Source organism: Bufo bufo, chromosome 6 (assembly GCF_905171765.1).
Source record: "Bufo bufo chromosome 6, aBufBuf1.1, whole genome shotgun sequence".
Lineage (NCBI taxonomy): Eukaryota > Metazoa > Chordata > Amphibia > Anura > Bufonidae > Bufo > Bufo bufo.
Window position 1 is genome coordinate 317,126,782 of NC_053394.1, and position 112,505 is coordinate 317,239,286.

At 48.0% G+C, this 112,505-nt stretch overlaps 1 protein-coding gene across 1 annotated transcript; it reads left to right on the top strand.

Annotated features, from left to right (window-relative positions):
* Nucleotides 1-22,569: 22,569 nt before the first annotated feature.
* TRMT1L (tRNA methyltransferase 1 like) lies at nucleotides 22,570-83,784 on the top strand. Its single transcript, XM_040436368.1, has 18 exons — nucleotides 22,570-22,699; nucleotides 24,295-24,400; nucleotides 30,366-30,461; nucleotides 45,236-45,322; nucleotides 46,126-46,188; nucleotides 46,886-46,999; nucleotides 47,109-47,170; nucleotides 54,385-54,517; nucleotides 54,776-54,887; nucleotides 56,039-56,118; nucleotides 56,331-56,583; nucleotides 56,669-56,881; nucleotides 56,959-57,149; nucleotides 59,052-59,130; nucleotides 66,433-66,593; nucleotides 82,186-82,242; nucleotides 82,938-83,064; nucleotides 83,442-83,784. Exons 2-18 carry the CDS (start codon nucleotides 24,337-24,339, stop codon nucleotides 83,671-83,673), a joined length of 2,124 nt encoding a protein of 707 aa, XP_040292302.1. The 5' UTR covers nucleotides 22,570-22,699; nucleotides 24,295-24,336; the 3' UTR covers nucleotides 83,674-83,784.
* Nucleotides 83,785-112,505: the final 28,721 nt, after the last annotated feature.

Genomic DNA, 112,505 nt, shown 5'->3' on the forward strand with positions numbered 1-112,505 from the left:
TATGCGATCGGCACAGTACAGAAGATCAACAGCGAATGGGTTCTGTACCGCGCATGCTCCAGCGATTTTTCCGTACTGCACCTTCTGCGATCAGCCGAATGTGCAGGCATGAGACTTTAGGAGTAGGCGCGATTATGTCTTCGCTGCCTGGCTCTGTCAGTCAAAGTGCTAGGGGCGCAGACTAAAAGTGAGAGAGCGGAGCCTCTGGATGCAATGTCACTGCCCTCATTGCACCAAGGCGCTCATTAGCATATTCTAGAAATGCTGATTACTCCACATTGCGGTCACTGATTGAGATGGCACCAACAGCATTTGCTTCAGTTGACAAGTGCACATCTTCCATGTCGGCTGATTTGATTGAGAGGTATGTGGGGACACATGGCTTGCTCAGTTTTTCTTATATCCAGCAGTTATTGAATGGATTGTTTAGGATTAGAAAAACATTGCGGTTTCATCCAAAAACTACACCACACCTGTCCCCTGGTTGTTTATGGTATTGCAGCTTGGCTCCATTGAAGTGAATAGGAATGACTACCATGCTCTACACCCAACCTGTGGACAGGTGTGGGGATGGTTTTGGTTGTCAGCAAACATGTTGTGTCCCTCTAAGAGTGGATAGCACTTAGTTCATGGATGATGTGTGATTGTGGATCTCCTGGCGGCCCTGGCTCCAGATTACTGCAGTTGGTATTTTCTTACATACCCATACCAAGGCAGACGTGACATCTGAAGTGAAGTGGGCTAAAGAGCAATGGTGGAAATGTGTATTTTTAGGATCGCCACCAACAGATTTATAAATTGTCAAAGAACAATCATATACCCCATTTGTTACAAGGGACTGTAATGCTGTCAAGCATGCATGTCCTGGCCTTCACCTGCAAGCTGATAATCATTATGGTATTGTTCTGATGGCCTCAAGGTTCAGATATTGGTCACAGGACAACCCCAGGCCTATTGTTTTCAGTGCACGTACAACGTATATGAATGTATGGAGCACAGCGTTGGACTCATATGTAGTAGCAGATAACCCATCCCATGAAACTCTGTAGTTTGGCATCTGGCGCTCAGTGCATCATTTTTACCGTAGGTTTTCCTATCGGACCTCGTCTTGAGGTCTTTCTATTGCTGCTTGAGGACTTTGGTTTTTCTTTACAGTTACATCAGCGTGTAGCGTACATATGGTCAGCTAAGATTTCCGTCTGGACTCTGGAGATCAGTGAAGTAGTAGGTCTAGGTCTTGGCCTTGTACGGCTGGTTTCTCTACGCTATAGTTGTATGAGTGTGCATTTATGTGGAAGGTGGCTTTTCTAACAACTTCTTCATACTCTGTGACATATGCTGGACCTTGTTCTATCCAAAGTGAGGAGAAAACAAAAAAAAAAAGAAGCCTTTAAACTAAATAAATGCAGACAGTGGGGAAGCAAAGCTAAGTTTTCTGATGCGGGAGGGTTGGTGGCTGCACCCCGGACCGCCAACCTTCCATCATCTGCATTACGGGTTTGTATTTCTGTTGAAATTTGTGTTCCAGTTGCAATTACATTTTGTTTAAATCATTTGCTGTAAATCAATCACAAAATCGATTAATAGACTCTCTAAACTATAAACCTGAAGAAAAGCTCCATGTCTGTGACTGAGCCAGGAAGTTCTGCTCCTCGCACAAGCACTGGTGCCCGCGGTGAGGACACATGCACACGGCCTTCAAAATACAGATACCGTCCTTGTTGCATCTGCATTATTTTTTTTTTTTGCAGACCCATAGACTTCAGTGGGCATGTAGTCTGTGTTTTGGGGCGAAAGTATAGGACACATTCTATTTTTTGTGGATTGGAAGTACAATGCGGAAAAAAAACACGAATCATCCTTGTGCGTTCTGCATCCGTATGTCCGTTCTGCAAAAAGAGGAAAGAAGTCTGAAAAATGTGGACTGTGGGTCCACAAAAAAAAGCACATGGATACATCTGTGTATTTTGCCGATTTGCGCATCGTAAAACCGATACGATCATGTGCATGAGGCCTAAACCATCGGTTTGTTAGGCTACCTTCAGATCTTTTTTTATCTTCCAGTACAGAAGCAGAAAAACGGCAGCAGCTATGCCAGACACAAACGCTGCTCACCAGATCCGGTGGGTTTCCTATCACTTGCTCAGTCATGACGGCTATATCATTTTTCAAGGATCAGTGATAATATCTGGTTTTCTGGTGAATTGGCATATCCTAATTAAATCACTGTGTAGTTGTCTTATCAAATGATATATCTGCATACATTGGTTACAGTTGTCTTGCACTACAACCTACAGTATACTGGTACGGCTGTATTTGCATGGAGGGATATAGCTATATGAAAGTGTTACCTCTTGTACATGTACAGGATGTATCCTGGGATAAGTACACTTACCTTCAGTGTTTGTTGGTGCAAGGTAAATTACCCCCTTTTTCAAAGGGTTATGAGATCAGAAACAGCACCACTCTTATCCCATGGCTGTGTCTGGTATTGCAGCTCAGTTCGGTTCACTTTTAAAGGGAACCTGTCACCGGGATTTTGGGTATAGAGCTGAGGACATGGGTTGCTGCTAGCACATGCGCAATACCCAGTCCCCATAGCTCTGTGTGCTTTTATTGTGTAAAAAAAATATTTTTTTTTATACATATGCAAATTAACCTGAGATGAGTCCTGTATGTGAGAGGAGTCAGGGACAGGACTCATCTCAGGTTGATTTGCATATGGATCAAATCTGTTTTTATACACCCTAAAAGCACACAGAGCTATGGGGACTGGGTATTGTGAATGTGCTAGCGGCCATCTAGCAACCCATGTCCTCAGCTCTATGCACAAAATCCCGGTGACAGGTTCCCTTTAAGCAGTTCACCTCATTCATTTTTTTTTTTAGATTGGTCAATTTTTTTTTTTTTTACTTTTTAAGGGTTGTGTTGCACACAGGGGTTTTTATGGCAGTTTTTTTTTTTTTTTTTAACCAAAGCCAGAAGGAGAAGTAGAGGTCCTTCCTTATATATTTTTTTTTTTTTCCCCTTCCAAATTCCACTTCTGATTTTGGCTGAAAAACTGCATCAAAAATTGCCCCAGAAAGCTGAGTGCACCCTAAAGGATTCGTCGTCTAGAGCCGCCATCTCGGATACCTTTTTTATTTTACTTCTTGTTCTGATTGGTGGTATCCCAGCCTTAAATAGTATATTTTATTTTTTATCATTGTCATTTTAGTTCTATATTGTAAGAGACGTTTTGATTTATTTTTCTCAGCTGAAATGACATGTACAATTTTAAAATGTCAAGTTATTAAAAATGTTCATCAAAGGTGTTTTGTAAGTTTTTATTATGGATGTGAGAATGTGGTAGAGAGGTTTGGAATAGCAAGTTGTGCCTCATGTGCACACAGTTATCGACCTGGGAAACAGTCTGTCCGTCGGTCCCATCTCCCAGGCAGAATGTGGCTGACCTGACCGCATCGTTATTTTATGATACTGTCGGTTCATGTGTGATCATCGGTCTAGCGTACTGTACTCCTCATATGAGCAGTGTACAGCAGACCTGCAATCTTGTATAAACTGCGTCCTAACACTCAGGGGAGCTGTGGCCGACACGGACTGTGTTTTCCAGTCAAATCACAGTTGTCTGTATCTTCTCTTCAGGCATTTTCTCCCTTAGGGCTCATGCACGCTGCTGCTGTTCAGCCGTTCCATGCATTGGAGGCTGCAATTTGCTTCTGTGACATTTCGAGACCCTTTTAACTCGAATGGGTCCCATGATCCGTCCACACTGCAAAAAAATAAACCTGCTTCCGTGGGGGTTCCGCATTGACATTGCGGATCCACTTCCGTGATGCGGGGTGCACACGGCCGGTGCCCGTATATTGCAGACCTGCTGTTTGCGGGCCGCAATACAGGCACGGCCGAACAACGACCGTGTGCATGAGCCCTTAGAAGCATTGCTACTGTGGGAACCAACCTCCATAATACCCTAATGACGAAACATATTTCATATGTGTCCATGAGAGCCTCTGTAAGAAACTGGAGATTTAAAGAGTTCAAAGCTATGGACACTTTGGAATCCATTTTTATTATTATTGCATTCTACTTATTTTGGGTAAAACAATGCTGTCCTTGACGTGGGAGATGGTTCATGAGAAGAGAGAGAGAGACCACGGAAGGAGCCTTTAGGCTGGGGTTGCACGGCTACCTTGGCTGTGATGCACAACATTTTGTGTCATTTGGCATCTGCAGCTTCTAAGGCTGGTTTCACATGGGCGTTGTGGATTGGGGCAGGATGCATTCAGAGTGCGTTCAGTGAAACTTGCACTATTTTGCAACCAAGTTCAGTCAGTTTGGTCTGCGGTTGCGTTTAGTTGTTCAGTTTTTTTTCTACGTGGGTGCAATATGTTTTTCACGCGCGTGATAAAAAACCGGAATGTTTACAAACAACATCTCTTAGCAACCATCAGTGAAAAACGCATCGCACTTGCTTGCGGATGCGATGTGTTTTTCACGCAGCCCCATTCACTTCTATAGGGCCAGGGCTGCGTGAAAAACGCAGAATATAGAACATGCTGCGATTTTCACGCAACGCAGAACTGATTGCGTGAAAAATAACGCTCATGTACAAAGCACCATAGAAATTAATGGGTCAGGATTCAGTGCGGGTGCTATGCGTTCACGTCGCGCATTGCACCCGCGCGGAAAACTCGCTTGTGTGAAAGGGACCTAATAAAATCATGTTTAGCCCAGAATACATCTGAATCAATAAAAAATGGCCCCAAAGGTGTCTATAGCCTTTAGATGACTGTGGGATGGCCATGTCCATGATGTGGGCCTCTAACCCTGGATCCACAAAACACAGGCACTGGCCCTGTGCTCCTTGCATTGCGTGAGCCGCAAATTGCGGCGAAAGAAAATAAATAAAATTATATATATATATATATATATATATATATATATATATATATATATATATATTTATTTTTAAATCAGATCCTTTTTTTTATTGAACATTTTACAGTGTAAATACACGTTTTATCACATTACGTACAAGGATGACATAGAGACATACTGTCCATAGGGCTAATAACAAAACGACACCAAACTATGTGTAGTAATCAAGTTTCAATCCAACCCACCCCACCCTAACCTGCAAAATACAAAGGCACATTGTTAAACATTTCTATTCAGACGTCGAAACGACAGCCACGGATCCCACAATTTTTCAAATTTCGCTGGGCATCCACGCTTCTGGTACACCATCCGTTCATAACTCAGCATCGTGTCAACCGCACTTAGGAATTCGCCTAGGGTTGGCGGCGCCGTCTGTATCCAATGTAGGGCGATTAACTTCCTAGCGACATATAACATTCTACCTATAGCTATTTTATGCACCTGACCGGTGGCCAATTCAGAGACATATCCTAACACACCCTTTCGGGTCAGAGGGTACTCGTACCTTGTAAACGTCCTGTGTTGTCTGACGTACCAACTCCCAGTATCTCCCTAACCTCTCGCACGTCCACATCATATGCAAATCTGCAGACACCACAGAGCATCTTGGACATTCATCCGTGGGTCTAAGGCCTCTTTCACACTTGTGTTGTTGGGATCCGGCATGCACTTCTGTTGCCGGAGGTGCCCGCCGGATCCGGAAAAACGCAAGTGTACTGAAAGCATTTGAAGACGGAACCGTCTTCCCAATGCTTTCAGTGTTACTATGGCACCCAGGACGCTATTAAAGTCCTGGCTGCCATAGTAGGAGCAGGGAGCGGTATACTTACAGTCCGTGCGGCTCCCGGGGCGCTCCAGAATGACGTCAGAGCGCCCCATGCGCATGGAAGACGTGATCCATGCGCTTGGGGCGCCCTGACGTCGCTCTGGAGCGCCCGGGGAGCCGGACGGACGGTAAGTAAACTGCTCCCCTGCTCCCCACTGCACTTTACCATGGCTGCCAGGACTTTAGCGTCCCGGCAGCCATGGTAACCATTCAGAAAAAGGTAAATGTCGGCTCCGGCAATGCGCCGAAACGACGTTTAGCATAAGGCCGGATCCGGATCAATGCCTTCCAATGGGCATTAATTCCGGATCCGGCCTTGCGGCAAGTGTTCAGGATTTTTGGCCGGAGCAAAAAGCGCAGCATGCTGCGGTATTTTCTCCGGCCAAAAACGTTCCGTTCCGGAACTGAAGACATCCTGATGCATCCTGAATGGATTTCTCTCCATTCAGAATACATTAGGATAATCCTGATCAGGATTCTTCCGGCATAGAGCCCCGACGACGGAACTCTATGCCGGAAGAAAAGAACGCAGGTGTGAAAGAGCCCTAAACCCTATACGGAACAAAAAAAAAAAAGTGTTTTGTAGACTCTATGGACAATAAACAGCTCCGAGAGTTTACATCCTTCACTCAAGGAAGAGAGAGGTATCGCCTCCAGTATGTCAGACCATTGGTCATCAGTTAATTCGCCAGCATCTTTCACCCATTTACTTTTAGCCGCAAGCGGATGTGACATTAGAAACTTATCAAGCAACAGCTTGTATATACAGGAAATCATACCTCTCCTCGCCCCCCTGGACAGAATCTGGTGCAATGCAGCATCTCTCCCTGCCACCTCAGTCGTACCTCTAAATGTGGAGTTGTATGCGTGTTTCACCTGAAGGTACTTATAAAAGTGAGTTCTAGGCAGTTCATACTTCTCCTGAAATCTGGTAAATGACATGAACTTCTTTTCCTCCAAAAGATGGCCCAACCTCAGAATACCCTTCCTTTTCCATGCCCCAAACTCAGACAGGGAGAGGAATTCCGGCAGCACGGGATTATCCCACAGTGGAGTGTATTCCGTATTGCCGAAACCCCCCTCCCCCTCCCCCCCCCCCCCCCCCTCCTCCCTCCCTCGACCTTATTCCACACGGACTGCATCAAGTGTCCCAAATCACCCAATGGACCACTCTTTCCAGCCCTCTTAGTCTCAAGGATCAGCAGTAGGTCATTAGAGGACAAGCAATGTTTAAACAACTGACACGACATCTCACTCGACTCCAGTTACATCCACCCCTTAAAATGTTGGCATTGTGTAGCCAGGAAGTACACCCAGGGGTTTGGCACTGCAAGGCCCCCTTCTGTTTTAGGATATTGCAACGTTTCAAGCTTAATTCTCGGTTGCCCCTTCCGCCATATGAGCTCCCTGAAAGTAGCATTGATTGGAACAAATTTGGACTTTGACAGCCAGACCGGGGAGTTATGTAGAACATAGAGTAGCTGGGGCATCAACACCATTTTAATGAGATTAGCTCTTCCTGCCACCGACAGATATAGTTTACACCATGCCTTAGTTTTATTACGAAATTTAATAACCAGCGGGTCAAAGTTAAGGCGCCCAAAGTCTCGGATTCTCGGGGATATATGGATACCCAAATACTTAAAGGTCGCTACACATGGAATGCTTCTGTCTCGCACTGTCTGTGATTGCACTTGCCCGTCAAGCAGCATAATCGCCGACTTACTCCAGTTAATAGTCAGACCCGACAGATCCCTGAAGCAATCAATTATTTTCATAGCCGCTTCTAACGATGGACCAGTATCCCCCAGAAAAAGCAAAGTGTCATCTGCATACATCGCCACTTTATTATTAACTGTCCCATATTGGAACCCCCGAATGTCCGTTGATTTACGAATCGCTGTGGCTAATGGCTCAATCGCAACTGCAAATAGCAGCGGCGACAACGGGCACCCCTGTCTAGTACCCCGGCCCAGACAGAACTTGGGGGACACCCCTCCATTCGCCCTGACACATGCTTTGGGTTTAGAGTATAGCACCCGGACCCAGGATATATACTCATCTCCAAATCCCATATACGCCATAACGCTCCACAGGAATCGCCACTCAATGCTGTCAAAGGCCTTGGCCGCATCTAAAGAAAGGATAGCTCTATCTCCAACATTATCAGCTGGAAGTTGAATACTGGCAAACACTCTTCTAATATTACTTGACGTTGATTTCTGAGGCATGAAGCCAGTCTGGTCAGAGTGTATGATAGACAGAATCACTTTAGACAGACGCGTGGCCAAGACCTTTGCAAGCAACTTAACATCAGTGGAGAGCAACGATATCGGTCTATATGAGTCAGGGAGAGTGTGATCCTTGTCCGGCTTAGGAATGACTACTATTACCGCCTCCTGCATGGACGGAGGTAGCTCCCCCCTCTCCTTGGAATAATTGAATACCTTCAGAAGCTCCGGGAGCAACACTTCCGCAAAGGACTTATATACTTCCGCCGGAAGCCCATCCAAACCTGGAGCCTTGTCGTTAGCCATAGCAGCTAATGCCGCCCTCAATTCTTCCAACTCAATCGGCTCCTCTAACCGCATACTGTCTTCCCTGGAAAGCTTAGGGAGATTTAATGTGGCTAAAAAGGCGTCAATCTCCTCATCCGAACATGTCACCTTGGAAGCATACAGAGAGGAATAAAGATTATTCAGTATATTCAAAATGTTATCCGTATCACGCCTGAGGACGCCGCCAGCATCTAACAGGCCAGATATACATTGTGACCCTTGCTGAGCTTTTGCGATAACAGAGAGCATATGGCCTACACTCTCACCTTCAGTAAAAAATTGCTGCTTGTAAAACTGTCGTTTCCTCTCTGCTACCTCCAAGAGGTGACACCTCAACTCCTCCTGCCTAGTCTTTAAGGTATTGCTTGTTATGATAGACGGATTTAACACAAAAGCTTCCTCCGCTATCTTCATATTATCATGTTTCTGCCGATCAAGCTCTCTAGATTTAGATTTAATCCGACTGACTGTTTTAATAAAGGATCCTCTGAGGAATGCCTTCATCGCTTCCCAGACGACTAACGGAGACGCAGTCCCTTCATTTATACAAAAATATTCCCTAAGGGATTGAAGCATATCGGACGGGTCACCCATCAGTTTTAACCAAAAGGCATTTAGTCGCCAGTATCTAACCCCCGGCCTGGCTGTCACAGAGATATCAAGGGCGATGCTAAATAAGGAGTGGTCAGATAGGGTCCTAGAGAGATATTCTGAGTTCTGTACAAACGGGAACATATGAGCATTTACCAGACCCAGATCTATACGCGACAGGGAGCCATAGGTCGAGGAGCAACACGAGTATTTCCTGTCCAGGGGGTGGGTCTCTCTCCATACATCCATCAGACCTACTTCCCTCAGTATTCTTGCAAACGAGGTTTCACCCGTATTACTACCGCTAGGTGTGATCTGGCATCTATCAAGCGAACTGTCAAGTACATTATTAAAATCTCCCACTATCAACATTGGAAGTTCAGAAAATTCTGCCATAAACTCCATAAGCTTCCTTAAAGGCACAGAGGAAAATGGTGGGGGTATATAGATTGTCGCTAACACCATTCTCATCCCTTGGACCACACAATGCATTCCTATAAACCTTCCCTCTTCATCCACACACTCCCTGAGACATTCAAATATGATATTCTTATGAACTAGGATACTAACCCCCCTGGAATGCGAGGAGAAGACAGAATGCACCGAATAACCCAGCCACGGCTTTTGCATGACATGTATAGATTGTTTGGTCATATGCGTTTCTTGCAAGCATATTATTGCCGGCTGATATCTAGATAGGTAACGGAACAGACCGTGTCTCTTTGTAGCATCCGCCATTCCCCTCACATTCCAGCTAAGTATTCTCGTAGCAGGTCCCATAAGAATGCATACATACATAAAAGTACATTTGAAATCTACACCTTTCCACCTCCCAACAGCTGCGGGGAAAAACAATGTTAATCACCAGATTACAGACTCCCATCTCTTCTCTATGGCACTATTGAAGGCAACAGAAGATTGCATTAGGCTTGTCAGATTGCATTAGGCTTGTCAGGCTTGTCAGTAAAAGCAAAAAAAGGAAGAGACCACTGTGGTACTCAGCAGAAGTGGCCAAAATCATTAAAAACAAAAAGATAGCATTTAGGAATTATAAAAAAAAAAAAAAACGAGGATGACAGACAAATTTATAAGATTAGGCAGAGAGAGGCCAAACAAGTTATAAGAGCTTCTAAAGCACAGGCAGAAGAGAAATTAGCTCAGTCAGGAAAAAAAGGCGATAAGGCATTCTTCAGATACATAAATGAAAAAAGGAAACTAAAACAAGGAATTACCAAATTAAAAACTAAAGAAGGAAGGTATATGGAAGAAGATAAAGAACTAGCTGACTGCCTCAATGAATACTTCTGTTCAGTTTTTACAAAGGAAAATGAAGGAGAAGGACCTCAGTTGGGAAAGAAGACTAATGAATCTTTTGATGCATGTGTCTTTACAGAGGAAGAGGTTCTAAGTCAACTGTCTAAAATTAATACAAATAAGTCACAGGGGCCTGATGGGATACACCCAAAGCTATTAAAAGAGCTCAGCGGTGAACTAGCAAAACCATTAACAGATTTATTTAACCAATCACTGGCAACAGGAGTCGTCCCAGAAGATTGGAAATTAGCAAATGTTGTGCCCATTCACAAGAAAGGTAGTACGGAGGAATCAGGCAACTATAGGCCAGTAAGCCTGACATCAATAGTGGGGAAATTAATGGAAACCATACTTAAGGAGAGGATTGTGGACCATCTAAAATCCCATGGATTGAAAGATGAAAAACAGCATGGATTTACTTCAGGGAGATCATGTAAAACTAATCTTATTGATTTTTTTGATTGGGTGACTAAAATAATAGATGGAGGAGGTGCAGTAGACATCGCTTATCTAGACTTTAGTAAGGCTTTTGATACTGTCCCACATAGAAGGCTTATCAATAAAGTGCAGTCATTGGGCTTGGACTCCCATATTGTTGAATGGATTAGGCAGTGGCTGAGGGACAGGCAACAGAGGGTTGTAGTCAATGGAGTATATTCAGACCAAGGTCTTGTTACCAGTGGGGTACCTCAGGGATCTGTTCTGGGACCCATATTGTTTAATATCTTTATCAGCGAAATTGCAGAAGGCCTCAATGGTAAGGTGTGTCTTTTTGCTGATGACACAAAGATTTGTAACAGGGTTGACGTTCCTGGAGGAATACACCAAATGGAAAAGGACTTAGGAAAACTAGAGGAATGGTCAAAAATCTGGCAACTAAAATTTAATGTTGATAAGTGCAAGATAATGCACCTGGGGCGTAAAAACACAAGAGCAGAATATAAAATCAGTGATACAGTCCTAACCTCAGTATCTGAGGAAAGGGATTTAGGGATCATTATTTCAGAAGACTTAAAAGGTAGGCAGACAATGTCACAGAGCAGCAGGAAATGCTAGCAGAATGCTTGGGTGTATAGCAAGAGGAATTACCAGTAGAAAGAGGGAGGTGCTCATGCCGCTCTACAGAGCACTAGTAAGACCTCATTTGGAGTATTGTGCTCAGTACTGGAGACCATATCTCCAGAAGGATATTGATAGTTTGGAGAGAGTTCAGAGAAGAGCTACTAAACTGGTACATGGATAGCAGGATAAAACTTACCAGGAAAGATTAAAGGACCTTACTATGTATAGCTTGGAAGAAAGACGAGACAGAGGGGATATGATAGAAACTGCTAAATACATAAAGGGAATCAACAAGGTAAAAGAGGAAAGAATATTTAAAAGAAGAAAAACTGCTACAAGAGGACATAGTTTTAAATTAGAGGGGCAAAGGTTTAAAAGTAATATCAGGAAGTATTACTTTACTGAGAGAGTAGTGGATGCATGGAATAGCCTTCCTGCAGAAGTGGCAGCTGCAAATACAGTGGAGGAGTTTAAGCATGCATGGGATAGGCCTAAGGCCATCCTTCATATAAGATAGGGCCAGGGGCTATCCATAGTATTTAGTATATTGGGCAGACTAGATGGGCCAAATGGTTCTTATCTGCTGACACATTCTATGTTTCTATGTTTCTATTTCCCCCTGACAAAATATACAAGGACTGTACGTTTCAGCATTTTAGAATTGCCCTCAATAGCACCTTTGACGGTAATAACCCCCGCTAATCCCTCTCTGTAGGGTAACAGCCCCATCTTCCAGATCAGAGACCCTCCTTTCTACTTCTGAGGTGAGTTCAGCCACCTTATGCAGATCATGGCGGATAATGGACATGTCCGCTTTTAGACTTCCAATATTAATATTCATATTCTGGAGGGTGGCGTTACAGCTAGCAATATCTGCCATCACATCTTTCAAGGTGGGCTCAGGGGCATTGACCACTGGCAGACACTTTTCGGTGCTGCACAGGCTAGCACTCGCCCCCCTCTCATGTTGAACTGGGGATTGCTGGTCATCATTACAGTGGCCATCTTGCTCCCCTAAGCCTTCCTCCACTTGTGCCAGGGTGCCCTCTCCTTCTCCCCATACATGACTGGGGGACTGGTGTGACTTGTGAGCGAAGCGCTCTAGCCACTCTGCCGCTCCCTGACTCACCGCCGCCCTCAGGTCAGGCCACTCTTCCTCCTCAGTGCCATCTTGGGATCGTGCCTCTCTGTCCTGCCGGCTCTGCGTTTTGCCTCTCTTTGCAGGCATGATGCTATTTCTCTTCACCGGACCGCTTCCTGGCTATGTCCCCCGCTCCTACGGATGTTTTAAAGGTATATCGCCACCGTTGTAGGTATTTTAGACAGGATTCTTGCCGGAGCTAGTGCGGCGTGCGTCCTACTCCATGCGCCGCTAGGCTCCGCCCCATATATTTTTGTTTTAAATTTTTTTTTTTTTGTTTTGAGGAACAACTCAGAAGAACACGGAAGGGCTTCTGGGTCTGTGCCACAAAAGATAGTATATGTTCTATCTTTAGCCGCATCTTGTGTATTGCAGACCCATTGAAGTCAATCTGCACGGCGATGTGGAGCGCCTGTGGACAGTGCCCATGTTTTGCGGGTCTATGATTTGTGGCCTGCAACACGGACATGATCATCTGAATGGACCCTTAATGTGTATATCCACCTTGATTTAATTCTTGGAATGTTCCTGTTGGGTAAGAGCTATATACGGTCCCATAAGTTACACCACAGCCCTCTATTTAAAAAAAAAAAAGTGACAGGATATACACAAATCAACCGCAACATTCAAACTACTGGGCGGATATCTTGTAGGTCCTCCTGCCACAGCAGCACAGATGCTCGATCACATTGAGAGCTGAACCTTTGAACTCTGCACAAAGGCCACTGACATTAGGGAATACAGTTGCCATGTAGGGGTGTACTTAGGGCCCTTTCACACTTGCGTTGTCCGGACCCGGCGTGTACTCCATTTGCCGGAATTACACGCCGGATCCGGAAAAACGCAAGTGAACTGAAAGCATTTGAAGACGGATCCGTCTTCAAAATGCGTTCAGTGTTACTATGGCACCCAGGACGCTATTAAAGTCCTGGCTGCCATAGTAGTAGTGGGGAGCGGGGGAGCAGTATACTTACAGTCCGTGCGGCTCCCGGGGGCGCTCCAGAATGACATCAGAGCGCCCCATGCGCATGGATGACGTGATCCATGCGACACGTCATCCATGAGCGTGGGGCGCCCTGACGTCACTCTGGAGCGCCCGGGGAGCCGCATGGACGGTAAGTATACTGCTCCCCCGCTCCCCACTACACTTTACCATGGCATCCTGGCAGCCATGGTAACCATTCAGAAAAAGCTAAACGTAGGATCCGGCAATGCGCCGAAACGACGTTTAGCTTAAGGCCGGATCCGGATTAATGCCTTTTAATGGGCATTAATTCCGGATCCGGCCTTGCGGCAAGTGTTCAGGATTTTTGGCCAGAGCAAAAAGCGCAGCATGCTGCGGTATTTTCTCCGGCCAAAAAACGTTCCGGTCCGGAACTGAAGACATCCTGATGCATCCTGAACGGATTTCTCTCCATTCAGAATGCATTAGGATAAAACTGATCAGGATTCTTCCGGCATAGAGCCCCGACGACGGAACTCTATGCCGGAAGACAATAACGCAAGTGTGAAAGAGCCCTAAGTTTGTGACAATGTTTAGATAGGTGGTATGTGTCAAAGTAGCATCTACATGAATGCCAGGACCCAAGGTTTCCCAGCAGATAAGTGTGCAGAGCATCACAGTGCCTCCACCACCTTGTCTTCTTCCCATAGGGTAAGCCATGCACACTCACCTGATATAAAAGATGTGATTGACCAGACCAGGCCACCTTCTTCAATTGCCCCCATAATTCAGTTCTGATGCTTATCTGCCAATTGTTGGGACTTTTGGTGGTGAACATGGTCAGCAGGAGCATGCTGGTCAGTCTGTGGCCTACAGCCCCATAGGAAGCAACCTGGGATTTCCTGTGCTCAGTGGCTGTTTGTGTTGGATTGGACCAGACTGGCTAGCCTTCGCTCCACACACATTGAGCCTTTGGCATCCATGATCCTTGTCCTGGTTTACCAGCTATCCTTCACTTTTGTTAGGCATTAACTGCTGTGTACCTGAAGCAGCCCACAGGACCGTTGCTCGGACGATCAATGCATTGGGGACCGCAATTTGCAGTCACCAACGCACGGGCACTAGCCGTGCGGCTGCCGCAACCGGACCAAACATTTTCAACTTGAATGGGTCCGTGATCTGTCCACACTGCAAAAAAATAATAAAATAGAACAAGTTTGTGGTGCTTCCATGGGGTTTAGTGCCTCCATTCCGCACCAAGTGAATGAGTCCTCATCCGTGATGCGATGAGCACATGGGCGGTGCCTGCATATTGTGGGGCCGCAATACGGGCAACGGCTGTGTGTGTATGAGGCCTTAGAGGTACTCTCCTAGTTGCCTAGCCATCACAAAATCACTCCGTCCTGCTGTGTCTGTAGTAACACGTCTCTCTTCGTAATTATGTAAGGGCCAAGTTACAGATGCATCAGCTACGTGTCCGTCACCTTTATCTATGGAACACATAGCTTCTGTCTAGTATGATAAAAGACTGAGCTGCTTCCACCCAAAAAAAAAAAATACGTTTCATCAGGGTGAGTACACTTAGGGCTGTTGTACGAGGCCCCGTCCAGCTAAAATCACCAGGTACGGCCGACATAAAAGTTTGAGAGCTTACTGTAGCCAGGGTTGTGGTGGACCATATACACTGCTCAAAAAAAATAAAGGGAACACAAAAATAACACATCCTAGATCTGAATGAAATATTCTTCTGAAATACTTTGTTCCTTACATAGTTGAATGTGCTGACAACAAAATCACACAAAAATAAAAAAATGGAAATCAAATTTTTTAACCCATGGAGGTCTGGATTTGGAGTCCCACTCAAAATTAAAGTGGAAAAACACACTACAGGCTGATCCAACTTTGATGTAATGTCCTTAAAACAAGTCAAAATAAAGCTCAGGAGTGTGTGTGGCCTCCACGTGCCTGTATGACCTCCCTACAACGCCTGTGCATGCTCCTGATGAGGTGGCGGACGGTCTCCTGAGGGATCTCCTCCCAGACCTGGACTAAAGCATCTGCCAACTCCTGGACAGTCTGTGGTGCAACGTGACGTTGGTGGATAGAGCGAGACATGATGTCCCAGATGTGCTCAATTGGATTCAGGTCTGGGGAACGGGCGGGCCAGTCCATCGCATCAATGCCTTCGTCTTGCAGGAACTGCTAACACACTCCAGCCACATGAGGTCTAGCATTGTCTTGCATTAGGAGGAACCAAGGGCCAACCGCACCAGCATATGGTCTCACAAGGGGTCTGAGGATCTCATCTCGGTACCTCATGGCAGTCAGGCTACCTCTGGCGAGCACATGGAGGGCTGTGCGGCCCTCCAAAGAAATGCCACCCCACACCATTACTGACCCAATGCCAAACCGGTCATGCTGGAGGATGTTGCAGGCAGCAGAACGTTCTCCACGGCGTCTCAAGACTCTGTCACATGTGCTCAGTGTGAACCTGCTTTCATCTGTGAAGAGCACAGGGCGCCAGTGGCGAATTTGCCAATCTTGGTGTTCTCTGGCAAATGCCAAACGTCCTGCACGGTGTTGGGCTGTAAGCACAACCCCCACCTGTGGACGTCGGGCCCTCATATCACCCTCATGGAGTCTGTTTCTGACCGTTTGAGCAGACACATGCACATTTGTGGCCTGCTGGAGGTCATTTTGCAGGGCTCTGGCAGTGCTCCTACTTTTCCTCCTTGCACAAAGGCGGAGGTAGCGGTCCTGCTGCTGGGTTGTTGCCCTCCTATGGCCTCCTCCACGTCTCCTGATGTACTGGCCTGTCTCCTGGTAGCGCCTCCATGCTCTGGACACTACGCTGACAGACACAGCAAACCTTCTTGCCACAGCTCGCATTGATGTGCCATCCTGGATAAGCTGCACTACCTGAACCACTTGTGTGGGTTGTAGACTCCGTCTCATGCTACCACTAGAGTGAAAGCACTGCCAGCATTCAAAAGTGACCAAAACATCAGCCAGGAAGCATAGGAACTGAGAAGTGGTCTGTGGTGACCACCTGCAGAACCACTCCTTTATTGGGGGTGTCTTGCTAATTGCCTATAATTTCCACCTGTTGTCTATCCCATTTGCACAACAGCATGTGAAATTGATTGTCACTCAGTGTTGCTTCCTAAGTGGACAGTTTGATTTCACAGAAGTGTGATTGACTTGGAGTTACATTGTGTTGTTTAAGTGTTCCCTTTATTTTTTTGAGCAGTGTAGTTTTTCTTGCATTTTAAGGACTGAGGCACTTGACCGCTCTGTGTTTTGCTGTCCACACCTTTTGTGGCCCCATTGAAATGAAGGCATGAGGCCTTATACTGGGGAAAAAAAACAAAAACTATGATTTTTATTTTATTTTATTATGTTTGTCATATTCTGACCCCTATAACTTTTTTTCTTTTAATGGTTATGTCTACTGAGCTGTGTGGGGGCTTATTTTTTGTTCGACAATCTGTAGTCTTTATTGATACTATTTGAGTGTGTGTGACTTTTTTATGACATTTTATTCATAATTTTTTTAGGTATTTTGATATTTTTATGCCATTTGTTATATGGTATAAATATTTTTATATTTTATAGTACGGGCGTGCCCATGATGTATTTTTTTGTTGTAGGGAAAGGGGGGATTATTTAAAAAAATTATTTTTTTTTACTTTTTTGTAGCCCTTCTGGGAAGCTACAATATACAGTATTCAGATTTTATACAGCTTATACTGTTTTTCCATAAAACTGCAGTATAAACTCCAATTGCCGTTATCCTATGTTGGCCCGCCACCTGCTGGCCAACATAGGAACTGCAGCTCTGAGACAGAGAGAGAGAGAGAGAGAGAGAGAGAGAGACTCACCATATTAGAATAAATGACCAGCTTCCCCATTTCCCGCACGGGGGAGCCAGTCTTAACCCGGAAGCGCGCAATTCCACTTTTTCCACCATTTAGATGCCGTGATCATGCGTAAAGTGCCGACGTGTGTGTATATATATATATATATATATATATATGTATATGTCAGGCGGTTAGGAACGGGTCACTGCAGTGTTACTGCAGCAGCCAGTTAAAGTCTATGGGGCTATTTACATGGACACTTAACAGCCTTATATTTTAGCGTCTATACAGGCAGTGATTCGCCCAGTGAAAAGTGGCCATCAAAAAGTAGGGCATGTTCTATTTGTGTCAGTTTTCACAGCCAAATGCACCCTATTGAAATCAACTGGCCCGTTTTTAATGGCCTTATAGACAGGAGTGCACCTGTGACAAATACCACACCTCGTGCCCGCTTGACGTCACCTACGTCAAGCTCACAAGATGCAGTATGGTCACTTGTTACCAAAGCGTGACGTTATGCTCTCCAGAGGAGCAGGTAAGGTCAGCTTGGTACAGTTTACACACACACCTCCTGTCCACGCGGGCACAGAGAGGCAACAAGCTGAGAGCCTTTTCACGGCCGCAGTGGAACCGCGCGTTCTCAGCTCGGGAAATCTGCCACCAGCTTCTCGTTTGATATAATCCCAGTCCGCTAACGGGATTATATAGGGTGAGAAACCAACCCGCGGTAGCTTATAACTAGGCTGAAACACGGATGTGGGGATTCGTGATCGAATAGCACAAGACAGCACAAGATTAAATCATATATTTAATCGCCTTAAGGGCACACTAGATAACACAATATACACAGAATATATACAGTGGTCTGAGGTTACAGATACAGGTTATATGGGTACAACAGGGTTAAGCAGAGTAAAAGTCAGTTACCGGGTAGATTAAAGTTCTTTTTGGTTATGAGGGTGGAATAGTCCTTGGCTGCAGTCACGTGGGGGCAGTGAGGTCAGCTCGTTCCTGGTCTCTCCAAACACACTGGCACGATGCGACCCCCTTCAGAAAAGACACCGCCCGCTGGCTTGCATGGGGTTATGACCTGTAGCCAGCCGCTCCCCTCCCCACCTATGGGTAGGATCCACTCTTCCTTCTCTGGTGCAGGCCGAAAATGACCCATAAAACCCCTTAGGGCTCATAGCCCCAGACCAGAATGTCGCAGGAAGATGGTTCCGGGCCCAATTGATCCGCCTGGGTTCCGGCTACAACTAGAGTCCAAGCATGGTACTGTTATTTGGTTTCTGTGGAGAGATATGTATATCTTTCCTCCTGGGCATCCTGGCATCAAGCCAGGACCACGTGGATGTTTGACTTTGCCCCAGGATTGCAAAAAGATAAACAAATTATGCCTGGGATGGACGGACGATTCATAATTCCTTATGAAATGTAGGTGCTAACATGTCTGGGAGGTATCATTGATCCTGGGCAAGGGCTGATACCTCCTGCTGGGGGTTTTCCTGCAGGATTAGCTTGCCTCCAATCTGGCTGGTTGAGGTGTGACTTTATCCACCTGGGGCCTCCTTGAAGCCTGGACCCCTGGGGCTTTCTCCTTTGCTAGCTGACGGCAGATGGCTGGGGGGTGAGAACATATTTTGCATGTACACGCCAAAAGGTGAATCAAATGATAATCAGGGCTGCCAATAAATGATAATACATATTCCTCATAGCACCCATTTAACGGCCGTTAAAAACAGCTACAAGGGTTAAAATAAAAAAAAATACTTCATCCACTTGAGTGAGCAGGGGCACTTGCTCCTCAAACCCTCGCAATTCACTGAGTGCAGCAAGACCTGTGCTCCAGTGTTGTAAGGTCACATGACGCTGGGAACATCAGGTCCTGCTGCATCCAGTGAACAGTGAGGGTTCGAGGACCAGATGTCCTCACACGTTCAAGTGGATGAGGTGAGTATTTTAATTTAATGTCTGCACAGATATAATGAATGGGGGCACAACTGATCACCAAAGGATTGCTATTAAAACGGTGGGGTCTGACACCCCGCACCCCCACTGATCAGCTGCTCTGCAGCAGCTCCAGACTAGATAGCTCCGTCTGTTGTGCAATGGACAGAGCTGATTGCTGCACAATGGATGGAGCAACTGCAGAACAGCGGATCTGTGGAGGTCCCGGGTGTGTAAGACCCCCCAGTGTTCATATACTGATGCCTACCCTGAGCATAGGCCATCACTGGTACAAGAGTTGACCACCCCTTTAAACTTTAAAAGGGATTGTTTTGGCCAATTGGCATTTATAGCATCCACTCCAATGATGGTGAATTTTCTATACATTTAACCCCCTTAGTGACCACCAAATACGCCTTTTTATGGCGCTCACTAAGGGGCTTCTTTACAGCAGCCTAGTCTAAGCACAGCACGGGTCTCACATGACAGCCAGGCTCTTGCTCTATCGGCCTGATCCCGGCCATTTAAAGGGCTTCTGTCACCCCCCAAAACACATTTTCTTCTCTTTCGGTGACGTCATCGGCGCAGGCGCACTGAGGGAGTGCTGAGGAGGTGAGCGTCCTTCTCTCAGAGCGCCTGCGCCGAATGAAGACAGGCGTGGGATTTGAAATGCTGACAGGGCCAGCCGGAGGAGGAGAGCGCTCGCTGGCCCTGTCAATCAACAGGAGGAGGGGGCGGTTTTTTGTGGCGACTACCAGCAAGTAGGGCGTGAAGTGATTTGCATATTTTAAAAGATCGATTTTCAAGGAAACGAAGCCACAGACAAAGGTAAGAGCCCTATATAGGGAATAGTCGTTCAATAAGGATTTTAACAAGCCCAAAAAAAAATAATGTGTTTTGGGGGTGACAGAAGCCCTTTAAGCCCTTAGATAGTGTGGTCAAGTGACCATGGCATCTGATTTTAAAGGGAAAGGGCTCCCTCTGGCATTGGCACTGCCGCATAAAAAGAAAATGCTTTTGAATAAAAATAAATCCTCTCAACATATTTGGTATCTCCGCATCCGTAATGACCCAAGCTATACAATTATCACATCATTTATCCAGCACAGTAAACACCGTAACAAAAAAAAAGCCAGAATTGCTGTTTTATTTGCTTCTTCACCACCAAAAAAAAATTTATTAAAAGGTTTCAAAATGTGGGGATTAAGCAACATTTCGGGTAGTTTCACACTTGTTTTAAAATAAACACTGCATTTTTTATTGCAACTTTTGTCCATTTTTTTTTTTTTAATGGTGGTGGGTGAAAAACAGTGTGGCCAAATGTACGGTGAAAGTCAATAATAAAATATAGTCTTTTTTTTCTGTGGGGTTTGATATTTCTAAAGATGAAAAAAATTAACGTCAAAAAGACATTTTTGTAAATTGTGCCGCACTGGTCAGGTTCACGGGTCACTATGGCAGCACTCCATCTTCTGTAACATACCTCCTAACTTTTTGGACGGTCAAAGGGGGGGACACTTATGGTTCATTGTGTGAAAGTCAATTTTTCTTGTATAATTATACACTTTAGGTACATGCATATGACCGTGCTATGTTTTGCGGATCCGCAAAACACGGATGCCGCCCGTGTGCGTTACGGAACGGACGGCTCATTATAGAAATGCCTAAAATGGACACGAATAGGACATGTTCAATTTTTTTTTTTTGCGGGGCCACAAAACGGAGCAAGGGATATAGACAACACACGGTGTGCTCTCCGCATCTTTTGCAGGCCCATTAAAGTGAATGCGTCCGGTCCGCATCCGAGCCGCCTCATGCACACGACCCAAACAACGGTCGTGTGCATGAGGCCTTAATAGTTTTATTTTACACAGTAGCGCAACACTTATCTGAATACATTCCTCCCAACTTTTGAAAATCGCAAAGAGGGACAATATGTGCGCCGTGCATCACGGCAATGTTTTCATAATAGGCCACGCCTCTAACTCCGCCCAAAGCATAATTACTGACTCTGTCAGAACTACAGCAGCTGGGGATCAATAAGGTGAGTGTAAGGCCCCTTTCACACGGGCGAGAATTCCGCGCGGGTGCAATGCGTGAGGTGAACGCATTGCACCCGCACTGAATCCGGACCCATTCACTTCAATGGGGCTGTGCACATGAGCTGTGATTTTCACGCATCACTTGTGCGTTGCGTGAAAATCACAGAATGTTCTATATTGTGCATTTTTCACGCAACGCAGGCCCCATACAAAATGAATGGGTCTGCGTGAAAATCGCAAGCAAAAAAAAACATAACTCACCTCATCCACTTGATCGCGCAGCCGGCATCGTCTTCTTTCAGGACCTGCAAAAGGACCTTTGATGACGTAATCGCGCTCACCACATGGTGATGTCAGCGCAGGTCCTGCTGAATGAAGATAGAAGGATCTTCTATCTTCATTTAGCAGGACCTGCGCTGACGTCACAGCGCTCTCCACGTGGTGAACGCGATTACGTCATCAAAGGTCCTGAAAGAAGAAGAAAGAAGACGATGCCGGCTGCGCGATCAAGTGGATGAGGTGAGTTATGTTTTTTTAAATTTTTTTTACCCCTCAAGCCACATTTTAGTAAGCATTCTGTATTAAACAATGCTATTATTTTCCATTATAACCATAAGCGAAAAATAAAACGAATAGAACACCTAACCCAAACCCGAACTTCAGTGAAGAAGTCCGGGTTCCGATCTGGGTACCACAGTCAGTTTTTTCTCATGCATGTGCAAAACGCATCGCATTTGCGTGGAAAAAATGAACATTGGAACGCAATCGCAGTCAAAACTGACTGCAATTGCGTGCCTACTTGCGCGGGTTTCCCACAATGCATCCGGAGCAAATCCGGGACGCCCGTGTGAAAGAGGCCTAAGTTCCTTTATTTTTTTACAGCATGTGGAGCCCCCGGGAGTGCCGGGACAATATTTTTCTTGCGCTTCAATGTCCATTTAAATATTTGCACATAAATCATCAGATTATAGAGATTTTAAGGTTCAAATTGCACCAATAATGAAGTTGTGGTGTAATCTGTAGAAACCATACAGATAGTTTAGTACGGATCAATTTATTAATGCACATTTATGTATTAATTCCCCAGGTCAAAAAGAGGGACATAAGAATCAAAGAGGGTAAATCCCGGTGATATCAATGAGCTCCAGTCTTCTGCTCTACTCCCCCACAGGGCAGGGAACTACAACTCCCACAATTCCTCCGCCCAACACAGCCTCATGGCATCTCCTCAGCTTCCGCTACCACGAGCAGCCTATAGGAAGTAAATCTGCTACGCTAAAGGTCCCCGCCCATCGTCTTGTCCAATCACCGTGGCCTAGGTGCTTGATTGACTTCTACAGTAGCCAACCAGACTGTTCCGTAGCAGCAGTGTACAAGAAGCGGGCAAGCGTGCGTTTGACAGAAAAGGGGCCTACATTTCCCGGTAGAAGCTGCTCAGCGGCCGTGCGGGGACGGACAGGAGCCGTTAGTACAGGTTTGTTATGGATGCATGTGTGTGAGGCCTTTCTATGAATGCTGCAGACGGTGTGTACATACGCCTGTAGTACTTGCCGTGACACTATCCTTTATTTGAGTAATGCCATTTACTGGTCCTATGTTGACTGGTTCTCCATGAGATGTGTAAGAATTGCGCCCCCTAGGAGGAAAAAAGGCCGTGTCTGGAATGAGCCCCCAAGTGTCCCCCGCTGCCCGCGTCCATTCCTGTGTCACGTGTTTGAGGACACGGACTTACCGTCTTTTTATGGGGCCGTGCACACGTCCGTTTTAGTAGCGTCTATTTTTATGACTCTCTTATTCCAGTTAGAAGTTATCAATGGATTGCCATCAGTTTGCAATGAAGGTCCAGCTGGGTGTTACTAGTTGGGGGTCTTTACTCTGGCAGCACTGATAGGATAGTGTCGGACTGTGCAGGGACCCCCCAACTGGTAATGCCAAGCTGGACCTTCATTGCAGACTGCTAGTAATTCATTCATAACTTCTAGCAGGAATAATACAGGAACGGCACAACATACAGCCATAAGACTAGAGGCTCCAGAATCGTTATTACATGGGGAATGCAAGGAGTTACTAAAGCAGGGGTCAGGCCCTACCGTTATTACAGCTTCCATAGACTTCTATGTATGCCTCCGATTGCGGACAAAATAGGACTATATATATATTTTTTTTTTGCGGAACTACGGATGCGGACAGCACACTGTGTGCTGTCTGCATCTTTTGCGCCCCCGTTGGAATGAATGGGTCCGCACCCGTTCTGCAAAGTTGGGGAATGGGTGCGGACCCATTCATACAGCTGTCTGGATGGGCCCTAAGACTGAAGTTTGTTACACCGGCATTAGTAAAAAAAAAAAAAAAAAAAAGCAGTTGGACCATTAAAGGGGTTGTCCAGTTTCATGATATACCTGTTCTCAGGATGGTCCAACTCCTGAACCTCTTGCTGATCAGCTGTTTGTGACCACTGCGTCCTCTTCCACGTGACTGTGGCGGAGATGCAGAGTGATTCCAGCTTTTTGTCCCATTCACTTGGGTGAGCGGGGAAGCTGTGGTTACTAGAGCCGCCGCCGCTACAAAGTAGAGGATGTGCAGGTAAGCAAAGTGGTCACAAATAGCTGATCGTCAAGGGGTGCCGGACCCCCGTCTATCTAATCTTGATAACCTATCCTGAGGATAGGTCTCTAATATCATGAATCTAAACAACCCCTTTAAGACGCCCGCTCCTCCGCTTGTTGCACTTCAGCCTAGCCGTCTGCCACAGACTGAACTCGGCCCAACAGTATATAGCGATAACTTACAGTACTTGTTCACCCTTGCGCTAAGCTCCACCCATGTATTTTTTGGAAAGTGCCACGAACGGCAAATTGAAGCGTTTTGCGCTAAAACGTTACTTTTCTTTGCCAGGAAATGGCATACAGATGTGTTAATTTCCTCCAGGCCATACCGTGGCACAGAGGGGCTGCCGCCCTGTGGTCTGAAGGCGAGGGGGCTCCGTGCAGCCTCTCTTGGGGGATTCGGCTGCTGCACTCATCTACATGTGTTCATCTTATATCCTTCTGTTTCCTTGCTGTAACTCAGGGCCGAGACGCGCAGCATCGCCTTGTGGGACACCGTGTGCGGATGATGGAGGAAATCCCCGAAGAATCGGACGTGGTGGCAGCCGTACGGCAGGAGGACTCTGACCGTGAGTTACACTGTCCTATGTTCGGTATTACAGGATTAGGGCTCATGCACACAACGGTATTTTGGGTCCGTGTCTGATCCGCATTGTGCGCGGACCCATAAGGCTCTATTCACACATCCGTAGTGTGTTTTGCGGATCCGCAAAACACGGACACTGGCAATGTGCGTTCTGCATTTTGCGGCCGGCACTAATTGAATATGCCTATTCTTGTTCGCAGTTGCGGACAAGAATAGGACATGTTCTATTTTTTCGGAAACGGAAATGTGGACCCGAAAGTGTGGGTCCGCATATCGTGCGGCCCCATAGAAATGAATGGGTCCGCAATTCCGTTTCCGCAAAATGCGGAACGAAATTGCGGACGTGTGAATGGAGCCTTAATATCTATGGGCTTACAAATAATGCGGGCAGCTCCACAGATGTCATCTGTGTGGTGGCCGTTCTGTAAATTATAGAACATGTCCTGTTCCTGTCCGTTTTACAATAGGCAGTTCTGTTAGGTAAATGTGGCATGCACACGGCGGTATCCGTATTTTGCTTGTTTGCTGCCTGCAGAATACGTACCGTCCTGTGCATGAGGCGTAATCCTGTTTTAGAACATCTTATAAAAACCGTGCACAGCATTATAAAAAGAAAAAAAATTCTCAGAGGCAAGATCCACAGGAATCCCATGCACGTTTGTGGAGGATTTGCGCAGATCTCACCTTTCACACTTTTGTAGCATCAGTTGACTTGCTGTGGATTTGAAGTCCGCTATGCAGGTAAATTTACTTGCAGATTTTTTCTTTTTTGCACTATGCGGATGATATGTCTTAGTCTCATTTACTTCACTGGTTCTGTAAAACGCAGTGGATTTGGCACACGCAAATTCAAAGTGTTTCTGTCCTGGGTGGACGTACTCTTAAAGTGAATAGGCACAAAAAAATCTCCCTCTTGTGTCTTTGTACACTTCTCTTTTCCTAAATAGTTCCAAAATAACTTTCTCCTCTCATTCTCTGCCTGGGTACAGAGGCTACCACCCCAGGCAGGTCTGACGATCCCCGTTGTCCACGTAGAGGTGGGAGGTCATAAATGTCTGGTAGATGTGACTATCTCCTTAACCCAGTGTTCCTCCACTATAATCCTCAGGGCCCACCTGCCGGTCATGATTTGAGAATGTCCCACAGAATGAATACCTGTGGTAAGTCCTGATGCATGGACACTAGTTATATCACCTGCTGAATGCTAAGCAAATCCTGCAAACATGGCCGGTAGGTGGGCCCCGAGTTGGGGAACAGTGCTCGGGTGGCAGGGTGATGGGGGAGAGGCCCGCTTTAACCCCTTATATCTTGAGACAAGACCAGAATCACAGCATTATTGCGTCTACTTTGGGAGATATATCTATTAGAAATTGGGTTGGGAGTGATGGCAGCTGAAAGGGGAAAACAGGCTTCAGCTGCTTTCACTTCCGACCCAATTTCTAACAGCTGTATGTCCCTATGTAGTGGAGATAATGCTGTGTGTGATTCCAGCGTGCTGCTTGGCTGTTTTCGGCGCTCCCATAGGAATGAATATAGGATGGCTGCAACAATGTCTGAGCTGGGAATAACCCTTTAAAGCACCCCCCCTTTAGCTGGCTGTGAGCTGACAGGCTACAGGGAGAAGAGAAAAAAAAAAGTATATAAATTTGGAGACATCAAGTGACCCACAGAATAAAGATATCGCGAGACATTTATCAAGCCCTATACGCCACAATTGTGGCCTAAAAAGTTGCACATTTAACTTTCCTGAAGTGCGGGGGAAAGGGCTGTGACTTAACAAAAGGGGGCGTGGCTTCACGGCGACCAGCGGTTTTTATTATAACTTTTGCTAGAAAGTGTTGCAAGTTATAACTGAAGTGTACGCCAGCGAGACTTCACTTTCTGGCGCACAGCAGGGCAGAGATGAACGTGATTTATTAAAAAGCTACTGCCTCTTAACAAATCGGGAGCATCTCACACCAGCACAGGGAGTCAAGACTGGCGTGTGGCTACACCATGAACAGTAAGGAGCTTTGTTATTGGTCTATCTGAGCGGGCTGTTGGAGTGTATGGCACACTGCTCTGCGGCTGAGCGCTTCAGACTCCTGTTTAGAGATCAGCAGGGGTCTCGGCGCTGGACACGCCAACGGTAGACAAGCAGCAAGCAACACCAACCTCGGACATGGATCTGGTTGCAAGACAGCGAGGACAGGGGACGCCCTCAGGGCAACTCATTCTATTGTGCTGTAGCTGGAAAAATACAGGAGGAGTAGTTTATAGATGCAGCAGACTGTGATGTGCCTGTGTACCCAGTGCAGAGCCCAGCACAAGACCCCCCCCCCCCCCCCTGGCTGATACACGAATGTCACAGCATGGCTGACTTACAGATACCCCCCTCCTCTCATTGCCAGTGCTAATCCTGGAGATGGCAGGGGGAGAAGAGGAGGCTGCAAGCACCATGAAACAGGAGGCTGCATGAGGGGTAGAATCGGGTTCACACACGGGCAGTAGTGGCCAAGGAAAAGCATCACTGTTCCACTATATACCGTACACTATTAAACTATGTACACTGTATACAGGACACTATCGCACTATATACCGTATACTATAACAGTATATACAGTACAGTCACAGTATGTACACTGACCAATATATACATTACGCTATCACACCATACACTATAGACATTATTCTATTACAGTACACTATCACACTACAGGGAGTGCAGAATTATTAGGCAAGTTGTATTTTTGAGGATTAATTTTATTATTGAACAACCATGTTCTCAATGAACCCAAAAAACTCATTAATATCAAAGCTGAATATTTTTGGAAGTAGTTTTTAGTTTGTTTTTAGTTTTAGCTATTTTAGGGGGATATCTGTGTGTGCAGGTGACTATTACTGTGCATAATTATTAGGCAACTTAACAAAAAACAAATATATACCCATTTCAATTATTTATTTTTACCAGTGAAACCAATATAACATCTCAACATTCACAAATATACATTTCTGACATTCAAAAACAAAACAAAAACAAATCAGTGACCAATATAGCCACCTTTCTTTGCAAGGACACTCAAAAGTCTGCCATCCATGGATTCTGTCAGTGTTTTGATCTGTTCACCATCAACATTGCGTGCAGCAGCAACCACAGCCTCCCAGACACTGTTCAGAGAGGTGTACTGTTTTCCCTCCTTGTAAATCTCACATTTGATGATGGACCACAGGTTCTCAATGGGGTTCAGATCAGGTGAACAAGGAGGCCATGTCATTAGATTTTCTTCTTTTATACCCTTTCTTGCCAGCCACGCTGTGGAGTACTTGGACGCGTGTGATGGAGCATTGTCCTGCATGAAAATCATGTTTTTCTTGAAGGATGCAGACTTCTTCCTGTACCACTGCTTGAAGAAGGTGTCTTCCAGAAACTGGCAGTAGGACTGGGAGTTGAGCTTGACTCCATCCTCAACCCGAAAAGGCCCCACAAGCTCATCTTTGATGATACCAGCCCAAACCAGTACTCCACCTCCACCTTGCTGGCGTCTGAGTCGGACTGGAGCTCTCTGCCCTTTACCAATCCAGCCACGGGCCCATCCATCTGGCCCATCAAGACTCACTCTCTCATTTCATCAGTCCATAAAACCTTAGAGAAATCAGTCTTGAGATATTTCTTGGCCTAGCTTGTGTGTCTTGTTCAGTGGTGGTCGTCTTTCAGCCTTTCTTACCTTGGCCATGTCTCTGAGTATTGCACACCTTGTGCTTTTGGGCACTCCAGTGATGTTGCAGCTCTGAAATATGGCCAAACTGGTGGCAAGTGGCATCCTGGCAGCTGCACGCTTGACTTTTCTCAGTTCATGGGCAGTTATTTTGCGCCTTGGTTTTTCCACACGCTTCTTGCGACCCTGTTGACTATTTTGAATGAAACGCTTGATTGTTCGATGATCACGCTTCAGAAGCTTTGCAATTTTAAGAGTGCTGCATCCCTCTGCAAGATATCTCACTATTTTTGCCTTTTCTGAGCCTGTCAAGTCCTTCTTTTGACCCATTTTGCCAAAGGAAAGGAAGTTGCCTAATAATTATGCACACCTAATATAGGGTGTTGATGTCATTAGACCACACCCCTTCTCATTACAGAGATGCACATCACCTAATATGCTTAATTGGTAGTAGGCTTTCGAGCCTATACAGCTTGGAGTAAGACAACATGCATAAAGAGGATGATGTGGTCAAAATACTCATTTGCCTAATAATTCTGCACTCCCTGTATATACTATATGCAGCATGCTATAAACACTATATACAGTACATAATCCCTATGTAAACTATATACAGAACACTCACACTAGATATAGTACACTATAAGTACATGATATTCAGTACGCTACTACACCACATGCTTTCAGACTATGTATCTGTACACTATATACGATTACACCACGTACAGGATCACACTGTCACTATGTCCAATATATAAAGTATGCCATCATACAATGTACACTATATACAGTACACCATCACACACATCATATGTTGAACGGTTGGGGGGGGGGGGGGGTGTCCATGCAGTGGCAGCAGAGCACCAAAAAAATATAGGTGGCACCATGCAACCCCCCCCCCCCCCCCCCCCCCCCCCGGTGTACAGAGTGGTATTGGGGTATGGCCACATGGAGCTGCCGTGATACGGTTGTTCTGCGGTCAAATGCCGCAGCAGCCAATTAGCCCTCAGCTTCCTTACAGTTAACTAATGACCACACTACATGATCGGTCTTCATTGTTAATGGCTGCGCTGCCATTAACAATGAAGACTGACTATGCAGTGCAGTCTGGAGTGAATGCGCCGCAGGCTATTATAGCCAAGTGATAAAGTACAGTCTAATATGGTGGATCTTCCCTGTACTTTTGTACTTTACCACTTGGCTATAATAACCTGCCTGTATTCGCTCCAGACCCCCCCCCATGGGCATATTAAGCCTATCGTGGAGGGAGGGGAGCAATGTTATTTACATAGGACTGTATTTTGGAGAAGCTGACGGGTGGGCACGTTCACACCGCCACAATTTATTTCTGTTCTGCTCCTTTAGATGAGGAAGTGCTGGATCGGGCACATAACTGAAAGGAATGGAGCTGAGCAGACTCCACTGACTATAATGGAGTCCTTTCAGGATCTTGTCTTTTTAACAGACAAAAAAAATCCTACAACGGAGCCTCCAACGCAGATGTGAACAATTGTAGCCCTACGTATTATGTATTTGTATTACTGCAACTTTTGTGCTCATCCTAGGGTAAAAATACTCCTCAAAAATGGTAAGAGGAGTATTTTTACTCTTCCAGAAAAAATGTAGTGCAACCTCTGGTCCCTTGACTTGTGCGCCAACTAGACTTACCTCAGACATAAATTCAAAATCTACAATGAAAAAGTGAAATTTTCGGGAGGGTTTTTGAAGTTTTAATGTGACTGTTAGGCGGTTAAAGGGGTTGTCCGGGTTCAGAGCTGAACCCGTACATCCCTCCATTTTCACCCAGGCAGCCCCCCTGACTTGAGCATTGGAGCAGTTCATGCTCCAATGCTCTCTTTTGCCCTGCGCTAAATCGTGCATAGGCATTTTCAGGAGTTCCAGTGACGTACCGGGGCACTCCATGGGGCTGCCAGGAAGCCTGGTGATGTCACCGGCACTGATGGGCAGGCTTTAGCTGAACACACTGCCAGGTGGAAGCCTCCGCCCGGCAGTGTTACTGTAAATAAGATGCTCCGATGCTAACATCAGGGGGGCTGCCTGGGTGAAAATATGGGTATGTCTGGGTTCAGCTCTGAACCCGGACAACCCCTTTTAAATTATACAATTATAGTGTAAAAAAGTGAAGGTTTATCTAAAAGCCTGAAGGATCGTTCTTCATGTTGGTCAGAAGTATAAGAGGTGCTGTAAATGAATCCTCAGTAATGCGATTTATATTCTTTTATTTTTTTGCAGCTGACCCATCAAACCTAGAAGAATTAAAAATCGCACAGACTTCAAGTGAGGCCGACACCAAGGGGAAGAATGACGTGGTACCCGAAGATGCTGCAGGTGCACAAAGCTGAATAGTATTGCAAAATGCTCTATACATGTATATAAGGGGAAACCACAATCGCAAATTGTATCCCATATTAACAGCCTGTATATGACTATTCTGTGCACTTTATTTTTTTTTTATTTTTTTTTTACAAAAAACAGGTGGATTATTTTCTGCATATAATTTTTGAAGCCCCACCATGTATTCTACTTCCTGTCCTGACTCTTTAACTTCTTCCTTAGTTTGGATGTTTAGCGCAGCAACACTTTCTTGATCAGACCATTCACTGTGACTAGAAAGGGAAGGCAATAGTCATGATACTGTTATCCTAATTTGCTAATCTACTATTTTACTAACAGATAGCATTTTCCACACAGCAGCAGTAAACTGACAATAGAATCCCTGTCTATATCTGAGTTTTATCTCTCTGTGCTGACTGCTACAGAAGGAGAATATCTTGTCTATAATTTTCAATGGCACAGAACTGCTGAAATGATAAAAAAAAATCGTTTTCTATAAATATTGAATTGAAAAAAATCCTCCTTCTGATGATCTTGTCCCTTTTTTAAAGGGGGTATTCCTGTGTTAAAGCAGATTGTTCAAAATTTATTATGGGGAAAGGGCCTATTATCTGAAATAAATGTTGTGCCATTTGTCTGACAGTAGCTATACACCTGACTGGTTAATAGCCTGCTATATTCTGTAGGGAGGCACTCCTGCATTAAAGAGGTTCTCCCGGCTTTTTCATGTTGATGAGTTATCCTCCGGATAGGTCATCAATATCAGATCAGCGGGGTTCTGACACCCAGCACCCCCTGCTGAGGAGATGGCGCGCACGTGCAGCCTCCCGTGTCTCTTCCTACTCGCTGCTATGGGACAGCATATCCTGAGGAAAAAGCCCGGAGAACCCCTTTAATGTAGTGGACTCGTCTTGCATAGGGAGCTTACTATGAGGAAAGATCCTGATATCACCTATAAGTCTTTAATGGCTGTTTCTGCGGGTATACATGACAAGCTGTGCACAGACGTTGGACTCTTCTTGGCAGAAGTTTCCGAAGTGGGCAGAGAAGTGTTTTTTTTTTTTTCCTGCTGACTCCTACGTTTTTCTCCTTCAGCCTAACAAAATAGAGAAAGTGTTGACATTGCAAATCCGTTATGCTCACTAATCATTTTAATTTCATGTGGCAGCTGTGAACGGAGCTGAATAGAATATTGTATTTTGTGGAGGACGCTGTCTGTTAGTTGCCCATGGACAAATAGATTAACTATAGTAGAAGGCTGTTTGGGTGATAGTTATCCTTTGGTCAAGTTTAGGGTGGATTCACACTGCATTTGGAAAGCTCCTGGCATGAATGTCAATGTAGCCATATATCCATAGGCAAGGCCCCATTCACCCAATAGAGGCCACAAAATTTTTTTTTTTTTTTTTTTTTTTTTTTATCGGATATTTTTTATTAAACAAGTATTCAAGATACAGAACAAATAAAATAAAAAAAGCGATGAGTATAGACAATCAAATTTGGCATTCAGATAATTGTCAAGACTTTTTCTATAATCATCCATATTGCAATGGTGAAAGCAAAAATACACCCTTCCAGATGTAACTCAAAATAAAATAAACCGCACACCCCACCTCCCAGCGATGAGACGGGTACTATAACACTTGTATAGGTAGCGTGTGTCAGCAAGTTGAAGAAGATAGAACGGTCGCCCTGGATAAGGTCTTAGCCCCTTCACTTTCCATGATAAACCTGTCTCTCAACTCCTCCACCCCAGATCACCCACCATAGTTATCATTCCCAATCCCGGGCTCGTATGTGCAAACTCCGAAACCAGGCGCAGCTCCGAGTCCTCTCCTCCCCTCACAGCCAAGGCAATCATATGCCGAATTGATCCTATAAGATACCCACTTGTCCCAGATTTTTGTGAACTTGGCCAAGCACTGCCTTTTAATATATACTCTTTTTTTTTCCAGACAAAGAATCTCGTCCATTCTGTTCAAAAATTCAACCCTAGAAGGGGGCTGGGGTCTAAGCCAGTATTTAGCAATTAATTTCCTGGCCTGGAAGAGCAAACGCTGCACCCCCAGGCGCGAATTGCGATTTGTAATGTCCAGCAGTCCCAACACACATGTCCTCGGACCAGGCGAGACCACAATGTGATAAGCCTCTTTAACCACCTCAGCCCCCATAGCTTAAACACCCTGAAAGACCAGGCCACTTTTTACACTTCTGACCTACCCTATTTTCACGGTTTATTGCTCGGTCATGCAACTTACCACCCAAATGAATTTTACCTCCTTTTCTTCTCACTAATAGAGCTTTCATTTGGTGGTATTTCATTGCTGCTGCCATTTTTACTTTTTTTGTTATTAATCGAAATTTAACGATTTTCTTGCAAAAAAATGACATTTTTCACTTTCAGTTGTAAAATTTTGCAAAAAAAACGACATCCATATATAAATTTCTCGCCCAGTTTCCTTGGGGGACACAGAAGACCTTGGGTATAGCTCATCTCCCTAGGAGGCGTGACACTAAGTGAAGACTGTTAAGCCCCTCCTCCACAGCTATACCCTCAGCCTGGAGAGAGAGACTGCCAGTTTTTGCTTAGTGTCCAAGGAGGCAAGACACTCCCTGCTCTGCAGGGCTGCTTTCTCCTTGTTTCAATTTTAGTTTTTTACTTTTTTATTTTATTTTTGTTCCAGATCATCAGGGATAACAGAGACGCACTAGACCTCTCTGTTCTCCCGGGGTTGAGCTGCGCCAGTGCCGGTCACCCGCACTGCTGCCTCCCCCACAGAAGGCAAGGTGGATCAGGGCAGCCTCGCTCCCCTACATCCCGCCAGCGCAAGGGTCGCCCGCACGCCAAGTCCCTCTCCCAGCGTCCTGCCACTACGGTGCCAGTAGCTGAAGGGGCGACCCTGCTGGAACGGACCGAGGGTGAAGACGACTATGGTGAGAGAGAGGCTTCTCCAGCCCTACGTCCCCCGTCCCCCCCCGGTCTCCTGCGTGCCTGACCCTATACTGGGCCTATGGACCCTTCTGCCCATGCTAGACCTAGGCTGGCTCCTGGGCTGTCGCAGGGCGACATTCTGCTCCCTCTCTCCTGGCCTCCAGGACATTGGCACCCTTCTCCCTACAAGAAGAATGCCTAGGGAGCTGCGGAGGTCCGCAACTAGCTGCCCCTGATGGAGGGGTTATGCAGGCGTCCACCCTCACAGACCCGGTCTCGGGGTCCCCCCCCCTCTTACCGGCCACTACTTCAGGGCCAGAGGGCCCGCGCCTTGCTGCCACTGACCCTCCCTACTCTCACGGACACCGTTCCAGGGGAAAGGAGGTTGTAGCTGCCGGCCATATGGAGCGCTGTTCTAGGCAGGTGCCCGCTCCAGGGGTGAAATGGCTGCCGGGTGCAGGGTCCTCACTTCCGGACAGCTGGGTGGGCACCGTGGCCTGCAAAATGAGCGCTTCAACAGCCCCGGCCGACCGTCGGAACAAAACTTGTGTTCCACTTCAAGGCCGCGATCCCGCTCTATCCGGGTCCCCGGCTCGCGGGGTGGGCACCCGCGGCCGGTATGTGCCGCTCCGTAGGCCCGGCTGGTACTTTAAATACTGTGCGGCCCCGGTCATCCGGGCGCCGCTAAAAATTTAGGCCCCGGCTCTTACGGCCCGCGGGGTGGGCACCCGCGGCCGGTATGTGCCGCTCCGTAGGCCGGCCGGTACTTTAAATACTGTGCGGCCCCGGTCAGCCGGGCGCCGCTAAAAATTTAGGCCCCAGCTTCACGCTACTAGGCCGCAAATTCAGGCCTCTGTTGGAGGGGGCTGGAACTTCTCCAGGCGCGAATTCTTCCCGCCTGGAGGTTCCCCCGCCCCCAGAGGATCGCAGTGCCGCCCCCCAGGCCGGATCCCTGTTAACCCTTTGGGTACAGGCCGGCTTCCGATGAGCCTGTATGGGTGGATCTGTGCCCTGTAGGTGGCCCCCCCTTTTATTTTATTTTTTTCTGCCTCAGTGAGGCTGTGTGTTAAAAAAAAAAAAAAAAAAAAAAAGAAAGTTTTTATTATATATATGACTTGTGGGCTGCGCAGGACGCTGCAGCCTCATCTCAGAGTGCTGCCTGTATACATGCCCCCCTTCCATAGGCGGCATGGTGTCGCGCTCCCTGGCTGCGGCGCTGCCAGGGTCTTTTTTTTTTTTCCCCTTCTAGGTGGTTTTCTTGCCCTTTCCGCGCTACGGCGCTGGTCAAGTGCATGCCTTTTCTGTAGGCAACATTCGTCACCCTCTCCAGTTATGGTGCCTGCCATGTGCAGGACCCCCCTCCTGGGCGGGATACTGCACTCTCCCTAACTGCGGGTTGGCCTTGTGCATGATCCCCCTTTCATTGGCGGCCTACTGCAGTTTCTCCGGATACAATGCTGGCCATGTGCACGACCCCCTTCCATAGGTGGAACACGGCACTCTCACTGGGTTCGCTGCTGGCCATGTGCGTGCCCCCCTTCCATAGGTGGAACACGGCACTCTCACTGGATTCGCTGCCTGCCATAGGCATGACTCCCTTCTGTGGACGGCATTCGGCACTCTCACTGGATTCACTGTCAGCCATGTGCATGACCACCTTACATAGGCGGTATGATGTACTCTCATTGGATTCACTGCCGGCCTTGGGTATGCCTCCTTCCCGGGTGGCGGCATACATACACTCCCTCGGTCGGTGGTTGTTCTCTCGCCGGTACATTGTTGGCCATGTGCATGACCCCTATACATAGCGGGGTGCTTGCACTCTCTCTGGATCCGCGGCCGGCCATATGCATGACCCCTCTTCTGTGGGCGGTGTACGCACTCTCACTGGATTCGCTGCCGGCCATGGGCATGCCTCCTTCGGTGGCATACACACTTTCTCACCGACTGCTCGCATTCTCCCTGGATGCGATGCTGGACATGTGCATGACCCCCCCCCCCCCTTCCTTTTCTGGGCGGCATACTACACTCTCACCAGATACGTTGCTGGCCTTGAGCATGGCCTCTAACATGGGTGGAACGCTTGCGCTTCCATTGGATACGGTGCTGGCCTTGTGCGTGACCACCCCTCATTCCATGGGTGGAATTTTGCACGCTCACAAGATTCAAGGCTGTCCTTGTATGTGCTGTACTGGACTTGCACATGTTCCCCTTCATTGGCGGAGTAGTTACACTCTCACGAAATTTCGGGTTGGGTGAATTGTTGCACACTCACTTAATGCTAAGATAGCCCTGTGCATGCCCCCCTTTTTCACTAGGTGGACCTCCTGCGTTCCTGCTGGATACTGTGTGGCCATGTGCATGGCGCCTTTCTGGGCGAAGTATGGTATGCCCTACTTCTCTGACGTAGGTACGGCCTTGGGCATCACCCCCTTTTTGGGGCAGGCCTTTGCATTCTTGCCCACTGCAGTTTGCCAGGTACATTTCCCCCCTTTTTCGGGGCGGTCAGTTTGCGTTCCATCGCATACCATACTAGTCTTGTGCATAACTCCTTTCAGTTTGCACTCCCGTAGATACTGTGGCACTCTGTGGCTGGCCCTCTTCGCTGAGTGATATATTTTTGCAGTGAGCGGACGTTCTTGTGCGTTGTTTCCTTCTCGTCCCGTAGGTGGGTTGGCCTTCTCACTGCTTACGGGGCTACTCGTACGTATGCCTCCTTTCCTCCTGCGACATACTTTTTCTCTTGGGATACGATGATTGCCGCAAGCCTTGCACTATTCTCTAAGGAGATCATTCTGTCCATCTGTGTAAGCCTAAGGTGTTGTCCAATAAACAACAAATGAATACCTTATATTTAAGTAGACGGGCTCTACTGTTCGCTACTGCACAGAGCTGGGTGGTACTCATTCATTTCGTTGGCCCATTTGTCCTTCCGCGGCATTGTTTCCCTGTGCTAGTGGTCACATGGTCGAGAGCGCTGTCTGCAGCGCCCTTCGCATTTTATGTTGGCTCTGGCGGGACTACGGTCCCCTCGCCTAATACCATTTCCTCCTCTTCGGGTGCAGTGTGGTATGATTCTTTCCGGATTGGCGCCCTCGGTGCTTCAGTCTGATCTGCTACCAGGTTCGGGCCGCTATTCTTGGGAAGGTCACCCAACTTCTCTTGGGTGCTCGCTTATACAGGTCTGGGGGACCTCCACCTTGGGTTCTTCAGGGTATTCGCCTTCTGCGAGGCGGTGAACCGGGCGTCTCTGTGTAGCGGTGTTCTGCTTTTGAGCTGTCCTATGGCCTCTCTGTTGCCCACTCCCCCTTTCGGTTGGAGGGTGTTATACCGGCCTCTGTCTCGCCTGCCTTTTCTCGCCGGCTCTGTTTGGCTCCCACTCGGTACAGATCATTCCGATGTGGCGTCTGTTCCGGCCACGCTTCAGAGGCTGTTCCTTCACTGCCCTTCCCTCTGGGGAAAGCATGGTTGTTCATGTGGATGGTTCTGGTGTTCCTTTTGAGTCTCCCTTGTCCACACTGGCTGTACTAGCTGTGTGCCTAGTTACCGGGTCTACCGTTTTCTGTCCTCCCGCTGGGTGCAGATTGCGTTTTTTCCATTTTAGGCAATGTTTCTGCTTTGGATTCACCTTCTCGGTAACTTGGGAGGACTACCATTTGGTCAGGATTGTCTTTTAAATCTCCCACACCGGAACTGTAGTCCGTCTTCCTGTGGTGGCTACATTGGCTTCGGCTTTAGCCTGTCTTGTCCTGGCGGTTGCTGGGCGGACCCTTCGGTTCCTGTCCGTTTGTCCTTCTGCTTCCCCACTCTGGGGGGATACGGGACAACCTTGCTCGGGGGCCGACGGGACCAGTTCTACCGACTGTTCTACCCGTGTTACGGGTCTGCGCCTGATCATTGGGTTTTCACCCGCTTGCCCAGGTAACTCTAGTGGGCTCGCTAGTGTTCGCTTCTAGCCGAGTTTTTCGTCCAGGATCTGTGGTAGGACTTAGGGTTTTACCTGGGGTTCTGTGGGAAGCTGGGCGTTCCCCCACTCTGCCTTTCTCCATGGTTCTGTCTTTCTCCAGTCCGGCCTGGACCTGGGGCTGGGACTCTGTTGCTTGAAGTATCAAGTGTCATTCCTGTCCTTCCTCTTTCAGCGTTCCCAGGCCCTCTGGGCCTGTCAGGAACTTCTTCCATGGAGCGGCTCTTGGGTTCCTTTGTACTGTCCTCCGGTACCGTCCTGGGAACTACATACTAGGCTCTTGGCGCTCCAATTTTTCCTTGGAGCCGTTACAGAAGTTCCCTCTACTAACAGTTGGGTTTCTGTAGCCATCGTGTCTCTGATGGGTGCCTGAGTGGCGGCCCTTCTTGTTCCGAGCCTTCTGTCTTCCCCCAGGACAGGGCTGTTCTCCATTCCGTCTCTTCCTTCCTTCTGAAGATGGTGTTTGTCTTTCATTTCATTGAGGCAGTCGTCCTCCCCTTCCCACCCCAGGGAACGTTGGAGATCTCCGACTCTTGTCGACATTCGGTCTCTTGTGTTTCCAGGAGGTCCGTGCAAAGGGTTGACGGCCTCCAGGGTGGCTTTCCTCCGCTTTCTCAGAGTGGCTCTTGTTGTGGTTGCCGCACCAAGGGCAGGGTTCTGCTTTTGGTGTCACCATTCATTTGGCCAGAGTTGTCGGTTTTTTCCTGGGCCGGAGGCATTAGGCTTCGGCCATGCATTTGTGCAAGGCGGTCACTGGTCTTCCTTGCACACCTTACCGAGTTCTACAGGGTGCATACTCGGGCTTCGGCGTATGCTGTTTCGGGCCGCCTGGTCTGCAGGCGGCGGGTTTTCTGATGCCTTCGGGTGCTTCGCCTTGGTGCTGTGGTCCCTCCCCCTTTGGACTGCTTTTGAACGTCCCAAGGTCTTCTGTGTCCCCCAAGGAAACTGGGCGAGAAAACGAGATTTTTGTATAACTTACCAGTAAAATCTCTTTCTCGCTCTTTCCTTGGGGGACACAGCACCCACCCATTCTTTGTTCTTCTCTGACTGTTTCCGAGTTTGTTTACCCTTTGGGTAGTTGGCTTGTTGGTTCCAATTTTTGGACTTTGCCTTTTCTCACTACTTGGACACGCAACTGGCAGTCTCTCTCTCCAGGCTGAGGGTATAGCTGTGGAGGAGGGGCTTAACAGTCTTCACTTAGTGTCACGCCTCCTAGGGAGATGAGCTATACCCAAGGTCTTCTGTGTCCCCCAAGGAAAGAGCGAGAAAGAGATTTTACTGGTAAGTTATACAAAAATCTCGTTTTTGCTCTAAATTTATTGTTCTACATGTCTTTGATAAAAAAAAAAAATGTTTGGGTAAAAAAAAAAAAATGGTTTGGGTAAAAGTTATAGCGTTTACAAACTATGGTACAAAAATGTGAATTTCCGCTTTTTGAAGCAGCTCGGACTTTCTGAGCACCTGTCATGTTTCCTGAGGTTCTACAATGGCCAGACAGTACAAACACCCCACAAATGACCCCATTTCGGAAATTAGACACCCTAAGGTATTCGCTGATGGGCATAGTGAGTTCATAGAACTTTTTATTTTTTCTCACAAGTTAGCGGAAAATGGTTTTTTCTTTTTTTTTTCTTTTCTTACAAAGTCTCATATTCCACTAACTTGTGACAAAAAATAAAAACTTCCATGAACTCACTATGCCCATCAGCGAATACCTTGGGGTGTCTTCTTTCCAAAATGGGGTCACTTGTGGGGTAGTTATACTGCCCTGGCATTCTAGGGGCCCAAATGTGTGGTAAGGAGTTTGAAATCAAATTCTGTAAAAAATGGCCCTGTGAAATCCGAAAGGTGCTCTTTGGAATTTGGGCCCCTTTGCCCACCTAGGCTGCAAAAAAGTGTCACACATCTGGTATCTCCGTATTCAGGAGAAAGGGGGGAATGTGTTTTGGGGTGTCATTTTACATATACCCATGCTGGGTGAGATAAATATCTTGGTCAAATGCCAACTTTGTATAAAAAAAATGGGAAAAGTTGTCTTTTGCCAAGATATTTCTCTCACCCAGCATGGGTATATGTAAAATGACACCCCAAAACACATTCCCCAACTTCTCCTGAATACGGAGATACCACATGTGTGACACTTTTTTGCAGCCTAGGTGGGCAAAGGGGCCCACATTCCAAAAAGCACCTTTCGGATTTCACCGGTCATTTTTTACACATTTTGATTTCAAACTTCTTACCACACATTTGGGCCCCTAGAATGCCAGGGCAGTATAACTACCCCACAAGTGACCCCATTTTGGAAAGAAGACACCCCAAGGTATTTTGTGATGGGCATAGTGAGTTCATGGAAGTTTTTATTTTTTGTCACAAGTTAGTGGAATATGAGACTTTGTAAGGAAAAAAATAAATCGGCATTTTCCGCTAACTTGTGACAAAAAATATAAATTTCTAGGAACTCGCCATGCCCCTCACGGAATACCTTGGGGTGTCTTCTTTCCAAAATGGGGTCACTTGTGGGGTAGTTATACTGCCCTGGCATTTTCCAGGGGCCCTAATGTGTGGTAAGTAGGTAAATGACCTGTGAAATCCTAAAGGTGCTCTTTGGATTGTGGGCCCCTTTGCCCACCTAGGCTGCAAAAAAGTGTCACACGTGGTATCGCCGTATTCAGGAGAAGTTGGGCAATGTGTTTTGGGGCGTCTTTTTACATATACTCATGCTGGGTGAGAGAAATATCTCGGCAAAAGACAACTTTTCCCTTTTTTTTTTTTTTTTTTTTTTTTTTTTTTTTTTTTTTTATACAAAGTTGGCATTTGACCAAGATATTTATCTCACCCAGCATGGGTATATGTACAATGACACCCCAAAACACATTGCCCAACTTCTCCTGAGTACGGCGATACCAGATGTGTGACACTTTTTTGCAGCCTAGATGCGCAAAGGGGCCCACATTCCTTTTTATGAGGGCATTTTTAGACATTTGGATCCCAGACTTCTTCTCACGCTTTAGGGCCCCTAAAATGCCAGGGCAGTATAAATACCCCACATGTGACCCCATTTTGGAAAGAAGACACCCCAAGGTATTCAATGAGGGGCATGGCGAGTTCATAGAAATTTTTTTATTTTTTTTTGGCACAAGTTAGCGGAAATTGATTTTTTTATTTTTTTTTCTCAGTCTCCCTTTCCGCTAACTTGGGACAAAAATTTCAATCTTTCATGGACTCAATATGCCCCTCACGGAATACCTGGGGGTGTCTTCTTTCCGAAATGGGGTCACATGTGGGGTATTTATACTGCCCTGGCATTCTAGGGGCCCTAAAGCGTGAGAAGAAGTCTGGAATATAAATGTCAAAAAAATTTTACGCATTTGGATTCCGTGAGGGGTATGAGGAGTTCATGTGAGATTTAATTTTTTGACACAAGTTAGTGGAATATGAGACTTTGTAAGAAAAAAAAAAATAATTTCCGCTAACTTGGGCCAAAAAAAATATCTGAATGGAGCCTGACAGGGGGGTGATCAATGACAGGGGGGTGATCAGGGAGTCTATATGGGGTGATCACCCCCCTGTCATTGATCACCCCCCTATAAGGCTCCATTCAGATGTCCGTATGTGTTTTGCGGATCCGATCCATGTATCCGTAAAAATCATACGGACATCTGAATGCAGCCTGACGGGGGGGGGGGGGGGGGGGTGGGGGGGGGGGGGGGGGGTGATCAGGGAGTCTATATGGGGTGATCACCCCCCCCCTGGAAGGCTCCAGGGAGACGCTTGTATGTGTTTTGCGGATCCGATCCATCTATCAGTGGATCCGTAAAAATCATGCGGACATCTGAATGGAGCTTTACAGGGGGAATGATCAATGACAGGGGGGTAATCAATGGCAGGGGGGTGATCAGGGAGTCTATGGGGTGATCACCACAGTCATTGATCACGCCCCTGTAAGGCTCCATTCAGACGTCCGTATGCATTTTGCGGATCCGATCCATCTATCAGTGGATCCGTAAAAATCATGCGGACATCTGAATGGAGCTTTACAGGGGGGTGATCAATGACAGGGGGTTGATCAGGGAGTCTATATGGGGTGAATAAGGGGTTAATAAGTGACAGCGGGGGGGGGGGTGTGTAGTGGTGCTTGGTGTAGGGATCGACCGATTATCGGTTTGGCCGATATTATCGGCCGATATTGAGGATTTTGAACGGTATTGGCATCTATTTTGCCGATATACCGATAACGTATGGGGAACACAGAACGCGCTGCTCTCATCGCGTTCTGTGTTCCCTCCGCAGCACAGGGGAGAAGGAAGCAGTGTCTCCTCCCCCTGTGCTGCTGCCGCCAATAACAGAAGAGAAGACAAGAGGAGGGAAGGGGCTGTGGCCGTTGCGCCACCAATGAAGATAAGCCTTTCATTCATTCATATTCAGGAGGCGGGAGCTGGCTGCAGAATCACATAGCTGGCTCCCGGCCTCTATGAGCGATAGCTGCGATCCGCGGTAGTTAACTCCTCAGGTGCCGCGGATCGCAGCTACCGCTCATAGAGGTCGGGAGCCGGCTATGGGATTCTGCAGCCAGCTCCTGCCTCCTGTATATGAATGAGAGACTTATCTTCATTGGTGGCGCAGTGCGCCCCCACCCCAATCCCGGCCAATAGTAAAAACATTGGTGGCGCAGTATAAGTATAAATGAAAAAGACTTATAAAAAAAAAAATACACATTAACAATAAACAAATAAATACACATTAACAATAAACATATTAATTTTCAGCAGATTTGTGTAGGAATTTTTTTTTTTTTCTCAAAAATGAAAATTCCCAGACTATCGGTATAAATTATCGGCTATCGGCCTGAAAGTTCACAAATTATCGGTATCTGCCCTAAAAAATCAATATCGGTCGATCCCTAGCTTGGTGCAACATATTACTGAGCTGCCTGTGTCCTCTGGTGGTCGATCCAAACAAAGGGGACCACCAGAGGACCAGGTAGCAGGTATATTAGACGCTGTTATCAAAACAGCGTCTAATATACCTTTTAGGGGTTAAAAAAAAATCACATCTCCAGCCTGCCAGCGAACGATCGCCGCTGGCAGGCTGGAGATCCACTCTCTTACCTTCCGTTCCTGTGAACGCGCGCTCACAGGAACGGAAATCTCGGTCATCGCGAGATGACGCGTATATGCGTCGCTGAGCGCAGGGCTGCCACCTCCGGAACGCGAATCTGCGTTAGGCGGTCCGGAGGTGGTTAATACAGGTCAGCACGCCTGGCCAGAAATTTTGAAGCTTGCACACTCCCAGAACATGTGCATCAGGGATGCAGGACTCTCCCCACATCTAGGGCAGGAGGCATCATTCCCAACCCGATCTTGAACAGAAAGGATGGAGTCTGGTATACACGGTGAACAAGAAGTAATTGGGACATACGCTGGCCCTCGCAGACTGATAACTGAGATGTTAGTGCGGCTTTCCATTGATCCTCTGATATTTAACCAACCTCCCCCTCCCATTTTTTTGACCACCAAGGAGTCATGCCTCACAGATTTCACAAACAGATTCCTTTATATGGACGATATTAGTCCACTCTAGGAACCGCATCTGTTGCAGCAATGGGACTGTTGTACATGTAAGCGACAGATTTTGTCTGTACCTGGAATGCATGTCTTAATTGAAAAAAGGCTGTATGATGAAGGGCAAACTCATTCCTGAATTGTTCAAATGATTAAAACACGCCATCTCGCAGTTGATACAGGACCACCACACCCTTGCGTCCCCAAGGTGAGAACCCCCTCTAGGCGAAACATTTCAGGCAACTGGGGATTTCTCCATAGAGGAGTGACCTGGGTGAAGCCCCGTGTAGACAGCAAGTCTCGACATTTATGCCTAACATATCAAATTAAGTGTAGGGTAAGGTAGAGAGACCACTATGTTCTAGTAAGCCTAAAGGGGATTCATTTTCTATAATGCGGGCTATCAGCCGCGCAGATGCGTTGTCCCCAGGGGTCCTCCCCCCCAACCCCTCAATTGTTGCAGCTGAGAGGAAATAAAATATAACCGTGGATTAGGAATACAGAGACTCTTTCACCCCCCCCTGAATCCTTCCCTCTTTGTAGAGTATCCAACTGAATCCTGGCCCTGTTTTTTGCCCCAAATCTAACTTCTGAATAAACCTTGTATTCTAAAAAAGATCAGTTGTGGTATCCAAACAGGAGAGTTATGTAAGACATGCATAAGTATCATTTTACTTCTACCTATTTCAGACATGGGGAGTTTACACCACGCACTATTTATTTTTATTTTTTTCAGACATGTTGTTTAGGAGTGGATGCACATTATTTTTCACGTAGTGCCCAATATTCGATGAGACCACAATTCCTAAGTACTTGAAACTGTGAGCAACCTGCAAATGGGTGGACAGGAGGGAGAGGCCAGCGGGAGTCGGGTCCAACGGAAACCGGATAGACTTGTCCCAGTTTATACGAAGACCAGACCGGTCTCAAGTCTTCTGTATAAGGGACGTTAATGGGCCTAACGACCCCTCCACATCCCCCACATATATGAGCATACGCGTTCCTCTCTGACTCCCTTTGAGAACCCCACAATTCTATTCGATGATCGAAGCAGGCATGCAAGTGGCTCAATTGCAATGGCGAATAGAAGAGGGGATAGCTGGCATCCCTGACGGGTACCCCTCCCCAACTCAAAGGCTTCCGATGAACCACCATTAGCTTTGATCCTAGCTTTGGGGCCGCAATATAGTAGTTGAACCCAGGAAATAAAAGTATCCCTAAATCCCATGACTCTTAATACTTCCCACTGGTAGTGCCATTCAACACTATTGAAGGATTTGGCGGCATCAAGGGACAGTATAGCCCGACTTCCTGCCGATTCCGACCGCCTCTGGATATTAAGCAATAGCCTTCGAAGGTTAATTGAAGTAGATCAGGCATAAAACCAGCTTGATCAGTATGTATAATGGTCGAGATTACGGCTTCTAGTCTGTTTGCCTGGACCTTCGCCAGAATCTTAACATCAGATGTTAACGGGGAGATTGGTCTATAATATGAATCAGGGAGAGTCGGGTTTTTCCTGGGTTTTGGCAATACAACGATTATTGCCTCCTTCATAGAAGCAGGTAATTCTCCTTTTTGAAGGGAGTTGTTGAACACCGATAGCAACTGAGGTAGTAAAAGGGTGCTAAATATATATATTTTTTTTTTTTTAAGGACTTCGCCGGTAGTCTATCTAACCTGGGAGCTTTTTTATTTGGGAATGATTTAAGCGCCACTTCTAATGCTGTCAGTGACAGAGGTTGATCTAAGTAGGCCGCACGCTCTGCTGAGGGCCGTGGGGTAGAGATCCCAGCAAGGTAATCTGCAATATTTTTGGGGCCCACCGCTAACTTAGATTTATATAGAGTTTTATAATACGTGTGGAATACCGCCAGAATATCAGAGCCTGCCGTGACCAAAGATCCATCAGCTCTCTGGATGGACAGTATTTTTGATGGAGCATCTTGCGCCCGAACAATTCTGGCGAGCAGCCTGCAAAAAATTGTCCTCCCCCCTGTTGTGTGAAATAGCGCAGTCATTCCCAGGGTTGAACAATACTATGTCATCATGAGGACAACTGGGCCTTGCTCTTTGCTGTTTACAGTCCAATGTCGGCATCCAGTTCCTTTTTGCCTAGCAGAAGCCAAAACCCATGACTCCTGCTGGGCCCAACAGCTGCATCCAGTGCATTGACAACCATCGTACAATTCATTTAGAGGGCACAAGTGTCCTTAGGCAGATACCTTTTCAATGTACATGACCTGCCTAAATTCATGAAGGTATGTTTGTTCTTGTACTGGATCTAGAGAAGTCTTTCTTTGGATTTCAGGAGACCCCTTACAGAGTGGAGACCCCTGCATGGAAAAAATTGGTACAGAGGATGGAGAGAAAGTTCCCTTGGTTTTAGAGAGTGCAGGTTTGTAAGCCGATATATATATTTTTTGCTTCTGAATTTTAAGCAGATTTTCCTTCAGGTTTTTCAGCTGAACCCAGAAGTGGATGCAGCAGGAGGGAGTAGCTTTGGCTGCAACACCTGTAGGGAAATCTGCCTCAAAGCCTCCTCCAGGTAGGGCACTTGCTCTCCTTAAAGAGACCAGCCCTGTATGGAGACTTCTTGGCAGTGCTGCATGTGAAAACAATTTGCAAAGAGGTATCTCCCAAGGAAGGAGAACTATCTCGCTAGCACCATCTTGTGGAAGTGGCTCCCTAGGATTCAAAATCTTAAACAATCCTTGGGGCATGACTAGGGAAAATGGCCAATTTTGGTTTGGCTATTTTCACTTGTCATGTCCCATGGCTTGTTAAAATGTCGGATTTTGATGTGTAAGGAGCCGCTTCCACAAGGTGGTGCTAGTGAGATGTTTCTTTCCTTGGGAGATACCTCTGTGATGGTTGAAATATGATGATGGTAATGAAGGCCGCTGGGCTGGATGCATTGTAGAAGTTGCGCATGTAATTTGATGCACACTCGTTGTAATGCCAAATAATTGGATACTACCTAGAGCTGGCCACAGACATCGGACAGCTATTATGTATGTCCATAGGATATCATTCAGCTTATGTATAAATCACCTCCTTCAGCACAGATGAACAATCGTATTGTAGATTTGTCTTTTACGCGCAGTAATAATCGTTAGTGCTTGTAAGTGTTTATATCTGAATGATGGTTGCTTCACGTAGGTGGTCCTCTCCACCGACTGCACTTGTTTTGTGTTTCAGGAAAGCACATATCTATCCAGCAGGAACTTTCTCACTTAGAAGCTTTAGCTGAACAAACTGATGGTAAGTTTGTGTTTTCATGGGTTTTTAATACCACCATGATTGGGTCGCCGCTGCAGGCCCCCCTTTCACCTGATGGTTCTCTGCAGCAAATGACGTCTGATTAAATGAAAGGCTGTTTATGTAATTCGTGGACGACCAAGTCTGCCAGACTGATGGCTTGATTCTTCTGTTCGCTATGGTCTAGTAGAGCATATGTATAGGGTTCAATTTTTGACGGCGACACAATCTGCAGGAGGGTAGTTAAAGTAAAAAAAACCTTTAAGCTCTCCTTCTGAAGACCCCTCTGATCTCGCGTCAGTGTTCTGTCCTCGCTACCAGGCTGCAGCTGTGACGTAATGTTTTGACTGCCAAGATGACATCCCGAATATAGCTGCAGCCAGTCACTGTACCATGCACTGCTGAGTCCTGTGATTGACTACAGTGATATACGAGAGGTCACTGCTACAACCAGCACATTGCATCATGGCTGCAGCTCAACGGAGAGGGTGGGGCAGCTGTAAAGAGGGGACACCAGAAGGTGTGTGTGGGTGGGTTTTTTTTAATTTTTTTTTATTAACTAATTGCATTTTTCCCCAAAAGTTAGAGCTGGGACTACCCCTTTAATGGTATTAACCCTATGTGATAGAAAATATTTACAAGTTGAAGTTATTCGTCAAATCAGTTTTATCTTTTCCTGTGCACCGCTCATTCAATGTAGGCGACAAGAAACCTTGCCCTTTGTGTCCTGAGCACAGATTCAGGTCCTGTCATATCAATAAGCTCCTTAGACACCTGCAGAACCTACACTGGAAAGTCTCTGTTGAATTTGAAGGTGAGTGTTCGCACACTGCCTCCATTACAGTTCTGTTTCTGTCTAGATTTGTAAGTGATCCACCATTTTTCGAAACTTGTTTTTATTTAAAAATCTTTTTCCTGTTCAGGCTACAGAATGTGCATCTGTTGTTTACCCTGCATACCGACTACACCGCAAAATGAAAACGAGGTAATGCATGTTTTATCTACACTGTTTGTAGTTTATCCAGAAGATAAAAGGGTTTATGCCAGGATGAAAAACCTATTCCCTATTCACCATATACTGGATAGGCATCTTCTTAATAGTGGACTGACTGCTAGGACCCCCACCAATCTGGAGAACGGGTCCTGATACCCCTGAAGGAACGGCGTGGTGGTGGAGCATGCGCGCCACTCCATTCATTATCTATGGGAATGCTAAAAGTAGCCAAGTACAGCGCTCGCCTACTTCTGGCAGTCCTATTGAGAATGAATGGAGCTGGGGAACATGTGCTTAACCCTCTCCATTCACTCAGGGAAATCTGGACACCTGTTCTTGGTATTTGTGCGGGTTCCCATGAGTGGACCCTCACAGATCAGATGCTTATCTCCTATACTGTGGATATGGGGATAAGTGTTAATCTTGACACCAACCCTTTAAACGTACAGTATACCTATAGGCCATCTTGGATGGCAGAAATTGAGTCTGACAGCTGGTGTATCAGCAGCTTAAAAGATGAAAAGGAGGGCATAAGGTGGTCTGTTGGTTCCCCGGTTAGGTTTCCATCATTTTAATCGTAGATGAAATCAATCAAAGTTGTATGGCATAGCCCACCCTCAACTCGCTCCAGAGGTGCTTAAGGGTAGAGAATGTTGACAGGGGTCCCCTTTTCTAATGGATGGTGGGAGTCCTGTGGATAGGTGATAAAATCATAATGCTTGGAATAACCCTTTCGGGCTGGATTTACAGGGTCGGTGGACCCGAGTAGATTCAAAAAGGGGTTGCAGCTCAGCGTTATCTTTATACGTGTCCTTGTTTTATGATCAGTTTCTTGAAAGAACAAAAATTGCTTGGCCCCCCCCAGTTATATTAATAGTATGGTGCTCAGTGATGGGGTGTAGCCCATGTGAAATCTAATTCTATAAATAATGGCACTCAATTCCAGAGATGTCTTTATGGATGGAGTAAGAACTTTTTTCAAATATAAAGTACACATGACCACTAACAATATGTGTACTTTGTGAATGGAATAAAAACTTTTCTCGCCCAGTTTCCTTGGGGGACACAGAAGACCTTGGGTATAGCTCATCTCCATAGGAGGCGTGACACTAAGTGAAAGCTGTTAAGCCCCTCCTCCACAGCTATACCCTCAGCCTGGAGAGAAAGGCAGCCAGTTTTTTGCTTAGTGTCCAAGGAGGCAAGACACTCCCTGCTCTGCAGGGCTGGTTTCTCCTTGTTTCAATTTTAGATTTTTACTTTTTTCTTTTCTTTTTGTTCCAGATCATCAGGGATAACAGAGTCGCACTAGACCTCTCTGTTCTCCCGGGGTTGAGCTGCGCCAGTGCCGGTCACCCGCACTGCTGCCTCCCCCACAGAAGGCAAGGTGGATCAGGGCAGCCCAGCTCCCCTACATCCCGCCAGCGCAAGGGTCGCCCGCACGCCAAGTCCCTCTTCCAGCGTCCTGCCACTACGGTGCCAGTAGCTGAAGGGGCGACCCTGCTGGAATGGACCGAGGGTGAAGACGGCTGTGGTAAGAAAGCAGCTTCTCCAGCCCTACGTCCCCCACCCTGGTCTCCTGCGTGCCTACCCCCATACTGGGCCTCTAGTCCCCTGCTGGATCTATGCTGGCCCCTGGGGTGCCGCAGAGCGGCAATTTCCTTCTGCCTCCCCCTGCCTGGCTCTCATAGACATGCAGCCAGTGGCTGTCTCCACAGCCAGCTACAGAAGCGGCAACCACATGGGTGGAAGTCAGCACAGGCATCTCCTACCGGAGTGTTGCTCAAGGCCTGAGGCTCCTGACGGCTGTGGAGTAAGGCCTCGCCTCCGGCCGACATTGGTAGTCCGGTGCGGCCGGGCGCCGCAAAATCTTAGCCCAGGCTCCGCGGCCTGCTAGGCCGCCATTCCGAGCCCCTGACTCTTCCGGCGGGGTGGGCTCCCGCGGCCGGCAAACCGCCATTCCGAGCCCCTGACTCTTCCGGCCGGCGGGGTGGGCTCCCGCGGCCGGCAAGCCGCCATTCCGAGCCCCTGACACTCCGGCCGGCGGGGTGGGCTCCCGCGGCCGGCTTTGGGCTTGACGTCTATGCCCAGCAGGCCCCGGCTGACCGTTGGTGCCGGTCGGTGGGGCTCCGCTAATTTTAGACCAGGTTTCGCGGCCTGCTGGGCCGCAATTCCGACCGGCCCGCGGGGTGGGCACCCGCGGCCGGTTTTGATGCGCCACTCCGCCTCAGGTCCCGGCGGTACATACCGGGCGCCGCAAATTTAGACCCCGGCTTCACGGCCTACTAGGCCGCAAAATTCCGGCCTCTGGTGGAGGGGGCGGGAACTTCTCCAGGCGCGAATTCTTCCCGCCGGGAGGTTCCTCCGCCCCCAGGGGATCGCAGCGCCGCCCTCCAGGCCGGATCCATGTTAACCCTTTGGGTACAGGCCGGCTCCCAATGGGCCTGTATGGCTGGCCCCCCTTTTCCTGACTATCTGTGCCCCTATAGGTGGCCCCCCTTTAGCCTCAGAGAAGCTGTGTTTTTAAAAAAAAAAAAAATAAATAATGAAAATAAAAAATAATAATAAGAGATTTCTTTTGGACTGCGCAGGACGCTGCAGCCTCATCAGTAGTGCTGCATGTCTGCATGCCCTCTTTCCACAGGTGGCATAGTGTTGCGCTCCCAACCTGCGTAGGTGCTAGGGCATTTCCCCTTTTAGGCGGTTTTCCTGCCCTCTTCCAGGATACGGCGCTGGCCAAGTGCATGCGGCCCTTCCGTAGGCAGCATTCATCATCTCTCCAGTTATGGTGCCTGCCATGTGCATCCCCCCCCTCCTAGGCGGGATACTGCACTCTCCCTGGCTGCCGGCTGGCCAGGTGCATGACCCCCTTTTAGGCGGAATACTGCACCTTCACCGGATACGGTGCTGGCCATGTGCATGACCCCCTTCCATAGGCGGAATGCTGCACTCTCTATGGATTTGCTGCCGGCCATGTGCGTGACCCCCTTCCATGGGCGGAACGCAGCGTTCTCACTGGATTCGCTGTCGGCCATGTACGTGACCCCCTTCTCTAGGCGGAACGCTGCACTCTCACTGGTTTCATTGCCGGCCATGTGCGTGACCCCCTTCCATGGGCGGAACGCAGCGCTCTCACTGGATTCGCTGTCGGCCATGTGCGTGACCCCCTTCTTAGGCGGAACGCTACACTCTCACTGGATCTGTTGCCGATCATGTGCATGACCCCCCTTTTTAGGCGGAATACTGCACTCTCACCGGATACGGTACTGGCTATGTGCACGACCCCCTTCCATAGGCGGAACGCTGCACTCTCTCTCATGTGCTATGATGTACTTATGTACTATGTTGCTATGCTGCACTCTCACTGGTTTCGCTGACGGCCATAGGCATGACTCAGGCAGCATACATACATCCCTCCGTCTGTGGTTGTTTTCTCGCAGGTACGTTGCTGGCCATGTGCATGTACCCCATACATGGCGGGGTGCTTGCACTCTCGCTGGATCCGCTGTCGGCCATATGCATGACCCCTCTTCCGTGGGCGGTGTACGCACTCTCGCTGGATTCGCTGCCTGCCATGGGCATGCCTTCCTTCCTCAGGTGACATACACACATTCTCACTGACTGTGTTTGTCTCTCACCAGTACGATGCTGGCCATGTGTATGACTCCCATATATGGCGGGTGCACGCACTCTCCCTGGATGAGATGCTGGCCATGTGCATTACCCCCCCCTTTTTTTCTGGGCGGCATGCTACACTCTCTCCGGATACCTTGCTGGCCATGAGCATTGCCCTCTAACATGGGTGGAACGCTTGCACTCCCATTGGATACGGTGCTGGCCTTGTGCGTGGCCACCCCTCATTCCATGGGCAGAATTTGGCACGCTCATGAGATTCACGGCTGTCCTGTGCTGGACTTGTACATGTCCCCCTTCATTGGCAGAGTAGTTGCACTCTCGCTAAATCAGTGTTGGGTGTATTATTGCACACTCACTTAATGCTAGGATAACCCTGTGCATGTTCCCCTTTCACTAGGTGGACCTCCTGCGTTCATGCTGGATTATAGGGTATGTCCTGCTTCTCTGAAGTAGGTACGGCCTTAGGCATCACTCCCTTTTGGGACCTGCCTTTGCACTCTTGCCGACTGCAGTTTGCCAGATACAATTTCCCCCCTTTTCGGGGCGGACTGCTTGCGTTCCATCGCATGCTATACTAGGCTTGTGCATAACTCCCTTTCAGGTTGCACTTTGCAATTCCGTACATGCTGTGGCACTCTGTGGCGAGCCCCCCTTTCTCGCTAAATTAACCTTTTGCAGTGAGCGGACGTTCTTGTGCGTTGTTTGGGCCGTGTATGCCTTCTCCTCCTGTAGGTGGGTTGGCCTTCTCACTGCTTACGGGCTGCTCGTACTTATGCCTCATCTACTTCCTGCGGCATACTTTTGTTTTCTTGGGATACGATGCCTGCCACAAACCTTGCACTCGTCTCTAAGGAGTTCATTCTGTCCACCTGACCCGGACGGGCTCTACTTGCTCTCTGCTGCACGGAGCTGGGTGGTACTCATTAATTTAGTTGGCCCTTCATCCCAGGGAATGTTCGTGGTTCCTAGATGCGTGCCCATTCGTCCTTCCGCGGTATTGCTTCCCTGCGCTAGTGGTCACATGGTCGAGAGTGCGGTTGTCTGGAGCGCCCCTCGAATTCTTCGTTGGCTCTGGCAGGACTGCGGTTCCCTTGTCTGCTGCAATTTCCTCCTCTTCGGATGTAGTGTGGTATGAGTCCTTCCTCTTGGCGCCTCTACGCTACAGTCTGATCTGCTACCAGGTGCGGGCCGCTTTTCTCGGGAAGGTCACCCAAATTCTCTTGGGTGCTCGATTACCCAGGTCCGGAGGACCTCCGCCTTGGGTTCTTCAGGGTATTCTCCTTCTGTGAGGCGGTGAACCGGGCATCTCACAGTGTAGCAGGGTTCTGCTTTTGAGCTGTCCTATGGCTTCCCTGTTGCCCACTCCTCCGTTCGGTTGGAGGGTGTTATGCCGGCCTCTGTCTCGACTACCTTATCTCGCCGGCTCTGTTTGGCCCCCGCTCAGTACAGATCACTCTGATGTGGCTTCTGTCCCGCCAGACTTCAGAGGTTGTTCCTTCACTGTCCTCCCCTCTGGGGAGAGCATGGTTGTCATGTGGATGGTTCCGGTGGCCCTTTTGGCCTCGTACTGTCTCCCTTGTTCACACTGGCTGTATTAGCTGTGCCGATTTATCGAGTCTACCGCGTTCTGTCCTCCCGCTGAGTGCAGATTGTGTGGTCCATTCTAAGACAATGGTCCTGCTGTAGACTTACCTTCTCGGTAACTTGGGGGGACTACCTTTCGGTCCAGATTGTCCTTTGATCTCCTACACCGGGACTGTAGAACATGGCTACATCAGCATGGACTATAGCCTGTCTTGTCCTGGCATCTGGCGGATGCTGGGCGGACCCTTTTGGTTCCTTTCCGTCTGTCCTTCTGCTCCCCCACTCGGGTGGATACGGGACAACGTTGCTCGGGGGCCGACGGGACCAGTTTGCCAACTTCTGCCCGTGTTACTGGTCTGCGCCTGATCACATTTGGTTTTTCGCCCGCTTGCCAGGCGACTCCAGCGGGTTCGCTACTGCCCGCTCCTGGCTGTATTTCGTCCAGGATCTGTCGTAAGACTTATGGTTTTTTTATCTGGGGTTCTGTGGGAAGCTGTGCATTCCCCACTCTGACTTTTCTCTCCCCATGGTTCTGTCTTTTTTCCAGTCCGGCCTGGACCTGGGACTGGGATTCCTTTACTTGAGGTATCAGTGTCAGCGCTGTTCTTCCTCTTCCAGCGTTCCCCAGCCCTCTGGGCCTGTCAAGACCTTCTTACTCGAAATGGCTCTTTGGTTCCTCTGTACTGTCCTTCGGTACCGCCCTGGGAACTACATACTGAGTTCTCGGCGCTCCAATCTTGTCCTTGGAGCCGTTACAGAAGTTCTCTCTACCCCTCCTGTCCTGTGCGGTTGTGTTTCCGTATCAGTCGTGTCTCTGACGGGTGCCTGAATGGCCCCCTTTTTGTTCTGAGCCTTCTGTCCTTTCCCAGGACAGGGCTGTTCTACATCCCGTTCCTTCCTTCTGAAGGTGGTGTTTGCCTTTCGCTTCAACACTTCACCAATTTGGACGTTGTTTGGGCCTTGCAGTTTTTACTTGGAGATCTCCGACTCTTGTCGACGTTCGGTCTCTTGGGTTTCCTGGAGGTCCGCGCTTAGAGTTGACGGACTCCAGGGTGGTTTTCCTCCGCTTTATCAGATTGGCTATTGCTGAGGTTACCGCACCGAGGGCAGGATTCTGCCTTTACTGTCACCGTTCATTTCACCAGAGCGGTCGGTGCCTCCTGGGCCGGAGGCTTTGGGCTTCGGCCATGCATTTGAGCAAGGCGGCCACAGGTCTTCCTTGCACGCTTTACAGAGTTCTACAGGGTGCATACTCTGGCTTCGGCGTATGCTGCCTTGGTCCGCCTGGGTCTGCAGGCGGCGATTCCTTGATGCCTTCGGGTGCTTCGCCTTGGAGCTGTGGTCCCTCCCCTTTTGGACTGCTTTTGAACGTCCCAAGGTCTTCTGTGTCCCCCAAGGAAACTGGGCGAGAAAACGAGATTTTTGTATAACTTACCAAATCTCTTTCTCGCTCTTTCCTTGGGGGACACAGCACCCACCCATTCGTTGTTTTTCTCTACACGGTTTCCGAGTTTGTGTTACCCGTTGGGTAGTTGGCTTGTTGGTTCCTTGTTGGACTTTGCCTTTTCTCACTGCTTGGACACGCAACTGGCTGCCTTTCTCTCCAGGCTGAGGGTATAGCTGTGGAGGAGGGGCTTAACAGCTTTCACTTAGTGTCACGCCTCCTATGGAGATGAGCTATACCCAAGGTCTTCTGTGTCCCCTAAGGAAAGAGCGAGAAAGAGATTTTACTGGTAAGTTATACAAAAATCTCGTTTTTTCAAATGGATATCTCTGGAATTGAGTGCTGTGATTTATACAATATGATCAGTTTCTTGCCTTGGCTTCAAAAACTGCATAGAAAACCTAAACGTGTAAACCCGGCCTCACATTTTTCACCACACAAGACTAATTGTATTTGATCATTTTTAAGTTACGCAATATCAGCCAAATCAATGTGCGATTATTTAGTCCTCATGATTTGCCCACTACTTTCCTTGTTCTTTCAGATGCCTGGTAAGATGAGCGCTCATTACCATTGTATTATCTGCTCTGAAGCTGTGGCCCGAAGAAGAACAGAAATGATAAGACACATAAAGCGACATGTCGAGAAAGGGGAGACCAAAACCACATCATTGTATGGTAAAAACCTCTGCTGGCTGTACACATAGGAATATTGTAGACATGATTTATTTATATCCTTCTCCCTCCTGCATCTTGATTGATGTTCTCTTGTAAGGGGAACATCATCCTCTGGTCCCATGAGATCCCATGCAGGCTCCATTCACTAGCGTTTCTGGCGCATGCCCAAATTCCGTGTTCTATAGTGGCACTTGCAAGTATCAGAATTTTTCACAGAAGAAGTCTTTTTCATTTATGTCATTTTATTCCACACTGCAGGTACACCTCAAGAAATTTTACAGGAGTCCAACACTGAGGTACAGATTCTGCCTAATTCTGACACGCCACAGAAATCTGGTACTTTTTTTAATCCTGTAATGAAAACTAACAGGTGAGAAGATTTTCAGACCTTTTCGAGTGTGACGCTTGGGGGGGTTCTAGAGATACCTGCTGTCACAACAGAATTTTTGACCTGAGTCGGGCTACTTTCACACTAGCATTTTTACTGGATCCGGCAGGGTTCAGCAAAAAACGCTTCCGTTACGGATTATACAACCATCCGCATCCATTAATACAACCGGATCTGTTCATATCTTTAACAGTGCCAAAACGGATCCGTCGTGAACATCATTGAAAGTCAATGGGGGACGGATCCGTTTTCTATTGGGGCAGATTGTGTCGGAGAAAACTGATCCATCCCCATTGAGTTGCATTAGGGGTCATGCCAGATCCGTCTTGCTCCGCTTCCCAGGACGGAAAGCAAACTACAACATGTTGCGGTTTACTCTCCGGTATGGGAACACAACTAAATGGAACGGAATGTATTTTGGAGCGTTCCGTTCTGTTAAGTTTTCTCCCCATTAACAATGAATGCGGACAAAACTGAAGCGTTTTTTTTTTTTTTTTCCGGTATTGAGCCCCTATGACTGATCTCAATACCGAAAAACTAAAACGATACTGTGAAAGTAGCCTCAGTCTTTAATGGGATTGTCCATCCCTTTTACAATTGATGGTCTAGCCATCACTATCTGATCTGCGGGGCTCTGACACCCACCCTCCCACTGAACAGCTGATCTCCAGTATCTCAGGAACTACACAGCTTCATCCAGTGTGCAGTGGACGGAGACTGTGACTGCAGCGCTAATCACATTCTCTTGTTGATAGGCCATTACTTGTAAAAAGTTGGACAGCCATCTTTTAAAGGGGATTCTCACTTTCTGAGTAGTAGAATATTGTTAGGACATGCCATCACTTACTGATCATTGGAGATCCAACTTCTGGGACCCCCACCAGCCTTCAAAATGAAACCGCAAGGGTGCATGTTAAGCCTGGGGCACTAGTGTGCAGGGAATAAGTCGCAAGGACCTATGTCTCATTGTTCTTATGATCGACTTGGTCCTAGAGGTCGGTCCCCCATAGATTATAATGCTATGGCATGTGATATGTTATAACGGTACAAGATGGGAGTACCGTTTTAAATGATGGCAGAATGGCAGCATGCTTTTGTTTTCAGGATATATAAATGTGTCTGCTTTCATCCAGGCAGCTGATATTTTGTGCTCTTGCGGTACTGACAGAAGAGAGGAAACCTTTGGAGTGTCTGGATGCCTTTAGTTCCACAGGTATGGTCGTAGATGGTGATTGTGATAAAAAACGGAATACCTTTTTTTTTTTCTTTACTGATTGCTAACCTCTGCTGAACAGTAGACCTGCGTGTGATCCAGTTCACTACATAGGTGAAAACTGAGAACAATAGCTCCTCCTTACCATTGGGGTTGTCAGTCTATGGGATTACATTGTTTGGCATATATAAAAGCATTGTTTGCATTTGCAGGCATTATGGGATTGCAGTGGGCAAAGCACCTTGGGAGTTCCGTTAAGGTCACCCTTAATGACATCAGTGACAGCTCAGTAGCTGTGATCCAAGGAAATTGCCACCTCAACAAAATTAGGGCAGTCATGAAGATTGACAAGACTGATGAAGCAGAGTGTGAAATAAAAGAAGAAGAAGACGACTTTGAGGGCACCATAGAAGTTACTCAGATGGATGCCAACGTGTTGATGCACATGCGGGCGTTTGATTTCATGTAAATGATTACTTTTCATAAGCCTTTAGTGATTCATTTTGTGGTTGATGCTGTAGTTCAGTATCTTGTTTGCGCTTCTCTCCAGACACTTGGATCCCTTTGGCACGTCTGTGAACTATTTGGATGCAGCTTTCCGTAACGTCCGGAACTTGGGCATTGTATCTGTGACGTCAACTGACACCAGCTCTCTGTATGCCAAGACGGTGCATGTGGCAAAGCGCCATTATGGCTGCAACATCATCAGGACAGAGTACTACAAGGAGCTGGCAGCTCGAGTGGTCCTCTCAGCCGTAGCAAGGTGGGTGGTAGGTGCTTCAATGCTGTATTCTGCAGTAGCCTAGAAACCTTGCTAATACAGTATATTTGTTCAATTAGGGCTGCTGCTCGATGTAATAAAGGCATTGAAGTTCTGCTCTCAGTGGCTCTTGAGCACTTTGTGTTGGTGATAGTCCGTGTCCTAAGAGGTCCCTCTCTAGCTGATGAAAGTACAAAGATGATTAATAATGTGATTCACTGCCATTGGTGTGAGGAACGAATCTTTCAGAAGGAGGGGAACATGATAGAAGGTAACAAAGGGCACCTGTCACCATATACCACTATGTCAAATGGTTGGCAGCTGCCTGTCCTCGCTTGTAGGCAGAGTCCAAAGATGTCTCTAGCATCTTCATATGTTCTGTCAATCCTCAGAAAAAAATAGTTTTTATAATATACAAATTAACCACTTCGTGCAACAAGGGCGGTGCCGCTGCACCTAGGGGTTCCTATCACTGTCTTCTATGCTGCGGCACCACCGCTGTGATGGACAGTCCCTGAAGTCTCACAGGATTGCGTTCTGCACATGGGCAGTAAAAGAATGGAGTCTGCCAGGCAGATGGGCAGTCTCCATCCCTTTACTGCGCATGTACAGAATGCAAGACTTCAGAGATTGCCTGGCCTGTTCTTCACAGCAGTGAGGGCGCAGCATAGAAGAGAGGTAAGGGAGCCTCGTGTGCAATGAGTGCAACGGCACCTCTCTCCTTGCACCTGAGGGGGTAATTTTTTTTTTTAAATCAGATATTTCTTTATTAACATTTTCCAGTCTTATTTTATCACATTAACATGATATTTTGTAGACCACAGATGTATACATTATCTGTCATATATAGTATATAATATATACATTCTATTACACATATCTACATAGGACATGGCATAAATCCACATATAGCCTCTGGTATCAAAAGTATCTTCAATGTGAGTACAATTATCCATCCTAAACAAATAAACCCATACCTCCCCCCCCCCCCCCTCCCTAATCCCTTTAAGGCAGGACACACTCCTAAAACATCTTCCTTAGTCATCACTCTCGGGGTGTCGGCACCACATTACTCTTAAATAAGCCATCTACCATCATCTAATTCCAATCAGCGATGTTCCATATAACATCCTAGTCCATCATCAATCTTCCCATACAGCCACATTCTAGTTCCAGGTAACCCCCTCACTATCAGGCTTCTATAAATGCCCCACACACCTGCCACCATCCAATATTCTATATATATCATCCATTCTCACTGCATTCACCTTGTCATAGAAAAAGTCCTTGTAAGTGCCAGCCAGGAGCTACAGCACCCAGAATTATCAATCCAGCTGCCCCAGATTGCTTCGAATTTGGACAGACACTTCCTTTTTTGATATACTCCTCTTTCTAGACGAATCACAATATTTAATCTAGCAACATATTCTGATATATCAGGAGGTATGGGCTGGATCCACTTTGCTGCCAATGTTTTCCTAGCTTGATATAACATTCTACCTATTCCAGTAGTTATAACAGACTGTAAATTATTATCTGGTACCAGGCCTAATACACACAGTTTGGGATCCAACTTAAAACTAGCACTATATACTTTGTTCACCAGATGTAGTATTGCTTTCCAATAAGATGACAGTGATGAACATGACCACATCATGTGTAGAAGGTCAGCTTCATCACTTCCACACTTCGGACAGGCTGGACTATTTCTGTAGCCTATTTTATGCAAGAGGGGGTAATTTTAAATTTATATATTAATATTATATAATTTTATTTTATTTTTTTTTTCCTGTTTTTCAGAGGTTTGACAGAACTGGGGATTAACTGTTAATGGGGAAGTTGGGGCCAGCCAGACATTTATGATGTAACACAGAGATGGGCTGACTCTGCCAGGAGGGGGGGCAGCTGATACTCTGCAACTGTGTACTCTGGCTCATCAAGGATGAAACCTTCTATGGCATCCATGTGCTCTAATAGGGCATTTGAAAAGGGGATGCCACATTTGGATGACTGAACACCATAGATCTGTATTCTAGCTCCCTGAATTAGGTGGATTGTAAGGCCATATGACAACCTTGTACCCGGTCATTGTCTGTGTGCAAATCTGTTCAAGCTGTGGACCAAGTATCTGCAATCACTAAACTTACTATTGATATTATTTTTTGCCTTCAAGAAAACCCATACAAACTACTACCATGTGATTGCCACCTGAGCATGCCAGGGAGATCTGCAGTCATGCTTGGTCCAGTGTGGTGAGTACCCTGATTTTATGTCTCTACGCAGTCAAGTTTAAAAGCTACCGTATGTTCTTCTCAACCGTTATTTTTATTGCTTCAATGCTGCTGAAAAGCAACTTGGCTCATAATCAGCTCCTAAGAGGATCAGACTACAGTCTAAAGACATTGGTCCAGTCATACTCCCTTCCATTCCTTCCCCAGTCGAGGCCTAACATACATTAGGTAGGTTAGCAAGAAGTAAGGGACAAGTGAATGGCCGTGTAGGATCAGAATACACAGGGTTTGATTGTAGTCTGTTACCATGATACAGAAGTAGGCATAGCAGCTGTAGACTCGGAACGATAGGGCATTTTTAATTAAAACTCTTCAAAGCTGCTTCAAGGGGAATCTGTCATGTTTCAAATATAGTCTGACGTGCAGGCCGCATGTTATAGAACAGGAGCTGAACAGAATGAGAAATGAGAATAAATTAAATATATATATTTATTTTTAATTAGTTTTGGGAAAAAAATACAGTATAATTTATTATAAACTCTGTACATTCTGGGTTTAGGAGTTCAGTTGGTTCCTGATCAGTAACTGACTTTATGCGGTCTCCATAAGGAGATTTAGTATTCCATGTGTGCTCTCATACATGGAAGGTTGTCAGTTATTGTTTGATACCACCCACTGGACTCCTTAGCCGAAATTATGCAGATTTGGTGATCAGTCAATGGCAAGTTATACAGAATTATTTTTTTTTTCTCGCCCATATTCCTTGGGGGACACAGGAAACCATGGGTATAGCTCTGCTCCCTAGGAGGTGTGACACGAAGTGAAAGCTGTAAGCCCCTCCTCCATCAGCTATACCCTTCAGCCTGGAGAAGAGACTGCCAGTTTTTGCTTAGTGTCCAAGGAGGCAAGACACCCCCCTGCTTATGCAGGGTTGTTTTCCTATAATTTTTTATTTTTTGCGTTATTTGTTGTTTTTAATTCGATTTTTTTTTTTTTCTATTTACAGGGACAACAGAGGCGCATTAGACCCCTCTGTTTCTCCCGGGGTTGAGTTGCGCCAGTGCCGGTAACTCCGCACTGCCGCCTCCCCCACAGAAGACAAGGTGGACCAGGGCAGCCTCGCTCCCCTGCGTCCCGCCAGCTCAGGGTCGCCCGCACGCCAAGTCCCTCCCCCGGCTTCCTGCCACTGCGGTGCCAGGAGCTGAATGGATTGAGGGCGAAGACAGCGTATGGTGAGAGTGGCTGCTCCAGCCTCCCCTTCCTCCCTCCCACCGCTGCTACAACCCCACCACTGCTACCCCCCTTCCCCCCATGGGCATATCAGGACCGTTACCGGGCATCATTTGGGGGGGACTTTGTCTCGGGCAAGTCCTTGGCACGGACGCTGCTTTCAGGGGACGGCTGCAGGCAAGGAGGCCGTCTGCCACATCCGGCGCGGCGAGGGCCGCTTACTTGGCGCGAACGGCGCCATTTCATCTTGGCCGGCACTTCATCACCTTGGGGGGTTAAAATCATTTGGCGCGCGCGCGCGGCTCGGCTTCTCCTTCAGCGCGGCGGAGCTTCCCACAGCGCTCCGCTACTTCCGGTTTCGTCGGGCTCCACTTCTCACAGTGCTGCGTGGAATCCTCTCTGCCGTCCGATCCTGAAGCCATTCATCTCCGTGCTGCTGCCTCTCCTCCACAGCCTCCTCAGTCTGTTCCCCTTGCTGCTGCCGCTTGCACCATCTGGGTCTGGTAGGACTGTTAACCCCCTCCGTGCCACCAGTACTGTTACTTGGGTGTAATCCCCGTTCCGCTCTTCTCTGGGGTCTCCCACTTTAAGTGCAACATCTTCTTTTTTTTTTTTTTTTTTTTTTTTTTTTTTTTACACCATGTCAGACCCTTCTGCAGCCGCCAAGCCTTGGTACCATGCCTGTACTGCTTGTAGGGAACCCTTTCCCTGGGGGCAGTCTGATCCGCACTGTACTGCATGCCGAGCTCCACCGCAGCCTCAGTCGCCCGCTGTGTCGCTCCCTGCTTCCTCTGACCCGCCTGACTGGGCTAGATCCCTGTCCCAGGCCGTGGAAAGCCTCACTCATGTCGTGGGCCGCCTAATAGACAGGCCGCCTACCCCGCAGGACGCCACTCTTACTGTCGCGCCCTCCGGGTCCACTGCTTCTGCCGCTGCAGCGGGTTCACTCTCTCTTAGTGACCCCTCCAGAGCTAGGCACTCTCAGAAGCGTATTAGAGTAGAGCGAGCCTCCTCCTCAGAGGCCTCCCTCTCCCCGCCACTCGTGCGCACCCAGACGGGCCTCTCCTCCCCAAAGGATTCGCTCTCTGAAGGTGAATTGGCGGTTTCAAATTTGGAAATGGACTCGGCCCTGCCGTCCAAGCTAGCCTCAGCAATGGGTCAACTCATCTCTGTTATTCGTGACACCTTTTAAGGTGCAAGATGACCCCCCTAGCTCTGACGCAGCTAGCGTCTCCTTTATCAGACCCAGGCAGGCCTCAAAAGTCTTCCCAATCCACTCTGATTTCTCCTCCGTGGTGTCTAAGGCTTGGGCTCGCCCGGACGCCCGTTTTGTCAACCCCAAGAAGCTGGACATTTGCTATCCTTTTCCAGCCGATGTCGTGGCCACCTGGTCGTCCCCACCCAAGGTGGACCCCCCTGTGGCCCGGCTGTCAAAGAACACGGCCATCCCTGTTCCCAACGGGTCCTCTCTTCAGTCAGCGGAGGACCGTCGCATGGAGACCCTTTCCAAGGGCATTTTTGCTGCCTCCGGCTCTGCTCTCAGACCGGTTTTTGCCTCTGCTTGGGCAGGTAAAGCAGTCTCTGCTTGGGGCGCGCAGCTGGAACGGGAGTTGGACTCGGACGTCCCCATCCAGGACCTACGTTGCTTGGCCCAGCTTATTATTCGGGCCGGGAATTTTGTTTGTGAGGCCTCCCTTGATGCGGGAGCCCTTATTAAACGCTCCTCCGCCCTGGCAGTTTCCGTCAGGAGGGAGCTCTGGCTGAAGGTTTGGAAAGCGGACGCTGCCTCCAAACGTTCCTTGGCGGGGCTACCGTTTGCGGGTTCCCGCCTTTTCGGGGTCCGCCTAGACGAGCTTATTTCGGAGGCCACGGGTGGTAAAAGCACCCATCTTCCTCAACCCCAAGCCAGGGGCGCCCCCCGCGGACGCCCTAGTGCGTCTCGTTTTCGGTCCTCCCGCAGGGCCTCTGGGGCTCCCCCCACAGCTGCCGCTTCGGCTCCTCCCCAGGATAAGCGTAGGAAGCCGTTTTTTCGGGCGCAGCCCTCCTGGCGCAGGCCGCAGGCTGCCCGCACACCCGCAGCAAAGCAGTCCTCTGCCTGAAGGCGCGCCCCCACCCACCCGGGTGGGGGGCCGGCTCCTCCTTTTCAGGGACATCTGGATGGCTCACATCTCCGACGCCTGGGCTCTCGAAATTGTGTCCTCCGGATACAAAATCGAATTTGCGTCCTTCCCTCCAGATCGGTTCTTTCGCTCCCGCCCGCCGCGGGACCCGAAAAACGCGGCTGCATTCTCCGCGGCTGTTCAAGCCTTACTGGACAGGGGGGTGATTACCCCCGTTCCTCTAGAGGAAAGGTTCCAAGGGTTCTACTCGAACCTCTTTGTAGTTCCCAAGAAGGGAGGTTCGGTGCGGCCCATTTTGGACCTCAAAAAGCTCAACAGTTTTCTCCTCCTTCGACGGTTTCAGATGGAGTCCCTCCGTTCCGCGGTGGCTTCCCTGGAGCAGGGAGATTTCATGTCTTCCATCGATATACAGGATGCCTACCTCCATGTTCCGGTAGCCCGGTGTCACCATCGCTTCCTCCGATTCGCCGTGGGGGACCTCCACTTCCAATTTGTCGCCCTTCCCTTTGGGCTGGCAACAGCCCCCCGGGTGTTCACCAAGGTCCTGGCCCCGGTTTTGGCCTTACTCCGTTCCAGGGGTGTTTTTCTGCTACCGTACTTGGACGATATCCTCATCAAGGCTCCGTCCCTTTCCCAAGCGGTTGCCAGCGTGGAACTCACTCTAGAGACTCTGGCGAGATTCGGTTGGGTCATCTACTTCCCCAAGTCCTCCCTTCCTCCCTCCAGACAACTGGTCTTCCTGGGAATGCTTTTGGACACGGGAGCGGCGGAGGTACGTCTTCCCTCGGAAAAACGTCTGATCCTCCGGGCGATTCGGGGTCTCCTTCTCCACCGTCGACCGTCCTTCCGCTTCTGCATGCGGGTCTTGGGGCAGATGGTTGCCTGCTTCGAGGCGATCCCATTTGCGCAGTTTCACTCCCGCCCTCTCCAACGGGCGATCCTCTCCTCCTGGGACAAATCGCCGGAGTCTCTGGATCATCCCTTCAATCTATCGCCTCCGGTGCGGTCATCTCTCCGCTGGTGGTTGCAGTCCCCTCTTCTGGGCAGGTCCTTTCTGCCGCTCAACTGGTTGGTGGTTACAACCGATGCCAGTCTCTTGGGCTGGGGAGGCGTGTTTCCTCCCCGATCCGTCCAGGGCATTTGGTCTCCATCTGAGTCCAAACTCTCGATCAATGTTCTGGAGCTGAGAGCGGCTCTTCTGTCTCTGCGACACTGGACTCATCTGCTGAAGGGTCATCCAGTTCGTGTGCAATCGGACAACGCCACGGCCGTGGCGTACATAAACCACCAGGGGGGCACTCGCAGCGCTGCAGCAATGCGGGAGGTCACCAGCATTCTCCGTTGGGCGGAAGCCCACGTCCCAGCCCTATCTGCAATTTTTATTCCAGGGGTGGACAATTGGGCGGCGGACTTCCTCAGTCGCACCACCGTCGACCCCGGCGAGTGGTCTCTTCACCCGGAGGTGTTCGAGGCCATTTGCCTTCGTTGGGGCATACCGGACGTGGACCTCATGGCCTCCAAATTCAATCACAAGGTCCCCGCCCATCTGTCCAGGGCCAGGGATCCGGGAGCCTGCGGAGCCGACGCCCTCGTTCTTCCTTGGCGAGGCTTCGCGCGTCCATACATATTCCCTCCCATCCCACTCCTGCCCAAGGTCCTTCGGAAGATCGCGGCGGAAGGCGTCTCGGTGATTCTGGTCGCTCCGGACTGGCCCCGCCGGTCTTGGTATGCCGACCTCATGCTGCTCCTGGCAGACGCGCCCTGGCCGCTGCCCGCCAGGGAAGATCTTCTCTCTCAGGGACCAATCTTCCACCCGCGTTTAAGGTCCCTACGTTTGACGGCGTGGTTGAGACCACCGTCCTGACACGTAGGGGTTTTTCTGCGGACGTCGTCCGCACCATGATCCGCACCCGTAAGCCGTCCTCTTCTAGGATCTATTATAGGACCTGGAGGACCTATTTGGGGTTCTGTGCCGATCTGGGGATTCCTCAGCTCCGCTTTTCTCTCCCCACCGTTTTGTCCTTCCTGCAGAGCGGACTTGCCCAAGGTCTGGGCCTTAGTTCTTTGAAGGGTCAGGTGTCTGCGCTGTCCATTTTGTTTCAGCGCCCACTGGCCCCCCTTGGTCCTGTCAAGACCTTCCTTCAGGGCGTGGCTCACGCGGTTCCCCCGTACCGCCCTCCGGTACCGCCCTGGGACCTGAATCTGTTTCTCTCAGCGCTCCAGGCTTCTCCTTTCGAGCCTCTGCGGACGGTTTCCTTGCGACTTCTGTCCTGCAAGGTTATTTTCCTTGTAGCTGTCACCTCTCTTCGGAGGGTGTCCGAATTGGCTGCACTCTCCTATCTGGAACCTTTCCTAGTGTTCCACCAGGACAAGGTGGTTCTTCGTCCGGTCCCTTCCTTCCTTCCTAAGGTGGTCTCCACCTTTCATCTGAACGAGGACATCGTTCTCCCCTCTTTGTGTCCTTCCCCTTCCCACCCGCGGGAGAGGGAGCTTCATCGCCTGGACGTTGTCAGGGCGCTCAAGGTTTACCTGGAGGTAACCAGCTCTTTCAGGCGTACTGACTCGCTCTTTGTGGTTCCGGAGGGGTCGCGCAGAGGGATGGCGGCATCCAAAGTTGCTATCGCCCGTTTTGTCAAGATGGCTGTTACTGAGGCTTATCTCGCCAAAGGCAAGGTTCCGCCCCTTGGTATTACCGCTCACTCCACTAGAGCGGTCGGGGCTTCCTGGGCTCAGAGGAATCGGGCTTCTACGGAGCAGATTTGCAAGGCGGCTACTTGGTCCTCCTTGCACACCTTCACCAAGTTCTACAGGGTGCATACTCATGCGTCGGCTGACGCTGCCTTAGGCCGTCTGGTGTTGCAGGCGGCAGTTGATTGATGCCTCTGGTGTTGGTCTAGTTTGTTATGGTCCCTCCCTTCTGGGACTGCTCTGGAACGTCCCATGGTTTCCTGTGTCCCCCAAGGACTATGGGCGAGAAAAGGAGACTTTTGTATTACTTACCAGTAAAGTCTCTTTCTCGCTCTTCCTTGGGGGACACAGCACCCGCCCTTCATTTGGGTTACAGTTGTGGTTCCGGCTTGGTTGCCCACGTTGGGGCTCGACATTTCTTTTTCCGGTTGGTGGTTATCTTTCACTACTTGGACACGCAACTGGCAGTCTCTTCTCCAGGCTGAAGGGTATAGCTGATGGAGGAGGGGCTTACAGCTTTCACTTAGTGTCACGCCTCCTAGGGAGCAGAGCTATACCCATGGTTTCCTGTGTCCCCCAAGGAAGAGCGAGAAAGAGACTTTACTGGTAAGTAATACAAAAGTCTCCTTTTCTCTGAAAAAAAATCTATATATCAATTTGCTCAGCTCCTCCTGCTGTATAACATGCTGCCTGCAGCTCAGACTACATGCTCAATGTGAGAGGTTCCCTTTAAGCTATGTTTGTGTGACGTTAGTGGAAATACATGTGATCAAATGCCATGATAAACTGATTAGATCAGTCACCCCCCCCCCCCCCCCCCCCCAAAATAAAAAAACATAACTGCCCTTTACACGGGTGAGAATCCGCCAGATAATTGCAAACAAGCTTTCTTAGATACACTTATTAGCAATTATCTGGCAGTGTAAAGGTGCCGCCAATTACCCGATAAACGAGCAAAGCACTTGTTTGTCGGGTAATTGGATTGTTTGTGTAGACACCTAAGTTGGTGTTTGCCAGCAGCAGATCGTGCTGTGTAATCAGACTTTGTCACTGGCAAACAGAGTCTGTATGGGGACGAGCGATGGTATTAGCAATCACTCCTCCCCATACTGTGGAGGAGATCGCTGCATGCAGCGGTCTCCTTCATTACCAAGCAGGAACTTGCCAGAAAGGAATGCTTCCTTCCTGACAATCGCCTGTATAAAGGGACATTTATGCTGTATTAGAACAATCTGTTCCTGTAAAAGAAAAGCTTGATGCCAGTATAATTCTGTTTGGTTGCCAGGTCCGGTTCCTTGTTTAATGCAGGGTTCTTGAGGAGAATGCTGTTTGAAGCAACAACACGAGGGCTTTCAGACTTGCAGGCCATACTAAAGACATTGATCTGTGAATCTGAATGCACGACGCCTAAACAGTTCGCTGTTCAACCAAGTCAAGGCAATCAAGGTAAAACGTTTTTTTTTTGAATCTGATAATTTTTATTTGGTTTTTCAAAAAATCATAACAAAACAAAGGAAGACAGTCTGTATAGCATATATGCAACAGTAGATGACAAAAATACCATAGCATTACACGATCGGACAGATAGTTACTTACATAAGTATCACAAGTAACATAAACCATGATACAAGAAGCACATAAAATCACGTATTCTGGTTACAAAGTATATCTGGTACAGAACCACATTTCCCATTCAGTAATTTATCAACAGGAAACCCACCCTCCCTACCCAACTAAAGCCCAGTCCCCCCCCTCCCTACCCAAGCGATGGAGCGGGTCCAAACTCCAAGATTGGACATCTTTTTAACATGTCAAAGGCACATCCATTGGTGTACACCTCCTGTCTGTGTATCAGACCTCTGCACACCCGACCTGCATAGTACTACACACCTTCATACAGCATACATCCAGAGTAAATTAGGATAGAGGAGATGGAGAGCCTACCCAAACCAATACTGCGCCTCTTCCTACCCCGTAGTCCAACTTCGAGGAAAGGCTAAACCAGACACTGTAGCCTGCATTTCTCCCAGTTATCCCATATTTTGTCATACTTCCCAGCACCGTTTCTTTTAACATACACACTTTTCTCTAAGCGTAATATCTCTGACATTCTATTGAGGAATTCTCCCCTAGTCGGAGATTGAGGTCTAAGCCAAAATCTAGCTATGAGTTTCCTAGCTTGAAATAGTAGACGCTGTACTCCCAAACGATGATGACGATTTTTGATGTCTAATATCCCGACCACACACGTTCTCGGACCAGGCGGGACTGCAATATTATATGCGTCTTTTATTAGGGCTAAAACCGCGGACCAAAAGTTCCTGAGCTCCGCACAATCCCAGAACATGTGTAACAAGGATGCAGGACTCCTGCCACATCTAGGACAATCCGCGCCTTCCCGAACACCTATCCGACATAAAAACTCTGGCGTCCTATACACCCGGTGTATTAAAAACAACTGGGACATACGCTGCCCCTCGCAAACTGACAATTGTGGAGTGAGCGCCAAAAGCGATTTCCACTGCTCTTCTGAGATCGGCCCGACCTCCCTTTCCCATTTAGATTTGACTGCTAAGACCCCTTGCTTCAATGACTTCACATACAAGTTCCTATAGATAGAGGATATCAGACCGCTCGAGGAGCTGTTTGTGAGGAGTTGCTGAAACAACGGGACCACATTGCATTTCAACGACACAGATTTAGCCTGTGTCTGAAAGGCATGACGAAGTTGTAAAAATTGATAGAAGGCCGAATGCGGGAGACCAAATTCATTTCTCAGCTGTTCAAAGGACTTGAAAACAGCAGCACTCTGAAGTTGACATAGATATCTCACTCCTTTGCGCTCCCAGGGTGAAAAGCCATCTAACTGGAATATTTCAGGAAGGTGCGGATTCCTCCAGATAGGAGAAAACTGTGTAAACCCCTGTACTGATAACAGCGCTCGGCTTTTTTGCCAAACCTTATACATCATAAAAAGTGTGGGGTGCCCCGACAGCTTACCTACAATTCCGCTATTTTCCAATAGAGCCACCGGAGAACTGTGCCCAATAATATGTGCCACCAATCTGGCCGAGGCAACATCTCCAGGAGTTCTCCCCCATCCCCTCAACTGTTGCAGCTGGGCCGAGATGTAATACAACCATGCATTCGGTACTGCTAGACCTCCCTCCTCTTTTCCCCTCTGCAGAGTGTCCAGCCCAATCCGTGCTTTTTTATGGCGCCAAATCAAATCTCTAAACAACCTATCAATCCTTATGAATATTCTGCGAGGAATCCATACCGGGGAATTATGTAATATATACATGAGTTTGGGCATGAGAATCATTTTAAGAAGGTTACTCCTCCCAATTTCAGATAGCGGTAGCTTGCACCATGCCTTGATTTTATCCAACATTGCGATTAATAACGGCTCAACATTCAGTTTAATATAACTGTTAGGATGTGCTGTAACCACTATCCCCAGATATTTGACCTGATGCACAATCTGCAATGGACAAGAATTCGGGACAAGAGTTACAGCAGATTCATCCATCGGTAGGAGAGTAGATTTGTCCCAATTGATACGGAGACCAGACCTATCCCCAAACTCCCGTATAAGTGCCATGACAGGACCTAATGACTGTTTCACATTGCCCAAATATATTAACATGTCATCAGCGTAAAGGGACACCCTCTCCTCCCAAGTCCCGCAGGGAAATCCCACAATCTTGTCAGATGAGCGCAATACGCAGGCAAGCGGCTCAATCGCGATAGCGAACAGAAGGGGAGACAATGGGCACCCCTGACGAGTCCCTCTACCCAGACTGAACGAATCCGACGTTCCCCCATTCGCCGGTATCCTAGCAGTGGGGCCATTATATAACAATCGAACCCAGGAGATAAAGGTCTTCCCAAACCCCATGACTCGCAACACCTCCCATAGATAACACCATTCAACACTATCAAAGGCTTTAGCCGCATCCAGTGAGAGGATGACACGCCCTCCGACAGACTCATCTCTTCTCTGAGTATTAAGAAAAAGGCGTCTAAGATTCACCGAAGTAGATTTGTCCGGCATGAAACCCGCCTGATCACTATGAATAATAGTGGAAATGACAGACTGCAGACGATTCGCTAAAACCTTCGCCAGAATCTTAATATCAGAGGTTAACAGTGAAATTGGTCTGTACGAGTCAGGGGATTTGGGATCCTTACCAGGTTTGGGCAGTACCACTACAATAGCCTCTTTCATAGAAGCGGGAAGGTTTCCTGTTTGAAGGGATTCAGTAAAGACTGACATTAAGTGGGGCATTAAGACACTACTATACTTTTTAAAAAATTCCATCGGTAAACAGTCTACCCCTGGAGCTTTCTCATTGGGAAATGATTGTAAAGCTAATTCCATCTCCTTGAGTGTTAAAGGACCTTCTAGCCCTGCTGCACACGTCGCGGATAGTCTCGGAACCTCAATCTCTGCAAGATACTCAGCTATATTAGTAGAATCCACCTTTAATTTAGTCCTATACAGGGACTCATAGTAAGTGTGGAAAACTGACAGAATCTCCTCATCTGCCGTGGCCAGAGAACCATCAGCCCTCTGAATAGATAAGATTTTGGACGGTCCCTCCTGGGCTCTAATAACCCTTGCCAGTAGCCTGCCAGAACTTTCCCCCGCCTCAAAGTATTTTTGTTTTACAAAAAACCTACGATTTTCTGCCGTTTTCATTAAATGCTGCTTCAATCCCGCCTGAGCTGCTATAAGGGAGTCCTCACTTGCCCTGTCAGGAGCAACCACAAACCTTTCCTCCGCCTCCACTACTACCGCTTGCAACTTTCTCAAGGTTTCGCGAGATTTAGTTTTATGTCTGCTAATTTTCTGAATATATAGGCCTCTAACGTACGCTTTGCAAGTATCCCACACCACACCCACACTTGCCGACCCAGCATTTTGCGCGTAGAACTCTTTTAATTCCTCCACCATGCCATTCTCCCCATCCACTAATTGTAGCCAAAACGGGTTAAGTTTCCACATCCCGATCCCAGGGAGGCGCCTAGCGCTCGGATGTAATTCTATAAAAATCGGGGAATGGTCGGAGAGACTTCTAGGTAAGTATTTAATTTCCGCTACCAACGACAACACATCAGGCGAACCTATCGCTAGATCAATCCGTGACAGTGAATGATGAGAACTAGAGAAACACGAAAACTGACGCGCACTCTGATTCCTCACCCGCCAAATGTCATGTAGGTCCAGCTCCCGCAGTACACTTGCAAAGTTAGAGTCCCTATTAGTTGCCGTCATCCCTCCCCTATCCAGTGTCACTGAAGGGCAGGTATTAAAATCACCTATGATCAGGATAGGGCACTGAGGCTGATCCTCAACATATCTCATAATTTCCTTTAATACCTCACTACTGTAGGGAGGGGGAATGTATACCGCCACTAATATAAAGGTCCAATGATAACAAGTACAATGGAGACAAACATATCTTCCACTATCGTCTAAGCGAGACGAATGACACATAAATGGCAGAGATTTATGCACTAGAACACTTACACCCCTGGAATGAGAAGAGAATATGGAGTGAAACGCCTGACCAATCCACGGCCTTTGCAAGACCGAAATAGTGTTAGTAGATAAATGAGTCTCTGACAGACAAATTATAGCAGGATGAAAGTGTTGTAGTGCCATAAACATCGCAGTGCGTTTATTTGAATCACCTAAACCCCTAACATTCCATCCTATTATCTTAAGATTATTCGCCATAATACCATATAGTGTATTTACCATCCATGTACACCGCAGCCATCACCCACATTTGCTCTTTGCTTCCTGTACACGATAGAAGTATTCGGACCCCACTCCATCGCTTAGCCCACCCCATCCCACCCCCTAAAACTAACCCCAAAACAAAACAACTAGCGGCAAGGACATAATCCCTACCCAGCAAAAACCCACCGGCAGGGCGAAAAAATTTCCCTACGGTCGGCCATACATATGGCGGAATAATTGCCACAGGAAAACCCGTGTAAGTATGTACACACAGAACGGGTCACCTACGCTGACCTGCCCATATGTAGGTGAATCTGCAGCTTATTGAACATAACCAAAGTGCATAGACATAGTTAAACATTTTACGGCGACACCCGCAACTCGTCACCAAAGTAACGTAAGGATCCGCGGACCCTACAGATAAAACTCAGATAGTATAAACAGATGGTCATAATAACAGTAGATAGTAATAAGGATCGACCATTACACAAAGCATTGATATACAGAACATATCAAACATGTCCCTAAACACATCTGGCATATCTCACGTGCTCCAACACTAGAATAAGCAGGACGCTCATCCCACAGATGCAGAGTTCTTCAACAAAGGCTCATTGGTATCGATCCACTGCGCCGCCTCCAGGGGGGTGTCAAAGAAGCAAACTTCTCCATGCGCCACTACACGAAGCTTGGCCGGATACATCATGGAGTACGGGATTTGTAGATTCCGAAGGCGTCTTTTCACATCCATGAACTTGACTCTCTTCCTTTGGACCTCTGCCGAGAAGTCTGGATAAATTGAAATTTTGCTTCCATTGATCAGTAGCTCCGGATGATCTCTTGCTTTTTTAAGGATAGTGTCCCTGTCCCTGAAGTGTAGCAGCTTCATTAGAACTGGACGCGGTGGGGCCCCTGGTGGCGGAGCGCGAAACGGCACTCTGTGCGCCCTTTCAATAGCAAACATCCTGGACAACAAGTCCTTGCCAAATTTAATTGTAATCCAATCTTCAAAAAAGGATACTGGATCAGGACCTTCAGCTTTCTCGGGGACCCCCACCAACCGGAGATTGTTCCTTCTTGAACGATTCTCTAGGTCGTCCGCTTTTGACATCAACAGGGTTATATTGTGAATAACCTTGCCCAGATCTCTTTTAACAGGAGGCATTTGATCCTCCACTGTGCTCACTCTGGCTTCAACCTCAGTCATCCTATCCGTGACTTTTTTAAGGTCTTGGCGGAGAAAGGAGACACTTTCTTGCAAACTTCCCATGTTAGCTGTGAGAAGAGCAAGTGAGTTATTGCTTTGCTGGACTGCCTTGAATATATCTTTAAAAGTAGGCTCACCAGTAAGTTCATCAGGCTGTCCCAACTGTGTAGGCTGAGGACATAGCGATGCAAGGCCACTAGGTGGAGCTGTTGGATCAGAGGCTGCAGCTCCAGCAATCTCCTCTGCTTGTAAGTGTAACTGCTTGCGATTTTGTCCCAGTGTCGGCCATTCTGAGGCATTCAGCCTCTCATCTGTCTCCCCTGATGTATCTGTGGACGATGCAGGCGTCTCAGATGGAGGTAGGCTTGTGGCTGAGCGGGCATATTTGCCCAAGCGGGTCGCCAGGTCTGCGGACCGCACCTCCGATGCGGCGCCATCTTGCTTGACCGGCGTGGACATGCCGGCCTCCTTCAGCTCCCTCTCCTTTCTGCCGGTACGAGTCATGGCGCTCTGTACACGGCCCGCACACTCTGCTGAGCCCCCCAGTAAGAGTTAAAGCAGCTGTGCTTGCTGCAGAGACAGGATTCCTCAGGATAGCCGGCGGCAGGTCAGGAGCTCCCCTCAGGCACGTCCGCTCACATGCCCGACCAGGCCACGCCCAAGGTAAAACGGTTTTGAATGAAGCTGCAAACCATTAAATCCTGTGTTTTGGCCACTTTTTAACCTCTTGCCGCAACTGTAACGCCGAAAGGCGTCATCGCGGCGGCTCCCCCAGGCTACGCTAACGCCGATTGGCGTCATCTCGCGTGAGCCGAGATTTCCTGTGAACAGGTGCGCGCGCTCACAGGAACGGAAGGTAAGAGAGTGGATCTCCAGCCTGCCAGCGGTGATCGTTCGCTAGCAGGCTGGAGATGTGTTTTTTTTTTTAAACCCCTAACAGGTATATTAGACGCTGTTTTGATAACAGCGTCTAATATACCTGCTACCTGGTCCTCTGGTGGTCCCCTTTGTTTGGATCGACCACCAGAGGACACAGGCAGCTCAGTAATATGTTGCACCAAGCACCACTACACTACACCTTCCCCCCGTCACTTATTAACCCCCTTATTCACCCTTGATCACCCCTGATCACCCCATATAGACTCCCTGATTACCCCCCTGTAAAGCTCCAGTCAGATGTCCGCATGATTTTTACAGATCCACTGATAGATGGATCGGATCCGCAAAACGCATACGGACGTCTGAATGGAGCCTTACAGGGGCGTGATCAATGACTGGTGATCACCCCATATAGACTCCCTGATTACCCCCCTGTCATTGATTACCCCCCTGTAAAGCTCCGTCCAGACGTCCGCATGATTTTTACGGATCCACTGATGGATCGGATCCGCAAAACACATACAGGCGTCTCCCTGGAGCCTTCCAAGGGGGGGGGGGGGGGGGGTGATCACCCCATATAGACTCCCTGATCACCCCCCCCTGTCATTGATCACCCCCCCTGTCAGGCTGCATTCAGATGTCCGTATGATTTTTACGGATCCACGGATACATGGATCGGATCCGCAAAACACATACGGACATCTGAATGGAGCCTTATAGGGGGGGTGAGCAATGACAGGGGGGTGATCACCCCCCTGTCATTGATCACCCCCCTGTCATTGATCACCCCCCTGTCATTGATCACCCCCCTGTCATTGATCACCCCCCTGTCATTGATCACCCCCCTGTCATTGATCACCCCTCTGTCCTTACATTTTCACCCCTCTGTCCATTCAGACATTTTTTTGGCCCAAGTTAGCGGAAATTATTATTTTTTTCTTACAAAGTCTCATATTCCACTAACTTGTGTCAAAAAATTCAATCTCACATGAACTCACCATACCCCTCACAGAATCCAAAGGCGTAAAATTTTTTAGACATTTATATTCCAGACTTCTTCTCGCGCTTTAGGGCCCCTAGAATGCCAGGGCAGTATAAATACCCCACATGTGACCCCATTTCGGAAAGAAGACACCCCCAGGTATTCCGTGAGGGGCATATTGAGTCCATGAAAGATTGAAATTTTTGTCCCAAGTTAGCGGAAAGGGAGACTTTGAGAAAAAAATAAATAAAATCAATTTCCGCTAACTTGTGCCAAAAAAAAAAAATTCTATGAACTCTCCATGCCCCTCATTGAATACCTTGGGGTGTCTTCTTTCCAAAATGGGGTCACATGTGGGGTATTTATACTGCCCTGGCATTTTAGGGGCCCTAAAGCGTGAGAAGAAGTCTGGGATCCAAATGTCTAAAAATGCCCTCATAAAAGGAATGTGGGCCCCTTTGCACATCTAGGCTGCAAAAAAGTGTCACACATCTGGTATCGCCGTACTCAGAAGTTGGGCAATGTGTTTTGGGGTGTCATTTTACATATACCCATGCTGGGTGAGATAAATATCTTGGTCAAATGCCAACTTTGTATAAAAAAATGGGAAAAGTTGTCTTTTGCCGAGATATTTCTCTCACCCAGCATGAGTATATGTAAAGACACCCCAAAACACATTGCCCAACTTCTCCTGAATACGGCGATACCACATGTGTGACACTTTTTTGCAGCCTAGGTGGGCAAAGGGGCCCACATTCCAAAGAGCACCTTTAGGATTTCACAGGTCATTTACCTACTTGCCACACATTAAGGCCCCTGGAAAATGCCAGGGCAGTATAACTACCCCACAAGTGACCCCATTTTGGAAAGACACCCCAAGGTATTCCGTGAGGGGTATGGCGAGTTCCTAGAATTTTATATTTTTTGTCACAAGTTAGCGGAAAATGATGTGGTTGTTTTTTTTTTTTTTTTTTTTTCCCCTTACAAAGTCTCATTCCACTAACTTGTGACAAAAAATAAAAACTTCCATGAACTCACTCTGCCCATCACGAAATACCTAGGGGTGTCTTCTTTCCAAAATGGGGTCACTTGTGGGGTAGTTATACTGCCCTGGCATTCTAGGGGCCCAAATGTGTGGTAAGAAGTTTGAAATCAAAATGTGTAAAAAATGACCAGTGAAATCCGAAAGGTGCTCTTTGGAATATGGGCCCCTTTGCCCACCTAGGCTGCAAAAAAGTGTCACACATCTGGTATCTCCGTACTCAGGAGAAGTTAGGGAATGTGTTTTGGGGTGTCATTTTACATATACCCATGCTGGGTGAGAGAAATATCTTGGCAAAAGACAACTGTTCCCATTTTTTTTATACAAAGTTGGCATTTGACCAAGATATTTCTCTCACCCAGCATGGGTATATGTAAAATGACACCCCAAAACACATTCCCCAACTTCTCCTGAGTACGGCGATACCACATGTGTGGCACTTTTTTGCAGCCTAGGTGGGCAAAGGGGCCCACATTCCAACGAGCACCTTTCGGATTTCACCGGTCATTTTTTACACATTTTGATTTCAAACTACTTGCCACACATTTGGGCCCCTAGAATGCCAGGGCAGTATAACTACCCCACAAGTGACCCCATTTTGGAAAGACACCCCAAGGTATTCGCTGATGGGCATAGTGAGTTCATAGAAGTTTGTATTTTTTGTCACAAGTTAGTGGAATATGAGACTTTGTAAGAAAAAAAAAATCAAAAAAAAAATCATCATTTTCCACTAACTTGTGACAAAAAATAAAGTTCTATGAACTCACTATGGCCATCAGCGAATACCTTAGGGTGTCTACTTTCCGAAATGGGGTCATTTGTGGGGTGTTTGTACTGTCTGGGCATTGTAGGACCTCAGGAAACATGACAGGTGCTCAGAAAGTCAGAGCTGCTTCAAAATGCGGAATTTCACATTTTTGTACCATAGTTTGTAAACGCTATAACTTTTACCTAAACATTTTTTTTTTATCAAAGACATGTAGAACAATAAATTTAGAGAGAAATTTATATATGGATGTCGTTTTTTTTTGCAAAATTTTGCAACTGAAGGTGAAAAATTACATTTTTTTGCAAAAAAAATCGTTAAATTTCGATTAATAACAAAAAAAGTAAAAATGTCAGCAGCAATGAAATACCACCAAATGAAAGCTCTATTAGTGAGAAGAAAAGGAGGTAAAATTCATTTGGGTGGTAAGTTGCATGACCAAGCAATAAACCGCTAAAGTTGTGGAGTGCCGATTTGTAAAAAAGGGCCTGGTCTTTAGGGGGGCATAAACCTGTGGTCCTTAAGTGGTTAAGACAGGATATGTGATAAATGTCTAATGGGTGGGAATTTATTTATTACCTGTCCACACTATAGGTGACATGCTTGCTCTCTGAGGTCCGCGTGTTGGGACTTCCACCAATCATGAAAATGGGGGTCCCTGAGCTGTATTGTGCATGTGTGATCAAAGCTCCATTCATTGTCTGTGGGATTGCAGAAGACTATACTTGAGCATTTGTCAGTCCCACAGAATTGAATGGTTCTCAGAAGTTGGAGTGAGTCCCAGTGGTCATACATTTACCACCTATTCTGTTCATAGGTGGTAAATTTGGGCTGTGGGCCATCCTTTAGGAAAGTGCCAAGCACGCACTTTACTAGAGGGAGCAGCTGCCCTTTCATTTTAATTGAGTGCAACACGTGTCTGTCACAAGTGCTTCAGATGGAAATACCCCTTCAGTTAGCATTGAATTGGCAGCGTTAGGCCTCCTGCACACGAACGTATTTTTTTGCGGTCCGCAAAAACGGGTCCCGTTTTTCCGTGATCCGTGACCGTTTTTTCGTCCGTGGGTCTTCCTTGATTTTTGGAGGATCCACGGACATGAAAAAAAAGTCGTTTTGGTGTCCGCCTGGCCGTGCGGAGCCAAACGGATCCGTCCTGAATTACAATGCAAGTCAATGGGGACGGATCCGTTTGACGTTGACACAATATGGTGCCATTTCAAACGGATCCGTCCCCATTGACTTTCAATGTAAAGTCTGGAGTCCTTTTTATACCATCGGATCGGAGTTTTCTCCAATCCGATGGTATATTTTAACTTGAAGCGTCCCCATCACCATGGGAACGCCTCTGTTAGAATATACTGTCGGATATGAGTTAGATTGTGAAACCTCATTTCCGACAGTATATTCTAACACAGAGGCGTTCCCATGGTGATGGGGACGCTTCTAGTTAGAATATACTACAAACTGTGTACATGACTGCCCCCTGCTGCCTAGCAGCATCCGATCTCTTACAGGGGGCTGTGATCAGCACAATTAACCCTTCAGGTGCCGCATGTGCTGATCACAGCCCCCTGTAAGAGATCGGGTGCTGCCAGGCAGCAGGGGGCAGTCTTGTACACAGTTTGTAGTGTATTCTAACTAGAAGCGTCCCCATCACCATGGGAACGCTTCTGTGTTAGAATATACTGTCGGTTCTGAGTTTTCACGAAGTGAAAACTCAGCTTTGAAAAAGCTTTTATACAGACGGATCTTCGGATCCGTCTGTATAAAAACTAACCTACGGCCACGGATCACGGACACGGATGCCAATCTTGTGTGCATCCGTGTTCTTTCACGGACCCATTGACTTGAATGGGTCCGTGAACCGTTGGCCGTGAAAAAAATAGGACAGGTCATATTTTTTTCACGGCCAGGAAACACGGATCACGGATGCGGCTGCAAAACGGTGCATTTTCCGATTTTTCCACGGACCCATTGAAAGTCAATGGGTCCGCGAAAAAAAATGGAAAACGGCACAACGGCCACGGGTGCACACAACGGTCGTGTGCAGGAGGCCTTAAATTGTGTAGGAGCTGTTCTTCCTGGTATGTCCACCTTAATTTTATTATTTATTTTATTTAGCCTTGAAACATTTAGTAACATGTCTGCATGAATGGAACATGTGAAAGTTTTCACGCAACGCATAAATGATGCGTGAAAATCACCGCTCATGTGCACAACCCCATAGAAGTGAATGGGTCCGGATTCAATGCGGGTGCAATGCATTGCACCCACGTGGAAATCTCGCCCGTGTGAACTCAGCCTAATTAAAGCATTTAAGATGCACTCTGGTGCTCCAAATCGGGGTACCCCAAGGGATTAATATCCACGTGTGGCAGAGAGACTAGACACTGACACAAGCTGGTCAAAGACAATCGCTTTGTTTATTACAATTAATAAAGCCGTTTTACATCTTCAGAGGGGGCGTCAGGGCTCCAGATAAAAAAAAATATCAAGGAGCCGTTGGCTCCTAATCTGAAAAATAAAAATTTTTAGTTGCCAAATTTAAAATACATATAATTACGGTATAATAACAAAAAAAAAAAAAACACGTCTTACCTAGGGTTGTCACGATACCAAAATTTGCAATCTATTTCGATACCATAAAGTATTGCGATACTCGATACAACATGAAAAAAAAGCCGCGTGCATTTCAGATTTTATGGTATGTCTGGACCATAATAGAACAGTCCGATTCTAATTTTTGTCGGGACAAGGTGACAAAAAAATGGCAAATTGAACGTTTTTTTATTTTATTTATTTTTTTTCTGTTTACGGCGTTCACTGCATAGGAGATATTATTTTTTTAATAGTTCGCACTTTTTCGGGCTTGGCGATATGTAATTTTTTTGTTTATGTAAAAGTGGGCAAGAAGGGGATTTTTAACTTAATATTTTTTTTTTTTTTTTAACCCCTCCTTTTTACTATTTATTTAACCGCTTTACGTCTGCCCATAGGATATAAACGTCCTATGGGTGGTCCTCTATTTCTGAAAGCACGTTTTAAAACGTCCTTTCAGAAATAGCAGCTGCACGCTAATCGTGCAGCTGCTGATCGGGTTGCCCGCTGTCAGTGACAGCAGGGCAACCCTAAGACAAGGCAGGGACAGTGCCCGAGCGCTGTGTATGCAGAGAAGGAAGCGCTATGCGCTTCCTGTTCCGGCCCGGCGGTCATGTGACCGCCGGGACCGGAGAGTGCAGGGGCTGTGTGAGGTCTCTCAGAGACCTCGATCAGCCCTGCTCTGAGGCTGTACAGCGCTGGATTGCTGCTGTACAGCCTCTCTAGGTGTGTATTTGTCCTGTAACTGGGGCTACTATGTCAGCCCCAGTTACAGGAGAAATCAACAGTGAAAAAAAAAAAAAAAGTGAAGTAAATGTCCCCCAGAGGTCTTGTATGACCTTATGGGGGACGAAAAGTGTAAAATAAAAAAATAAAAAAAAGTTTCACATGTAAAAAAAAAGTCCCCAAGTAAGGAATGAAAAAAAAGTTAAAAATAGAAAAAATAAAAAAAAGTATACATATTGGGTATTGCTGCATCCGTAAAAAACAGCTCTATAAAAATATCACATGACCTAACCCCTCGGGTGAACACCGTAAAAAAAAAAAATGGCAAAACAAGCAATTTTTGTCACCTTGCATCACAAAAGGTGCAACACCAAGTGATCAAAAACGCGTATGTCCCACAAAATAGTACCAATAAAACCGTCACCTCATCTCGCAAAAAATGAGCCCCTACATAAGAAAATCTCTCAAAAAAAAAAAAAAAAAACTATAGCTCTCAGAACATGGACACATTAAAACATAATTTTTTTGTTTCAAAAATGCTATTATTGTGTAAAACTTTAATAAATGAGAAAAAGTATACATATTGAGTATCGCCACGTCTGTAACAATCTGCTCTATAAGGCTACTTTCACACTAGCGTTCGGGGCTCCGCTTGTGAGTTCCGTTTGAAGGCTCACAAGCGGCCCCGAACGCATTCGTCCAGCCCTAATGCATTCTGAGTGGATGCGGATCCGCTCAGAATGCATCAGTCTGGCACCGTTTGTCCTCCGCTCAGCAGGCGGACCCCTGAACGCAGCTTGCAGCGTTCGGGTGTCTGCCTGGCCGTGCGGAGGCAAACGGATCCGTCCAGACTTACAATGTAAGTCAATGGGGACGGATCCGTTTGAAGTTGACACTATATGGCTCAATTTTCAAACTGATCCGTCCCCCATTGACTTTCAATGTAAAGTCAAAATGGATCCGTTTGCATTATCATGAACAAAAAAAATTGTTTTTTTTTTTGTTCATGGTAATGCAAACGGATTCGTTCTGAACGGATCTAAGCGTTTGCATTATAGGTGCGGATCCGTCTGTGCAGATACCAGACGGATCCGCACCTAACGCAGGTGTGAAAGTAGCCTAAAAATGTCACTTGACTGAACCCCTCAGGTGAACGCTGTAAAAATAAATAGAAACTGTGCTAAAACAACCAATTTTTTGGTCACCTTGCCCCATAAAGTGTTAGAATGAATGATCAAAAAATCATATGTACCCAAAAATAGTACTAATAAAACTGGCACCTTATCCCCTAGTTTCCAAAATGGGGTCACTTTTTGGGAGTTTCTACTGTAAGGGTGCATCAGGGGGCTTCAAATGGGACATGGCATCTAAAAACCATGTGGAGTTCTTTTCCTTCTGCGCCCTGCCGTGTGCCCATACAGCAGTTTATGACCACATGTGGGGTGTTTCTGTAAACCGCAGAATCTGGGTAATAAATATTGAGTTTTGTTTGGCTGTTAACCATCGATGTGTTAAAGAATAAAATTGATTAAAATGGAAAATCTGCCAAAAAAGTGAAATTTAAAAATTTGATCTACATTTTCCTTTAATTCTTGTGGAACGCCTAAAGGGTTAACAAAGTTTGTAAAATCGGTTTTGAATACCTTGAGGGGTGTAGTTTCTACAATGGGGTCATTTATGGGGGTATCCACTATGTAGGCCCCACAAAGTGACTTCAGACCTGAACTGGTCCTTTTTAAAAGTGGGTTTTGGCAATTTTCTTAAAAATTTGAAGAATTGCTTCTAAACTTCTAAGCCTTCTAACGTCCTAAAAAAATAAAATGACATTTCCAAAATGATGCCAACATAAAGTAGACATATGGGGAATGTTAAATAATAAATATTTTATGAGGTATCACTTTCTGTTTTAAAAGCAGATAAATAGAAATTTAGAAAATTGTGAATTTTTCAAATTTTTGGGTCAATTTAGGATTTTTTCATAAATAAAGGTGAAATATTTTGACTCAAATTTATGACTATCATGAAGTACAATGTGTCACGAGAAAACAATCTCTGAATGACTTGGATAAATAAAGGCGTTCCAAAGTTATTACCACATAAAGTGAGATATGTCAGTTTTGCAAAATTTGGCCTGGCCAGGAAGGGGGCAAATGGCCCAGATGGCAGGTGGTTAATAAACATTTCCCTTCCTTAGGGGCTAGAACCTGGGATCTTTCATCCATTGTCCTATTCACCCTGATAGAGCTCATTACACTGCTGGGGCTCCGATCGGAACTTCCACTGCCACCAATGATTATAATACTGGGGGGGCGGTTTCGGTGCACTGTGCCACCAATGAATATAGTTTATGCTTAATACAAAGGCAGGCTGCGCTGCGGGTGCCGGCCATATCCCATACCCGGCACCCAGCCTCTATGACTGCACGCTGCGATCCGCCACTATTAACCCCTCAGATGCGGCACCTGAGGGGTTAATAGCGGCGGATTGCAGAACGCAGTCATAAAGACTGGGTGCCGGGTATGGGATATGGCTCTGTGTGCTTTTATTGTGTACAAAAAACAATTTGATACATATGCAAATTAACCTGAGATGAGTCCTGTCCCTGACTCATCTCATATACAGGACTCATCTCAGGGTAATTTGCATATGTATCAAATCTTCTTCCTTTGGGGGACTATGGGGACTGGGTATTACGGATGTGCTAGTGGCCACCTAGTAACCCATGTCCTCAGCTCTATACACAAAATCCCGGTGACAGGTTCCCTTTAAAGCAACTACATAAGAAAATCAATCTAGTTACATGAAAAAGAGATTCACTTATCTCTATCATATTCCCATTGCTAAAAAACAAAAATTGTACCGAAGGAGTGGTCACAGAAGGATAACCCCTGCCCTATTAGGCCAGGCCACCCCCGATGTGGGTCTTACTTGGGCCATCCACTACATACATGGCTGTTATGCTTTAATGCTGGGAAATTCACAGTAGTCTCAATTTCCCCTGGCAGAATCAGCCATTTTGTTCGGGATCTCAGGTAGAGTGACATGGCTTATAACTGTTTCTAATCATCTATGTTTTATGTCTGTAGCCGAAGAAAGTGGTGTTTTCATTAAAATTCCAGAAGGAGACGTTTCCGCAGCCCCAGGTATGTACCCTAAAATATTGGAGTTTATTTCCTGTACTTAAGGGTTTGTTTGGTTTGCACTATCCTTTTGAGTGGATGGGGGTAATTTGCTGGATGCAGTTGTCCATGGTAGATTGGCTCACTGAAAGCTCATATACCCTGCGCTATCGGGATAAGGCAAGGATCCCATTGAGTTCACTAAATTCCACTTCAGAGTCAGATCTGCATAACACACTATTGTATATCTAGGATACAGCAATATACTGATTTATGGAGTGCCAGAATAGTGTGGGTCAAACCTTTAACAATGGATTCAGTAACCATGAAAAAGAACTGAACAAGTAGGAACAGCATCTGGTGTTCTAGAAAAAAAACCAGGGGCATGCATGACCTATATGGTCTGGTATACACTGTTCTCTCCTGTTTCTGGTGCAGTATGAATACTATATAGGAAGGCATGGCATTCAACAAATATACATTGCATTTAAAGGGGTTGTGCGAGTTTTTAATACTGATGACCTATCCTCAGGATACGTCATCAGTGTGTGATCAGTGGGCTTGTCTCCCAACCCCCCTGCCGCCCATCAGCTGTTTAAAGTGACCAGCCAATACTGATGACCTATCCTGTGGGTAGGTCGTCATTATTAAACACTTGGACAAGCTCTTTAATAGATCACTGGTTACTTCTATGTTCCTATTCTTTCATTCCTCCACAGGTAAAAGAAAATGCCCAGACATGAACACGGCTGCCCCTAAACGAATGAAGACGGAAGTCCGCGCAGAGCACCCTCCGTTCTATTACAGTATTCACAGGCATGCTATTGGAGGACTAAATATTCCAAAGTAAGTTCTTAGGCAGGGTTCAGATACCACACGTTCAGCAGAAAAATATACAACAAACCTAACTCGCACAGAAAACTGCATCAAATTGCAGGCATGTTATGCATTTTCATATTAGCATGACCTATCTGCAGACTTGCTGTGCAATAAACGTCTGAATTTGGTCAAAAAAATTACCGAGAGATGTTATAGTCAAGGGCAATTTAGATATTACTGTTGTGGTCCAGTCCTTACTGCACTGGGCGTTACTGGTTGGTAAAATGTTTCATTAGTTCTTGAACATCCTCTGACATACCTAGCTCCCAGTGTTACTCAAAAGTGATGGCTGGCTACCATTCCATCTTTCCTTTGTATATACCGTATTTCTATTTATATTGCAGGTTAAACAAAATTTTGCAGTACCTCTCTGAAGCTGGATTCCTAGTGAGTCGTACACATTTTGACCCTACGGGAATACGAACGAATGCATCACTGGCCTCGCTGAAGGCAATCCTCAAAAAGAATAGCAGCCTCTCAAATACATCACAGGTCAGCAGCTGCAAGGAGGGCTCAGAAAGCCAGAGTGAGGAGACCCCTCTGCAGGAGCCCACCCCCTTGTCTGACCAGAAGTAAATTTAGTTTGTTTGTTAGTTAAGAATCCCTAAACGAGTAAATCTACTATTCTTCTACAAAAGGAACAAACTGTTCTTTCATGTAATAAACATAATTTTACTTTCAAACGTGTCATCTTCAGCTATTTTATTCTAATTTCTCGCCCATATTCCTTGGGGGACACAGGAAACCATGGGTATAGCTCTGCTCCCTAGGAGGCGTGACACTAAGTGAAAGCTGTAAGCCCCTCCTCCATCAGCTATACCCTTCAGCCTGGAGAAGAGACTGCCAGTTTTTGCTTAGTGTCCAAGGAGGCAAGACACCCCCTGCTTATGCAGGGTTGTTTTCCTATGATTTTTTATTTTTGCGTTATTTGTTGTTTTTAATTCGGTTTTTTTCTACCTACAGGGACAACAGAGGCGCATTAGACCCCTCTGTTTCTCCCGGGGTTGAGTTGCGCCAGTGCCGGTAATTCCGCACTGCCGCCTCCCCCACAGAAGACAAGGTGGACCAGGGCAGCCTCGCTCCCCTGCGTCCCGCCAGCTCAGGGTCGCCCGCACGCCAAGTCCCTCCCCCGGCTTCCTGCCACTGCGGTGCCAGGAGCTGAAGGGGCGACCCTGCTGGATGGATTGAGGGCGAAGACAGCGTATGGTGAGACAGGCTGCTCCAGCCTCCCCTTCCTCCCTCCCACCGCTGCTACAGGCCTCCTGGGCTCCCATGGCCACTGTTACTACATGGCCACTGCTACATCGTGCGCCCACCCCTCCCCCCCCCCCCCCCCGGGCATATATCGGGACCGTTACCGGGCAGGGGAGTTTATCTGGGCAAGTCCTTGGCAGGGACGCTGCCTTCAGGGGACGGCTGCAGGAAAAAAGCAAGCCGTCTGCCACATCCAGGCGCGGAGGGGGCCGCTTTCTTGGCGTGAACGGCGCCATTTCAGGCCGGCACTTCATCATCCTTGGGGGTTAAAATCATTTTGCCGCGCGCGCGCGGCTCTGCTTCAGAGCGGCAGAGAGGGGGCGGAGCTTCCTACATGCGCTCCGCTACTTCCGGGTTCATCGCACAGTGCTGCGTGGAATCCTCTCTGCAGTGCGATCCGAAGCCGGTGCTGCTGCCTCTCCTCCACAGCCTCCTCAGTCTGTTCCCCTTACCGCTGCCGCTTGCATCATCCGGGTCTGGTAGGACTTTTAACCCCCTCCGTGCCACAGTACTGTCGCTTGGGTGTTATCCCCGTTCCTTTCCTTGGGGTCTCCCACTTTAAGTGCAACATCTTTGTTCCACCATGTCAGACCCTTCTACAGCCGCCAAGCCTTGGTACCATGCCTGTACTGCTTGTAGGGAACCCTTTCCCCGGGGGCAGTCTGATCCGCACTGTACTGCATGCCGAGCTCCACCGCAGCCTCAGTCGCCCGCTGTGTCGCTCCCTGCTGCCTCTGACCCGCCTGACTGGGCTAGATCCCTGTCCCAGGCCGTGGAAAGCCTCACTCATGTCGTGGGCCGCCTAATAGACAGGCCACCTACCCCGCAGGACGCCTCTCTGATTGTCGCGCCCTCCGGGTCCACTGCTTCTGCCGCTGCAGCGGGTTCACTCTCTTTTAGTGACCCCTCCCGAGCTAGGCACTCTCAGAAGCGTATTAGAGTAGAGCGAGCCTCCTCCTCGGATGCCTCCCTCTCCCCGCCACGCGTGCGCACCCAGACGAGCCTCTCCTCTCCAAAGGATTCGCTCTCTGAAGGTGAATTGGCGGTTTCAGATTTGGAAATGGACTCGGCCCTGCCGTCCAAGCTAGCCTCAGCGATGGGTCAACTCATCTCTGATATTCGTGACACCTTTAAGGTGCAGGATGATCCCCCTAGCTCGGACGCAGCTAGCGTCTCATTTATCAGACCCAGGCAGGTCTCAAAAGTCTTTCCAATCCACTCTGATTTCTCCTCTGTGGTGTCTAAGGCTTGGGCTCGCCCGGACGCCCGTTTTGTCAACCCCAAGAAGCTGGACATTTGTTATCCTTTTCCAGCCGATGTCGTGGCCACATGGTCTTCCCCACCCAAGGTGGACCCCCCTGTGGCCCGGCTGTCAAAGAACACGGCCATCCCTGTTCCCGACGGGTCCTCTCTTCAGTCAGCGGAGGACCGTCGCATGGAGACCCTTTCTAAGGGCATTTTTGCTGCCTCCGGTTCTGCTCTCAGACCGGTTTTTGCCTCTGCTTGGGCAGGGAAAGCAATCTCTGCTTGGGGTGCGCAGCTGGAACAGGAGTTGGACTCGGACGTCCCCATCCAGGACCTGCGTTCCTTGGCCCAGCTTATTGTTCGGGCCGGGAATTTTGTTTGTGAGGCCTCCCTTGATGCGGGAGCCCTTATTGCACGCTCCTCCGCCCTGGCAGTTTCCGTCAGGAGGGAGCTCTGGCTGAAGGTTTGGAAAGCGGACGCTGCCTCCAAACGTTCCTTGGCGGGGCTACCGTTTGCGGGTTCCCGCCTTTTCGGGGTCCGCCTAGACGAACTTATTTCGGAGGCCACGGGTGGTAAAAGCACCCATCTTCCTCAACCCCAAGCCAGGGGCGCCCCCCGCGGACGCCCTGGTGCGTCTCGTTTTCGGGCCTCCCGCAGGGCCTCTGGGGCTCCCCCCACAGCTGCCGCTTCGGCTCCTCCCCAGGACAAGCATAGGAAGCCGTTTTTTCGGGCGCAGCCCTCCTGGCGCAAAGCCGCAGGCTGCCCGCACACCCGCAGCAAAGCAATCCTCTGCCTGAAGGCGCGCCCCCACCCACCCGGGTGGGGGGCCGGCTCCTCCTTTTCAGGGACGTCTGGTTGGCTCACGTCTCCGACGCCTGGGCCCTCGAAATTGTGTGCTCCGGATACAAAATCGAATTTGCATCCTTCCCTCCAGATCGGTTCTTTCGCTCCCGCCCGCCACGGGACCCGAAACGCGCGGTTGCGTTCTCCGCGGCCGTTCAAGCCTTACTGGACAGGGGGGTGATTACCCCCGTTCCTCTAGAGCAGGGGTGCACAACGTTTCCTGGTTGGGGGCCACATTGCCAGACTGAACCAATGACGAGGGCCAAAATTAAAATTCAAAGGTGTATTAACAACTGAAATATTGTACTTATGGCATATTGAACACACATTATATACCATTAATGTCTAGTTACACTTCCAGGACTCCCATCTAATGGGAGAAATGCATGAAAAATACATGTGAGCAGCCACAAGACATAGGCATACATGTCTGTTACCAGATGGTCGGGGGCCACACAGAATGGTATCAAGGGCCGCATGTGGCCCCCGGGCCGCAGGTTGTGCACCCCTGCTCTAGAGGAAAGGTTCCAAGGGTTCTACTCGAACCTCTTTGTAGTTCCCAAGAAGGGAGGTTCCGTGCGGCCCATTTTGGACCTCAAAAAGCTCAACCGTTTTCTCCTCCTTCGACGGTTTCGGATGGAGTCCCTCCGTTCCGCGGTGGCTTCCCTGGAGCAGGGAGATTTCATGTCTTCCATCGATATACAGGATGCCTACCTCCATGTTCCGGTAGCCCGGTGTCACCATCGCTTCCTCCGATTCGCCGTGGGGGACCTCCACTTCCAGTTTGTCGCCCTTCCCTTTGGGCTGGCAACAGCCCCCCGGGTGTTCACCAAGGTCCTGGCCCCGGTTTTGGCCTTACTCCGTTCCAGGGGTGTTTTTCTGCTACCGTACTTGGACGATATCCTCATCAAGGCTCCGTCCCTTTCTCAAGCGGTTGCCAGCGTGGATCTCACTCTAGAGACTCTGACGAGGTTCGGTTGGGTCATTAACTTCCCCAAGTCCTCCCTTCCCCCCTCCAGACAACTGGTCTTCCTGGGAATGCTTTTAGACACGGGAGCGGCGGAAGTACGTCTTCCCTCGGAAAAACGTCTGATCCTCCGTGGGGCGGTTCGGGGTCTCCTTCTCCACCGTCGACCGTCCTTCCGCTTCTGCATGCGGGTCTTGGGGCAGATGGTTGCCTGCTTCGAGGCGATCCCGTTTGCGCAGTTTCACTCCCGCCCTCTCCAACGGGCGATCCTCTCCTCCTGGGACAAATCGCCGCAGTCTCTGGATCATCCCTTCCATCTATCGCCTCCGGTGAGGTCATCTCTCCGCTGGTGGTTACAGTCCCCTCTTCTGGGCAGGTCTTTTCTGCCACTCAACTGGTTGGTGGTTACAACCGATGCCAGTCTCTTGGGCTGGGGAGGCGTGTTTCCTCCCCGATCCGTCCAGGGCATTTGGTCTCCATTGGAGTCCAAACTCTCGATCAATGTCCTGGAGCTGAGAGCGGCCCTTTTGTCTCTACGACACTGGACTCATCTGTTGAAGGGTCATCCAGTTCGTGTACAATCGGACAACGCCACGGCTGTGGCGTACATAAACCACCAGGGGGGCACTCGCAGCGCTGCTGCAATGAGGGAGGTCTCCAGCATTCTTCGTTGGGCGGAAGCCCACGTCCCGGCCCTATCGGCAATTTTTATTCCAGGGGTGGACAATTGGGCGGCGGACTTCCTCAGTCGCACCACTGTCGACCCCGGCGAGTGGTCTCTTCACCCGGAGGTATTCGAGGCCATTTGCCTTCGTTGGGGCATACCGGACGTGGACCTCATGGCCTCCAAGTTCAATCACAAGGTCCCCGCCTATCTGTCCAGGGCCAGGGATCCGGGAGCTTGCGGAGCCGACGCCCTCGTTCTTCCTTGGCGAGGCTTCGCGCGTCCATACATATTCCCTCCCATCCCACTCCTGCCCAAGGTCCTTCGGAAGATCGCGGCGGAAGGCGTCTCGGTGATTCTGGTCGCTCCGGACTGGCCCCGCCGGTCTTGGTATGCCGACCTCATGCTGCTCCTGGCAGACGCGCCCTGGCCGCTGCCCGCCAGGGAAGATCTTCTCTCTCAGGGACCGATCTTCCACCCGCGTTTAAGGTCCCTACGTTTGACGGCGTGGTTGTTGAGACCACCGTCCTGACACGTAGGGGTTTTTCTGCGGACGTCGTCCGCACCATGATCCGTGCCCGCAAGCCGTCCTCTTCTAGGATCTATTATAGGACCTGGAGGACCTATTTGGGGTTCTGTGCCGATCTGGGGATTCCTCCGCTCCGCTTTTCTCTCCCCACCGTTTTGTCCTTCCTGCAGAGCGGACTTGCCCAAGGTCTGGGTCTTAGTTCTTTGAAGGGTCAGGTGTCTGCGCTGTCCATTTTGTTTCAGCGCCCACTGGCCCCCCTTGGTCCTGTCAAGACCTTCCTTCAGGGCGTGGCTCACGCGGTTCCCCCGTACCGGCCTCCGGTACCGCCCTGGGACCTGAACCTGGTTCTCTCAGCGCTCCAGGCTTCTCCTTTCGAGCCTCTGCGGACGGTTTCCTTGCGACTTCTGTCCTGCAAGGTTTTTTTCCTTGTAGCCGTCACCTCTCTTCGGAGGGTGTCCGAATTGGCTGCACTCTCCTGTCTGGAACCTTTCCTAGTGTTCCACCAGGATAAGGTAGTTCTTCGTCCGGTCCCTTCCTTCCTTCCTAAGGTGGTCTCCGCCTTTCATCTGAACGAGGACATCGTTCTCCCCTCTTTGTGTCCTTCCCCTTCCCACCCTAGGGAGAGGGAGCTTCATCGCCTGGACGTTGTCAGGGCGCTCAAGGTTTACCTGGAGGTAACCAGCTCTTTCAGGCGTACTGACTCGCTCTTTGTGGTTCCGGAGGGGTCGCGCAGAGGGTTGGCGGCATCCAAAGTTGCTATCGCCCGTTTTGTCAAGATGGCTGTTACTGAGGCTTATCTCGCCAAGGGCAAGGTTCCGCCCCTCGGTGTTACCGCTCATTCCACTAGAGCGGTCGGGGCTTCCTGGGCTCAGAGAAATCGGGCTTCTACGGAGCAGATTTGCAAGGCGGCCACTTGGTCCTCCTTGCACACCTTCACCGAGTTCTACAGGGTGCATACTCATGCGTCGGCTGACGCTGCTTTAGGCCGTCTGGTGTTGCAGGCGGCAGTTGATTGATGCCTCTGGTGTTGGTCTAGTTTGTTCTGGTCCCTCCCTTCTGGGACTGCTCTGGAACGTCCCATGGTTTCCTGTGTCCCCCAAGGAATATGGGCGAGAAAAGGAGACTTTTGTATTACTTACCAGTAAAGTCTCTTTCTCGCTCTTCCTTGGGGGACACAGCACCCGCCCTTCATTTGGGTTTACAGTTGTGGTTCCGGCTTGGTTGCCCCCGTTGGGGCTTGACGGTTCTTTGTTCCGGTTGGTGGTTATCTTTCACTACTTGGACACGCAACTGGCAGTCTCTTCTCCAGGCTGAAGGGTATAGCTGATGGAGGAGGGGCTTACAGCTTTCACTTAGTGTCACGCCTCCTAGGGAGCAGAGCTATACCCATGGTTTCCTGTGTCCCCCAAGGAAGAGCGAGAAAGAGACTTTACTGGTAAGTAATACAAAAGTCTCCTTTTTCATATACATGTCCAAAGCACTGTGACTGCTTTTTGCAGATACTGGAGAAGAGGGGATCACTCTCTGCCTATCCGCCAGCAGCATGTCACTGTGGAGAGTGCTCCCCTTAAAAGTCCAATGTATCGTTTGATCGATCTTATTAGCCAAAATTGTAGTGCACTTTTATAGTTACAAGAGAACAGACCTGTTTCTGTATTATAGTACATGGGGCAGCAAATTCAGATGAGAGATCCGCGTTAACCTTAAAATGCAACCCTTTACTGCCCGAACCCTATAAAACCAGCTTCCATGGTATTTGGTAATGGCTGAAAGTGTGGATTGAGTTTAGACAGACATCTTTCTTGTGAAACACAATATACAGGATTAGGCCTCATGCACATGACTGTTGTGTGTTTTGTGATCCGCAAAACACTGATGGCGTCCGTGTGCGTTCTGCAATTTGCGGAACCATGCGGACAGCCATTAATATAACTGCCTATTCTTGTCCAAAAAACTGACAAGAATAGGACAGGTTATAATTTATTTATTTTTTTGCAGACCACGGAACGGAGCAACTAATGCGGACAGCTGTCCGCATCTTTTGCGGCCCCATTGAGGTGAATGGGTCCGCATCCAAGCCGTAAATACTGCGGCTCGGATGCAGACCAAAACAACGGTCGTGTGCATGAGGCCTTACTCTGGGGATTTGTCCAGCTACCAGTAGAGGGGTTATAAAGGAATTTTTCCACTTGGCTGAGTTGGTCTATGCTTTGTGATTTTATCCCTAGTGTGGGTCAGCTGAAGCTTGTGGTTATAGAGGGATTAAAATAAGAAGAGTTAGAGGGGGTTTTCCCCACGCCTCCACAATGGCACTACCTGGAGGTTGGCCCGCCTTCTCAGGGACAGGAAACAATAGCGAGATCAGCCAATAAAGGGGCCCCCTCCCTCTTACCTCTCCAGTTGTTTCCTGTCCCTCAGAAGGTCGGGATCGCGGATCAGCAGCTCGCACAGCCTTTGTGAGTATTCCCGGCTCTGCCGGAGGGCTGTTGCAGGAGAAGGGTTCGTGGGATGTTGCCCATTTTCCATCCCTCCCTCGTCTCTGTGTAAATCCGGCAGACGCTGATGACCCCGGGCTTTTACCTCCCGCGTCCTGGACTCCGGACCGGCAGATCTCTGGGCAGCAGGGGGCGTTCCTGAGAGCGCTTCCCCATGTGACTCCTCCGTGCGCCGTCCAGATTGGGCAAAGTCATGTTGGCACGGCAGGGACGCACCCGGAACCAGGAAGTAGAAATACAGAGCGGGCTGCCGGCGTTTCTAGCAGCCACGAGCTCTGTCCTCCAGCAGCATGTCCCTGCAAACTGGATCCGAGGCCCCTGACAAGTCCACAGATGCTCTCAAGCCCGGTAAGCCTCCTCCCTATTATTATTGGAATTGCTTTAAGGGACACTCAGGTGTATTTTCTTGACTCCTTCAACACTTCTCTTTGGTGGCGGTTTTAAAGTTTTTTTTTTTTTTTCCCCCTCAAGTACCGTACTTACTATGTCACCTTAAATTGTGTCTCCTAGGGGAGAGACCTCTCAAAAAAGGAACTGTCCATCAAAAAGAAGTGTCCTATCTGCAAAAAAGCGCTTTCTAGTTCTCACAAGAAGTCTTTATGTCAAAAGTGCTGTGATAAGGTGGTTTCAGATGAATCCCCTTCACTAATTGAAAGTCTTAGAACCATTATTAAAGAAGAAGTGGGGGCTGCGGTAGAAGCAAAAATGTCTACTGTTCCGCCAAAACCCTCTACGTCAAGTGCTCCCATTATTGAGCAAGACTCGGACGTAGACGAAGGGGAAATCTCTGCCGACTCAGACTCATCTGTTTCTGAGGGCGTCTATAGGAAGCCTCTTTGTTCTATCGAAGAAACGGATTCATTACTAAAGACCATCCGTGCCACAATAAATTTAGAGGAACCTAAGGAACCGCTATCTGTGCTGGACCAGTTGTTTGCAGGCTTGGCAGACAAGAAAAAACGTCTTTCCAGTCCACAGCAGTATCAAGACCTTAATTCTTAACGATTGAAAAGATCCTGAAAAACGACAGGCGGCATCAAAGATATTTAAAAGAAAATATCCCTTTTTGGAAGAAGATTCAGCCACATGGGACAAGACCCCTAGGGTGGATGCACCAGTGGCAAGAATTTCGAAAAAGACAGCACTGCCCTTTGAGGATTTGGGTTTACTCAAAGACCCAATGGATAAAAAATGTGAGAGTCTGCTTAAAAGAACGTGGGAGTCCTCTACTGCGGTTCTAAGACCCGGAATTTCGGCGACTTATACGGCCAGAACCTTATCCTTGTGGCTAAGTCAATTGGAAGAACACATCGAGGCTGGCACCCCAAGAGAAGATATTCTAGCCTCTATCCCCATGTTGAAACAGGCCGCAAACTTTGGCGGACGCTTCTGCGGACATAGTGAGATTGTCAACCAGAACAGCTGCCCTGTCCAATGCGTCTCGTAGAGCAATCTGGTTAAGAACCTGGTCGGGGGATATGGCATCAAAGAACAAGTTTATGTGCCTTACCTTGCGAGGGGGATAGAGTGTTTGGCACAGCACTCGATGATATTTTGGAGAAAGCGTTAGACAGGAAAAAAGGCTTTCCCACGGAATCAAAGTTCTTTAATCAGAGACGATCCTTTTGGCCCCAGAGACGTGGTAGACCTGATCAAAAGAAAAAAGAATTAGGGGCGTCGTGGCAGTCATCCAGAGGAAGAGGGAAGGGCTTCTTATTTAATTCCGAGAAATCTTCCCGGACCACTACTTCCCAATGACGCCAGAGGAGCAGTAGGGGGAAGGCTCATGCATTTTTACTCTGCTTGGGTGAAAATTCAGGCCTCCCCTTGGGTACTGGGGGTTAAAAAAGAAGGCTACAGTCTGGAATTAATCCGCATCCCCCCAGACCATTACATGGAGAACTCCAGACTCAGGGAAAAAAATCAGGAAGCAATGGACCAACAGATATTGCTCCTGTTGGAGAAAAGAGACATCATTCCAGTACCAGTCGGGGAACAGAAGAAAGGTTTCTATTCTCCCATATTTCTGGTGAAAAAAACAAACGGTACCTTCAGGGCGATAATAAATCTAAAGACCCTAAACAGATATGTGGTTTACAAAAAATTCAAAATGGAGACGGTGAGATCTGTGGTCAATCTTCTACAAAAAAATTTGCTATATGGTGACAATAGACGGATGCCTACTATCACATCCCAATCCAGAAGAGAGACCAGAAGTTTCTGAGAATAGCGGTTTGGTTCCGGGGATCTCTCCATCATTATCAATTTCAAGTTCTCCCATTCGGCCTCAGTTCTGCCCCGAGATTGTTTGTTTACAAAAGTCATGAAGGAAGTAGCAAAATTCCTTCATCTAGCAGGAATTTTCTTCATACCATACTTATACGATTTTTTTAATTACAGCCCCGTCAGAAAATCTTCTTCTGTGCCACCTTCAAACAATTCTTTTTACCCTAGCCGACCTGGGTTGGATAATAAATCGCCAGAAGTCCTGTCTTCTCCCCTCACAGGAAAAGATCTTTCTAGGTGTTCTACTGGACTCACGCCTTATGACCTCTTTTCTGCCAGAACGGAAACCAAAAAAAATTATTTCCAGTATCAAGAATTTCCAAAGACAAAGGATAACCTCCTTCAGGGAAATAATGATAATATTGGGACTCATGATGTCAACAATTTCATGTGTAAAGTGGGCTCAGCACCACTCAAGGCCACTCCAAGCCTTCCTTTTGGAAAATTGGGACAAAAATCTGTTATCTCTGAACAAGAAAAAAAAAATTTCATCGTATCTGAAGATGACCCTGACCTGGTGGACGAACCAGTCAAACTTATCCCGAGGGGTCGAGTGGAGACAGACTGACTTGTTAGTCATCACCACCGATGCCAGTCAACAGGGCTGGGGGGCCCACATGAATGGAAAAATGACACAGGGATCCTGGAAGACACAGCTACAACAGGCTTCATCGAATATGAGGGAGCTAAGTGCAGTCTGGGAAGCCATAAAGTTTTCTCCTTATATCCATCTGAAAAACGTAAAAATCCTTTCGGACAATTCTACCACGGTAGCTTACCTAAACAAGCAAGGGGGAACAAGAAGCCGCTCCCTGTCCCTAGTCACAAGGAAAATTCTAGATTGGGCTGAGAGAAACCTATACTCTCTATCAGCAGCCCACATAAGAGGGAGAGAAAATCAATTGGCAGACTTCCTAAGCAGGGATCGACTGCAGCCGGGGGAATGGAGCCTGAACCATCAGATCTTTGCTCAAATTTGTGCCAGATGGGGCACTCCAAAAATCGACCTATTTGCGACAAGGAGAAACAGACAAGTCGCGGGCTTCTTTTCCCTATCCTCTCTAGACCGACCCCTTGCAGTGGACGCCCTGTCATCACCCTGGCCTCAGGATCTTCTTTATGCGTTCCCACCTTTTTCCTCTAATACCAAAGGTCATTTCCAAGATCCTGGAAGAGAAGGCTCAAATTCTCCTAATCACACCCTTCTGGCCCAGGAGAACATGGTTTCCTACACTGAAAAACCTAGCAGGAGAAGAATACTGGTTGCTGCCACCCCGACCAGATCTACTTCTCCAGGGACCAGTAATGCATCCCAGAGTCAGCCAGCTTCGCTTGACAGTCTGGAAACTGAAAGAAGTATCTTAAGACGAAAAAAAGGGTTCTCGGAGAACCTGGGAATCTTTTTTATGTTTTGGGAATGACCGGTGGGATCCCTCCAAGGAGCCAGAGGTGACCCTAATCTTAGACTTCCTTCAAACAGGGCTTGATAAAGGTCTATCCGTAAGTACCATTCGAGTCCAAGTAGCAGCTTGAAGTGCTTTTCTAAATATCAAACTTTCAGATTTGAATGTAGTCAAAAGATTCCTTAAGGGGGCAAGTAGAATTCGCCCTAGGCTTAGATCTTCTGTCCCTCCTTGGGACTTGAATCTGGTCCTATCCAGGCTAATGCATCCGCCCTTTGAACCCCTCGGAGAGAGCTCCTTGAGAGCATTAACACTCAAAACAGTATTCCTATTAGCAATCCCCACTGCAAGAAGAGTAGGAGAAATCCAGGCTCTCTCTATTTTGCCTCCATATCTTACGATTTTAGACAGGATTATATTAAAACATGCTCCAGAGTTCCTTCCCTGGACACCAGGTAGTGTCCAGGTTTCACTGTCAACAGGAAATCACTCTTCCCTCCTTTTGTTCCCAGGCGACATCAGGTAAAGAAAAGTTGTTCCATAACTTGGATGTTAGAAGGTACGTACTTCAGTACTTGAAAGCAACCGAAGTCTTGAAGTCAAACCAGTTGCTAGTACAATATCTGGGACTTCACAGAGTCGAAGCAGCCAGCAAAACCTTCATCTCCAGATGGATAAAGGCCTGCATTACGTTAGCCATACGAAACTGAGGGGATTGCTCCACCTCCTTCACTGAAAGCTCATTCCACCAGAGCATTGTCAGCATCCTGGGCCGAAGGTGCCTCAGCTTCATTGGAAGATATCTGTCTAGCAGCGACATGGTCCAACCCTTTGTACTTTCTTTAAGCATTACAAGCTGGACGTTTCCACCAATAGAGACTTGTCCTTTGGCCGCAAAGTCTTATCTGCGGTAGTCCCACCCTAGTTAGGTCTCCTATGTTATTCCTCCAGGTAGTGCCGTTGTGGAGGCGTGGGGAAAAGACATAAATTACTCTTACCGGTAATTGGATTTTCCTTTAGCCTCCACAACGGCACGGGATTCCCACCCAAAAAAATAAATATTAAAATGTAGAAGTATGTGGATAGTTCTACATATATTTACTTTCAAATACTCTTTGTGATGAATTATGAGCAGTTGCTCTTTCTTTATTTATAGCACGCTATGAAGTTTTGAAGTGCCTCTATTTCGAGTGAGATTATCTCTGTTGTTTATGTTTATACCTTATTAAATTGCTCCTTGTTTTCATGCCTATTCTGAGTCCTAGGTTAATAACTGGAGAGGTAAGAGGGAGGGGGCCCTTTATTGGCTGATCTCGCTATTGTTTCCTGTCCCTGAGAAGGCAGGCCAACCTCCAGGTAGTGCCATTGTGGAGGCTAAAGGAAAATCCAATTAGTAAGAGTAATTTATATATTTCTCGCCCATATTCATTGGGGGACACAGGAACTGTGGGTATAGCTATGTCCTCTAGGAGGCGTTTACACTAGTAAAAGCTGTTGGCTCCTTCCCTGGCAGCTATACCCCCTCCAGCCTGGAGAGAGAGCTTAAAGGGCTTCTATCACCCCACAAAACTCTTTTTTTTTTTTTTTTTTTGGATAGTTACATTCCTTATAGCGCGATATAGGAGAATATAATCTTATCACTTACTTTCATGCGGCTGTTTCTTTAGAAAACGAAGTTTTATAATATGTAAATCCGGTCTCTACCAGCAAGTAGGGCGTCTACTTGCTGGTAGCCGCAGCAGAAAACCACCCCCTCGCCGTGTTGATTGACAGGGCCAGCCGTGATCTCCTCCGGCCGGCCCTGTCAGTATTTCAAAAATCGCGCGCCTCTGTTCATTCGGCGCGCGATTTTTGAAATACTGACAGGGCCGGCCGGAGGAGGAGATCCCGGCTGGCCCTGTCAATCAACACGGCGAGGGGGCGGTTTTCTGCTGCGGCTACCAGCAAGTAGACGCCCTACTTGCTGGTAGAGACCGAATTTACATATTATAAAACTTCGTTTTCTAAAGAAACGGCCGCATGAAAGTAAGTGATAAGATTATATTCTCCTATATCGCGCTATAAGGAATGTAACTATCCAAAAAAAAAAAAAAGACTTTTGTGGGGTGACAGAAGCCCTTTAAGTATTTTTCTAGTGTCATTAGGAGGCAAGCTGCTGAAATTTTTTTTTATTTTAGTTTATTATTTTATTCCTTCTTTTTCAGGTGTGAAACAGTGGACGCCTCGCCTCCCTGTTCTCCCGGGGGAGCACACCAGCGTTCATCTGCCACGCTGCCTCCTCCCCCACAAGGGGACCAGGGCAGCCTCGCTCCCCTGCATCCCGCCAGCAGAATGGTCACCCATCCAAGCCCCTCTTCCAGCGTCCTGCCACTACGGTGCCAGTAGCTGAAGGGGTGACCCTGCTGGAGGAAGAGGAAAGGTGAAGACGACGGCCGGATAGATAAGTGAAGCCTGCTCCAGGCCGTCGACCCGGCCCGCCGGCCGAACATCTATGCCTGTTTTATATGTCACAGCGGCAGGTTCCTCTCAATGGGTGGAAGTGAGGAGCTCTCCGGTCTCCTGTTCGGCTGGATGATGGTTTACATGGCGCTCATGCGCTTCATGGAGAGTGTACATCGGGTTAACGCGGGGCCTAATGAAGCGGCAGGCTTGGGGAGCGCCGGCTTCTCTGCCTTGTACGGGAGATTGCCTTTTTCTTACTCAGCGCTTGTGCGCTTATGAGAGGAGGCATCGGCTTTAGAGGGGCAGGGCCTAGCGCGGCTATATGAATCGGTTAAGTTCCGATTCTATCGGCGGCAGTTTTTTTTTCTGGCGCAGCCTTGTTTGGCTTCTTGCGCCTTGAGAGGAGGACATAATCAGGCACTGCAGGGGTTAATATGCGGACGCGCGCACTGCCGTTGCATGAGCGGGAGATGCAGGACCTGGGGGGCGGAGCCTGCTCTTCCCACCACAGCATTCAGGAAGCTCTCTCTGGACATCCTCCCTGTCCGGCGGCGTCTGCTCCTGGCTGTGGTGGAAACTGTTGATCGTCTCCTCAGGTTAGCTGTACTCTCTCCAGCCCTCATTTTGCCCTACCATCATGTCTGATCCCTCTGGTGCACTACCACAGCTGCCAATAGCTGTCCATTATGCCTGTTCTATATGTCAGGTAAAATTATCTTGCAGGCAATCAGATTCTGTCTGTTCTGGCAGTTGCGCCCCCCCCCCCCCCCTTTCAGCCTATACTGCCACCTTGCCCTCCGGCGGCTGAGTTACCCGATTGGGCCAGAACACTCTCTTAGGCGGTGAAAAACCTGGCACAAATCTCCCAATCCACCCTATCTATAGTGGATTGCTTGGTTGAGAATCTGCCACCAGCGCAGGCTACACCTCGCTCTGATGCACCCTCCAGAGCTTCTTGCTCGGGCGACCCCCTCTAGTTCCCTTCCATCCGGTGATTCCATCAGTACACGGCCTTCACAAAAGCGTCCCAGAGTGGAACAAGATTCCTCCTATGACTCATCCCCCTCTCCGCCCCGTGTATGGTCTCACTCAGGGTTTTCTTTTCCTGGGGACATGCTGTCCAATGGAGAGGTTGAGAATTTGGATATGGATACAGAGCAGCCCTCTAAATTGGCCTCCACCGTGGATGGCCTCACTGCTGCCATCCGCGACACCTTCCGAGTGCAGGATGATCCTCCCCCCACTAACCAGCAGAGGGTATCCTTCTGCCTAAAACAGGCCTCAAGAATTTTTTTCCTCGCCACAATGATTTTTCGGCGGTGGTTTCCAAAGCTTGGGATCATCCAGACATGCGTTTTTTCCGCCCCAAAGAAGCTGGACATCCTTCCCAGCGGATTGCCTGTCCATTTGGATATTCCCCCCCCCCCCCCTATGGTGGACCCACCAGTGGCACGGCTAGCCAAAAATATGGCTATTCCTAGCCGATAGATTCTCCCTTCAGTCCACTGAAGACCATCGGATGGAGTCCTTGTCGAAGTCCCTCTTTGCAGCTACAGGGTTGGCCCTTAGGCCTGTGTTTGCCTTTGCCACCCACGCGGAGGCAATCTCAGAGTGGGGCAGTCAGCTGGACCAGGACTTGGTATCCGAGGTTCCTGCTCAGGATCTCCGGTCCTTGGCGCAATTGCTCATCCAGGCGGGGAAGTTTCTCTGCGAGGCGTCCTTAGATGCTGGCGCCCTCATTGCGTGCTCTTCTGCGCTTGCAGTCACCTTACGCCGTGAGCTTTTGCTGAAGGTGTGGGCAGCGGACGCGACTTCCAAGCGTTCTTTAGTGGGTCTTCCTTTTGCCGCCACCAGTCTTTTTGGTTCTCGGCTGGATGAAATTATTTCTGAGGCCACGGGAGGCAAGAGCACCCATATCGCACAGCCTAGGGCCAAGCGGGCCTCTCACGTTCGGTTCCTCCCGTGGCAGGCCCTTTCGTCGATTCGCTAGTTCCCACCCCGCGGCGAGCTCCTCCGCTGGGGGGGGGGGGGGTCGGGTTTACTTCCCAGGATCAACGCAAAAAGGCGTCCTTTCGGCCACAGCCCTCCTGGCGTCCCAGACCTCAGGCTGCTAGACCTCCTGCGGCTAAGCAGTCCTCAGCCTGAAGGTGCTCTCCTCCTCTTCCAAGACGTTTGGCGGGCCTACATCTCCGACGCTTGGGCACTCGAGATCGTATCCTCGGGATACGTGATCGAGTTCCTGTCTCTTTCCCCAGACAGACTTTTTTTTTTTTTTTCAATCCCGTCTTCCACGGGACCCCGAGCGGGCGTCCACCTTTTCCCAAGCCGTTCAGTCCCTCCTGGATCGGGTAGTCATCTCTCCTGTTTCCCCATCAGAAAGATTCAAGGGGTTCTATTCGAACCTTTTCATGGTCCCAAAAAAGGAGGGCTCTGTGTGCCCAATCCTAGACCTCAAGCTACTGAGCAAGTTTCTCTGTCTCCAGCAGTTTCGGATGGAATCCCTTCGTTCCGTAATTGCGTCTCTGGAGCAGGGGGAATTTCTTTTGGCCGTGGATATCCAAGACGCTTACCTCTTCGTTCCTATCGCACAGAGTCACCAGCGCTTCCTGAGGTTTGCAATAGGAAACCATCATTACCAGTTTGTCGCCCTCCCGTTCGGGCTGGCAACTGCGCCTCGGGTCTTCACAAAGATTCTGGCCCCTCTTCTCGCTCTACTTTGTTCCAGAGGAATATTTCTCATGCCTTATCTGGACGACATCCTCATCAAGGCCCCTTCTTTCGCTCAGCATTGAGCAGCGTACGAATTACGCTGGAAGCCCTTGCACGTTTCGGGTGGCTGGTCAATGTGCAGAAGTCATCTCTGACACCCTCCAGACAACTGGTCTTTCTGGACACTGAAGCGGCACAGGTTTGCCTTCCCCCAGACAAGCGACTAGCCTTACACTGTGCGGTGAAGGTTCTTCTCGACTGCAAACTTTCGTCTATTCGTCTCTACATGAGGACGTTAGGGAAGATGGTCGCCTGTTTTGAAGCGATCCCCTTTGCCCAGTTCCACTCTCACACGTTCCAGAGAGCGATTCTGTCTTCCTGGGACAAATCTTCCGAGAGCCTCTCCTCAGGTGAGGTCGTCCCTTTGTTGGTGGCTGTCAGTTCCAGTTCCGGGAAGGTCCTTCCTTCCGATATCCTGGTCTGTTACCACCGACGCCAGTCTACTGGGTTGGGGGCGGAGTTCCCCCTCCCAGGACAGTCCAGGGCACATGGTCTCGGTCGGAGTCCAAACTCCCGATCAATGTCTTCTATTCCCTCCGGCATTGGACCCACCTCCTGAAGGGTCACCCCGTCAGAGTCCAGTCAGACAACGCCACGGCGGTGGCGTACATCAACCATCAGGGGGGGGAAACGCACAGCCTCGCAGCGAACCAGGAATCTGCCAAGATCTTAAGGTGGGCGGAGGCCCATGTACCGGCAATTTCAGCAATCTACATCCCCGGTGTGGAGAACTAGACTACAGACTTCCTCAGCAGTACCACAATAGATCCAGGCGAGTGGTCCCTCCACCCGGAGGTATTCGAGACTATCTGTCTGCGTTGGGGTCGCCCCGACGTGGATTTGATGGCCTCACAGCTCAATCGGAAATTTCCCATCTTCCTATCCCGAGCAAGGGATTCGAAAGCTTGTGCCATGGACGCCCTGATCTCCTCCTGGCAAGGATTCTCCCTACTTTACGCATTTCCCCCCCTTCCCCCTCCTACCGAGGGTTCTACGGAAAATCAGGATGGAGGGCATTCCGACTACTTCTAGTCGCCCCGGATTCGCGTCGTACGCCGACCTCGTTCTCCTTCTAAGAGACGTCCCTTGGTTGCTACCTCTCAGAGACTACCTTCTTTCGCTGGGACCCATCTTCCATCAGCATTTAAGATCTCTTCGTTTGACGGCGTGGCCATTGAGACCGTCATTCTAACGGATGGGTTTTTGGCGACTGTCGTCCGCACTATGATTCAGGCCAGGAAGCCTGCGTCCAGGATCTATTACAGGACCTGGAGTTCCTTCCTGGCTTTCTGTGAAAGTAGAAGTATTCCACCACTTAGTTTTTCTCTCCCCACAGTCCTGTCCTTTCTTCAATCAGGATTGGACCTTGGTCTAGCCCTTTAGCTCCTTGAAGGGTCAGGTATTGGAGCTTTCTATCCTCTTCCAGCGCCCTCTGGGGCCTGTAAGGACTTTTCTTCAGGGTGTGGCGCATACGGTTCCCCCCTACCGTCCTCCTTTACCATCTTGGGATCTAAATTTAGTCCTCTCAGCGCTCCAGACTTCTCCCTTTGAGCCGGTGCGGGAGATTTCTCTGACTCCTGTCCTGGAAGGTGGTTTTCCTCATAGCCATCACTTCCATCAGACTGTTCTCCGGCCCGTTCCTTCCTTTCTTCCGAAGGTAGCTGACTTCCATATTAACCAGGAAATTGTCCTTCCCTCACTGTGTCCATCTCCTTCACACCCTAAGGAAAAGGAGTTGCACCATTTGGACGTTGTCAGAGCTCTGAAGATCTATTTGGCAGCCTCCGGTCCCTTCCACTGTATAGACTCCCTTTTTGTCATTCTGGAGGGTCCTCGCAAGGGATTGGCGGCCTCAAAGGTGGCAATCGCACGTTGGATTCGGGCTGCAATAGCGGAGGCTTACTGCGCCCGGGACAGGGCTCCGCCTTTAGGTGTCACGGCTCACTCCACCAGAGAGGTGGGCGCATCTTGGGCTCGAAGGAATCGTGCTTCGGCTGCACAGTTGTGTAAGGCTGCTACTTGGTCCTCCTTACACACTTTCACAAAATTTTACCAGGCACATACTTATGCGTCGGCAGAAGCTGCCTTGGGCCACATGGTCTTGCAGATGGCAGTTTCTTGATGCCCCATGGTTCCTGTGTCCCCTAATCAATATGGGCGAGAAAAGGAGATTTTTGTATAACTTACCAGTAAAATCTTTCTCGCTCTTCATTGGGGGACACAGCACCCACCCAGTATTGTTGTTTGACCACAGTTGTCTGTTGCTGGTTAGAACCCTGTTGGGTCTTTTGGCATGGTTGGTGTTCCATGTTTTTTCTTGGTGGGCTTGCTTCTCCTACTGCTTGTACACAAACTGAAGCTCTCTCTCCAGGCTGCAGGGGGTATAGCTGCCAGGGGAGGAGCTAACAGCTTTTACTAGTGGCAAAGCCTCCTAGGGGACACCGCTATACCCACGCGGAAAAACACGTGGAACACCAACCATGTGAAAGGACCCAACGGGGTTCTAACCAGCAACAGCCACAACTGTGGCCGGACAACAATACTGGGTGGGTGCTGTGCCCCCAATGAAGAGTGATAGAGAGATTTTACTGGTAAGTTATACAAAAATCTCCTTTTCTCACCCATATTCATTTGGGGACACAGGAACTGTGGGACGTCCAAAAGCAGTCCACAGGGAGGAAAAAAGACCCATGGAATAAAGCGTCGTCAATCCGGAGCGACTAGCATTTGTTGGAATGTCCTCCATCTTGATCTTCCGTAGAACCCTGGGAAGGAGGGGAAGAAATACGTAGGGAGGGAGAACTCCCGCCATGGAGAAATCAGGGCGTTCATGTCGCATGCTTCTGGAACTCTGGCTCTGGAGAGAGAGGTAGGAAGCTTTTGTGTACATACCGTTAGCACACCGGGACCAATGGAAGAGTCCCTGTAGAAGGAGGGATGTGGAGGGCGCCACAGCCCACCAGTCGGGACCGGAGCGTGCCTGGAATGGAAGGCCACCAAACGAATACCCTGTGCAATGCAGATGAGGGAAGGTAGTAACGTAGGAACTACCAAGGCATGCAGGGTGGCTATGAACCATGATTCAGAGGAGGAAAAGACAGGAGAAGAATAGGCTAGGTCTAAGCCCATTCCCCATCTGCGACCGACGCTATACAGAAGTAGCCAAGGATTAAGTGGCTGTGCAAAAACTCTGCCTGAGGAGGAAGCTAGTCAAGGGGAGTCACACTGTATTGCTAGCCTCATACCCCAGAAGAGGAGAGAGCCACCCGCAGAGGCCACCAAATTCAGTGCTAAAAGAGTCCACCACCTGACGAAAGAGCTGTGCAGTAAGAACCCAAGTATGTAGTGGTAACGCAATACCGCTCCCACAGTAGTAGCCAGCGCTTGCCCCGTCAGCACAAAACTGAGGGGGAGGCCTGAGACTATCCGTAGAAGCCACGTACCATACTGCCTCAGTTAAGTAGAGCTTATCTTAAAAACTCTACCTGGAAGAGTGCTGAACAGGCGCAACTGCAAAGCTAGCGCCAGGGTAGGACCCCTACCTGAGAAGGATGTCCCACTGCAGCGAACTTGAGCATTAGTGAAAAGCTGCACCTGTGAAGGAGAACAAGCTGTAGCAGCTAAACCAGAGTGCCAGCATAACCACTTTCCCAGAGAACGAGTGGTGGATAGAGAATACAGAGTCAGTGAACACTCGACTTGCTGGAACGTACTCACCATATATGTGCAATGGTGTACACACTACGTATTGATGCGGACCATATCATGACCGACTGTAACAATGGAGGCCCATGGAGATGAGGGGTCTCTAGGACACATAAGTGATGCTAGGTAACCCCCTGCCTAAAAAAGAAAAGCATACAATGAGGAATAGTTACCGTATCCACTGGTGGCACCCATATACCACTAGAGAAAGAGTACCGGGCACCATGCCATGCCCCCTTGTGAAATAAGCGAAGGCACCTAGAGCTGTGGCGCAGTTGAATTTCAGCATCCGAAGATGTTTAGTTATTTCCCTGCTAGTGGATCACTTGTAGAAGGGGGGTAATGCAACACTCCGCCTATTGAAGGATAGCGCAACAGTCGGACTGTATCCAATGGTGGCGCAATTACCCTACCTATGGAAGGTGGAATGCATACAGCAAGTACTAAAGCCAGTGGTAGGGAAAATACTACACCTATGAAGTGGGTTAATGCCCACACAAGAACTAGTGCATGTGGCGAGTCCTGTACCCCGTGGAAGTGCAATTAATGCACCTAAGTAAGGGGGTAATGCATATACACATTGTAGCCAGTGATAATGTCATCGTGCCACCTAAGGAAGGGGCTAATGCATACGGCAGGTACTGAACCCAGTGGAGATGCAATGCCACCACCTACAGAAGGGAAAATATACGTCCGGCACTGAAACCAGTGTTACTATACTTAGTCCACCTGTGGCAGGGGACAATGTATAAGGCAAGTAGTGTATCCTGAAGTAGTGCAAGTACTCCGCCTATGGAAGGGCGACAAGTACTGCTGGCTACCATAGACGCAATGTTGGGAGATTGCTTCGGATTCATGTCAGGGTCTGAATCAGTGATTTCCCCCTCCCCCCTCGGACGGACCTTCTCCTGTGAGGGAGGGTGTGTCTGAGCGTGACCCAGGGAGGAAGGGTGGGGTTGCAAGGAGAAAAGATGTGCTGTGGTCCGCTCACGCATAGGTCTACCCCCTCAGAATCTCGCCCCTGGCAGTTGCGGACTGTGCAGGTGGGGACTTATCAACCAAACTATCCAAGGGGTGGAATGGGAACTTCTAGAGGTCTCTCCACCGGATTGCGCAGCAGGTGGTGCATTATCAATTAAACGACTCCGGAGGGTGGATTGTACAGGTGGAGAATTATCAACCAAACGGCCCGGGAGGGTGGATTGGGGAGGTCAGAGGTCCTTAATTGAATTTCACCAGCGGAGAATTATTAACTAAACAACCCCGGAGAGTGGATTGGGAAGTTCCAGCGGTCCCCCACTGGATTGCGCTGGTGGAGAATTATTAACCAAACGACCCAGGAGAGTGAATTGGGAATTCCAGAAGTTCTCCACTGTATTGCGGAGGTGGAGAATTATCAAACGGCCCCAGAGGACGGATTGGAATCCTTCAGAGGTCCTTCACTGAATTGTGCAGGTGGAAATTATGAACCAAACGACCCAGAGGGTGGATTGGGAATACTTCAGCTGTCCTCCACGGGATTTGCGAAGGAGGAGAATTATCAACAAAACGGACGAAGTTTGCAGCCGAACCAAGCCCCTGCGCACAGCTGATTAGGGCATTGCTAGCCCCTGCATCGGCCGGCCACAGAGACCAGAGCAGCGCACGAAATGCACCCGCCCGGCAACGGACGGTGGCTGCACGCTGTGGGCCGGGCGGACACCAGTGCGGGCCGGGCAAATAACATTGCGGCCAGAACACCGTTGCTGTGCCGGCCGAACGCATGGCAGTTAACTCCCTTCGGAGTGGCGCGCTCGACCTCCGCGCCTGAAAGGGGTGGCAATGTGGTAGGTGCCGCTGAGGAAGATTCCTGTCGGGGAGCGCTCCCCTCTCTGCATGTGCGCTCTGGACAGCGGTCATTAACCCCCTATGTGCCGTTGTCCCGGCTTGGAGGATAACAAGAGGGGGGAGTGAGGGGAATGACATCAGGGGTCCTGAGAATGACCCCAGGGGTGCTGGGCTTTGCTGAAGCCCTGTGCTGTTGAAGACTATTGCCACCAAGAGGGAGGGACCAAACGACCCAGGAGGGTTAACATACTTACCTAGTGTTGTAGAAAATTTTAATAGTTGTAATCAGCTCGCATTAAAGTTTGTGTAAGGAAAAAAGGTAAATCCCCCTACCCTCAGCCGCAGTCAGAGAGAGACCCAGGTGCTACCATCTTGATTGAAATTCTGAGCAACTCCTTCCCGCCCCCTCCGTCTGTGTCTTTTATTTACTAACAAAAGGTGTAAAAAGGGCTGGGCCAAGACAAGGATACAGGAAGTGATGACATAGGAAGACAAGACACCATTTAGAATAACCTAGCAAGCTAACAAACACATGTATACTATAACCTACACTGAGACATGATGACAATACACAATATATTAAATGCACATCCTAATAAAATTTCCACAACAGTCCCTCCTCTTTGTCATATGCTCCCCAGTGTCCCTTGAAGAATCTCGATCTTCTTTGTAAAAAAAAAACTGTCTTGTCTACAAAAAGTCCTGAATCCATAAAACAGAACAGATGATGGAAAACAAAGTCAATCTTGACACGTAGCGTTTCACGTTGGTCGCCGGCTGGTTTAGGATCCTCTGCATCTGGTCCATGGTTTGGTCTTCAGGGCGTCTTGTCTGTTCGGGCTTCGGTAACTCGGTCGATTAGACATCAGGAACTGCAGTAGCGTCTTGGCTGCCATGGTAACCGATCGGAACCCCAGCGATTAAACTGGGACTCCGATCGGAACTCTCCACTGCCACCAATGATGGGGGCGGTCAGTCATTTTAATTAGGGGGAGGGCGGCCGCACTGGCCACCAATGAGTTAAATATAGGGGGGGGAAGGGAGGGGGGGCCGGCCACACTGGCGACCAATGAGTTAAAAAACGGGGGGAGGGGGGGCCGGCCCCACTGGTCACCAATGAGTTAAATATAGGGGAGGGAGGGGGGGGCCGGCCGCACTGGCCACCAATGAGTTAAATACAAGGGAGGGGGGGGTCTGCCCCCTGCTGCCAGGCAGCAGAGGGCAGTCATGTACACAGTTCTTTTAGTATATTCTAACTTGAAGCGTCCCCATCACTATGGGAACGCCTCTGTGTTAGAATATACTGTCGGATCTGAATTTCACGATCTAACTCAAATCCGATGTTATATTCTAACAGAGGCGTTCCCATGGTGATTGGGACGCTTCAAGTTAAAATATACCATCGGATTGGAGAAAACTCAGATCTGATGGTATAATAATAGGGACTCCTGACTTTACATTGAAAGTCAATGGGGGACGGATCCGTTTGCAATTGCACCATATTGTGTCAACGTCAAACGGATCCGTCCCCATTGACTTGCATTGTAAGTCTGGACGGATCCGTTTGGCTCCGCACGGCCAGGCAGACACGAAAACGCTGCAAGCTGCGTTCGGGTGTCCGCCTGCTGAGCGGAACGGAGGCCAAACGGGGCTAAACGGTGCCAAACTGATGCATTCTGAGCGGATCCGCATCCACTCAGAATGCATTGGGGCTGTACGGATCCGTTCGGGGCCGCTTGTGAGAGCCTACAAGCGGAACCCCGAACGCAAGTGTGAAAGTAGCCTAAACCACTTCACTTCTAGGTGTGGTTCTGGGGTACTTAACATACCTGTGTCTGTTGCCATTCGCAACGTCACAATATAGTGCAATGTGCCCGTATTCCCTGCATGCAAAACAAAGGATAGCTCGCCTCCCTGCACAATACATTGTCTGGGCACATGGCGATTTGATTTGGCGCACAACATTAACCATCCTAGCATGACTAGATCCCACACTACTATCTGTATTGAGTCCACTTACCACGGACTCGTCTGAGGAATCTTCTGGCCTTGTGTTAATACGTCCAACTCCAGGGTCAGACACATTGTCCATCCCTGATTCAGATCCACCATGTGACCCACAGTCCTCAGACTTATCCATGCTTACAGCCCATACATTTCCTCTAATTCTAGACACATTACTCGCTAACGGTTGCTTCAATAACTCTGGCAATTCCCTTAAAGCACCCTGTGCATGCGTCAGGCTTTCAGATAAACATTCATTTTCCTTGCGCAGCTCAGTATTACACCTCACAGTACATTCATAATTAGCGCTAGCTTCAGCTGCCTGCTGGACAAGAGTTCTCAATTTAACAATTTCCACTTTTAAATCTTCCACTTCTCCTTCCAAACTCAGCTTCAGCCTACAAGACTCCTGATATTTATCCGCTATCCACCCAGCATCAAAAATCAGAGCATACTTGCCTTTCCTTTTGCGCCATTTTTTGGTACCGATCAGGTTTGCTACACAATTCTGAGCATGCAGCCATGGATCAGTAGATCCCTGCATAGCTTGAAGAATGGCCGCTGTGTCCTTCAACTTTGCTACTTCTTTCAAAATACTTTCCATTGCACAAGAAAACAAAACACTGGTACCAAGCACCTCCTTTCTACACTGTAGTACCTGTATTAATTATGCCAAACAAGTCTACAATTCAGTGTAACAGCCACAGATATACAAAACATTAAGCAGAATCATCAACTATAGGACGATTTCACCACTAAACTGCCACTAATGTTCACACAATGATTTCAGTATCAGACTGGTCACTGCGCTATACCATAACCGAACACTCAACTGATATCCAGCACAAAACTTATCAAAACAAAATCAAACTGTACATAGAAAGGTTACAAAAGACAAGATAACTATTTGACAAAACTAACATTTCAGGCAAAAACAATCAGATCGCTTTCCATAGTAAACTATCTAAGATGGCCGACAAACTTAAAGATGGCCGACCAGCACATGGTCATAAAGATGGCCGACAAGCACATGGTCATCACACAAAGAAAATCAAGATAGTGTCTACAATATCCAGCAATAGGAACCCTGTTCTCTACCCCCGAAACCGGAGCAAAACCTCCACTCTGTGGGTGATTTATAGGTTAACAATATAAAAATACTCTCTAAATACTGTCTCTAATGTACAAACACTAAAACCAATTTCTGCCTCTATAATAAAATTGCCTCTTACAAAATCACAGTAACATAAAACACAATACCCTGTACTGCTCATCATACAATCTCTGTACAATCAACTCAGATCCACCAAAAACTACACAAGGGAAAAACTCTTACCTTATCCTTACACCCCTTGATGTAGCAGACAACAACCACATACACCAAAAGGTTCTTTAAATAGATTTCTTTCTGATGTCAGCAGATTGGAGTACACAGATTTCAGTTCACAAAGAGCAAAACTTTCTCAAAAATGAGAGTAAGGAAAAGGATATTACCTTATGCCGGCCTTTTTTGCTTTTTGAAAACTAAGCTGTGTCTCCTTTAAGTTCTGCTGACAACGGGGAAAAAAAAAATTCTCTCCTTACTGAGCTCGCCAAACTGTTGTAGAAATATTAATAGTTGTAATCAGCTCGCATCAAAGTTTGTGTAAGGAAAAAGGTAAATCCCCCTTCCCTCAGCCGCAGTCAGAGAGAGACCCAGGTGCTACCATCTTGATTGAAATTCTGAGCAACTCCTTCCTGCCCTGCTCAGTCTGTGTCTTTTATTTACTAACAAAAGGTGTAAAAGGGGCTGGCCCAAGACAAGGATACAGGAAGTGATGACATAGGAAGACAAGACACCATCATTTAGAATAACCTAGCTAGCTACAAACACATGTATACTATAACCTACACTGAGAGACATGATGACAATACACAATATATAAAATACACATCCTAATAAAATTTCCACAACACTAGTCCCCTGTACTCACCTCATCTTCATCCTCTTCTCTTCCCTGCCGCCATCTTCACCCTTTCTCTGGTCCAGCAGGGTCACCCCTTCAGCTACTGGCACCGTAGTGGCAGGAAGCTGGAAGAGGGACTTGGATGGGTGACCCTTCTGCTGGCGGGATGCAGGGGAGCGAGGCTGCCCTGGTCCACCTTGTCTTCTTGTGGGGGAGGAGGCAGCGTGGAGAACCAACGCTGGCATGCTCCCCCGGGAAAACAGGGAGGCTAGGCGACCACTGTTTCCCATCTGAAAATGAAGGAAAATAAGAAACTAAAATAAAAAATATTCAGGAGATCTTGCCTCCTATTGACACTAGAAAAAACTGTGCTCTCTCTCCAGGCTGGAAGGGGTATAGCTGCCAGGGGAGGAGATAACAGCTTTTACTAGTGTCAACGCCTCCTAGAGGACATAGCCATACCCACGGTTCCTGTGTCCCCCAATGAATATGGGCGAGAAATATCTATTTTTTTTCAATGGAACTCTATGATGAACGGATGCCACTGTATGGCATCAGTCTGAGGCATCCGTTTAATCTATATGTTATATGGATGGGAAAAACGTGATGGGACCCAACCTAAGACATGTCTTATCATACGGATGCAGACAGCTCAGGGTGTGCTGTGCATTTTTTGTGGCCCCGTTGAAATTAATCGGGCTCCGCATCCGTTCAGCAAAAAATACGGATCAGATGCGGAGCAAAAATACAGCTGTGTTAAGGGAAGCCTCAAAGAAACCGAGCTAAGAGCTGATTTCTCTGAAATTTTACTGCCAGTGACACTTAGCATATAGAGCATACTAGTTGTTTCACAGTGTAGTGTGGACCTCATGGAGAACCTCTTTGTATCACTCATGCTCTAGAATAGTACATAAACCAAAAAAAAGCCAAACAAATATTAACGTCTTGATTTTAATAAATCATTTTACATCACATTGTAAAGAGTTTAAAGTGCTTCTTCTAAATATACATACATCTAATCTATACTCTACTCTAGGATTTCTTCATGCAAGTCTTAAAGCCAACAAATAAAACAAAGAATTCTGGTCTTTACAGTAAAGCGATGCGCAACAACGTGCTGAGCAAAGTTCTGTGTGTGTAACTGGGTAGAAATGATGGGTGAGACATCCCTTACTATAAAGTATTGGTTTGCTATGAATTTGTGTCATCTCTGCATGTTTGCCATGCTTCGTGGCTCAGTGATGTCACTACTACTCCCTAGTGATCTACAAGCTATTGGTCCACGTTGCATCTGGTATATGACGTGTCTTCAAATGGAAATACAATGCAGGGAGCAAAATAAGGCAAGGTTTCACACAGTGCAGTTTTTTTTTCAACTGCAAAATCAAAAGTGTAACTACTTCCAATCTCATTTTTAGGTATTTAAAAAGCAAATCCAGCACTGTGTGAACAAGACCCAATATATTATGGGCTGTATCTGCCCTACTTCAGAGGTCTTCAACATGTGGCTCACCAGTTGTTCCCAGCTGTCCTACTTTTAAAGAATCTGTACGTTATCTTTGCATTAGCGCTCATGTACACAGGTTTAGTACAACTGTGTGAATCAGCCATATGTTTAGCGGTTATGTGCCGTTCCTGCACAAGGCCACTGACTGGCTACTGGCAGTCACATACATGTACAGAACATAATTGCTTCCGGTCTGGTGGGGACAGGAGGTGCGGTTTCAGAACATTGAAAAGGTGAATGCGCTTTTTTTGTTCTATGAAATACTGTCTGGCCTCCCTGTAAATTATTTTATGTTGAACAACCCCTTTAATTGTATATAAAAATAAGTGCATTAAAATGTATAAATTGTTAGTGACATTACCAGTACAGCAGCAGGTAAAGGTGATGCATCAATATCCCCCAATATCATATGGAAGTCTGTTTGCAACTACTTCCTAGCAATACTTTTTCGACTTGCTACTTAGTACTGTACACCCTGTAAGTCATAAGTATCTGGATATAGTTGGGCCCTTTTTCTATCCCCTGATCTCTACCTGCTCCTCCGCAGACAAAATAGTTTGCCTTCTGATAATACACTTGTTGTGCTTATTTTACTGAAATGTTTGATCATATACAGGGTGGGCCATTTATATGGATACACCTTAATAAAATGGGAATGGTTGGTGATATTAACTTCCTGTTTGTGGCACATTAGTATATGTGAGGGGGGAAACTTTTCAAGATGGGTGGTGACCATGTCGGCCATTTTGAATCCAACTTTTGTTTTTTCAATAGGAAGAGGGTCATGTGACACATCAAACTTATTGGGAATTTCACAAGAAAAACAATGATGTGCTTAGTTTTAACATAACTTTATTCTTTCATGAGTTATTTACAAGTTTCTGACCACTTATAAAATGTGTTCAATGTGTTGGATTGTCAATGCAACCCTCTTCTCCCACTCTTCACACACTGATAGCAACACCGCAGGAGAAATGCTAGCACAGGCTTCCAGTATCTGTAGTTTCAGGTGCTGCACATCTCGTATCTTCACAGCATAGACAATTGCCTTCAGATGACCCCAAAGATAAAAGTCTAAGGGGGTCAGATCGGGAGACCTTGGGGGCCACTCAACTGGCCCACGATAACCAATCGACTTTCCAGGAAACTGTTCATCTAGCTGGCACGTTCCCTGAGTTTTTCCAGCAAGATGGTGCACCACCACATTATGGGTGTCAGGTCCGAGCATTCCTAGATGAACAGTTTCCTGGAAAGTGGATTGGTCGTCATGGGCCAGTTGAATGGCCCCCAAGGTCTCCCGATCTGACCCCCTTAGACTTTTATCTTAGGGGTCATCTGAAGGCAATTGTCTATGCTGTGAAGATACGAGATGTGCAGCACCTGAAACTACGGATACTGGAAGCCTGTGCTAGCATTTCTCCTGCGGTGTTGCTATCAGTGTGTGAAGAGTGGGAGAAGAGGGTTGCATTGACAATCCAACACAATGGGCAGCACATTGAACACATTTTATAAGTGGTCAGAA

What these genes read in the sequence shown, in the direction of transcription:
- TRMT1L (XM_040436368.1), top strand. Translation starts at nt 24,337, where the DNA reads ATGATGGAGGAAATCCCCGAAGAATCGGACGTGGTGGCAGCCGTACGG. An exon ending in GTCCTCTCAGCCGTAGCAAG is followed by an intron (nt 56,882 to 56,958) that starts GTGGGTGGTAGG and finishes TTGTTCAATTAG; the next exon opens with GGCTGCTGCTCGATGTAATA. An exon ending in GGAGGACTAAATATTCCAAA is followed by an intron (nt 83,065 to 83,441) that starts GTAAGTTCTTAG and finishes TTTATATTGCAG; the next exon opens with GTTAAACAAAATTTTGCAGT.